The sequence below is a fragment of the Carettochelys insculpta genome, chromosome 24 (assembly GCF_033958435.1).
Source record: "Carettochelys insculpta isolate YL-2023 chromosome 24, ASM3395843v1, whole genome shotgun sequence".
NCBI classification, from domain to species: Eukaryota; Metazoa; Chordata; order Testudines; family Carettochelyidae; genus Carettochelys; species Carettochelys insculpta.
The window spans coordinates 870,208-992,103 of NC_134160.1; the positions used below are offsets into that span (position 1 = coordinate 870,208).

At 50.8% G+C, this 121,896-nt stretch overlaps 4 protein-coding genes across 10 annotated transcripts; 3 read left to right on the forward strand and 1 right to left on the reverse strand.

Moving 5' to 3' along the window:
- Positions 1–10,233: 10,233 nt before the first annotated feature.
- On the reverse strand, positions 10,234–20,878 carry UTP11 (UTP11 small subunit processome component). Its single transcript, XM_074976419.1, has 8 exons — positions 20,669–20,878; positions 20,327–20,388; positions 19,100–19,202; positions 18,140–18,253; positions 16,716–16,809; positions 16,222–16,352; positions 13,807–13,917; positions 10,234–13,123 (listed from the first exon to the last, which is right to left on the reverse strand). The coding sequence occupies exons 1-8, from the start codon at positions 20,729–20,731 to the stop codon at positions 13,040–13,042; spliced, it is 762 nt and encodes a 253-aa protein (XP_074832520.1). The 5' UTR covers positions 20,732–20,878; the 3' UTR covers positions 10,234–13,039.
- Positions 20,879–29,406: 8,528 nt separating this feature from the next.
- On the forward strand, positions 29,407–70,325 carry FHL3 (four and a half LIM domains 3). Of its 5 annotated transcripts, XM_074976277.1 has the most exons (7): positions 29,500–29,553; positions 47,650–47,739; positions 65,400–65,581; positions 66,955–67,129; positions 67,835–68,004; positions 68,560–68,746; positions 70,030–70,325. In XM_074976277.1, exons 3-7 carry the CDS (start codon positions 65,426–65,428, stop codon positions 70,182–70,184), a joined length of 843 nt encoding a protein of 280 aa, XP_074832378.1. In that variant the 5' UTR covers positions 29,500–29,553; positions 47,650–47,739; positions 65,400–65,425; the 3' UTR covers positions 70,185–70,325. The 5 variants fall into 5 exon arrangements, with proteins under 5 accessions (XP_074832377.1, XP_074832378.1, XP_074832380.1 ...); XM_074976276.1 differs by lacking the exon at positions 47,650–47,739 and having other exon boundaries at positions 29,407–29,553; XM_074976279.1 differs by lacking the exon at positions 47,650–47,739 and having other exon boundaries at positions 29,536–29,553; positions 65,397–65,581.
- A 12,250-nt stretch (positions 70,326–82,575) lies between these two features.
- Positions 82,576–100,798, forward strand: SF3A3 (splicing factor 3a subunit 3). 2 transcript variants are annotated; one of them, XM_074976395.1, is made up of 17 exons: positions 82,576–82,830; positions 83,109–83,156; positions 84,320–84,372; positions 85,713–85,818; positions 86,330–86,402; positions 87,189–87,280; positions 87,702–87,784; positions 91,535–91,673; positions 92,243–92,311; positions 92,673–92,740; positions 93,901–94,008; positions 94,775–94,844; positions 95,816–95,980; positions 96,080–96,190; positions 97,406–97,496; positions 99,692–99,747; positions 100,479–100,798. In XM_074976395.1, the coding sequence occupies exons 1-17, from the start codon at positions 82,735–82,737 to the stop codon at positions 100,554–100,556; spliced, it is 1,506 nt and encodes a 501-aa protein (XP_074832496.1). In that variant the 5' UTR covers positions 82,576–82,734; the 3' UTR covers positions 100,557–100,798. The 2 variants fall into 2 exon arrangements, with proteins under 2 accessions (XP_074832496.1, XP_074832497.1); XM_074976396.1 differs by lacking the exon at positions 82,576–82,830 and adding an exon at positions 82,940–82,994.
- A 3,869-nt stretch (positions 100,799–104,667) lies between these two features.
- On the forward strand, positions 104,668–119,033 carry LOC142001312 (uncharacterized). Of its 2 annotated transcripts, XM_074976397.1 has the most exons (9): positions 104,668–105,850; positions 111,545–111,612; positions 112,749–112,802; positions 113,462–113,577; positions 113,998–114,096; positions 114,900–115,065; positions 116,612–116,676; positions 117,777–117,872; positions 118,307–119,033. In XM_074976397.1, the coding sequence occupies exons 2-9, from the start codon at positions 111,576–111,578 to the stop codon at positions 118,565–118,567; spliced, it is 894 nt and encodes a 297-aa protein (XP_074832498.1). In that variant the 5' UTR covers positions 104,668–105,850; positions 111,545–111,575; the 3' UTR covers positions 118,568–119,033. The 2 variants fall into 2 exon arrangements, with proteins under 2 accessions (XP_074832498.1, XP_074832499.1); XM_074976398.1 differs by lacking the exon at positions 112,749–112,802.
- The last annotated feature ends 2,863 nt before the right edge of the window (positions 119,034–121,896 follow it).

Below are 121,896 nucleotides of genomic sequence, written 5' to 3' on the forward strand. Positions count from 1 at the left end.
GCAGCAAGCCACCTGCCAGGCCCCAGAGCAGAGTAAACACAAGATCAGTTGTTAATGTACTGAACTGTCCCCTCCCACAGCTGAGGCCCGACTCCAGCTGTGACACCTCCCAGCCACTGCCCAAGTGCAGGGTCCTGAGGCTTGGGAGGCGTTGGGAGCAGACTTCAAGGGCAGCCTGAAGAGCTGCTAAGCCTCCGTCCCATGGCACGGAGCAGGCAGAGCAGCTGGCAGTTCACTCCAAGTGGCTCACCCATTTGTCTGGCAGCTGCTGCCCCCCTGCAGCCGCCCCCCAGAGTAGCACAGAGGGGCAGCCACCTAGCAATGCCTGGGGGAGGGGGTGAGCCACCCCAAGGATGGGCAGTGGTGAGGGGCACTTCAGCAGCAGTTAAGGGGGCAGAAGGCAGCCATGCCCCCTACAGTGTAGGAAGCTAATAAGCCAGGTGGCAGGAGGGGCTGTACCTCAATCTGAGTTGTGGCTGCATGGGGCACCTGGTGGGGGCCAAAAGGCCTGTCCCCCCTGCCCTGGGCATTTGCTTTGCAAACAGAGCCTCCAGTTCCCCTTGCTCCTGCTCTGCTCCCCATCCCCCACCCTGCCCCATGCTCTCAGCAGCTCCTACCCACTCTGGAAAAGCCCTGCCGGCTCAGGCTGGTGTCACAGCCAGGCTGCTCTGCCTTGCAGAACCAGCCATCTGGGAGCACCATTCCAAGAGGCCCAGGAATATTTACCAGGGTGTGGGGATCACAGTAAGTGCTGGTAAGGCCTTCAGAGCTGAACCCTGCAACCTGAGATCCAGGAGTCAGGCTCCCTGTGAGCTGAGCGCTGGGGCGGCCGCCCAGGAGAGATTCAGCTGCCACCCAGCCGATTAGCAGAAGTGCCCACTGCCAGCAGCCCTGGTGGTGCACGTCTGCACACGCCTCAGTGCACACAACTTTTCTTACCTACACGGACGGAAAAGTTACAGGGAACTTTGTCCTGGACCCCTGAAACTGGGCGTTAGCCTGTCCGTGCTGTTACTGATGTGTTTTCTGACCCTGCTGTGTGCCACGTGGCTAATCAGTCACCCCCAATGCCCAACACTGATACTGCCTCAGGGTGGGGTGAGCCCAACATCTTCCCTTCCTCCACCTGCCTCTGAGGCCCCAGCCCCCCTGACACCTCTGTGCCTTTACCACCATCTGCTGAAGTAGTAAGCCCAGACTGCTGATTTCAAATAAAGCCGGGGTCTCACTGGCACGTCAGATGGAATCTCGGAGAACAGACTGATCTCCCTGGACCTTTCTGAGGTCCACAATGACACAGGCGGTCACTATACTTCCCTGGGTGACTGAAATCCCAGCACCCAAAGGAATCTCTGCACAGGGGGCTCACCTTCTGGCTCCAGGACCCCAGGTCTCCCCCTGCTAGGGCCTAGCTGGGGAAAAGTCAGCAGTTCCACTCCCAGCCCTGGGAAGGAAACAGGACATCCCTGTGTATTGGCCTGGGACAAGCTGTCACTGAGCTGCTGGAGGAGATGGCAAGGCATCACCACAACTGAACTCTGCCCTTGGTGGAGGAAACATGCACAGGTATTTACCCAGCTTTCTGATGCTTTTGTGCAGCACCTCAGACCTGGCTCAGCCTGTCTCTGAGGTAAGTGGCATTTGCACAGCCAAGCGGTGGGGTGGCAAGCTGGGCACAGCTGGGACCTGGGAATCTTCTGGAGCTAGAGAGGAAGTTGGAAGAGGAGCTGCCTTTGTGGGAGTTTCTTTTGCAAAACAAGAACTGGTCTGGCCAGCTCCTCACTCTGGCTCCCCTCACCCCACCCCACCCCACCCCACGATCCCTCCCTCTGGCTCAGTCAGCCTGGCTCCCTGCAGTTCTGTCCTGTTGCTTCCAAAAGGGACTCCTTGGGCCCACCAGGCAGCTGGATCCAAGTCTGCCTTGCCCTGACTGACCTAGCGAAGGCATTCTACCAGCTCCTTGGTGGGCTGCACTTGGCTCAGGGAAGAGAGTGGCTAGCAAAGGGCAGGGGGCTCACCAGCCCAGGCTCCCCTCACTTCTGCTGTGCCCTGCAGGGCAGAAGCAGCAGGTGAGGTTTGTGAGGCAGAGCCAGGTCTCTCTGAGGTTGGGCAGCTGGGGCTCAGCATGTGGGAAGAACAGGAGGGCCTGTCATTTCCCTTGGTTGGTCACCTGCAGCTGCCTGGTGTGCACCTAGTTGGACAGAGACATGGCTGTCCCCATCACAACTTGACACCATTACAGCTCAAGCTCAGAATTCAAAGCTGCTGAATGCTGCTCCTTCCATCTCCAGCCATGAGAACATGAAGCTGAAGCAGCGTTGTGCTGGGGGCTGGGAGGATGCAGTGAACATGTGACCAAGGGCTTATTTCCCATTTCCCGAAGGGCCAAAACTAATTCCCTCCCTCCAAAGGGCCCTGTGTAAATGAACAAAGGATGCACGAGAGCCCTCGGCCTCATTGCCAGTGTCTCATCTAGGGCACAAGGAAAGAGGTCCCTTATTATGTGGCCGTGAAGCCTTGGAGGTCCAGTCAGGGATCAGGACTGTCCTGGAAGCTGCCAGACCCCTGTGACACAGACGGTGGTCTCTGCCCTGAGAAAACACAGTCACATGGAACAGGGCGTGACAGGTGGATGGAACAGCTAGTGGGGTGGAACTGAGACACAATGAGAGAACCAGGACCTTTGGAGTTCAACACCCTGCTCCAGCCCCTCTGCGTGAGAATGGGCTGTGCACGATGCACGCGGACGTGTCTCTGAGGGCAGGAACAGTGTGTACGTGCAGGGCTGGGGGTAGTGCACGTGCTTGTACCTGGGCAGGGGAGACCCAGCGAGGGCTGTTCCATCTGATCAAGCTGGGATCGCTCCCCTGTAAAGATAAACTGCCCGTTGTTGCCAAAAATAAATGTTAGTGTTCCAAATCCACACTTCAATAGCACCCGCTCATTAGAGATGCATATCATTTGGCTCCAGTCCCACACCTTCCAGCTCGTTATAAATATGCAGTTGCTGCTGGCTCTACCCCAATCATCTCTGCAATCAGAGCTTTTAATTAGGTTAATTAAATTGTATCAAACCTCACAGGGACGCAGTTCATGGATGCTGATGAGGCAGCCAAAACAGACCTTAACTCCTGCTCTAATGAAAGCCCTGCTGCCTGCTGCAGCTAATGACAATGCATAATAAATTAGAGCTTCCCTAGAAAGGTGCAGCAGAGCTAGTGCTTAAGTAAATGATGATCTATATTCACTAACTTGCTATTTCTGGCTGCAGGTCTGCCAAACCGTGAACATCCTGGGACCATGTTCTCACTAAATAATGGATTCTGACCTGTTTGGGAGCCTACCATTCACCTCAAATATCTACAGATACTAAACAATTTTAGTAAATAGCATTAGGAAGCTAGCAAAATAAATATTTTGGTATTTTGCATGTTATGAGAGAGTTTGCTTTGCTGGGATGCATGGCTTCTCCTAACAGGAGCCACTTCGTCTATTTGTGTGTGAGAAACTCTCACCTCTTCAAAACAAAAAGCAGTCAAGTAGCACTTTAAAGACTAGCAAAATAGTTTATTAGGAGAGCTTTCATGGGACAGACCCACTTCTTCAGACCATAGCCAGACCAGAACAGACTCAAGATTTAAGACACAGACTCAATATTTAAGATCTACAAACCAGTTAGTCAACATTGTAATGGAATGGGGCATTCTGTCAATGACCTAAAGGTATGTGTGTTACTGAAGAGGAAGTATCGCACAGTTCTGGAAAGAGAAGCAGCCGAGCTGGCTTTTATATTCAAATTCAGCACATTAACACATGGTTTAAATCATGCTGGGAACGTTGAGTCACTATAGGGGCTCATCTGCATACTTGGCTCAAATTCTTGACGTTCCCCCCCACGCCTCCACTCTGATTTGCTCACCTTGATTATCTTTTTCTGATTTGTTCTCCTTGCTTACTGTTTTTGGTTCTCTGTGTCAAATATTGAGTCTGTTCTGGTCTGGCTATGGTCTGAAGAAGTGGGTCTGTCCCACGAAAGCTCACCTAATAAACTATTTTGCTAGTCTTTAAAGTGCTACTTGACTGCTTTTTGTTTTGATAGTGTATAGACTAGCACGGCTTCCTCTCTGTTACTATTCACCTCTTCAAGTTCATTTGAACAGGAGCTTTCGGCTGAGAGAAGAAACTGAATTTTGCACCCAGGTTCACAGAGACAAGATAAGAAAGCTTCCAGTATGGGATTTCCTATGAGTCTTACTCTGCTGTCCTGTGACTGACCAGCTGTCAGAGGCCCAGCTCACAGCTGGCTCAGGATACACGTGCCTGTGGGCCAGTTGGAGGAGCTTGGAGAATCCAAAGGGCCCTGGGAGCTCGCAAAACTCAATATTTTATCCTGCTGCATTTGATAGCAATTGATCATCGGCCTGTTATGCTGCTGCTGCGATCATTAATTGCCTCATAGTTTTCAAATAGAGGGCTGAAAACCAAGAACCCTGGGCCCATCACCTCACCTCACCTCACCTCACCTCAGAATATGACAAAGGGCCAGGAAGCTGCTGCAGGTGAGGGATGAGTAGCTGGTTTTGATGCAGTGTGTGTCCTATCGATCAATGGGTGGGCTGCCCTCTGAAGGCACTCAGCACTGCAACAGGTGGGCCTTGTTCCTGCCTAGGATTTCAACATCCACAGCCTTTGAACTGCTAATAACCAAGCCCCAACAGGGAGTTTCAGAACCAGCCCCGCAGGAGATGTTAAAGCCCTGGGGGCTGAGGCTGAGGCTGACAGTGTGATTATTTCAGCCATTGCAGCTCATTATTAATCAGGCCAATAGGGGTTGGGGGAGTGGGGGGAAAGATGAGATATCTTCCTGTCGTGTCAGGCTGTGGGGTTGGGCCTGGCCAGAGGCAGCAGCACAGCAATCGCAGGAGATAAGTAAGATCATGCAGACAGCCAGACACTCTTTTAGGAGTTAGATGTATTTGCTGTCATGGCGCCCACCAACAGCACATCTGAGCACCTTGCACTCATTAATGCTTGTGTGTATTGCCCTGTTTCACCAAGACAGAACTGAAGCACAGAGGGATTGTCAATCTCGCCAAGGTTATTCAGGGAGTCTGTGGCAGAGCCACAAATGAAACCACATGTCTTTTGCCCCAGTGCATGCCCCTGGCTTTTGGGCACTAGCACAGGGCCAAAGCAGGGCCCGGATCCTGTTTAGGGCTGGGTTGGTGGTTATGGCCCAGAGAAGGGGTCCTGGTGCCACTGCTGAACCATCAGGTGAAAGGGATATTTCTGAGTAGTGACTGTCAAATCCAGGCCCGATGCATGGGCCTGCTGTCCGTATGAAGCTCCCTCTGAAAATGATGACTACAGGAAACCCCTCTGATTATGTTTATGGACTTGTGACTCTTCTGCTAGTAATATACCACTGCAATTGCCTACAGATAATCCTACAAACATTGTAATGTACCCTGCTATTAACTTTTATAGAGTCATTATCAATTGAGTTCCTGAGTTTCAACAAGGAATTACATGACATTCTAACCTGGCAGAATATTACTCAGCATCACTTGAAACTCAAGCCATCACCTGTAGAGTGTTTTGAGATCTGCATTTGACAAGCTGCAGGGAATCACCTCCTCAAGGCACTAGGTGGTTTAGTCATTGTTCTGATCATTTTTGTAGTAAAGCAGCAAGCAAAAAACAGTCCTCTCTCCTGCCCACAAAAACCATGTAAAGTACCAGCTAGAGGATGTAAGAACTCAACAATTTCCCCCACTCTGCAGCCTACATCACTCCTGGCTACTAGGTCAACCCCACCCTCAATATGCAGCATCCTCAGTTGTTGGCCAAGCTGACACATACTGCTGCTCATTCTCCTGCCTCCTATGGACTGTCACTCTTCAAAATGTTCTACAGCCAATAGATGAGCACTGACTCCTCACCCTGTAGCTCCAACAGCTGTTGTCCTCTTATAACAGAGCAAACAGGCAGGAAATTTAGGCAAGATATTGCTCTGACTTTTGCTTTCCATAACCCCATGCAAATCATGCCAGGATTTGATGGTTGTGACTTATCCAGAAGCCAAGGAGAAGGTGTTAGGCCCAGAATTCCCAGCTCCCATCTTGCATGCAGAACAGAGGGCTGAACGCACTAGGATTCTCTGGCCCGAGCTTGAAATTAACAAGACCTTTCACATGGACATGCAGAACACATCTACAGCAGACAGCTGGCAGCCCAGACTCAGACAGACCAGACACAGCAAAGGGATAATATAAAGACAATGAGATGCAAAGGGTCAAGCAAAAACATCTTTTCTTTGTTTATTGCCCTAAATCTACTTCTGTCTGTATGCTGGAAGCGGGGAGGCTGGCTTCAGTGACTCCTCAAGGGACGCGCGTCATACATGGCAGGCTGCTTACATCCAATCTGAATCCACACTTAAAATGGAGCTGGAGCTCTCCCTAAGGGAGCACACCTTTGATTAAGCCAAGCCAAGCAGCCACTGGATGTCACTACTGTAAGCTCACCAGGCCACCACATTTGATCTGTGACAGCATTTCCAGTATTTAATTACCAGCATGTTTCTCTGGAAGCCAAGGAGAAGCCATGCTGGGAGATGTACAGATACAAGGATGGATGTGCCAGGGAGATACTGGACCACCACTTTCCAATTTTGTGCTGGTGAAAGATGCTATACTCACAACCCAGACGCTCTCCACTGAGCATCGCAATGGCAGGGCGAGGAGTGTGGCACAGGGACTCAGAATTAGAGCAGAGAGGGGGACCTGGAGCCTACCCTTCTTTGCATCTGCCCTTAGTTTGCAGAGGAAGTGTCTGTGTTCAAACCACAGGCAAGAGCCACTAGGCTGCTGGTGAGCAAGCTAGATGATGGAGAAGTAACCGTTTGGACAGAGGGGAAACAAGAGGCATTGCATTCACCCTACCGTCTGTACAGCTGTCAGAGCTCAAATACCTTTCTATAGATGAGCACTGGTTGCTCTGACCACCACCAACCTCCAGCTGAGCATGATCAGCTCATCCATCCCTTATTAACCTGCCTTTATAAAAACAACCAGGAGGCCGATAGCACCTTAAAGACCAAAAATTGTATTATGGCAGAAGCATAACTCACTTCATTAGATTCATTAAAATGAAAGAAAAAGAAATAGATACAGGTTACTCTCTAGTGCAGCACCCTTGGGACCTGACCATTGCCAAAGCACAAGAAGTCAATACTGTCTAGTAGCACTACTGGCACTTCCTTCCACTGCGTACTGGGTTCTCCAGAGACATTTAGCGGTACATTCATGCTGAACAACAGTGCAGAACAGAGACCCAGGACTAGTGGCTTCCCACAATTCCCTAAAGTTTGTTAAAACTTGGCCACATGTAGGCCCACCTATGACTGGAGCTGGCAAAGGGCTGACTGACATAGGTCCCTCCCCTTCCGGATGTGGAGCTGGGCCTCCCTCCCACCATGCCCTGCAGTGGCTGCCAACCCTGCTGGCCACACCCCTGATAAGTGGGCATCCAAATAACTGAACAACAGATGTTGCTGGACCAGAGAGAGCACCAGACGAGAGAGGGTCAACCCTTCGCAGGGATAAAGAGATGGAAATGTTACATCAAGCGAATACAGTCAGGGTGGATGTGGATAGGATGATATCCACATCCCCTGACTGTTACACCAGAGCTAATTTACTCCCATCTCTGCAGCCCTACCACAGCTTTCACTTCACGCATCTGATGAAGTGAGCTGCAACTCACAAAAGGTTATGCCACAATACAACTGTTAATCTTTAAGTTGCTACTGGACTCCTTGTTTCTGCTAAAACAAATACAGCTGCATCTGAAACCTGCCTTTTATGAGATAGTAGCAGATTTACCTATAATTCCTTAACTCAGGGTTGTCGTTTTCTTTTAAACAAAAAGGAAAATGCACATTCTTAAATTATTGTATTTTTCCCCAAAAAACCCACTCATTTGTTAATTTTTATTTCAGATTTCTTTAAAAATGGATTGTTAAAACTGTTAGTAATTTTTTTAAAAAGGAAATCCCAAGTAATATTGTTTTCTTCATCCCTACAAACACTTATTTGCCATATTTTAACAACAGCTATACTCAGTTTGGTATCTTTCAGCATTCACTCAGTAATGTCAATTTTGAGCACAGTACTTGATTTGGTGATTGTCTCCCCGTTTGGTTTTACGAGACGCAATCCCATTTGACATTCTGTTTTACTAGCAAACCAAACCTGTATGTTGCTTTAAATTATGATGAGGATCTGTATATCAAATTTGGTGGTCCTAGCTCCTAAAATTTAGGAGTTCTTGGTCAGACAGACAAACTTTCTAAAATATATAGTGGATCAGGAATAGCAGGATCATTCCAAGGAGTGCAGTCACCAGCCCATCTAGGTGAAGTGTTTGATCTCTCTCGGGCCACTGTAGCTCATGTTGTTTCTTTTTCAAGTCCGTCAATGCATAACTGCCCTGATTTCTTTCACTGAGAGCGAGTTTCTGGTTTTCTCTTCCATTCTCTCTAGTATTTGTTGCAACACAGCTGAATTCATACAAGGACAGTGTTTGTACTTGATTAAGCCAAGCAGCACCGGCTTCCACTTGGATTTCAGACACAAAAATACTTTACCCCAAAAGCCACTAGTACAATACACTTGCCTCCCTTAATATCCATGTTGAAGAACAATATTACACCTGATAATTTAGCCCCACTAACTATTAAAACCAATCTTTCACTCTACTATACACTACACCAAAAATCACTGGAAATTAAGTTTTGAAAAATATCAACTTTTCATGCCTCATGCTTTTTGCATTTTTCAAATATTGCTGACATTATCCCTAAGCATTCACAGTATTCAAGCAGATAAAAATAAGTGCACTTTGCACACTGGTTACTGAGCCTCTACATTACATTTTAGACTTTTCTCCATTTCCAGGAAGAAACTTACTTTTTGAAAAGTGAAAGCTCTCTCTTGTAACCACTTGACTCCAGGAGTTAGAGTTCTAAGGGAAACACCAATCATGAGATTTGTGATAAATCAGAGTTAGCAACACTGGAAAATAAAGAATTCAGTTTCTCTTTTGTAAGTGAAAAGTGAACGACCTAACTTCTCACATGCCAGCACACTTCTGCCACCACATTGTTTCAGCTGCAAACACTCCAGGAAAACATTATTAAAAAAATAAAGAGCTGTTGGAAAGTTGAACAATCCTGGTAACATTCCGGGTGGGAAGAAGTTTTTGAACAGCCAGTGGACATCAGCCCAGAAGTTTACCCTCAGCAGAATGATCTGGCCTCAGAGACCCTGGGTACCAAATACTAAGGTGCTTCATGTTAGAGGCAGCTAGCTCCCAGAGGATCTGGTCATTTCAAAGCTGTTCTCTTACCCAATGGTACAAGAATGTGGCACATCCTACTTCAATAAGACAGGTCAGAGCCACATTTTCTTGTTTGTAAATATAAAGAAAGCTGATCTGAGTTCCAGTAACTTCCCTTCACCAAGAACCATGCAATGTGTGCAAGGTACCTTACAAAAAGCTGTAAGCTGAAATTTCTAATGGAGAAGACAGACAGGCAGACATCAACTTGCTTTCCTGCTGTATGTTCTGACAAGTCCTGGCACCATGCTCCCTTGTGCAGCTGTACGTATCGCTCTCAGGGCTTCAAACACATACCTAGAACTGGGATTACATAATGCATAGTATAGAGAAGGGTGGGAAGCTTTAATTACGCCATTCATAGAGACAAAAATGGAAGGAAGTGCAGGAAAGCCAAACATATCAGGAATTGCAGGACCTTTCCCTGCTTCCCACAGATCTAAACACCAGCACAGAAGAAGAATGCAATCCCTCTTGGAAAATTCAGTCTGCGATATTTTTTTCAGATTCAAAAGTGAACGTTACGGTGATCATATTTGTCACTGCACCTGAGCAAAAGGTAAAACATTTGCCAGCCATTTTATTCCAAAAAAAAATATAACTGACCACACATTCTGAAATATTTTATCAATTATTCACCCCACTTTAGCAAATGGCAGGTGCATTCATAAGATCAGTTTGCTTTATTTGAACTACATACTAGTTTCTGAAAAATCACCAACATTTAAAAATGCTTATAGAAAGATACATGGAATGCCAGAGTTCTGATCCTGCCCAAGTTTTAAAAAGGTAACCTGAAGACCTTTATAAAAAGTACTCTGGAGACTGGTGTCTTGGAGATTAAAGTGATAGGTTTATTTACCTTGTGCACTGCATTTCTCAATCAAGTGCTGGACATCACACCCCACACAAGCAAGGAAGCGCATAGACATGGCTGAGTTTTAGATGGTAGGTACAAAAACCAACAGGAAGTCCTGTGGCACCTTATAGACTAACAGATATTTTAGAGCATGAGCTTTTGTGGGCAAAGACCCGCTTCGTCAGCTGTATGGTAGGTAGTACCCCACCACTTAGTCCTCTGCCCAGTGTCTCTGCTGTGTGGAACGCTACTGCCATCCGCTGGGCCCCTTAACTTTAGCTCAGTTGTAGGAGGAACTTTAGAAAGATACGCTTTGCGCTGCTGGCTCATCCATCATTGTAATAGTCTTGTTTTATTCATATTTAAGTGAGGAAACGTCTGTGGGCAAATGTTTCAGTTCAGTGCTAGAATGCTAGCAGTCACTAAAGGCACCCAGTTAGGAAGGACTTGGCATCTGCAGAATTTAATATCCAATCAAATTTTCCCTGTCACTAGAGAAGCCAAACCAAAGTCCACTCATGCTGGGTTTTGAGGGATGGCAAAAGGGTCACTAGACCCAGCTACTTATGGCTGTAGTCCGTATATTTTGGAACATGCCCTGGTATTGAAGGGGAGTTTGCTCTAATGGAGACTACGATGCAGGAGAAAGGCAGAAGTCAGATTCCAGACCCAGCCCTGCTCTTGAACATGGCACACTGGCAAAGTGTGTAGTTGCCTAAAGTGAGGCACTTTGGCTGAGGCTGTCAAAGGAGCCTAAGAAGCAGTACGCTCTATCCCACGGCACTTCAGTCCCTAGGTGTCTTCAAAAGCCCAGCCTTACATCGATAAGTAGGCATTTTCAAAGTAGCCTGGTTCTCAAAGATGCTGAACACCTAGAGCTCTGACTTCAGTGCTTGCTGCAGCTGCAGACATGGCCTGCTTTTCACTGTGGTGCCTAAATACAAGTCAGGTGTCTAACTTCAGGCACCCCACATCTAAAAATATTAGCCCGACTCTACTTGGCTCTCTGCAGAAGACAGAGGAGTGAATTATATGCATGACAGGAGGGTTGAGAAGATTCATATAGCTGCACCATGCTTTGATGATGTACAAGATTAAGCATGAGCATATATTTTTTACAGTCCACACAATGTGCAGAATTCATATTGCTATTCTCGTCCTGGATTCTACACACAAAAGTATGGCTACATAAAGGGCAGTATTCTCTCCACTACTCATTTGGACTGACAAGTATTGCTGAATTTTTCCTCCACCATTAGCGGCAGATGAACAAAACAAGCCTGCCAGAATTCTAGAACGTACTACCACCAAGGACATCATGTCAATCCACTCTGGGTGTTTTTCTCCTAAAAAGCAGGGTGAATGGGCACCTGGCATTGGCCACTGTCAGAACACTAGACTGGGCTAGATGGACCCATGGGATCACTGAATATGGCCATTCATCACTTGCTCCTATTTAGCTTTTTAAGTTATATCTATACATACCACCGTGCAGCACCTCAGCTGCACTGATATAACTATGCCACTGCAGCGCATCTGGTGAAATCTACACTGATGGGAGAGAGAGCTCTCATCCGGGCATAAAAATACCCACTTTCATGGGCAACATTAGCTGTCCCACAGACATTGCACTGAACACGTCTTTGCTCATGGCGGTGGTACATTCCCACCCCTGACTGACATTTGTCCAACATAAGTTACATCTACGCTACAGCTTAAGAAACAAAGTCAGTTCCAAGAGCAGCCATGGGGTTCCCCTTCTGGGCACTCAGTTGTTATGAGGCTCAGGCTCAAGGGATAAGACAGTGAATGTACTGACATGGTATAGCTCCAAAGGACACATCAGCTAACTGTCTCCTGTGAATTCACCCTCTAGGCACACAGGCACCACCACAATGAGCCAATTAGATACAGAACAGGATGTCCTGCTGCCCTGCCTCTGGAGTCAAGCATGGCATCCCCTTTTATGTATCAATCTGAGGAATGTCTATGCTCAGGCTCCCTAGATCAGTTTGGGAATTTCCCTCAGAGCAGACAGTGCCCCTTTGGATGTTAGAGGATACAAGAAACTGAAACAAAAAAGCCTGCAAGTTCACATGGCCAAAATGGGAGTTGTGCAGAATCGATGGCACCCTTGCGGACTATGTGGTTATTTATGGAGGATGCAAATTCTAATCACTCACCCTTAAGCCCATGGTGCCAGCCTTCAACTAAAGAAAAATACTGATTTAGCAAGTGCTCTTATGCAATGCCCCTCAGTATTCAAAGTGTTACAGTAAAATACATCTGAATAGACAAAACACAGCAGTCAAGCAAGAGGAAAAATGGAAGGAGGAAAGAGACTGATCCTAGATGTTTACCATCTAGATTCCAGAACAGTCCAAGCTTGCAGATCTGGAATCTTCATCAGACCTACACAGACTACCTCCCTTGGCCACAGCCCAGTCTCCCTTCTCTTTGCATATTATGTCCATTAAGCGTCAATCACAACACAGTTACAAGATCAGCATTTTTCTTAGGGTTTTCACCATGGTATCCTGACACCTCTTCCAGAGTTTCCAAAGTGCAAATACCAAAATTGAAGCAGTAATCTCCTTGGATTTATTAAATAGATTGTTTAGTTACAAATATCCACAGGGCTTACTTTGACAAAACTTTAAACTGCAATGAAAATAAGCCTGATACTGACAAAGTACCATCCCTTCTTCATGAGGAGCAACATATTTGTTATGACAACTAGATCTACACGAGGACATCACAAAGTATTTCACATAAAAATTAACGTTTCCTTTGGAATTTGAATTTGTAAACAGCTGGGCTATTTACAGTTTCTTTCTTCACCTTCACTTTGTGAGTTTTGTCCTAGAAATGAAACAAACAATTATTTTCTTTCCTATGAAATGATAAGCAAAACATACTCTAAAAGGAGAAAATGGAAGTATTGGTGGAGCTGAAAATGTAGATAAGGTTCAGTGGAAACTGGAAAATTCCTAATCTATAGTGGATGGTAGTGTTCCCTGTAAGATGAGTGCTTGGGTGGCCATCCAGAACAGATTCAGGCGCCTCCCAGCTGATCTGCAAAGTGCCTATAGCAGGCAGCATGTGTTTCCACTGCTGGTGGTACACTTCTGCACATGCTTTGGTACACATAAAATTTATACCCCCATGGATGGTAAAGACAGAGGAACACTGATGGGCAAAAGATATTTTCATCTGTTCTTTCATCTCTATGTCCAGTGCTCTCTGACACAGAAAATCTCTAAGTCACTGGAATTGAGATATTGACACAGCACTTTACAATAAATTAAATAAGGTCCACAGCATACCAACTCTCTGCCCTAAACTTATGAACCAAACACCCAGATGGATACAATACCATATAAGCAAATTCTATGCTATTAAGACAGCTGGAACACTTCTCAGTAGATTTTATAACTTACCTGAAATGCCCCACAACAAGGAAACGCACGCACACACAGTTCTCAGCTCTAAAATCTTCAACAAGCAGAATCCAAAGAATAAGAATTAAGTCTTTGCTCCCTCACCAAGAGATCTTTGCGTGTCTGGATCTTCTGAGCAATAACAAACATCTTCCTCTCACGCTCTATCCGCTGTTTCAGGAGGCTGTATTGCCGCTTCCTTTGTTGAGCTAATTTCTGACAGGGGAAAAAGGAATTTTTAGTAGAACCAAAAAAGAACAAGAAAAATACATTATTTTGCTCAACTCATCCCAGGTTGCCAGCGATCACATGGAAAGTGACTATTTGAGATTTTGACTAAACAAAAAAAAAAATCATGAGTTCCACAAATGAGTTCCAGTATAAATACCCCAGACCAAATTTTGTGGTTGACCACGTTTTCAAAAGGTTAATTGTTTAACTCTACTAAGAGCTGAGATTTCCTTGCATATACCACATTCCTTACAGGGACAAAAAGAGAGTTAATAAAGGCATGAAATTTTTGACAATGGGCCTCTAGGTCTTTTAAGTGAGAACAAACATTTCATCTGGCCCAGGCACCATGGCAAGAGCCATGGGATCGCCAACAATATGTGGCCGAAACCTTGTTTTCACAATTCATCCAGAAGTGAATATGCCACAGCAACAAAAAAACTTCAGCTTTTTGTTATCCTTTATGACTGAAGATGATGCTGATAACTTTATGGCTTGTGATTGCAAACGTGGCTAAGACCAACAGTGCATGAACAGCAGTCCTTTCTGAATGGCAGAGGCTTCTCAATCCAAGGAAGGGATTATAGTCTATACCTGCTGCATCTGCTGCTGTCGGCACTCAGCCACCATATAGGTCTTCAGACACAGAAGCTAATCTTGAACTGTATCACCTCCCAGCACCACACTGGGCATTAACATTGTTCCATTTTAGAGGGAAAAGGGCCACCAAGGCTGACTCCTGAAGTTCAGAAGACTTCCCAGCCAAACAGTGACACACCTGGTTCAGCTTAACATGTGAGCACTGATGGGCTCAGAGCACAAGGTGGTATGCCTGCGGGTATCAGTTTGTTAATATAATTGTACAGGACAGATCCCAACATGTTTATATTGTGATTAATTCTTTGGAAGAGGAGAAAACCCACCAGTTGACACTTATCCTATTACTTCAATTCCAAGCCACAGTGAAAGGGCTGGCAGGAGAGTGGGGGAATATTATCTGACATCTGATTTAAGAACAGGCTGCAGTCTTATCAGCAATTTTAGACACTTATTTTTACATTACTGCACATACTGACTCAAGCTTACAGAACTGCCCAACAGGACAAAGTTGTGCTGTGTAAGAGATACAAGCTGGAGAACAGAGGCCAGTGTTAAATTTAAAATAGTTTAATTAAAAAACAGCTAGAAAATGAGATTTCAGCTTAAATAGCTTCAAAGGAAAGAGAGAAAGGCAAAGTACTGGATCAAAAACCCCCACTGTGTTCAAACACACAAGGAAAGGGAATCCAAGCATAAATTTATTGACCAAAAGCCATAGAAATAAAAGAAATTTCTGTATATATCCAAGGTATTACAATTACCAGGTCCAAATTTAAAAAAGAAACCTGTATATTTGTATTTACTACAACCACCCATTTCACAAGAAGCTCCACCAGATTGCCACTTAGGGCAACAAGGTTATTTTTCTGAAGTGCTCAGATGCAGCATTATTATACTTTTACCCAAAAGAAACAAATGAATGAAGTCTCCCCAAATCAGAGGTACTTAAAATCCCAGACACACAATTAAGCACTATTTCTATGAGGAACAGAGACATCAGTGAAATATTAACTCTGCACATGTAGTCACCAATGGATCTGCCTATACTTCCCACTAGCACTTTTGGAGTTGGTACTAACAACTGCACCAGAGGAAGAGAAGTAATGGGGCTGTAATATTAAGGGAAAAAAGCAGTCCAACATCCACAGAGGACTTGTAAGACGTAGCACAAGTGCCGTTATCAAAACGGCCTTTTAGGGAGCAAAACCACCAAAAGATAAAGAAACTTATGCGAGAGAGACTCAGAGCAGCATAGCATACATGTTGCCTTTCTGCCAATGCATCCCACTCCAGGCTCTGCTAATGCATCTCAAGCTTGATGTCCTGCATCATTTCTTACTCCTGATCTGGTGAGCAAAGAGTATCTCATGCCCACTGTTTTTTGTAGTGCAGATAAGTGTCCTAATTGATCACGAGGGGACTAAATGCTTTTCCACTTCTGGTCTTAGGGAAAATTTGGGAAAGGCTGGCACCATAAGTAGGGATACAAATCAAACACTGACTCTTAGCACTGTGCCACTCAAGCCTTGGCACAACCACCAAAAAGCTTTGCACTATAAAAGCAAGCTTGTTCACCCAGAGAATGCTCCAGAGAAGTCTTCCTGGTGCCCATTACATTTAAAAAAGTAAAGTGTAAGGACTCCATTTATTACTTTACGGTAAATCACAAAAGGTGTCTACACAGCCTACCTGTAAATGGGCAGGGTGAGTGGCTCCTTTTACTTTTTCTTTCTGTAGGGTCTCAATGGTAGGTCGGTTATATACTCTGTTCACCAGCTCTGGGGATGTATTCAGGTGTGTTGCAACATCAAAGTCTCGAACTAAAAATATTTTTTAGAAAAGAGTTTAAGATTAGTAATGAGAGTTTAGCAAAGTTCGTGGGCTAGATTCATCATTTCATCCAAACATGTGACTTTTACTGGCTAGGTGAAGGAAACCACTATGTCATATTTTGCCCTCTGCAAGAGTGCAGCTTCCCGCTGTCTGAGGAAGTGGCACAATCTAACTCCTTTATAAGTCAATAATGAGCCCAAGAGACTCAGACAAAGTCATGATTTCTGAAAGAGGATCCCCAAACCTGCTTCAAGATGGCATACAGGAGCCACCACACACCTAACTATCTGGACACAGCCTGGACATGTGGAAGGGAAATTCTTTTTCATGATATAAAACCCTAATATTACCTTCTTTTTTGGTATTGAAAAAGAACACATGCTTGTTTGGTTGCTTCCCCGGCGCATCCAGTAGGTGGAGCTCTGATTTCATCCGTTCAATTTTCTGTGGGGAGGGAGGAAGGAAATAGTTAATGTTCAGCAGTAAGCAAAGCTCCTTGAATTCCTGATTGTGTCTCAGCAATAAATATTCTCAGTATCTAAACTCTTCATTCCTAGTAATTCTTTTGTAAACACATGACAACCAGACTATTTAGTCCATTGTTTACATTTATGTCAGTTTAAAACCTTGTCAGTTCAAGAAGAATTTAAAGTAATCCGAAGTACCAGCCCTGCCCAGGCCTTCTAGCTAGGTTTGAGAACAAGTAGTCTTGTGGCACCTTATAGGCTAAGGGATATTTTGGAGCATAAGCTTTTGTGGGCAAAGACCTGCTTCATCAGATGCATGAGTGGGGGGGGGGGGGGGGGTGTTTCAGAGAAGTATTTAAAGAGTAGGGTCCCAGTAAAAGAGAGGGCCAGAGCTGACAAGGTCTATTCAGCAAGGTGGAAATGCTAGGTATGTAATTTTACGATTCCCTATTTTTCCTCTTCCATTTGCCACATGAGAAAGCCACACAAACAAGAGGAAACCAACCATATGGAGGAAAAAGAATAGGAATCACTAGCCTCAAAGTACCAGCAAAGAGACAACGGAAACTAGAGCCAGGTCTACACTAGGAAGCAAAATCAATTTTAGATACATAAATCCAGCTACAAGAATTGCGTAGCTGGAGACAATTTATCTAAAATCAATATTGCCACTATTCATACAGCGGGAGTTCAACATCAGAAACTACCGACTTCCCTTACTTCTCATGACTGCCAGGGGTACAAGTGTTGACGCTGGTGCGATGACAGTTCAATTTAATGTATCCCTGCTAGGCACGCAAAAATCGAACTCTGGAAGATCAACCGCCAGCACATTGCTTTTCCCATAAGTGTAGACAAACCAAAACTAAAAGCAAATCATACTTTTGTTTCTGTAATCTCTCATTACAGAGATCTTAGGTGTACTGTAATACTAGATACATTCTTGAACACAGCTTGATCTAAGCTGTGTGTACCTTTAAAGCTAAAGTCTTTTCAACATCAGTTATCTTCAGGTCATGCTAAATATTAGAAACAAGGCCAAGCACATAATGTCTGAAATGTACATGATGTTTTGCATATTTTATTCAATATACTACCTCATTTAAGTGACAGAGCAGTCTAGGATACAGTTTCAATCAAAGCCCCCATGCACGAGTGAGCTGTATTAACATCTTCACTTGTATCTCTTGTAGGACTGAAATCTGACATTGCCAATTAAATGTCTACTACCCAATGGGAAAAATAAAATGAAAAATGTATTCATAATGAACAAGCAGGATGATGAGAGTGTCAGTAAAGACTATTACCTTGGCCTCTGCCACTCTTTTCATTTCCACATATTTGAGATCCTGTGTCCTCATCACCTTCAGCTGTTCTTCAGTCACCTCTTCCTTTGGCTGCTTAAGCACATGAACTCCATCCTAAAAGCAAACAAAGTACATTATGCTAGAGATGAACACACTCTTAAAATAAACCTACTAAGGCAGAAAAAGAATGTAAGAACAGCCATATTGGGTCAGACCAAATGTCCATCTAGCTCAGTATTCTATCTTCTGACAGTGGCCAATGCCAAGTGCCCCAGAGGGAATGAACAGAACAGGTAATCAAATGATCCGTCACCCTTTCCCAGCTTCTGACAAACAGTGGCTAGGGATGCTATTCTTATCCATCCTAATACCCAGCGATGGACCTATCATCCATGTATTTATCTAGCTCTTTTTTGATCCCTGTTAAAAGTCCTGGTCTTCATAACATCCTCTGGCAAGGAGTTCCACAGGTTGAGTGTGTACTGCATAAACAAATACTTCCTTTTGCTTGTTTTAAACCTGCTACCTACTTATTTCACTTGGTGATCCTTAGTCCTTGTGTTATGGGACCAAGAAAATGACTTTTCCTTGTTTACTTCCTCCACAGCAGTCATGACTTTATAGATCCCTTTCATATCCTTCCTTAGTCTCTTCTTTTCCAAACTGAAAAGTCCCAGGTTTTTTTAAATCTCTTCTCACATTGCAACCGTTCCAAACTGCTAATGATTTTTGTTACCTCTCACTGCCCTCCTCCTCTAAAAAACACTCCAGATGGTAAAACCAGCTTCTCTGCCTTGATCAGGAGCAGGCCACTGGAGCCACCCAGAGTGGGTACCAGGGTATTCAGTTGTTCATAATTTGAAGAAAAAAGGCTTGGAAGAGGGCAGAAGAAACCCAGGCACACATAACCCAAAGCAGAATAAGGCCATCCTGTCGTAATACAATAAACCAAATTCTCACCTGGAGTTGCACACGGGTCATTTTAAAATAAAACTCATCAGGATTTTTCTCCAGGGCTTTCTTGTGAAGTGCTTTGAGCACATTCTGTTTCTTGTGATAGTCACTGAAAAATAAGATAATGTATTCAACACCACTTGATTCACATGTGCGCATACAAACAAGATACTAGATCCTTAATAACAAAGCTAAATTCTTGAAAGTGTTGTTGCTTTGCAACTACATAAATGACACTACAAATAGTACTAGAAAACCACAGATCCGTTGGGTTTATTCCTTTCACCAAACTGCTAACAAGATCATTTTCAGGTGTTCAGTGCTTAAGTAGCAGCAGAGGCACACCCACACATCTTACTAAGACAATCAGAACCCACAGCCCTGCCAGAAACTCAGCTACTAACTCCCTCAAAGAAAGGAGCTTTTTGTTTTTAGTTTGGTGGGAGTCACAACAGTACCTGTAATCATGGGATCTTCTCCTTCCATATTTCTGTTCTCTTAGAACTCAACATCAGTCACTCAACTGCCCTGTACATACACCTAACCTGCAAGTTCTGTTGTCACCTATGAGACTACTTGGGTGAGTAAAGCTATGCATGTACTCAATTGTTAGCAAGATCAGGGGTTAGGAAAGTCACAGAAAACAATTTTATGTTTACTCATGTTAGTTTGGCAAGAGCTGTTCTAGCCAGAGAACAATCTGTTCTGGGAGAATTTCTCTCAGTTCCAACTGGCAGAAAGACAAGAAGAATCCAGCTGGAGCTTCCGATTCTCTCAGGAGTTAGAGGCTCCAAACATTACATATGCCATCTTTTTAACTATAAACTGCAAAATGTGAAGTATGGGGGGATGAGTTTAAGACCCAAAACATCATTGTGTTTTAAGAACAGCTATTCCTCCACCATCATCACCCAGGGCTCTAAGGCCATGTCTACCCTGACTCTTATGGTGACAAAACTTTCATGGCTCGGGGGTGAGGAAAACACTCCCCACACAAGATAAACGAGCTGACATAAGCTCCCCTGCGCACAGCCCCACGTTGGGGGGAAGCGCTCTGCGCTGCTGGCTGAGCGGCTTCACTCTGCGGAGCAGGCGCTCCCGGGCAAGGGGACACGGGGTACAGCCGCACTGCTGGCTGCCAGCTGGGACTGCAGAGGTGGCCTGGCAGGGCGCAGAGCCCACGGGCGGCACGGAGCCAGCGCCTGGGCATTCCGCCCCCAGCTCGGGACTCACTCGGCTCGGCGCTTGTAATCCTCCTTCTTCTCCAGGAGGCCCAGCTTCCTGCGGAACCGGGGCTGCAAAGCCGAACGAGAGAGCGGGGTGAGCGGCTGCAGCCAGGGGCCCGGCGGGGGAGCGGGCGAGCCAGCTGCCGGGGGGCGCCTCACGCGGCAGGCGGAAGGGAAGGGGGGCCCGGCCCGCGCCGCGGTGGAAGGGAGAGCGGGGCCCGGGCCCGGCGGGGGACTACGGGGATTTGCTCGCGCCCGCGGGCTCGGGGTGGCTCCTGGTCTCGGCTCGGGGCCCCCCGGTAGGAGGGGCGAGGGAGGGTCCCTGCGGGCGGGAGCCGCGCGGCCTGACCTGTCCCCGCTCGCGGTGCTCCCGCTGCGCGGCCTTGGCCGCTTTCCGGAAGGCGGCCGCCATGGCGCAGCCCGGGCACCGGGGGCGGGTTCGGCCGGGTCGCGCTCGCGGGGGCAAACCGCCGCCTTGCTGCAGCCGCCGGCGCTCCCGGAAGCGGCCGCAACATCCGGGGCGGGGCCGAGCTGCAGCGGCCACACAGAGCGGGCAACCGAGCCGGCCCCGCCCTCCTTATGCCGGCGTGCGGCGCTGCGTCCCGACGCCCCTCGTGAGAAACGTCAGCTGAGGCGTGGCGGTGACGGGAGGGGGGTCTCGGGGTGCAGGGACCCCGTGGTCAGGGGTCTTGGGGTGCAGGGATGCCTGGGGGAGTCAGGGGTCTCGGGGTGCAGGGACACCGTGGTCAGGGGTCTTGGGGTGCAGGGATGTCTGGGGGAGTCAGGGGCCTTGGGGTGCAGGGACACTGGGGTCAGGGGCCTTGGGGTGCAGGGATGCCTGGGGGAGTCAGGGGTGTCGGGGTGCAGGGACACCGTGGTCAGGGGTCTTGGGGTGCAGGGATGTCTGGGGGAGTCAGGGGTGTCGGGGTGCAGGGACACCGTGGTCAGGGGTCTTGGGGTGCAGGGATGCCTGGGGGAGTCAGGGGCCTTGGGGTGCAGGGACACTGGGGTCAGGGTTACTCTTGTTGAGCTATGTATGTATATTTCATCATTGTGGATGAAGGTCTGCGATTTTGCTACAGATTTGTAACTGAAACGGGAATCAGGGAGCCATGCACAAACCAGCTCCTTAGAAATACCGAAGGAGTTATGAACATAAGCCTTACCTCTCAAGCCTCAAGTACACAAAGGATGTGAGCAAGACTTTGCAGTTAACATGGGTGCAGGGCAGATAGGCAATGGTGCTGCTTTGCCCCATGATAGAGCAAAGATCCTTTCCAGCACCTGGAGGAGAGTGTAAAATAAGGGGCTGTGACATGACAGCAGCCCTGCTGAAGGGAACAATATATTTTGGAAGTCACAGAAACATTTGAACCATGAGGGAGTAGTCCAAACTGGAAAAACTTTCCAGTTAGCACAGATGGTTGTAGTTTTTTAGGCAAGAGAAACCGCATCAAATTTTACTTGCTTGGTAAAGTTTAGGAATTAGGCTGCCATTTTATCTTTAATTTCTTTTTGTACCAGTTCTGGTTTTTTGTGCCTATACCACTTGCAATCACCTAACTTCTATCTGTCTGTAATTAATAAACTCACTTTACTGTTTTAACTAAGACAGAGTGTTTTTGACTGCAGTTTCAGGAATCTACTCATTACAAAGGCTGATGCACATTCATGTCTTCGATGTTGTGACAAACTAATGAGCTAAGTCTGATCAAGGGAGTCTTGGCCAGGGTAAGACACAATTCTGGAGTGTAAGGCTGGTATTAGGGAAATGCAGATGTTACTCTGCATGTAATTCAATAGGGCTGGGCATAGCATCCTGGTATATGTGGGCAGGGGACAACTTACTTGCTGAAGACTGGGATAACTGTGTAGAATAGCAGCTCACACAGCAAAAGCAGGACATAATACACAGCAGACTTGGGAGTTAAAGGGAGACACCAATTCCACGGTCTATTGTCAGGAGGCTCCTGCTCCTGGCTGCTGAACAGCCTAATGCACATTCTACTACCATTCTGCATTTGCTCAGCCTGTAGTTGAACTGCTGATCATCCCATAAGTGCAGACCAATGCAGTTCCAGCAGTCTGAGCTCATTTCACAGCACTATAACTGGCACTCCACTGTGCACAAAGCATCAAGTGCAGCTGGCATTGCCCCATTCCTTCTCTCCAGTGTCTCCCTTTCGTATATGTCCATGTCCTCCATGGAATCTTCATTGCTTTCACGGCTGCTGTGGCTCTGTGCATACCACAGCGCAATGCATGAGGCACTCATAATATTTGCCACAACTGTTTTAAGCTGCAAAGGTTCCATGGTAGCCTCATAATGGCGTGTGCATGAGTATGAAGAAAGGGCATGTAAACGCTTTCTGCCGTGACTTTCCAAAGGGAGTGGGAGGAGACAAGTGCCCTATGGGATGCTGACGACACACACTCAGAATGACCCACAGCACATTTTTGTCCCATCACACACTGGGACAGAAACCCACAAAGCAATGGGGCAGCAGGAACTGTGGGACAGGTACCCACGATGCATTGCTGACAAATTGGAACTTGGCAATGCCAATGGGGCACACTCCATCGACTTTATGTACTAATGTGGACCTGCATCTTCGACTTTACAAAATTGGGCATTAGAAAGTTGACTGTAACAAATTTGACCTAATTTCCTAGTGTAAACATACCCCTTGATCACTTATCTGCAGGCAAAGGGACTGTAAGTAAAATACCTAATATTGTAAGAATGGGTAATTGATTCTGTGAGCTAATAGAGCTTTTCATTTCAATTTCTGTGATTCGTGGTGGAGTTACAGATAATTTTGGAAAGTTGGCTCTCTATTCTGTGGAAAGTATGTGTGCTTCCCCACTGCAACTTCTTTGGCTGGCATTGGGACATTTACAAACAGCGTAGTGTCTTGGTCCAAATTATAGCACCAACGGAAATCAGGCAAATTTTATCAGAAACTTCTTTGGATGAACTATTGAGATTTGATTATGCAAATAAAATCTAGAACAATTGAACTAAAACTTCTGCAAATATTTCTTTATTCCTTGCCAAGCTGTGGCAAAGCAAAAATACAAGAAATAAGTGTCAAACACAGTGTTAAATAACATTATTTTATTAATTCTGTTACTTGCAATACTGAGATGTGTCAAAGAGTCTGATATTGGTTCTCAACATAATTGCATGTTACTGAAAAACTCCATTTGGAAGATAACTGATTTGTCACATCTCTGGAGGTTTCTGTCTTCATACATGATCAGTAGGAGACTTGGAGATGGAGAGGCCAACTGGAAAACCACAAATAAACTCTTGAGTTTCTGCTTCTCTGTGAACAATGAAAGTGTTGCCCATAGCCATAAATACCTTGGGCTTAATCCTGCTTCTATTGAGGTCAATCATAAAACTCTCGCTGACTAGTATGTGTGGGATCTGGACCCTAATAAAGCATACAGATCTTCAGTTTTTGCTGTGGCTCAGTGTGACTCAGACTTGTGCTCTGTCATGCCTTTCCTCTCTTCCACTGCCTGAAGCATCATCTGGTCTCTTCATGTCATGAGTGTTAGTGATTTCCAGGACTGATCCAGTGGCAGTGGTGAACATCCTGTTTTCTTGCACAAGTTGCACCTCCCTGGTGTGCAACCTTAGGACTTGAGTAGCCCTGGACCAGAGATTTTTGCCGGACCAAGGGAAGTCAATCCTCTGCTGGCCTCCAGCCCTCCCAGGCTCCCCACCCCCGGCTGCCACCCACTTCTTGTTCCCTGCCCCTGCTCGCAGGCCACCAGCTCCCCAGTCCACCATGGACCGCAGCTCCCTGGGCCTGTCCTGGGCCACTACTCTCCAGTCCTGGCTGCAGCTCCCTGGCCCCAGTGCGGGCCACCACTCTCTGACCCCAGCTGTGCCTCCCCAGTCCTGCCACTGGCCACTGCTCTCTAGCTGCAGCCAAAGGCTGCCTTCCCCCCATGTCCGAGCCCCCAATGCACAATGTATTATGAAATGTGAGAAATTTGTGCAGCTGGTGGCCATGTGACTCACTGTATCCCCGAAAGTGTGGATAATACTCCATGCCTCAGAAGGCTATTGTGAAGCTGGTGTTACCGATACCTCAGGTGATGTAGGCCAAATAAGTACTGGAGTAGAATCCCCAAATTACCACTTTACCTTGGCTTGAGCTGTCATTCCCTTACAAATTACTTCTAGCACACTGAGGAAAGATATATTCAATGACTTAATTATGGAAAAGCAAATGTTTACTAAGATCCAAATGATCTCACTAATCTAAACAAAGAGTGAGTCAGAACAGAAACCAAGGTAGAAGTAACCCTTATAGGCTCTCCAGAGAGTGACTTAAAGCTGAGATTTGCTCAGTACAACTCCTAGTGACTCAATTGGCAGAGAAGACAGACTCTGATAGAAGAGAAAATAGAAGATTGTAATCCTAAATCATACACTTTGAACTGTGCAATGGACACCACTATTAAAATACAGTAGCTATTTGCCTCCACTATCCTGGACGTAGACAATTTGGCTGCATGATCTATGGCATGGCATGTTCCAGTGTATCTGGCTACCAAAACTAGACGTGTACTAGAAAAGTTTTAGAAAAAAAAATATGGCAAAAAATTTCCTTCCTTTTCACAATAATCCCCTTTCACAGTGTTACCATCCCTTGTTCTGTGAGGAGAAACTGAAAAGCAGTAACATAAACAAACTGCACAAACATTAGAGGTTTGTTTCCCATACATGAAAAGATGCCTTAATTTTGGACAAAGCATCCAATTAGAATAGTGTGAACCTGTTTATCCTCTGGTCTTCATGCAAAATTCTAAACTGAGTACTGAATCGTCTTTCTTGGATGTATACCTTTTATGGTGTTAAGTATCAGAGAGGTAGCCATGTTAGTCTGTATCTTCAAAAACAACAAGAAGTCCTGTGGCACCTTACTGACGAACAGATATTTTGGAGCATAAGCTTTCGTGGGCAAAGACCCGCTTCGTCAGGTGCATAAGTGGATGGACTTGTTGTTTTTATGGTGCTGAAATTCATCTGTGGGGTTCCCTCTTCTCCCCATGGGATGACAGTGCAGTTGTTTTCTGTTCTCTGTGTCTAGAATAGATCTTAATTTAGCACAAATAGGCACTGCTAAACAGATTCCTTGTTTCATTTACTAAACTCCACTCTTCACATTTGAAGGTTTCTGCAATTCTTAAGCACCTCACTGATTGTATTATCAGCTTAATATCTGATATGCCCTGTCCCAGAGCATTCTAACATGGCTTTGCAGAAGACACGCGCCAGGATTAATTTTCATTTCTAACTACTGAGAATATAAATCCATTTAGAGATTTTGCTTCTATTTTCTAAAACCTTTGGATCTTAGAAATTTTATGGTCCATTTTGTTCTTTTGATGTTAGATGTGAGATATCCTGCCGCCAGGAATTTTCTTCACTCTAGTTTAGATTTTAAGCAAGCTCTGTAGCCCCTAACTTTAAAACACTTTTGTGACTACCTCCTCAGTTGATGAAAACCACAATACCTCTTTTAAGTCAATTGAGTTACATCAGTTCAGAGCACCTGAGGATCTGCCCATTTGCGTGTTAAAAAGACAATAAAACCCCCAACTCAAGCAAAAGGTGTGCAACTGCAGCCTGTCTTGTATGTCATGCGTGAAATGAATAAAATGCACCAATTTTTTTTTTGTCTGCCTTGACAGGTCAGTCAGAAATGGGTGATAGACAAGACCCTTTGAACATAAACTAATGTGTGAGAGACCTAATTAATTTAGAAAAAGCTAGAAAATTGGTGTTTTTTAAAATGTTATCTAATTTAATTAGAATTTTACAGTGCAGTTTGCAGAAAGACTTGTATAGGGTTGCCAACTCCCCCAGACTAGACTCCGTTCAGCAATGCCATGAGGTCCATCCAGTTTGGCAACCCTCCTGTTGTGAGAGCTCTGAGTCTTTGTGAAAGAACTAGCTATGTGGTATACTAAGCGATAGAAATATTAGGCAGAGGAATGGCACTTCCGAAGCAAAATCAAACAAACTACCCAGGTCTCTCAGCCTATTCTGCCAGCAAACCCTTTACAAGAGACCCATTTGTTCTCAGCCACTTCTGTTCACTGTAAAGGCAGTTGATGGACCAATAAAAGGCACTCAACACGAGCAGCAATTCAGCAAAATAAAGAGAAACACAAAAATAACTGTGAAGCTGTTGCTGTACATAACAAAGGAAGGAAACAAGGAGAAAGAAAGTGAACCAATGCTTCTTGTGTTTAATTTGTTAAAATGGCTTATGAAAATTCACGTTTTCACCTGTGGCCACCCTTGTGATTTCTGGCTTGATGAGCACAAGTTTCTCCCAGCAGGTGGTGCTGTAGGACAAAATAAGGGAGACATTGGGTCAGACGTTTCCAAAGTCCCTGTAAGGGAAAGGATTTAATGTAGGGAAAGTTTCAAGAGGTTTATACCCTTTCCAGCAGCCGCTGGCTGCTGCTAGGATTTTCCCAAAGAACAGCAGCTTCTACATCTCTCCAGTGACCCTCAGATTAAAAAACACTGGGCAGAGCAGCTCCAACTGAAGACCACTGCTATTGTGAAGCCTATTGTATGTCACTTACAGACTTGTTGGAGCCCTGTTGTCCCAGGAGATTAGAAAGACAAGCTGGGTGGCGCAATATGTTTTATTGGATCAACTTCTGCTGGTGAAAGAGGCAAGTTTTCAAGTGACACAGGGCTCTTTAATACATATTTTCCTTGCAAATAAAGTTTAATTAAACTGAACTGAAACTGAATTAATTGTTTGGTTCATCTACCATTTGTACATCTGCCCTCCTCTGTTACACAATGCTAGGTTGAACTTCCTTCCTATTTAAACCAAAACCTTTGGGAATTAAACTGAATTGATTCCACAGCCTGTCTGATAGTTCAATTCTTTAATCATTGCCTGTATGTATAAACAGAACTTAAAGCATAAACAGAGACTTTGTCCATTCCCTGACCCTCAAGGGGACTGTCCTGCTGTGCAGCACATACACTTAGTATGTGTCCATTTTTCCTATATTCCCTAAATTACATTGACATGTTTTGTAAGGCATGTTGGAGAAAAAGTATCATGTCAAAACTGGATTTAAAATCTTGAGAATTAATAATTAGCTCATTAGCAAGGTAATTTGAAGTACTGCAATGTAACCTGAATTCCTCCTGTGACCTTAGTGAAAAAGATGATTTTCTGGCCTTTTGCAGAACGGAATCTCTCTGGAAGATAGTCGGAATATTTTCATCAGTTTTTGTCCATGCCTTGCAAATAATTCAAGCTGTGCATCCGCTCTCCTTCACCCAGGGCTATTTATGCAGTGTGGTAAGCCTATCTACTTGGCTAAGAGTACTTTAGGGAAACATTATCAAAGGGTGTGAAAGAATACACTATTATTGGCCTCACGCTCAAACCATAGCCTTAAGCCACAGGATACACTATGAAATCAAGATGTAGCAGATCTGAGTACTTCGCAGGCAACGGCAGGGCAAGCTTCCCACACGCATTGGTCGGCCAGTCCCTCTCTAGACATTTGCATAGCCACTCATTGCAATGGTAGCTGAGGAGCTGCATCTAAGCTCTGCTTAGAAAGCCTCCCCTCAAAAAATTAGAAGGAGCAGAGGCTACTTGGTCCATTTCATATCACTAGTGTGACTCCTCCCTGCAGGGGCATTATAACATGGACACTACACCCCTGCCTCTGAGACAGATGAGAATTCACAGTGGTGCCACTGAGCACACTCAGATGGTAACAACCTTCACTCACTCCTGCACTTTGGGAAGAGCCCCTGGCCTAGAGGGGACCCGATAAACTTATCATCACATTCCAATCCCCTGCATCAAGAAGGTCTTTCTACTGGCCTCATGCTGGGGGAGAGGTGAATTGAGAGACAGTCAATCCAAAGACTTGGGTGAGGGTTACACACACAAGTGACCAGAGCCATCGTGTCCACAGGACAAGTCAGAGTGGCTACCAGTGTTCCCTCTCTCTTTTCCATCCATGGGTGGAATACATTTTATGTGCACCAAGGAATCTGCAGCTGCATACCACCAACAGAAACACATGCTGGCAGCTGTGGGTGCACTGCTAATGAGCTGGGCTGCAGCTGAATCTCTCCTGAGCAGCTGCCCAAGTGCTCAGCTTAAATGGAACACTGGTGGCTGCCTGGTGTCCCAAGCTTTGGGGGCACCATGGCAGCAGCCTCAACCATCCCATGGACAGGAGGGACCCAGAGGATTATGGGGGCCTGGTGCAGGGCAGGAGCAGGAGTCAGTCCTGCACTCACAGTAATGGTGGGATCTGGAGCAGCCAGGCAGTCTGCTCTGCTCTGCTCAGCTCAGCCCTGCCACGGTGGTGAGCTGGTAGAGAGCAGTGGGGCAGAGCAGAGCAGGCTGTCTGGCTGCTCTGAAGCCCACCACCAGGGTGAGTGCTGGAGATGGGGGACCAACACCTGCTGCTGCCCCACACCACTCCCCTGTAATCTGCCTGTCTTGCATTGCTTGAGGGAAGGGCAGGCAGACAGGGTGTTGGCTGAGTTGTGGCAGAATGGGGTAGGGTGGTGGCAGGGGGATTTCTGGAGCACTGGGGGGTTGCCTGAGGCCCCCTTAGAGACAGTGCTATCAGCAACTGTTCTGTTGGCAGCTTGGCTGTGGCCTCCCCCCTGGAGAGCTGGGGCTGCGCACAGCACTAGCCTGCGGAGGCAGGTGACCACGAGGAGTCAAAGGGCACCTCACGGACTCACTGACTGAATCAGGGAAATGTTTGCGGGTTTTGCCCAATCAGTCCTGACAGTGCCACAGGAGGGAGTCTCTAGCTTAGGCACCTTATCATGCAAATGAGTGTCCTTCCCCCATGGTCTCAGCACATCCAGCACCTCGCTTTGCCCCAGCACCCTGCTCCCATCCTGCCCCACCCTTCCAAGTGCCCTCCCTTGCCCCCAGGATCCTGCCCCCATCCTGCCCCACTCTTCCAAGTCGCCTCCCTCAGCCCTTGGCCCCAGCGCCCTGCCCCACATCCTTCTCCCCTCGCCCCCTGCCTCCCTGCCTCGCCCCCTCCCCGGCCGTAGCTGCTCCGCCCCACGGGCGGGGCAGGGCGGATCCAGGGGCAGGGCTCGGTTCACCCCGGCGGGGCTTCCGCAGCCTGCGCTTATCGAGCGGCTGGGCGGGCGGGGAGCAGCAGGCAGCGCGCCCGGAGCAGGTGGGAGCAGGGGCGCCCCGCGGCTGGGGAGGGGTCCCCGCGGCTGGGGGGCTTTGGGGAATCACCCCCAGCTGCTCAGCCCGGCCGCGGCGCTGGCTGGAAGTCGGGGTGCGGGCGGCTCTGGCCCCCTGCCGCCTGGAGCCTCTCCGCTGGGGGCGCTGGCCCGGGCCCTACTGCCCTGGCGTACCGAGCCGCCCCAGACCTCGTGGGCAGGGCCCCGGGGTCAGAGCTGCCTGATACGGGCCCTGTGCTCGGAGCTGCTCATGCGGGGCTTGGGCGGCAGAAGCAGCGACCGGCTAACGCTGGGTACTGCCGGAAACCCTCCTGCGCCCCCCGCATCGCCAAGCGATGGTGCCTCATCCCAGGGATGGCACCCGCCTGGGGCCGGGGCTGGTCTCCTTTATGCAGGATACAGCGCCGAGCGCACTCGTCAAAGGCAGGGACAGCCCCTTCCTTGCCAAATATCTGGGCCTAGGGCAGGAGCCGGGGGCTGGCGAGCTGGTGCTCCCCTCCCAGCTCGGTGACTCGGCAGGGGCAGCAGCAGATGTGAACTGTCCTATGGAGGTATGCGCGCCTCCACTAGCTCTGTGACTTACAGAAATGCTGTGCCCTGGCGGGGCTCCCCTCTTCAGCACAGGGCGCTGGGGAGAGGGGTTGGTATTTTTCTTTGTTCAGATTCCGTCCTTTACTCTGCCCAGGGTAGTTCAAGCTGCCTGTGGATGAGGATAGGAATTTATATGTTCACCCGTTGACAATAGAAAACTTTCCCTGCGCAGTGTGTGAGAGGGGTGGGGGGAGTTAAGCCACCAACTTCTGCAGAATCTAAGATTGCATTTTGTGGAAACGTTTCTTGTCCTTCTAGCGGTGAAGAAAACTCTAAATGTGACCAGAGACAGTGTTGTCTTCCTGAGTGTCAGACAGCTGCAGTGCCACTGCTACTGCTTGTATTCCTGAGTGAAATTAACATAACAAGACTACTTCTCTGCATTTCTTCTGAGCTGTGACTAACAGTGACCTTGAGAAGAATTGTGGATGTTGAGGCAGTGGGGAGGAGGATGACAAAAATCAGGTGCTGAGGGATGGGTAGCGAGTCAGAGCTGCCCTCCTGCTATCCAGCAGCCAGAAGTGAGGAGTTAGTTTCAAATATAGCAAATCCATAATAGAAATTGCTGATATGACAGCACCTTGGCGGGAATCTCTGCATCCATTTCTTTCCCAGCAGTTGGTAAAGGGACTCTTGGTGGATTTACTCTCCCCAGCAAGTAGCCCATAGATTTTGATGGTGCTCACCTTTTCCCTCTGTTTTCATATTTGCATCTGGTTAGTGTGTATGTAAAAATTCCAGGCTCTGTGTTTGCAGCCTATTTCACAAGAGAGCTCTTGGAGTAATTTTAACAGTTGCTGATTTTCAAGCACATCAATACTGGAGCAGAGTGTAGGTTTATTTCCTGTTATACATATTTCAAATGCTACTGACTCTGGCTTTGCTTTTTCAAAAGCTTTCACATGATTTTAAAGTTTTGGTATTTATTCTTTCACATTTTTGCAAAACCAGTGATTACCTGTGACACTTTCCTTCTTGGAGTTGGAATGAACTCAGGGAAAAATAACTAGGGTTGAATCTGGCCCCAAATGCCTAATCCTTTGATTATAATCTATGTTTCTGTCCAGGGTAAGTTTTCAGTTAATTTAGTCACTTTTTATTAATTGTGACTGTGGCACGACCCAGCCCTAGGAAAATCTTTTTAAGATGAGTTTTCAGTGTAATTTTCTGAAAAAGAAAGTGGGAATTACGGGCCAGCAGGGGTCACAATGCTTTAATTTTGTACTAAAAGGAAAATGAACACAATGGACCTCTGGATTTGTTTTCTGAAACGTCTGAGAAGCTTTGTGGCATTTTATTAAAGGAATATGAGAAAGGGAAGTGTCAAAACATGGTTTCTCCCAAGAGCGCATGTACATGTTTTAGTAGAATTGTGATGGTTAAAGTCATGAGCCTTCAGCTTCATCTTTAATGAAACAGTCCTGAAACAAGGCCACAGGTTCAGAAGGTAACCCTAAACTAAATGCTAAAAGTGAGTTGCGCGGAGAAGGTGTTAGTGGAGGGTGGGGTTCAGAGTGAATTTGCATGCACCTGGGTGGCCCTGTGAAATCAAGAGGCTTTCCTATGACTGGTTATACTGAAGCCTCAGTTATTCAGTTTTCTAAAATTCACCTGGTCATTTCTTTTAAACCAAAACAACAGGGAGTTTGCTGCTTTAAGCCACAGATCAGTATCTATTCCAAACATTTAATTATTTATTTTATTAAAACCGCTTACCGTCACCTAGTGTTGTGTTCCTAGTTCTTCAGGGAGTGCTTTTGACATAGGTTCAACACCCATTTTTCCAGCTGGGAAGTGATTATATTGGCTTTGAGGTTACACGTTACTATCCCTCTTTTAAGGGGAGTGGCAGAAATCCCATTACCAGAGACATTTTCAAACCAGCCTAGACAGCATGCTGTGAGGAACAGGCTTGCCCTGACCTGAGGCTGGGCCAGCTGAGACATATGTTTTCCCATCTCTGACTTAAAGACTTCTTGAATGAGCTCTGTTTAGATTTTTATTACTCTGTTTATCATTTTAATGCTGTTAAACCTGTAAGCAAATGCTGAGCTGTTGAAGAAAAATGTAGATACCCCCAACTGTTCCTTTCTGGAAAAGTGTGTTATTGACTAATGCATGAGGAATCTTTACTGTTCAAAACTTGCCTGCTACATGAAAAGCTTCTTGTTTTTCCAGGGTGTAGTGATGGTTTGATTTCATAGCCCTTCCATGGCTGGATCTATCGAGGGACATTGTAGTTTCTTGGTGGACCAGTCCAGGAGGCACAGAGCTGAAAAGAGCAAATTTGCCACTTGAGCCATTCTGTTCTTCCTCTGTGTGATGTCCTCCCTTTTGGGGTGGAACCACATGGTTGCCTGCTTCCTTCTTGCTTGCCCTGGGTGGCTACTTCCACAGAGCTCCTGGAAGTGCCAGCTGCTAGCTCTGGTTTAACTTTCTCTTATTTGGGAATCATGTGGACCGAAAAGAGTCTCCTAAAATTGAAGAAGTGGTGGAAAGATGCTTATGTGAGCTCTGAGCATTAGTGACTCTTTGAAACTTGTGCCACCTGAGGGCACTGGGTGGGATTTGGGTTTTGGGCAGCTCCTGCAGAGAATATGATTCATAGGTCTATGTGTGCAGAAGAGGCTGGTGGAGCTTTGGGAGCACACAGCAAAAAGCCTGACCAAAGAAGGGAAGGACTCTGCTCCCTTGGATGGGTAATGCTGGGACCATGATAAAAATGCTGAGTGTAGATGGTGTGGGTCTTGTGCTCCTTGCAGTGAACGTTTTGTTCTCACAAATAACAAGCAGTCCTATAGCACCTTAAAGGCTAACAGGTCATGTCTTAGGTCATGAGCTTTGTGGGTGAGACCCACTTCCTCAGATTATGGGAGTAGGCAATTAGAATCCAGGGTTTATATAGCAGGGGGAGGATGGGATGGTCAGTCACTGGAGCATCACATTTTCTCCACCCTGAATGTTTCAAAGGCACCTGTGGCCAAGATGTCCTTTGGTGGCACTGGACTGGATCACCCTGTCCTTCAGAAGGACATGCCAGGGGCTGAGTGCTGACTGGTGGGCTAAAGGACAGTCTGGCTCCCTGGTCCTTAGAAGGATGCTAGGTCACTAGCCTTTTGTTCCTCTGGCTGGTGGGGATTGCAGCTGGTCTGTTGTCTGAGCTCTGCTTCCTGTTTACACTGCTGACCATTTCAGAAGTGCAACTGGGGTCGCCCCACTGGGAGAGAATACAGCAGGCAGCTGGGGTGGCTCAGCTTTCTGGGGGCAGCATAGGCAGCAGTCTGAATTATGAACTGGAGATACGCATCCCCTAGAGCTGGGAGGGACCTCGAGAAGTCATCTAGTCCAGTCCTCTGCCCTCTTGGCAGGGCTAAGCACCATCCCTGACATCTATTTGCCCCAATGTCTAAATGGCCTCCTCAGGGATTGAGCTCATAACCCCGGTTTAGCAGGCCAATGCTCAAACTACTGAGCTATCCCTCCCCTTCAAGTCCTCCTTCCCAGTCTGTCTGCACTGCTGCAGTTTCTCTTCTCTCGTGGCTAAGTTGACCCAGAATGTTAGCCATGTGTGGCTGCAGTGATGGTCACAGTTGATAGATTTCGTTGCAGAAAGTGTTTTGACGTTTAGGAGGTCAGTAAGATAAACATCCACAGTTACTCACTTAGATAGCTCATAAATCTGCCCGCTTCAATGCACGAACCAATTCCAAATTTCTGAGGTCTTGAAGAAATTTCCCTACAGAAAGCTACTGATGAAGTGACCCTGCAATGGTCACTTCACAAAAGCATGGTCACAAAAGCATTCAGTGGTGATCAGAATACAATAGGCTTCCCTGCCCGCTTGTGTCACCGACAAGGCATCTCCTACCGCATGTTCCACACCCATGTCTAGCTGTTCATCTCTTGCCTGCACAACTGGGGCAAAGAATAAAGTGATTCCTCTCTGAGCTCAGATTAACTCTTCCTTTCTAGGGAAGAGGCATTCATGGCCACCCCAGCAGTGGTGTGAAAAATGCTTGTGGGGCCAGGTGTTTCATTTCTGGTCAGAGTCATGGGATTGCTGTTCTACTTGGTTTACACAGAGCCGTGCTTGCAGGGCCTTGTCACACCAGCAGCTTTGGGCAGAGGGACTGCAAACCTGTGAGTTGTTTGGCCTCTGCCTCCCTTCCATGTCAACTTGTATTCTACAGACAAAGGGGTTATTTACAGAAAGCCTGGGAGTGACAGCTAGCTTTGAATAGGGGCCAGCCTTCTGCTGGAGAACCAGATTTGGCAACTGCCCTAGTGACTCCTGCTGATTGCTCCAGCAAGGAAGCTGTTCATCCTGCACTGGGAATGGGGCTGCTTTGGCACGTCTGCCATTCTGAACTTTGAAGAGTTCCCTGTAGAGAGTCGTCTCGGGTTGGAAGTGGCGTGCACTGGTGGCAGTCACCAACTGAAATGTCTCCCTCCTGTTTCTTGTGTTCAGCTAATTCTACTGTGTGAGATGCTGAAGTGAAACAAACAGCAGCAATGTTTTGTCCCTGCTGCATTCGTCAAAAAACTTTTAGGCTGGAAACTTCACCTTGGTTTCTTGAATACTGGGAACATCTAAAAGGGCATTAGGCTGGCGCAGCAAGAAGAGGGTGGCTGGGTCTACAGTCTTACTGGGGTGAAAGGAACGGAGACATATACAGCAGCAGTCCCAAACTGCAGCTGGGAAGAGGGCAGAGCCTGGTACGTGGCAATGCCAGTTGCTCCAGCAGGAACTAGAGAAACTAGTACCCAGATCTGTGGGAGTTTGGAATGACTTTTAATGTTCATTTAGTCCATATTGGAGTCCCCCTGACCCTCCACCCTTAACAACCAGAATCATTTTTAAACATTCATGGTGAGGCACTGAAAGCTGGCCAGGAAGTTTGGCCGCATAAAGCCAGTTAAATTTTAGTAGGAGTTGTGTGGCTGAATTGCTTAGCTGCTGTTAAACATATTTCCCTACTGAACGTTTTTCATGAAGTAATCATAATGAAGCATTGGAACTGCTGTCCCAACCTTAAATCAGTGGTGGGCAACCTACAGTCCCGCTTTCTCTGTGTAGCCTGTGAGAGGTTTGTTTACTGTTGCCAGATTCCGCTGGTTTCCCTCCATGTACATATTCTCCTACTGGTATTACTGAAGTGACCGGCACGTAAAGCAAGGGCAGGCGAAAGGAGGTGCGTACTGACTGCACACAACATTGACTGAGAGACGTGCGTTCCTTCTGCATCCAATCAAAGCACTGCTGTGGTTCAGTGGGCGCATCCCGCAACTTTACATACACCAGCGCAATTAGCAAAACTCCCCTATCCCAGGAGACTGTCATGGTTACAATTTTGCATCCCACTGAGATGGAGGCCACTCCTGTGGCCCACTCACTAGCCGAGGTTGCCCATTGCTGGCTTAGATGCTGCAGTGGCAGGAGCCCAGATAGCCACCCAAAGGCTCTTTGCCTCCCTGATATGTCTGGGGTTTACCTGCCTATGTGAGCTCGGCTGCAGGTCAATGGGGAAACGCTGCTTTGTTGGAGAGTGGTACGTGCTGGAAGCAGGTCTTGGTTCTTTGTTCCTTTTTCCTTTGTAAAATCCCATCCTCAGCAGTTTACAAGGAGGGAGAGAAGGTTTCCTGTTGAAAGATCAAAGGTCAGGATGTGAAAGGAGGGGGGAACTGAAGAATGTCACGACTCCTACCTTCCTATATCTCATCCTCCAGGAATTGCCTGGGCTTGTGGCTCCCCATTGGGCTGGGCTTTGCTAAACTGGTGCTTTCATGGATTATTTTTTTCCTCGGTTCGGACAGAAGCCCACTGAGCTGGCATCTCAGGGAGCACTGGCAGAAGGCAGCTGGCAGCAGGGCCTGAGTGCTGTTTCATGCCATGCACAATCAAACCAAATTCTTTTAAAATGGGTCTTGAGAGCTGTATCTAAACAGCCTGGGTGTAAATGCTCCAGCCAAGCATCTTCACCATGAAATTCACACTGCAAGGGCCCAAAGGGGCTGGCGTCCCTGCTTTGTTCTTGGCGCAATCTGTCTTGAAGACTGCGATTGGTCCTGTGCTGACGTGAGCGTTCTGCTCCCGGCTGTCTGCATCTGACTGTGCTGAGCTCCTCCACAGGCCGACAACCAGAGTTCCACTTACATGGGTGCCCTGAGTAAACACTCAGAATCCCTAGATCGGGGGGCTCAAAATCACAGTCTGCAGGCCTGTGCGGCACACGTCCAGCCCATGCATGGCTGCTGGTGTGAGCAGCCCTGTGGGGGGTGAGGTCCATACACTTCCCCCAAGCCCACCTCCTGTTCCGTCTCCCCCCATTGCATCCCCTCTCTCTACCCACTCCTGCAAGGGACACACCTTGCAGATTGGGGGACCTGACATGGGGCAGCAGCAGGGGTTAGGTCCCTCCACACTCACTGCAATGGGAGGAGCTGCAGGGAAGCAGAGTAACCCAGCAGCCTCTGCGCTGATCCACGGCTGTCTCCCAGGCTTTGCTTCACCACTGGAGGATGCTGCAGCGCTGCCATGTTGGTGGGGACTCCTGCAGGACTTTAAATGACCAGGCACCAGGGAACTCATGGGGAGGAATCAGGAAGACACCCCCACACTTCCCCAGAGCCCCGCCAGAGGGGGTGCCCACTGGCCCGCTGGGAGGATTTGAGGATGGGCGCAGGCTTGAAGGTACACTGGTCCCTGCCCTAGACCCTTTTGTTGTCATGGGAAAGTTGACCTGAGTCCTGTCTGGAGAAGCTTTATGGACGTGTTTGTGCCTCCACACTGGCCTAGGAATCCCAATCAGCTTCTGGGTCGGAGCCTGGGGGCCAGAGCCAAGAACCAAATCTTGTCTTCCTGACGTAGCTCTGGAGGCCCAAGCAGCCCAGCAGCCCTGACCCAGGTAGCAGCTCCCAGACCACGATGGCCTGTGAAGTTCTTGGCCTGCCAGCTCTATGAGATAGGAATAGGGAGGGAGGGAGGGAGCTGTACCCCATAAATCCAGCCAGCAGAGAGGCTTGTGCGGGTGACCAGACAGCTGGAGTTCTCACCATGTATTGGGTCCTGCGGAGAGGGAGCTCTGAACAGCACAAGGAGAAGCTGAGTGCTGCTGCAGCCTGGCTTCCCTGGTGCTTCCATTGCCACATGCTATGCTTGACCCTACCAGTGACAGCCCACCAGTCAGACTCCAGTAGTCATCTACAGGGACTGATTAAACTTCATTGCATTGTGACGGGTCCAATATTTTCCTCCCTTGACTCAGGTTGAACAACCGCTTGGATGGGCAGCCAAAGCAAACAGAGCTAATAAAGATGCAGCAATAACCCAGGATAAATGGCTCAGGAGGGCTGAATGCTCCCATCACAAAATGGAGGTGGGGATTTTTGGAGATGGGTAGAGTAAGGGAGGGAAGGATGGGGGTAGCCTCCCTCCGTTGCTATTAATGGCAGCTGTAGGTGTGCACTTAGGGGGCAGTGAACTCAGAGGTAAGCTCACAGCCTGTGGTGTTTGTTGCATGAGGCCATGCTGAGAGTTGTAGTCCAGTCCATGGCCTGTACTCCCCTGCCTGGGGTTGGCCAGGCGGTGGCAGCAGCAGCAGCAGGCTCACACAGGAGCATGTGGGGAGCCTCGCCGGTGGGTCTGTGGCTTGTTGAAAGGAAAGGCGGTGTCACACGCTGCACAGTCTACCCATGGAGCTCACTGACATGAGATACCATTGAAATGATGAGTTCAGCAGGGTTCAGAAAGAAATTTAGCACTTAGGTGGTTAAGATAAATACCCAGGATTATAATGAATGTGAGAAAATACAAGAATTTTGAAGGCCTATTAAACATCTCTGCTTCAGGGCAGGAGCCACATCCAACTACTGGGGATTAAAGAGGAAAAGTTTCCCTGGGGGAAAGTTATTCCATGTCTCTGCTTCAGGGTTTCTTGCACCTCCCTCTGAAGCTGCCAGGAATGGCCATTCTCAGTGATGGGATCCTGGATTAGGTGGACCCCTTGTGCGACCCCATGTGGAGATGTCAGGGTTTCTCGTGGCACTTGCAGCCAACGTGACAGGACTCTGTACTTCTTGGAGGTGATAAAGTGAGCACTGAGGTACACTGTACAGGGTTGGAGTACCTGCCCCCCTCTGGTGCTCTTTAGGCACCTGAAGACAGCTGAGCTGTACAGGTCCTTTAATGCTGGACTCCTTTGTATCCCAGCTCCTGGGGGGCTCCAGGCAGCTTTTTGTGATACTGATTTTGCATGTCTTGCCATGCTGCCATAGACGAGGCTGCAGGGTGAGGGTCAGATGAAATGCAGCTGAGAAGAGTGACATAAGTGCTGAGGAGTGAACAGCACTGGGTAGCAATTACTGGTACTTATGCAGGCATCTTCGGGACTAGGTACACTGTTCCCACTTTTATCTCCAGCCAGCCAAAGTCCTGCTGACAGTGCACCTGGAAATGAAGTCACGGACTCCTCTGCCAACACTCCTCAGACTTTGCTGGGTTGGGCACAGACGTAGCATGTGCACTGTGTTCCTGGGCAATGCTAGTTCTTCTGCAGCCAGAAAGTCTTACCCCTGAGAGGAGACCAGACAGAGCACTTCCCATCCCAGCTGGAGCTGCGTGGTGTGGCTTTCCTCAGAAGTTTCCTTCACGGAGGGGGAAGTTCTGCTGCAGTTTGAAATAGGGTTGAGCAAAGTTTCCAGAGCTCTCCAGACCTAATGTTTGTTTGGGTTGCTAGGGCTGAGGGCACTGTGGGTTGGAGGGAACGTGTGGGATTGTGGCATTGGAGCTGGAAAAAGCTCCTTAGGTAACACCCAACCCATCCTTCCCCCTTGCTGCAGTGCTTTGCCCTGAGCTGCTCTTGGACTGTTACTGTTCTGATGTGGTTTCCCTGCCTGTAAGCTAACAATGGCAGCATGGTACAGCTCAGATGCTGGAATTACATTTGGTGGGGGGTGAAGGCTGTTTGATTCAGTGCAGGATCCTGGATGTTGGCACTCATCCAAGCTGGGGAGTGCCTCGAGGCTCCCCCCTGTGCTCTAGCTCCCCTCTGGAGCAGCTGGGAACTGGCACTCATTCTCATCTTCGTTTGGTGTGCCCCAGTTAGGCGGGGACTGGAGAAGGCTCCCAAATACAAGCTCAGTGTCACGCCACCCTTCCCTCTTCCTGCATGCACCTAGGTTTGTCTCTGAAACATGGTGGCTGGGAGAATCCCCTTTGTAACCATACCCCAGGAAACATGCTAATTGAAGCCATTATCCTAACAACTTCGACTCTGGCTGAGACCAATCCCCAAGAGCCCTGTCTGTGCTAGCCTTTGTGGATATCATCCACTGGGGCAGTGGGGGGGGGAGGGCAAGCACAGGTGGTGTCCCCAGACTCTGTAGATGTGCGCTGAGCAGCTGTAGCTGCAGGATTGCCAGGAAGTGACTGTGCCCATGTTTTGCAGCGGGTAAAAGCAGCGCTACCATGTTAGGGCTGCGTGAAGGTCAGCAATGTTGGGAAATATTCTAAAAGTATCCTAGTGTAGGCAGGGACGAACCGTGCTGAACTCTCCAGCCCAGAGGGTGCAGCCGGTCCATACACACGGGTGAGTTGTAGGCCTCAAACAAATTATTCAGATGCAGTAGGAAGCATTTGGGCTCCACCTGACGAAGCCATTTATCAGCATTCAGCTACGAGGTTCCCAGCCCCAGAAGGTTTCCCAGCATAAGGACTTGAGCTGGCTTCCCAAAAGGCACCTCTTGGCTCCATGCTGCTGGGGCAGTTGCAGCATCTTGCCACTGTGTCGTTGCCCCGGAGCCAGCCCTTGTTAGCTTCATTCTCACACCATTACAAAGATGCTTTCGCTGGCCCTTCCAAGCCATCACGTGGGAACTGCTTACTAGCAGGGAGTTTTGGCTTTAGCAAAGCTGCACGCTGCTCCCTTTTGTACCACTGCCAGCAGCATTTCCAGTCTCTTCATAGCATGTTTTGCAACCATACATGAGCTCCTTGGCTCCTGGGAACTGCCATATGGAAATAATTCCTTTGCTAAAGAATACGAATAAGATACTAAGAGTGAAAGCAAAGGAAATATCTTGCAGCCTGGAGGACAGACCTGCCCTGCCCTGTCCCAAGAGGCTCAGTTCAGGCAGTGGTGTCTGGATAGCAGATGGCAGACATTTGAGTGCCTCTAGTCAGCTTATGAAATCCTCTGTCCAGTGGGATCTGCAGCAGCTGCCCAAAAGGGAGCTCTTGCTGAGGCTGCCCATGCTGGAAGTCCCCTTCTCTGCTGTTATGTATGGATTGGGTCACTTCTGGCAGCAGCCAGGTGGGTTATTGAGCTTTGACAGCAAAGTTCCTCATAGGATGGGCACCAGTTTCACAGATGGCTTCACTGCTTCTTTTTGTCTCTGGCTGGAAAAGGAGGAGACTCCTCTTGTATCAGGGTGCCACAATGCCTGGAAGGATGCCTCCTCTGTTTCCAGCTGGGCTGGGCAGAGCATCAACACTAGCACTCTTGGAACTCTTGGAGAAAGATGCTCCAGAAAGCACAGTTCTTCGCAGCAGCAAATCAAGAACTACTGTCCCAGCTTTCAGTGGTCTAGAGATTGGAAGGGTCTTGCCCAGCACCACTGGTGGCTGAGCTGAGAATATAATTCACCTCTTCTAGCCTTCAGTCTTTGAGGCCAGTGGACCTCAGCCTTTGCAGATTCTGTCACCTCCAACCTAGCAACCTGGCAAGACCAGAGTGGTGGTATGTGCTGCACCGAGAACCCCTGCAGCAGGCTCTTGCTGCCTATGCCCAGTGGAGACTTGAATTTTCTGTAGGGACAGAGCACGAACGATCAGCAGATTGATGCCACCGCTTCCACAGTGAAATGCCTCCCCCAGCTCCTGCTTACTGGAAGTGTTGCCCAAGAGGGGTGTAGATGAAGTAAGAGATGCTGATATACTTCCCCAGTGCTGTTCCTGCTTTGCTGTTATCCAGAAAGCCTGAGTGCCTCAAACCGAGTGCGTCCCTCAATTCTGGTTAACCGGCCAGGAGCGCTGCTGGCTGTGAGACCCTTTGGTAGGGAGCAGATGAGTGCTGGTTGGACATTAGAGTGGTTATTGGAAAATCATAGAATCAAAGGGCTCGAAGGGACCTCAGGAGGTCATCTAGTCCAGTCCCCTGCCTCCAGCAGGCTTAAACCCAACTAAGTCATCGCAGCCAGGACCTTGTCAAGCCAGGACTTAAAAACCTCCTGGGATGGAGATTCCACCACCTCTTTTGGTAATGCATTCCAGTGCTTCACCACCCTCCTGGGGAGATGGTTGGATATTAGGAAAAACTTACTCCTCTCCTTCTGTAACTTCAGACCATTGCTCCTTGTTCTGCCATCTGACACCGCTGAGAACAGTTTCTCTCTATCCTCTTTAGAGCCCCCCTTCAGGAAGTTGAAGGCTGCTATTAAATCGCCCTTCAGTTTTCTGTAAACCAGATAAGCCCAAATCCTTCAGCTTCTCCTTATAGGTCATGCGTTCCAGCCCCTTAATCATTTTTGTTGCCCTCCACTGAACCTGCTCCAGCACATCCGCTCCCTTTTTATACCAGGGGCCCAAAACTGGACACAGTATTTCAGATGCGGCCTCACCAGTGCCGAATAGAGGAGAACAACCACTTCTCTAGATCTGCTCACAATGCTCCTGTTAATGCACCCCAATATGGCATTAACCTTCTTGGCTACAAGGGTGCACTGTTTACTCATATCCAGCCTTTCATCCACCATAACCCCTAGGTCCCTTTCCGCTGTACTACTGCTGTTCAGTCTGCCGCCGATAACAATGCTTGGGAGTATTCTGTGCCAAGTGCAGGACGCTACAATTCTGCTTGTTGAACTGCATCAGATTTCTTTTGGCCCAATCCTCCAATATATCCAGGTCACTCTGGATACTATCTTTACCCTCCACTATATCTACCTCTTCCCCGCCCAGCTTGGTGTCATCCGCAAACTTGCTGAGGGTGCAATCCGGTCCCTCATCCAGGTCATTAATAAAGATGTTGAAGAACACCAGCCCCAGAACCGAGTCTTGTGGCACTCCCCTTGAAACTGACCGCCATCCAGATATTGAGCCATTGACCACTACCCGTTGGGCCCGACCGTCAAGCCAGCTTTCTATCCATCTTACAGTCCATGGATCCAATGCATACTTCCTCAACTTATGGGCAAGAATGTTGTGGGAGTCTCTATCAAAAGCTTCGCTGAAGTCATGGTATGTGACATCCACTGACTTCTCCGTGTCCACAGAGCTTGTTACCTCCTCATAGAAGCTAATCAGATTGGTCAGGCAAGTCTTGCCCTTGGTGAATCCCTGTTAACTACTCCTGATCACTTCCCCTCTTCCAAGTGCTCCAAAATGGATTCCTTGAGGATCTCCTCCATTATTTTTCCAGGGATTGAGGTTAGGCTGACCAATCTATAGTTCCCTGGGTTGTTCTTTCTTCCTTTTTTTAAGATGGGCACTATATTTGCCTTTTTCCAGTCATCCGGGATCTCTCCCAGTCTCCAAGAGTCTTCAAAGATAATGGCCAAAGGCTAGGCAATGATATCTGCAAATTCCCTCAGTACCCTTGAGTGCATTAAATCCAGACCCATGGACTTGTATACATCTGTTTTTTTTAGGTAGCTCTTAACTCATTCCTTCCCCACTGACAGCTGCCCTCCACCTTCCCATACCGTTTTCACCTGAGTTTCTTTCTCCACATTTGAGAGTGGTGGGTATTGTGGGGACCCCTGGTTGTGGGGCAAGGGTTGCATTTAATATCCTTCTGAATGGCTCTGGCTCAGTTTTTGGTTAAAATCTTTGCTGCTGTGACCACAGGTGCAGAAGCCACACGTCCTACGCTGAAAATATTGCCACCAAAATCAGAGAATCATGTGATTCTCGATAGCGCCAGGGCATAATTTAAAGGTTCTTTGGGGCGTGTGACCACCCCATGCTTTGCCTCTGGGCCTAAACCTCCCCTCCTGCATCTCCCTCACCTGCAGCAAACTGGCACTGCCTTGCCCCATTGTATCTGTCCCTCTTGGCACAGTCATTAGCCTACAGGGATGGGTGCAGCAGCCTCTTCCCTTTGGCCTTCTCTTTTCCAGGCTGTGCGCCATGAGCTGAATTACTCCAGTATCCCCTCTCCCTCACCTCCCAACAATGGGAAAACTGCTTTCTGGAAAAGTGTGTTTCCGAGACAACGGGGACATTGTGAACCTGTCGATACCGATTGAGGCATTGGTGGGTGTGGGATGCCGGACCCAGGTTTCTCAACGCACTGCCTCGTTCAAGATCATTAGCTGCCTTAGAAGAAAACTAGAGCACTACTCCTATCCGTTGCCCATCTCATCTATGCACTCCAAGCAGCCTGAGCAGAATTCCCCACTCTCTGGTGTTATCACTCGGGGTCACCCGGCTGGCTCGCTTGCTGGTGCTTGTGTGGCAATACTGCCTCTGAAGTCAAGCAAGCTAATGTAGCTTGTGTCTTCGCAGGTAGAGTCTCTGACCTCATGCTTGGAGCAGATGTGGGCTCACCCCGGCATGTGATTAAACGAGCTTTGAACAGAATGTCTTAGGCCAGAGAATTTCAGACTCCTCTGTTTTGCTTATGCCCTACAGCCTGAGACTAGGGAGAACCCACTTCATCGTGCTTCACGGAGAGATGAGCCGTATCTGCTTTCCCATTGCCAAATCCCCTGGGAGCCTCTTCCTGGTGTCTGGCTCAAGATTAGGCAAAATGTGTGGTGATGGGTTTGGAATGGTTGGGCCTGGGGACCCCGTGTAAGATCCTGAGCTGTGGCTGCCAAGGACATTGCTGGGGACTTGCAGCGTCAGAGACCATCCTCATGAAAATGGGAACCAAGGCGGTGCTGAAGCAAACAGCCTAGCTCTTTGCTGGTCAGCACGTGGCCCAGGGTGTGGTGGGCTGAGCTCTGCAGCTCTCTCCAGTCCCCGGTACTGCTGAACAGCTGGAGAAGGCCAACGTGCTCTGAGTTTTGACACTCTCCCCCTAGTCCCCGAGGGAAAAGGGCAGTTCCAAAGAGCAGAAAGCTTCACGAGTTGCTCCCTCCTCCCACGGGAGCTTTGTGCATTACAGCCCTAAGGAATGAGATCTGGAATGTAGATACAAATCGTCTCATTACATCTGTCTGCATAGAACTTCCTGCACTTCCACAAAGAGCTGGACTGTGGACTAGGCCTCAGCTTGTTTGTCTAAATGCTCCTGTTGGTCTGTCTGAAATCTCAAAGGCGGCTGCCTGGGAGCAGGGGGAACTCTACCTAGGGAGGACAGTCCTGGAGGTAACTAGTCTCTCTGGTGCCACAGGACTGGCAAATGTATAACCCCAGAGGCACTGAGGCCACTGATAAGGGAGAGGGAAGGCTCTGCTCTACAGCCTTGGCTGAGAGCCAGCTGCCTTTAGCTCATGTGATAAAGCACATGGCTTTAGCCCTTAAGCTTGCAGGTTCATTCCCTCCTGCTGACCACCCAGGTGCATCGGCCTCACAAATGTCATGAGCTTTGGTGGGTAAAACCCACTTCTTCTGATGGGTACCAGGCCTTTTGGCCACAGGTGGTTCTCTGTGTGGGCCCACCTGGCCTTATGGACGGGGTTTCGTAAGTTTTTTAAAGGCACGGCTTTGAGGGCTTCTGAGGTGGCTGGATGGGTTGGCTCCACTGTACAAATGCTGCCATGTGGCTTCCTTACTCCAGCGCAATGGCCTAAGCAGCAGTGTTCTCTTCACTGTGACGTACATATGGCTCTGTGCTCTAGCGCGCAGGATGCTGACCTGGGGGTCTGGTGTCTGTCCCCTGCTCTGGCATGAACCAGCTGTGTGACCCTGGGGAATCACATCCCCTCTCCCTGCTGCTCTTTCAGGTACAATGACCTGTCCACGGGGGGCCTTGATCTTAACTGGGGCCCTTTGGTGATGTCCTACTATAAATAACTTCATGAAATAAGGTGGCATTGAAAGCACAGTAAGACTGCAAAGTCAAGCTCTTTGATGTTAGGAAATGCCTAAAAGAAGGTTGCTAATGAGTCTTAATTTGCTTCTCTTTGTGAAAGGGCTGGTAGGTGGATTTGAACTTGGACCTCTGGAGCTCAGTGTATGAGCCTCTACAGTTTGAGCATAAAGCTATTTGGCTCTCAGCTAAGGCTGTAGAGGAGATTTGTTTGCTCTCTGTGTAAGTGATTTAAATGCCACTGCATGGGACAGTGACTTACACCTCATAGATGTGTGGGCTACATGTGCAGTAGGACGCAATTCCACAGCTGCAGTCTCCTTTGTCCACATCATCCAGCTTCTGCAACAAAGGAGGCTAGGGTCATACAGACAACAGCTTAATTCACTGCCCAACCTTAAGATCTACCCTGGGGACAGTCTGTCTGACTGTAATGAATGAGGTAAGGGTCCCAGGGTAACAGTAGCCTGCGTTCATGTAATAAAAGATTGCCTAATAATGTAAATTCACAAAGGGGTCAGATAAAGTGCACAGGCTTGGCTGTGTATATGCGTGCACGCATACGCGCGCACACACACACAGATGTTGCTCTGTTTTGAAGAGAAGTCAAGGCTAAAGAAATTCACCTTGCACTTGGGCTGGAAGGTGGTGAGGCTTGAGATGGTCCGTCGCCCCCTAGGGGAGTTCATGCCGCAGTCTCAGGCTGGCCCCTGCAGAGACTGGCTTTACCATTGTTGCAGAGTTTCTTAGTGCTGGAGGAGCAACATTGCTGACTCTGGGCTGCTTTTAGGAGGCTCAATTCTAGGAGCTGTAGGCAGCCTTATCTAGGGGTCACGCACTTTCCTAAGCTCTCTACCTCCCCAGCATCCCGTCCCTCTCTTGTCCTGCTCTACAGGTTAGATAAACGTCTGTCGGGGATGTTCTAGACAGTACTTGGTCCTCGCTTGAGCAGCAAATCCCATCAATGGTGCCATCCAGCGGGGAGTGGAATAGCTCTGTTCCAACCTCTGTTTGGGCCGTTTAATCTCTGCCACTTTGAGAGCTGCATTTTTCATTTGTAGCAGCTGAGTTCTGTATCTCTGCCACTCCTGTGCTGGATCCTGAATTACCAGCGATGTGTCAGTGTATTCTTTGTACCTCCCCACACCCCGAGTCTCACATGTTCTCTCTCTCCTACCCTGGCGCCCCAGCTGGAGAACTTGCCTCCTACGCGTGGCTAGGAGCCCTTTGGAAAAGAAGCTTAAAACAAGCTCCCTAGAGAGTCTTTGTGACCCTCCGAAAAAGGCTTCTCTCCAAGTCTGTCCTGCAACAGCTTTGTCCCTTCATTTCTCTGCTGGAGAGGCTGGCTGCTTTGTGTCTTGTCTCTGGCTTAGCCATCCAGCACTCTGTCGGCCACGCTCTTAAGAAATCCTAGTGGAGAATTAGACCTGGCAGCTGCAGGCTGGTTACCTCACCCCACAAAAATGCTTTGTTATTGAGAAAATGGAAACTGTCTGAGGTTTCTGGGCTGAATAGAATCATTGGGATCAGTTTTAACCACAGCTTGGTGGGGGCTGCAGAACATTCCCCTAGCTGAGCATTCCGTCTTCTACCCCATAATCTTGGAGACATTGGAGAGCTGCAAGGGTTCACTGGTTCACTGAGCAAACCTTGTCCACTCTACTGAAACTTCACAAAAATCTCAGGCTTCCCCAGCAACAACAGCCAAGGTGTTGTACCCTGTTGTGCAGAACATGTGTCCTGTGGAAAGGAGGTTCCTATAACTCAGACTGCCCCACTGACTGGTGTTTGTCTCTGGGAAAGCTGGTCTTTCTGCCTTTGTTTAAAAAGGCAGGTAAAGGATGTGTGGCAGCCTGTAAGTCTGGAGGGTAGAGAAGCTTTGGAGCCTTTCCAGTTGCAATCCTTCAGCACACAGATCAGTGCTCTGTCCTGAAGGAGAAACTTTGGTGGAAGGTAGGTCTCAGGAGTGTTTTTCTGGACAAAGACTTGACAGGAAATGAGGGAGAAGAAAGATTGCTTTCCTTATCTGCAAGCTGATTCTTCACCCCCCCCCCTGCCCCCCCGCCAGTTGTTGCTGAAAAGGACATGAAAATGTCTGCTCAATCCTGGTTTGCAGAAGCAGCATTCATCTCAACACAGAATGCTACCTGCTGAAGATCACAGTTCTGTTTACATACTGTTCTGTCAGTACCTTATAGTTCCTGCTGAGAAAACTGCATAAGCATTATTCACTAGATGCCTTGTGCTAGCAGCATTAGTTCCGTGGATGTGATTTGGATGCACAGTCTCTTCTATCCTGGCCCCCCCCCACCCCCCATGAATCCTACAGACCCCAACAAATTCCCTCTGGCTGCTACAGATGTTTAAAGTGACCAAATATTTGAGTGCATAGAAAAACAAATATGATCCCTAAAATATTGCAAACCGTGATTAGACATTTCATCCTTTGACAGTGAAATGTAAATATGGCTTTGGTATTTTGAGCGTTTGTTTACCCAAGCTGCTTGTGTTCCCTAGGAAATCCCATAACTCAAGTGGCTGATAACTTGTCATCTGGGGAAAAGAGTGATGAGTCAGCAGCTCCTCGGAGCCCCTCTGACGATCAGGGTGAGTTTTAGGAATAGTAATTTACTGAACTGGTGAACTAGACCCAGCTGTTCAGGGCAGAGCCCAGGACCAGTGTCTTAGCTGTAATGAACTGTTTCCATTCTAGACCCCTACTTTCTGTGGATTTAAAAATCCCTTCCAGGCTCAGCACTGGCTCCTGAGGTCTCTGGGAAATGTATCCGCTGGCAGTTTGTCTGCACAGAAGCATCTTACTGGGTGGGTGGGTGAGTGAGAGTGAGTAAGCTTCTGGTAACTTCAAAGCAGCCACAGTTCTGTAGGACCCAAGCTCACACCATGCCTGCATCTACACTACAGCAATCTTTTGAAAGAAATCCTTCCGGAAGATCTCTTCTGAAAGAACTGCTTTCGGAAGGGTGCGTCCACACGCGAGAAACCAGATCCACACAGCCCCGCTCTTCCAGAAGAACAGGCGAGGGATTGAAAAGTCATGTGCCCTTCGACAAAAGGGCCTGTGGAGCATCTATGCACTTTTTTTTCAAAAGAAACTTTCGAAAGGGGGTCCTCTTCCTGGTCTGCGAGTGGAAGAGGGCTTCGGCAAGAAGAGCTGCATTCTTACAATTCCGGATTGCAAACGTGCAATTTGTGTGTAGATGCTGTGCGTGTTCTTTCAAAAAAGGGCCTGATTTTTCCGAAAGAACTTGCTAGTGCACACCCCTGAACATTCAGGCCTCAGGTTGTGCCCCCATTTGACTACTACGGGACTGACTTCTGCCCCACTGATGGTAGTGAGAATTTTGCCCTTCACCTCAATGGGCAAGGCTCAGGCGAGTTCTGGTAGCAGATTCATTTAGATTAAGGAGTCCTTCTAGTTTGCTTTCTCCCTGTTGTCTCAGTGTGCTAGCGAGAGATGAAAGGGGCTCAGAAATTGAATGTCACCCACAAAACCAGAGTTCAGGACTCTGTCTAATGTGGAGACTTTAGAGGAACTTTAAGCAGAGTCCAGTCTCCAACCCCATGTAGTGAAACTTGAGCCTGGGGAGGAAACGCTATCCCTGCGTTGAGGTCACCCTTCAGTTGGTGACATGCCTGCTAGTGTTTCTGGGCCAGCACTTAAATGTTTTGCTAGTGAAGTGGTGATTTATTGGTGAGTGCTTTCCCTCACGGCACCTGCTGTAACCGCTCCCAGCCCCTGGGAGCATCTGTCTTTCCTTCGCTCCTGCTTAGGTCACTGTGGTGGTTGGGATTGTGTTAATCTGGTCCATTACATCTAACAAACCTTAACATCCTGCTGCTGTTAGCATCTCAATCTGGCTGATTTACTCTTCAGTGGATCTTAGCTGACTTGCCCCAAATGCTCTATTCAGGTAGCATGTTCTCTGTTTGATGGGAAAAACAGATAACTGGTTATTAGCATGCTGGGATCTCCACTCCAGGCCCTGAGCCTACAAACACATGAGCAAGCAGATGAAGCTGTGAGGTTTTTATCTGTAACCAAACTGCCTCGCTGTGCTGCCATTCTCTGCTGGCTGTTGCACCGTGTGCCTTGCTGTGAACCAAGGGTTCTCATTTTCAGTGAGCAAGCACAGCACACCTTCTCTATGACTAAGAGGAGGAGCATTTTTTTTCACCTCCAGGGGTGTGAATCCTTTCTGACCTTTACTGTGAGGACAGAGGGGCTCTCCTAGTTAAAATGCTGCTATACATATATATCCCATTGTCCTAAGAAGCAAATCCATTTCATACAGATTTCCCTGGCTGCTTTTTATTACTATCCTATACCTCTCAGTAACCACCAGGTCTGCACTGTTGTTACTGGTATGTGAGAGCATGGTGCTAGGAATGAGCAGCAGATTGCATAGCCCTGCAGGTCGCTTTGCGGAGAGATGAGAACTTGGCCCTGCACCAGAAAGCTCAGAGAGAGCCAGGAAGACTCCATTCTAGGTACCGCCTGTTGTCCAAACACAAATGCTTTTCCTGGGTGTGGGCAGGTCCCTGTAGCTGCGTGAGCTCATGTAGCGTTTGCACAGCACAGGAACAGGTACTGGAGGTTTGAAGATGTCCAGCTCCTCAGTGAAGTGCAGGCACCTGCATTCTGAGCATATTTGGGTCCATCGTGGCTGTTTGTGTAGTTTTGCATCTTGAGTTGGCCAGATGTTTTCTGTGGCTCCCCTCAGCCTTTTCCCCGTGACTCCCCCCTGCCGATAGATGCGAAAGTCCCCATTTCGTGAGGTGTTGCAACAGCATCACAGCAGTTGTGCAAGAAGTTGCACACTTCCCCCTTCTCAGAAACAACTAGCGCTGAGCAGTGATGACACCAGATAAATCTTGATGGCCAAAAGCCCTTTGCTGTGAGTAATGGATGACTTCTCATTTAAAAGGCTCAGCATTTGAGACTAAATTAAAAAAAAAAAATTCCGAGAAGCGTTGCAACCCAGGCAACTGATTTTCAAGCAGCCCAAGTCTGTACAGTCCAAGTAATTGATGCCAGATGACTCGCTGTAGCCAGCTCTCAGGGTCTGGAGAATGTCAGCTGTAAACTCATTTCAGTTCTGCCTTGGCATAGTGGTGAGGAAGTAAAAAAAGTTCTCCCAGCTTCCTGTGCTCCCCTGCCTGTCTCCGCTCAGTCGTTTCCAAGGCTGAGCAGTCCGGCCCTTGGCGCGCGCTATCTTCTGCAAAAGGGCAGCGGCCAGGAACGCTGCAGCTGGCACGTGCAGTGACTCCCGGGTAACAGATGGTTTACATTTTGGTTGCAACCACAAGAAGCCAGTTATTGGGATGGTAACCTGACCCTGCTTCCCTGCCCAGGACTTGAAACTTCACTGGAATTAGAAGCTGCAGGCTTACTGGGGTCACCGAGCTGTAAGTCCCTTTGCTTGTGAGGGATACTAGCAGCTGTAATGTGGCTGTAGATTGGGGGGGGGCACCTTTATGGGTCGGGGCCGCTGACCCACAGAAAAATCAGTTGGGGCCATATACCAGTGAGAAGCCAAAAACCCCAAAACTTCACTGCCCTGGCCCCAAAGTGAGAGAAAAAAACCCACAGCTTTGGCCCCTCACTGAAAAGCAGGAAAAAGACACTCCCCTTGCTCCCTTCCAATTCCAGCCGTACAGGGTGAGGGGAGGCACCGAAGCTCAGGACTTACTCCCAGGGCTGGACTGACTCTTCAGAGGGCTAATAGGTTTTGTGGGGCCCTCTAGGATCTGAGGTGGGGGAAAAATGAGGGGTTCAGTGTGCAGGAGATGGCTACTGGGGAGCAGGCTGAGGGTGAAGGTACGGGGCCTGGGCTGGGGGTACAGGGCCTGGATGGAAGAGGTTTGGGTCACCTACCTAGTGCCCCTTCTGGGGAGGGGGTGCACAGGTGTCTCCATGTGGCTCTTCATGCTGCAGGGAAGTGCTCCATGCAGGCACCCCTTCCGTTCCCCTGCAATCCCCAGCCAATGGGAGTGGCAGGGCCAGTGCCTGCATGGAGCACTTCCCTGCAGTGCACAAACACTTCTTCCCTCTGCCAGGCAGAGTCTGTGGGTCAGGTCCAGCCTCTACTTGCCTTGATCATCCTGCAAGGCTGAGGGCTCTAAGCACCAGCCCTGGCTCGCCCCAGTGGAGTGGGGGCCCCCGAGCCTTCTCCGAAAATAAAAGTTAACTCAGGAGTAAATACTTTGACCAAATTTTGGGAAGAAATTGCTCTTTGGCCTTTAATGATAGCGCTTAGAAAATAGAACACGGCTTGTCACGTGCCCATCACTCAACACTTGTTTTGTTTATCAAACAGAAGCTGACCAGACCTGCAGTTAGTAAATGAGCTCCCAGCCCCTCTGGAGAAGACTTAAAACAAGAGTTTGGGCTCTGATGCAGCAGGTTTGCCACGAGGCAGAGATGGAATCGCTCTCGAGCCCAGGAACGCAGGGTGCTTGCAGCACCGTCACAGCCACAAGTGTGACACGCAAACAGAATGAGTTAGGCTGGACCTCAGGGAGAGCTTCCTGACTGTTGGGGTGGGGAAGCACTGGGATCAGTTGCCTAGGGACGGTGTGGAGTCTCCATCACTGGGGAGCTTTACAAGCAGGTTAAATGAACACCTGCCAGGGATGGCCTATTGTGCTTGGTCCTGCTGCTAGTGCAGGGGACTGGACGTGATGATCTCTCAAGACTCGTTCCAGTTCTATGATAACACCATCCATCCACAGATCCCAGAGTCACACAACACCTCGGAGAGGCTGATAGATGAGGGTCACTTCACCCGCTGCCGAAATGCTCCCACCTCTGAGGCTGCGTCTACACGTGCACGCTACTTCGAAGTAGCGGCAGTAACTTCGAAATAGCGCCCGTCACGTCTACACGTGTTGAGCGCTATTTCGAAGTTGAAATCGACGTTAGGCGGCGAGACGTCGAAGTCGCTAACCCCATGAGCGGATGGGAATAGCGCCCTACTTCGACGTTCAACATCGAAGTAGGGACGTGTAGACGATCCGCATCCCGCAACATCGAAATAGCGGGGTCCTCCATGGCGGCCATCAGCTGGGGGGTTGAGAGATACTCTCTCTCCAGCCCTTGCGGGGCTCTGTGGTCACCGTGGGCAGCAGCCCTTAGCCCAGGGCTTCTGGCTGCTGCTGCTGCAGCTGGGGGTCCGTGCTGCATATACAGGGTCTGCAACTAGTTGTTGGCTCTGTGTATCTTGCACTGTTTAATGAAAGTGTGTCTGGGAGGGGCCCTTTAAGGGAGCGACTTGCTGTTGAGTCCGCCCCGTGACCCTGTCTGCAGCTGTGCCTGGCTCCCTTATTTCGATGTGTGCTACTTTGGCGTGTAGACGTTCCCTCGCTGTGCCTATTTCGATGTTGGGCTGAGCAACGTCGAAGTTGAACATCGACGTTGCCAGCCCTGGAGGACGTGTAGACGTTATTCATCGAAATAGTCTATTTCGATGTTGCAACATCGAAATAAGCTATTTCGAAGTTGGGTGCACGTGTAGACGTAGCCTGAGTGAAGCGGAGAGTGTTCTGCAGGCTGCTGTATGTAGCAAGGCAGCAGAATAGCATTAGGCCAGAAGGAGAGAGATACATGTGATTATAACTGCAGGACGATGCTTAGGGAAGCAAAATAGAATATTTTTTTTGCACTGTTTTCAGTCCCTAGAGAGACCGGAGCCACTGGGGGAAAAAAGCTCTGGTTCCCCACCGGACTCCAATTGCTTTGGAGCCGTTTGATGCTCCATGCTTGATTGTCCTTAGGCCTGTATGAGCTGCCGGATCCTGACATGCTAGGGTGACCTGAGGTTGTGCTTTTAGTCTCTTTCTGTCACTCCAGCGCCGGTGTTCTGAGGAGCAGATTCCCGGACGTGGCTATGCAAACCCTACCTTTCTGCATTCAGGCACTATGTTGACATGCTTGTGGGCCAAATTTTGCTTGGTTATGTGGGCGCAAATCTGGCATCAATCTGGGTTTATACAGGTGTAAAAGAAAATTTGAATTGCCTAAGATTATAAAATCTGTGTAATGCAAATTCTTAGGGATGGGGGCTGTGGCTTCATATGTGTTTGGGCAACATTGTGCTGGCACCACCAAACAATTTTTACAGCTCAGTTGACGGATTTAGTCATTTTGTGCAGAGTCCTGTGGGGAACCAGAGCTTTGCCTTTGGTTGGCATTTGCTGGGTCTCCTGGATACTGTTGAGTTTCCCTGACTGCAGCCCTGGGTCACTCCAGACCAGCTCTGTCAGCTGGTGCATTCAGAGCCAAGAGAGAATCTGGAATGTTTCCTCGGGGACACTGGTGGGCTCTGTTCTCTCTTTGAAAGGAAGGTGGCAGAGGCTTAGAGAAGCAGTTGTGAGCTGGAATTGGGAGCACCGGGTCTGCAGCATGCTTCCTTCCACACAAAAGCTGGGTGAGATTTGTATGGTGGGGTGTCTCGCCTGCGTGAAATGGACATGCTTCCTGTGCAAGGCTGTGATCACCAGCAAGTTGCACACTGCGGGGTCTGTGATACTTGAGTGCAGACAGCAAGGAAGAGAGCATCTCAGATTGGCAATATCACAGGTCAGCACCAAGCAGGTGTGCAAACTGCAGTTCATCTGCGTGTGTGCATGCCCTTTTCACGAGACTCTTACTGAGGCCTCAGCTAGTGCAAGCTCCTCTTCCTTCAGTGTCACGTCCCCCTCGCTCCAAATCAACAGGCGATGGGATAGTTTACCTCTCAACACCTCCCCATCCAAATTAAGGCCCTTCCTTTTCCTGTGAGGCCTCTCTCTAGGCCAGAACATGGCCTGGAACTAAGCTACCAGAGGAGATGAAATGGCTTGTGCTTGGCAAAGGCAAACTGTGATTTGATGGTGATCCTGACTCCAAGCCCAGGAAGGCAATCCTCTGTCCTCACCTGCAGAGTGAGAAACCCACAGCAATGCCAAATATGTTCCTAGGTTGTGTTAGGCACTATCAACCTCTGGCACCTGGATCCTCTCCTCAGAGACTGTCTCTTGGGCTCCGCCTACATGGCACCGTAAACTCGAAACAAGATACACAATTTGCACTATGCATCCCTTACTCCTCCTGCAACAAGGAGTACAGGGATGCCAAAATAGGGTACCTGTTATTTTGAAAAAATATTTCAAACTAATGGACATTTTAAAGCATGAGTAGCTATTTTGGGATACCGAGATACCAAAATAGCTCTGCCATGTAGACATGGCCTTGCAGAGCTAGCTATGGGGTGTATTGCTGCCAATCTTGTGCTGTTGCCAGCAACATGCATGAGACAGCACCTCTGAGTCCTGGATATCTGCAGGTGCTAGGAACCCCAAAAGGTTCCTCTCTCTGGGGGAGTGGGTGTTAAAAATGACCCTCTGGAGCCTTGCTGTTCTCCAGCTGAGGGAAGCCCCAGGCTGCATACTCCCACTTCTAAAATACAGTCCAATATGGCCAGGCACAGCCTACAGAACATCAGAGCAGACAACCTGTTGGGTACCCTTAACACATCTGTCTCCTAACTTCTCGTGACAGAAGAGACCTTGATCTCTCTGGACTCTTCTTGCAGAGTCAGGGAATGTGATGTTTTGAATGTCATGGTGCAAATCAGCCACTTCTCACAACATGAGAGCGATTTGTGTGTGTTTCTGACTGGCCAGAGTCGCCCTGCTGCGTGAGTGAGCGTGTGTGTTAAAAAATGTCTTTAGGTTCCTTTTAGGGAGCCTCCAGTAGGTGGGATCTTTACATGAAGCTCTGGTAATATTCCTTTTGTATCTGTCCTGTCTGGTGAAAGGCATCAGCCCTCATTTTGGGAGGAGTTTTAATAGCTCCCAAACCCATGCTGCAGTGAGTTACTGCCTTAGCTACTGGAGCCACCAGGGTTGTGTCCTCTGCTGTAATTTGGCTCCTGGCATTGGTAGCACAGTGGCATCAGCAGCAGACATGCTTCGAGAGCCAGGGCTGGTCCAGGGAAGATTTCTAAGGAGGAGAGACTGTTTAGAGTCTGCTGATGGAGGAGTTGTGTGAAAGCTGGTGACACTTTGACTGCTCCTTGTAGATGCTAAAAGCAAGCTTCTAACTAGTAGGTTTAGTCCCCCTCTGATCCTTTCTTGTCCTTGTCTCTGCTGGTTCTCTTCCAATGGCTTGGACTCGGGTGTGAAATGAGAAGTCCTCCCACAACTGGCTTAATGAATGAATGGTAATGGCATTTATTTGAGGTGGCCGGGGAGGGGGGAGTCTTTCAGGCAGGGAGCTGTGCTGTAGCTGTGATGCAGGCAATTGCTCTGGGCTGGAGCCCCTGGTTGGCCAAAGGGCCTAGGTGGTCTTTGAAGTTTATCCAGTAATTTCAGCATGCCAGGCAGTTTTGCTGTGGTTTTTGTGGGACAGAGAGCAAGGCAGCTCTTGCCTTTTCTAGAGTCACAGCCATCCAGCCAGGGGGTAAGTACCCTGACGGCTGGACTTTTGACGTCATGGTTCCCATAATTAAACCAAAGCTCAGTGCCTGCTATTTGAGGGGTGACTAATGTGCGTGGGAAAGGAGCAAGAGCTCGGAGAGCAGCCGTGCTTGGGTGCCTGCCTTCCTGCTGCAGAGCATTGATCCGAACAGGATTTTCCCTGACCTGTGACCCCAACTACTTCATCTAACGAAACAGTCGGAGCAGGCCCCAGTGCTCTGACTCTGTCCCTAACGGAGCTGTACCACCTCTCCTTCGTAGCCTGCCCTCTGGCTGCAGGGCCTCCGGCTACACTTACACATGGGCTTTCCCAGTAACTCACCAGTTCTCTTGCAGTAAGCGTGCTCGGTGCAGCCTGTCACTGGCCAGCAGACCTCTTCCGCAGATGAGTGCTACACACCAAGGAGCAGTAGCTTGGTTCGCATCAGGTTCTCTCATCTCCTCCCAGCCCTTCCCTGTCCTAGATGAAAATCGAAGGAGGCTTTGGAGTCAGAATCTTGTCTGGTGAATTCTGGGGCCGTGGAGCTCTGAGCAGTCTGGTGAGGTGGGCGTCGCTCTGTGAGGAGGAGGGTTCTGTATCTGTCTCACTCCTGGGTCTCCTCCTTCAGCAAAATGGCCCTTCTGACTCATGACATATCCAAGTGACTCAGATGCTCCCAATCGTCCGCTTCCTGCTGAGCACCCTATTGCCAGCTTTTTAGCTGTTGTCAAACAAGACTAATGGCTCTGGTTTCATGTCCGCACATGACAGCGGTTGTAGTTCTGAATGGAGGTTAATAACAGGGCACTTATTAACTATGCCCTGAGGCCAGCTTTCTCCTCAGGAAGAGATGGCTTTGTTCAGATCCTGATGGTGTTTGTTCACAGGTATGGACATCTGGAATTTATTAACGTGTCTGAATCCCTCTGCCCTCTTCTTCCCCTTCCTGAAAAGTTCTGACTGTTGTCTGGGGCACAGTGGGGCAGCTGCGCCTTTCAGTCCTGCTTCTCTTACTAGGAAGTGTTAAGTGCAGAGAGGAGATGGAAAAGGTTCAGAAAAGGGCAACAAAAATGATGATGGGTTTCAAGCGGGTGCCATATGAACAGAGATTAAAGAGACCGGGACTTCCAGTTTGCAAAGGAGTAGACTAAGAGGGGGTATGATAGAGGTCCATCAAATCATGACAGGTATGGGAAAAGTTATTTACCTGTTCCCATAACGCAGGAACTAGGGGTCACCAACTGAAATTGATGGGTAGCAGATTTAAAACAAACAAAAGGAAGTATTTCTTCACACAACACACAGCCAACCTGTGGAACTCCTGGCCAGAGGATGTTGTGAAGACCAGGACTTCAATAGAATTCAAAAAAGAGCTAGATAAATTCATGGCAGATAGGTCCATCAATGGCTGTGAACCAGGATGGGTAGGAATGGTGTCCCTAGCCTCTGTTAGACAGAAGCTGGAGATGGACCACTTGATGATTACCTCTTCTATTCACTCCCTCTGGGGCATCTGACCACTGTCAGAAGGGAGGAACCTCAGCTAGATGGACCTTTGGTCTGACCCGGTCTGGCTGTTCTTGTGACAGTTATTCTAAAGAGAATGCTGTGTGCAGGGCCACCCCTTGTCAGCCAGCCTCTAGGGATGGAGATTCTACCCCTGCTCAGCCAGTCTTGTGCACAAGGGGCTTTCTTTGCTCATTTTCTTATCCTTGGAAAGGAAGTGTGGAGTTTAAAATGAGAGGAGGAAGGTCAGTGAACTCATGCCGGGTTTTTACCCCCAAACAGAGCATGAGAACTTTGCAAAACCTTGAATTCCACTGTCTTCATGCATCCTTAGTCCTCACCAGGAATCTCTCTCCTCTCAGGAGGCCTTTTTCTCCCGGACACAGTCTCCTCACCTGGGAAATATTATCAGCGCACCAGGACCAAGCTGAACCCTCCCATTTGCAGTGTAAGATCTTCTGCCTGTGGCCCCTTGGAGGTATTTTGTTGGCATTTTCTAGAGAACAGTCCCATGTCTGTGGTGGGGTTGTCAGAAACTTGATTCAACCACTCGGGCTGTGCTCCAGCAACGGCACTCTTTGCCATGTGGCAGGGGTGTTCGGTGGCAGTGCAGGGTTGGCTGCTGAGGTGGTGTTATCCTTGCCCAGGCATCGTTTCTCCTGGAGCCGCACTCTCAAGCTAACAAGTTAACTGCTGTCTTAAAGGAGCTTTAAGGAAAATGACCAATAAGCAAAACCAGGCAAAAATAAGTGGTGTGGGCACAAAATCAGTGAGGAGGGAGCTAGTGAATTGACGTGAGCCTCTGGACAGGACTTTGGAGACATGAGCTGTTTTCTGGGACACACACTTTGTAGTTGGTGTGTGAAAAAAGAACAAACGCTCGGCTCGCAGTGAGGTACATGACTGAAGAGGGGCAGGCTGGCTGGCCTTAGGGCGAGAGCGATGGGATGGGATGGGGAAGAGCTGGCTTTTGTTCATGGCTTTGGCACAGACTTCTTGTGTGGCCCTGTGCAAGTCTCTTTACCTCTCCATGCATCAGTTCTCCCTTCTTTAAATAGGGACGACCCCTCCCCTTGTCTGTCATAGAATCCCAGGGCTGGAAGGGACCACAGGAGGTAATGGAGTCCAGCCCCCCTGTCCAAAGCAGGATCAACCCCCCACTAAATCATCCCAGCCAGGGCTTTGTCAAGCTGAGACTTAAAATCCTCTCGAGATGGAGATTCCTCCACCTCTCTAGTCTAGTCAGACTGTGCATGCTTGAAGACCTAGTGAGATGTTCTGTCTGTGCGGAGCATGATGGAGCTGTTGGCACTGTTGTAATGCAAATAATAAAGAGCCCTGCACTTGGGATGGAAAATCGCAAACCCTGTTACAGGCTGGGGTGCATTAGGAGAAGCATTTCCAGCAGATCTAGAGAAGTTGTTATTCCCCTCTACTCAGCACTGGTGAGGCCACATCTGGAGTATTGCGTCCAGTTGTGGGGCCCTCAGTACAGAAAGGACATGGATGCTTTGGAGTGGGTTCAGAAGAAGGCAACTAAAATGATGAAGGGTCTGGGACACATACCTGTAAGGAGAGGCTGAGAGCTTTGGGCTTATTTAGTTTGCAGAAAAGACTGAGGAGCAGTTTGATAGCAGCCTTCAACTTCCTTAAGTGGGGCTCTGAAGAGGATGGAGAGAGGCTGTTCTCAGTGGTGACAGATGGCAGAACAAGGAGCAGTGGTCTGAAGTTAGTGTGGGAGATGTAGGTTGGATATTAGGAAAAACTATTTCACTAGGAGGTGGTGATGCACTGGGATGTGCTACCAAGAGAGGTGGTAGAAGCTCCGTCCCCAGAGGTGTTTAAGTCCTGGCTGGACGTAGTCCTGGCTGGGATGATTTGGATGGGGTTGATCCTGCTTTGGGCAGGGGGCTGGACTTGATGACCTCATGTGGTCCCTTCCAGCCCTGGGATTCTGTGATAAACTCCCCCCATGACCCCAGTCTGTCTGTGAAGTTGCACCAAGGCCCTGTGGAGTTCAACACACCTGACTTTCCCTGTTGTCAGTCCTGTCCCCTTCTGCTGTAACCAGCCGGTGAGGGATGTGGAAAGACATGCTGGATAAATGCAGTGTGGCCCATCACATGCCTGGTGTTGTACCTGGGCTACCTCACTCCGTGAGGCCAGTGTGTGTGTGCTGCACGGTCAGACAGGACGATCTTGCAGAGGCTGACTTGAGAGCTGCTTGCCTTTCCCTAGGCTGGGCTCAGCCCCAGCAGGGAGGTGTAAGGGGGCACTGTGGGGCCTTTCCCTAGGCCCGGCTCAGCCCCAGCAGGGAGGTGTAAGGGGGCACCGTGGGGCCTTTCCCTAGGCCCGGCTCAGCCCCAGCAGGGAGGTGTAAGGGGGCACCGTGGGGCCTTTCCCTAGGCCGGGCTCAGCCCCAGCAGGGAGGTGTAAGGGGGCACCGTGGGGCCTTTCCCTAGGCTGGGCTCAGCCCCAGCAGGGAGGTGTAAGGGGGCACCGTGGGGCCTTTCCCTAGGCCCGGCTCAGCCCCAGCAGGGAGGTGTAAGGGGGCACCGTGGGGCCTTTCCCTAGGCCCGGCTCAGCCCCAGCAGGGAGGTGTAACGGGGCACCGTGGGGCCTTTCCCTAGGCCCGGCTCAGCCCCAGCAGGGAGGTGTAACGGGGCACCGTGGGGCCTTTCCCTAGGCTGGGCTCAGCCCCAGCAGGGGGGTGTAACGGGGCACCGTGGGGCCTTTCCCTAGGCTGGGCTCAGCCCCAGCAGGGGGGTGTAAGGGGGCACCGTGGGGCCTTTCCCTAGGCCCGGCTCAGCCCCAGCAGGGGGGTGTAACGGGGCACCGTGGGGCCTTTCTGTTGAAGTTCTTAAGGGATTCCCAACTGAGAGCCATTTTAGGACTTTGCTGGCTTGTCCGTTGTTGCAGGACCCCAGGCACTTAGGGTTAGAAATCACTCGCTCTCCCCGGTCTCTTGTATAGCAGGGCACATCTGACACCTGCTGAGACGTACTCCGAACGGGCGGAAATCCCCATTTCCTCACCGCGTGTGCCTTACCCTGGTGACAGTCGGGTGCTCCCTATGACACAGTGAACAGTTCAGACCAGCTCTGCTACTTCCTTTGCTCATGACCTTGATGAACTGAGTGTCATTCCTGCCCCCCCCCTCCCCCCCGCTTAAGTTGCCCTTCATGCCTGAATTGCAGCTCCTTGGCCTGCCAGACACAGCCTGGGAAGGAGGTTGGAAGGTGAGCTTGAAAGGCAGGAAGTGACTCAGCCGCTCTTCCAGCAGACAGGTAAAGTCTTGATGTAATGCAGCTCCCTGACGGCGCTTCTTGGCTCAGCCATCCCGATGAATTCCCTCACCTGGGCCTTCCTGGCTTACCGCCCCGGGCAGTTCTTACAGCAGGGCCCAGGGAGCTCAGGATGGGAAGCATGTGCCCACCATGGTGCCGGCACCAAGCCCTCAGCTGTTCTGTGTGGGGCACGAACCCACTGGTTTCCCAGCCTGCCCACGCCTGCTGCTCCAAGCCTGCTCAGCCTGAGGCGGCGCTGGCTCCGGGCTCTGCTCAGGAGCTAAGGGGCGTTGGGGCTGGTGAAGCTGGAAGCACAGAGAAGACTGTGAAGAGTAGAGACAGAGGCATGAATGGGTCTGGTGGGGAACCGCACACAACGTTCCTGGGAACTGCGACCACACACACACTCCTCAGCCTGAGCACTGGTGTGGCCTTTGTCCGGGCTCTCGTGGGATGCAGCATTTGCACAGGGGAGCTGCTGCAACAGGCTCAGTCAGATGACACTGCTTGAAGATCTTCCCAGCCCCAATCGGAAGGGTCAAAGCAGCTCCTTACGCCAAGCAGCAGCTGCACTTGTCTGGGAGGCAGCAATCTGCGGGCAGGGTCAGTTGCACGCAGACCCCAGCAGTTGTTGTGCTCCTGCAAAGCTAACTAGGGGAAACTGTTCTTCTCTTTCCCTTGCCAGTCCGGCATCCCTGGGGCCTTCGCCTGGGCCTGGTCTCACCTAACCAGGCTCATCCCTATTTGGGAAATTGCTTACCCTCCCTGCCTGGCTGCAGTCCCTCTCCTGCTCATTCCTTCAGAGGTGAATTACACAAACCCTGTTCAGGCAACTCTGGGCAGATCAAAATAGATGGAACCTGAAACCCCAGCAAAGGCAGGTCTGTTCCTGTGTGCTGGAAAGATGAACGTGTTCGTAGGAAGAGCTGTATGGGCTGCTACAGGTAGGCTTCAAGGTGACAGCTGGCTGTATGAGCTGAGAACAGGCTCTGGTGTGGAGCTTTACAAGGTTATTAGCTTTCTTGTGTAAGTGAAACCTCTGGCTGGAGGAAGGATGTCGTTGTTTTCTCAACAGTTGATTACAATCTTGGCTGGTTACACATTGCAGAAAGCCAGACCTTGGGTGCACATTCCCCTCTGAGCTCAGCCATCTGCCCCTGTAGAGACCCTGTCACAAATGTAACAATCTTTTAGGACTGTTGCTAAGCCACTTGCCTGGCCACAGCAAACAGTGGCATTGGGGTGGTGTTACAGGGGTGTTTCTCTAATTAGAAAGTGTTCTCTGCTGTTCATCCTCTGTAGCTTGCTGACCTTTCGGGTGCAGTATCCTGTTTCCAGCTCCATTTCAAACCAGCCACATTTTTCGGAAGGTTATTTGCAAGGCCAAGGCTGGGGCCACTCAGGAGTTTGTGTTCGCAGAGATGTTTGCCTGCTGCTCCATGGGGCTCATGTGCAAGGACAGAGGAAAGCTGGCTGTCCCCAGGAGGAGAGGGACAATGTATACCAGCTGGAAAGGCACAGCTCCTCATGAAGATAAACATTTCTTGTCACAGATGACTGAACATAAAGCCCTGGGGATTTTGCTGGCTCTGTGTGCTGAGTGATTAGGTTTTGTCTCCAGCATTTCAGGTGTGACCTGTAGAGAAGTGGGTTCTCCTACTTCAGTGGCAGGTAGTGTTTCTCTTCAGGTCATGGTGTTTGCAGATTCTGCTAGCCCTGGCCACCAGAGCAGGGAGCATTCGCCAGCCTGCAGGCTCCTTTTTTATGTACTATTACTATGATAAACAACTCAGTGTGTCTCCAGTAAAATCGGTCAGGGGAGGAGCAGAACAGCTATGCGAGGGGTTCCCAACACAAAGAGGCAGCAGCTGCATTTCTCTAGCAGTAGTGGGCCAGAGTGGGGTGATGCTACACCCCCCTAGGAAATGTGTAAAGCCACCCCAGGATGCCAGTGTCCAAGGTAGCGAGGCATGTCCCAGTCTGCAGCTAGCAGAGGATTGAGCATCCTGCGGGCGCCTCTCAGCAACGCAGCAAGAGGTGATTTGCACAGCTGCCCTGGCATGAGCCAGGAGTAGTCTGAGGTGAAGGTGCAGGATGGGGAGGGTGACTCTCACTGACCACTTCCTCTTGCCGCGTTGCCACTGGGTTGGAGCAGCATTGGGAGCTGTATTGATGAGCGGAGATGGAGCCTCTCCTTGTGGAACATTCCAACTATGTGGACTATAATAGGGCTGAAAACACTTGAAATGATTCCATGTGGCCACTCTGTAACATGCAAGCAGATGGGCTCCCTGCCATAGGGTTAACTCAGCCCCAGGCTCCCCAGAACCAGCTCCTGTTCTGTTACTTTCAATGACTGTCTTGAGTAGGATCTCCCCTTGACCAGCTGAGCCCATGTTTAAAGTCTGCTCCGGCCTGGCTTCCAGGCTGCGTTCGTCAGCACCTGCCTGCAGCAATTTCCTAAACCTGCTCAAGGCCACCCATGTCGAGAGGCTGAAAGTCATTTTTACAAATCCAGCATTTCTCCTGCCCCGGATAAGCACTAAGTTCCTCCCTCCGTCGCTGTAAGTGCTTCTTGCCTAAGCTTGCTTGTTTGGAGAGTACAAGGCCAGAGACGGACAGTCATGGTCACCTAGTCTGAACTCCAGCATGGCACAGGCCAGAGAATGTCCCAAAAATTGTCCTAGGCCAGAACAGTTAGAAAAACATCCAGTCTTGGTTTTAAAATGGCCAATGAGAGAACCCACCATGACCCTTGGCCAGTTGTTCCAGTGGTTAATTACCGCCCTTACCAATGTGCCTTCTGTCCAGTCCAAAGTTGTCCAGCTTCAGCTCCCAGCCACTGGCTGGTAAAAGACCTTTCTCGGTGAGCCCGAAGTGCCAATTATCAAATACCCGCTCCCTAGGTAGATGGTTACACACTTGGAACAAGTCACCCTTTGCTTTGTCTAAAGCTGAACAGCTTGAGCTCCTGGAGCCTGTCATGTCCAGGCCGGTTTCTAATCCAGAACCTCTTCACTTTACCAGCACCCTTGCAGAACTAGGGACCCAGTAAAGATAGCGGTGCACCCGGCAGACCGTACAGTGTTGTGTGGGGAGAGGGGGAGCCTGTGAGATCCTCCCCTGGAGCTGTCAGGGAGCCATTGACTCTCTCTGTCGAAGAGAAAGCAAAGTCCGGCAAGGCAGCAGGATAGAGCCAGGTGCTGGAGAGAGGTGCTCGCCCTGCTGTAACCTTCTGGGCCGGATGTGGTGCCCAGCAAGCAGGCATGACTCACCTTTTGTGCTGGGAAACAAGGGGTGGCGGGACCACCTCCAGAGCACTGGGGCAAAGGCTGCTGCTTCAGCTGCTGCAGACCCTGGGCTTCAGCCCTTATCAGAGCTCCACTTCCCAGCTCAGCTCCCTCTCTGGGGAGCAAACCCTGGGGGGCAGACTCCAGCAGCTGGGGCAGCCCCAGTGGAGCTGCTCAGGAATGTTCCGTCTCACCCTCAGGGCTGGTGCTCCCCGAGGGCCTGGCCTGGCTGCTGAGGTTGGAGGCTACAGGGGAGTTGCCCAGCTAGGAGCTTGGGGTTAGTCATTGCTGCTGCCCTGAGTTCCCTGCCTCAGGCTGGAGCTCCCTGGCAGCTGGGGCCAGGGCTGGCAGAGCAGTTTCCTGAGTCACTCTGTCCCTGGCTGCTACTCAGCCCAGGCTGGCAAGGCTGGCATGCAGGGAGGGTGCTGTGTGCAATCTCCCCACACCCTGCAGCCCTGTGCATGGACCCCATGGCTGCCATGGTGGGAAGAGCAGCCAGGAGCTGGGAGGAAACAGCTGGTTAAGTCGCAAGTCTGAAAAGAGACTTTGTCCTTCTCTGTCACGGAACAGGGCAGGAGCAGGAGCAGGCGCCTCGTTTACCAGCAGCGCTATCTCGGCTGGCTGCACGACTCAGCGCCCCACGCCCATGAATAGCCCTGGTGACTCAGTGCTCTGCCAGCCGCAGCCACCCTTACCCAGCAAAGTTCTGCCTTGGCTGCAGCCCCAGGTCCCAAAGGCAACTGCCCACAGCCTGGGGATATGAGTCACAGGAACTTGTGACTGCTCCCCCCTCCTGGTCTGGGATTTATCCCTCAGCGCACGGCAATAACTCTTCTGTGCCACTGGGCTGGTAAAGAGAATCGTAAGCCTGGCTCTTGGTAGCAGAATGGGTCTGGTATGAACAACATACGCTTGTCTACACCTGAAAACTAATTCAGATTAAGGCTGGGAGCCTGTGTATAGCTAGTCTGGAGTAATTTCAGGTATGGACGAACCATTACACTTGGAGAGAGAGGGATAATAATGCCTCTCATAAACTGGCTTCTCCCTACATCTCTGGGGACATGGCCTTGATTAGAAATGTCCCTGGACTGGCGAAGTGACTCTGTCAGCTGAGATGTGCTGCTTTCCTGCTGTTTGGAAGCTTCAAAACTGGGGTTGTTAGAAACTGGCTCAGGCAAAACCCTAGAAGATGTGGTGCAGGCACTGATTCGGCCCTAGGCTCCAAGAGCTGAGTGGGGTCTGAGAGTGCTGGCTGTTTGGAGGATCTCTCCCACCGCCAGCCCATCACACCCATTAGCACTTATGTCCCACAATATTTTTGACAAAAAGCAGGACCGATGCTGTGTGCAGTCTCCTGGGACATTGCCGGCTGTGCAGGGCTGCAGCCAGGTGCCCGTTGCCCCACATCTTTGAGCAACGGGCTCAGTCACGGGCTCCCCAGCTGGGCTTCTCGGGTCAGGGTCAGCGACAGGTGTCTCTGCTGCCTGCAAGTGGACAGTGTGCTCCTCACCATGTTGGCCACTCCTGGAAATGCAGCTCATGTGTTGCATAAGCAAGCGCAGCAGCTCCTGCGGCCATGCTGGACCTGTGTGGCCAGGCTCAATTCAGCCAATGCTGTCTGAGCCCAGGGAACTGTCGGGGCACAGGGGAGCGAGGCCGATGCTCAGAGCTTTGCATCAGTGAGGCGCCGAGCAGATACTAACCGGTGGTTCTCCCCAGCAGGTGGGGGCAGCTAGCGAGTCGGCACCATGACGGAGTGTTTCGACTGCGACAACTGCAAGGAGTCGCTTTATGGGCGGAAGTACATCCAGATGGACGTGGGCCCCTACTGCATCCCCTGCTATGACACCCATTTCGCCAACACCTGCGAGGAGTGCAAGGAGCTGATTGGCCACGACTGCAGGGTGAGCCAGAGCCTGAGGGGAAGAGCTGTGCCCGAGCACAGGCTGGTCCGCACCCCTTGGGCGTGGGTAGGGGGAGAGCTGTGCCCGACTGGGGGCTGGTCCCCACCCCTTGCGGGGGTGTGAGGGGCTGGGGGCTGTGCCCGAGCAGGGGCTGGACCCCCGCCCTTGGGTGAGGGGAGGGAGAGAGCTGAGCCTGAGCGGGGCTGGACCCCACCCCTTGGGTGCGGGGAGGGAGAGAGCTGAGCCTGAGCGGGGGCTGGACCCCACCCCTTGGGTGCAGGTAGCGGGAGAGCTGTACCCGAGCAGGGGCTGGACCCCACCCCTTGGGTGCGGGGAGGGAGAGAGCTGTACCCGAGCAGGGGCTGGACCCCACCCCTTGGGTGCGGGGAGGGAGAGAGCTGTACCCGAGCGGGGGCTGGACCCCACCCCTTGGGTGCGGGGAGGGAGAGAGCTGAGCCTGAGCGGGGGCTGGACCCCACCCCTTGGGTGCAGGTAGGGGGAGAGCTGTACCCGAGCAGGGGCTGGACCCCACCCCTTGGGCGCAGGTAAGGGGAGAGCTGAGCCTGAGCGGGGGCTGGACCCCGCCCCTTGGGTGCGGGGAGGGAGAGCTGTGCCTGAACAGGGGCTGGACCCCACCCCTTGGGTGCAGGTAGGGGGAGAGCTGTGCCTGAACAGGGGCTGGACCCCACCCCTTGGGTGCAGGTAGGGGGAGAGCTGTGCCCGAGCAGGGGCTGGACCCCACCCCTTGGGTGCGGGGAGGGGGAGAGCTGAGCCTGAGCGGGAGCTGGACCCCACCCCTTGGGCGCAGGTAAGGGGAGAGCTGTGCCTGAACAGGGGCTGGACCCCACCCCTTGTGGGGGTGTGAGGGGCTGGGGGCTGTCCACTCTCCTGGGTAGAGCCATCACATCCATAGCATGCGGTAGGACCGTCACCCGAGGACCAGCACCTCTGGGGACCTTTCGGTGCCTGCCCTACCATTGTCTATGGATGGGAGGGGCTGGATTCCCTCGGGCTGCGGTTGCACGTGGCAGCGGTAGCAGCTCTGCTCTGCTTTGCTCTGCTGCGCCACCCAGCTGGCGCATTGCGCCTCCCTGCGCTCCGGTTCTCCGCAGCGGCAGAGTGGAAGAGGCTGTCCCTCCTGCCGTCTGCGTGGTGAATGCGGGAGGGGCAGGGCAGGCGACTCCCTGCTGCCCGCAATCCCTGCAGTTTCCACCCACGAGCCTGGCCTCAGACCATCCCTCGGCCCCGTTGCAGGGAAGGGCAAGGCCAGGGGCACGGTGAGAGTTGCCCTAGGCCCTGCTCCTGCGGGTGTGAGAGGGGCTGGGGGCCACGCCAGCCCCCTCCCAGCGGGTGTCACCCCCGCTCTCCCCCAGGAGCTGTACTACGAGGATCGCCATTACCATGAGCACTGCTTCCGGTGCTTCCGCTGCGACCGCTCACTGGCCGACGAGCCCTTCACCTGCCAGGACGAGGAGCTGCTGTGCAACGACTGCTACTGCAGCGAGTTCTCCTCCAAGTGCGTTGCCTGTGACAAGACCGTCATGCCAGGTGCGGTGCCAGGTCAGGCTGGGTGGGCGGGACATCGCCTCCTCCAGCCCTGGAGAGGCTCTGCTGGGCGGGCAGTGCCCTGTGCGTGCCGGCGAGGTCCCAGAGAGGCCATTCCTGCACAGGACGGCTGGCACCACGTCCCCTCTGCTGAGCTGGTGTGAGGCGGCCCGAGCTGAGATCTCCTGCAGTCCTTGTCTGTTGGCTGCCTGTTGTGAGGGCCATGGGGCGGAGGAGGATGTGGGGAGGCAGCTGCAGAGACTCAGGCTCTGGCCCTGTCGCTGGGGCCCTGGATGCCTCAGGCAGGAGGTGACTGGCTGAAGCCTGATGGAAACCTGGCCCTTGGAGGCTGAGGCTGTGCCGGACCCCTCGGGCACTGCAGGCCTATCTCACCCCAGGCCTCAGGGGTCTCCAGTGCTCCTGTGCTGAGAGGCTCCACTGCCGATGCTCTGTGTGCAGAGAACTGTCCCTGGGGAGGGATTGAACCGGGACACGAGGAAGAACAGGTGTCCTGGGGCACTGGGTCCATCCATGCGTACGAAGTGCCAGCACCAGGCCCCTTTCCCTGGCCTCGAGCCTAGTCCAGAATACCAGGCTCCATCGCCCTAGAGCATTGCTGCTCTGAGGATGTGTCCCTTCCAGATCCTGTCTGAGCAGCAGCTGCTGTCTCCCAGCCAGGCCCTGAGCCCAGACCTGCTTCCCTTCCAGGGTCCCGGAAACTGGAATACAACGGACAAACCTGGCACGAGCATTGCTTCATCTGCAGCAGCTGTCAGCAGCCCATCGGGTCGCGCTCCTTCATCCCAGACAAGAAGGACTATTACTGTGTCCCCTGCTACGAGAGCAAGTTCGCCCCCCGCTGCACTCGTTGTAAGAAGGTAATGCTGGTCGGCCGGTCCGCAGCACCACCTCTGTTCGTACAGTCAGTTGCCTCCATGGGAAGCATCTCGAGCATAGGAGCTGGGGAGCTGTTACACGAGCCCCTAGGCTGGGGCCTGGGTGAACTCCAGCTTGAGGGCGCCCAGCATGCTGCCAACGCCCACCCAGTAATGACCAAGGGATGACATGGCTGGGCTCCCTTCCCTCACTCTCTAGAAGGTGTGGCTGAGCGCCATCAGGGTCTCCCAGCTGAGGCCTGTCTGTATGCCGGGTCCCAAGACTGGCGGCTGCCTGCTGTGTAGGCCTTGTGCCCTGCTCTTGAGACCACAGGGCTCACCATGGGTCTGGGCAGCTCAGTGGCATCTCCGTGGCTGGGCTGGGCAGGGGTCTGGTACCATCGTTGCAGTGCACTTGTGGTGAGTGTGCTAGCATTGTGTCCAGCCCATCAGCGTCCCTATGCAGACACTCGGGAGGCTGAGTGGTGTAACTGCCAGGTGCTGCCAGCAGCGGCTCCCTGGAAGGGTCCAGGTGTAACTGTGCTCTCCCCTCCCCAGTCGCTGACCAAGGGAGGCGTGACTTACCGCGATGAGCCCTGGCACAAGGAGTGCTTTGTCTGCACTGGCTGCAAGGTGCCCCTGGCAGGCCAGCAGTTCACCTCCCAGGAGGACAAGCCCTACTGCGTCAAGTGTTTTGGGAACCTCTATGCCAAGAAGTGCAGCGCCTGTGCAAAGCCCATCACAGGTGAGCATGGAGGCTGCAGCGCAGCACATGGTCCCTGGCAAGCAACTCCCGTGCCCTGTGTCTCTGCCTGCAAGTAGAACACAGACTCTCCCAGCTGCATCCCAGGGACTGAAATCCCAGGGTGAAGTCCCATCTGCAGCAGGCCAGCAGCCTACACTATGCTCAGGCCCCCCCACAGCCCTCCAGGGCTCACTGACGGGCCCTCCCGGGATGGGAGAACGTTATTGGCTGTAGCAATCTGGGTGAGAGGTGCTGCCCCAGCAGCCCCAGTCAGTGGCTCAGGGAGAGGCGGTGTGATGGGGAAGGAATTAAATTGCAGTGCGGAGTTTGTGTGACTTGTATTTTTGCTCTGGCTTCGCTCTTGCAAAGCTCGAGTGTTGGCTGTGTCCTGCCCATCAGCTCAGTGAGTGTACAGTGCATGCCCAGGGAGGACTGGCTGTCTGGGTACCTGCATCCCTCATGCAGAACTCACCAGAGCGTCAAGACATGCCCTGAGGGGTGTGACCTGGTAGCTCTGACTGGCTTCTGGCTGGTGCTGCTGGTGTCCTGGACGGGTTCTTCACTCCTAGGAATGTGAGCTGGTTTTGCAGCCCGGGGCTGGGCTGGGAAGCTCCCAAAACTGGACCTTTGCATTTGCCAAACGGGGAGGCGAGTCGTCTCTCCCACGCTGCTCCTGCAGCAGCAGATCACCTTTTCTCCCTTGCTGATCCTCCCTCTGGAGCTTGGTTCTTTGCTCCCATAACAGCTGGTGCCCCCATCGAGTCTCTGGGTGATTCAGAGCACTAGGTCCATGGTTAGAGGTGAGGGGTTGCCTGCCCCGCCCCATGTCAACGGTGTTCATCTCTCTTGCTCTCTGCAATAGTGTTTAGGCAATGAGCATGTCCTGCCTGCTGGACGTGGGGCAGGGCACTGCTGCCCTTGGCTGGCTGCCCCAAGTCAGGGCCTTCCCAAGAAAAAGATACAAGGTCCAGTTCCTTAGGGATGTGCCCAGACCCTAACTGGCTGCTTCTAGTCAGTGGTGCCTGCTGCACAGGCTGGCTGGTAAGGGGGCCCTGGCGTGGGGCTTTGGAGACAGCCTCTGGCTCCCTGCATAAGATGGGGCAGGTCCCTGGGCCTCTTTTGCCCAGCTGTGACCTGGGGCTGGCCCTGTCTGCGTGTGAGACTGTGGGGCTTGGGTGGACACAGATGCATCTTAGCTGGACGGAAGTAGCCCTTGGCTCAGCCACATCCTAGGTGTTTGCGTGAGTGCTCCTGCTAAGCCCACCCTATGTCCCCTGCTCTAGGCTTCGGAGGGGGCAAGTACGTCTCCTTTGAGGATCGTCACTGGCACCACAACTGTTTCAACTGTGCATCCTGTGCCAGCTCGCTGGTGGGGAAAGGCTTCATCCCGCGCGGCGACAAGATCCTGTGCCGCGACTGCAGCAGCAGCAGCCTGTGAACCTGGCCAGAGGACGTGGATCAGGGCGTCTGGCTGGGCACCCTACAGTGCTGCTCAAGTGCCTGGGCCCTGTCCCAAAGGCCCGGCTACGCTGCCCAAGGCTTTCTGCAGAGTGAAGCTAAATAAAAGCCAAAAAAGGAGCTTCCAAGTCCCTTGTAATTTGCTCTTTCCTTTGCTTCCTGTGTGCTTGCAGGCTGCTGGGCCAGGAGCCCCTATGCGAGCAAAGGGCCTGGGCAGCGGCCCTGGGCTCCATGTGCTGCTGGCACAGCTTTCTCCTCTTGCTTTCTCCTGCTTCCCCCTGCCGCCCCCAGGTTCTCTCTGAGCAGTAGGCCACAGCTCCTGTGAATGAGGTGGGCTCTGCTGAGGCCTCTGCCTTGGGACGCGCACCCAGGTTGCAGAACAGCCTGGTTCCCCATGCAACGGTAACGTGGTATCTCAGGGAGCAAAGCTGTGCCACGCTCTGTGCCACTTGCTGCAGCACTGGGGTTTCCAGGTGAGCAGATCCTGTGGGGCAAGTGCATGGCCCATGGCAGGGAACGGCTTGTCTGTCTCTCTCACCCCCCGCTCCTCATGTCTTCAGGCAGATGCTGCCATCAATGGGGCAAGGGAACCGGAGTGGCCAACTGATGATGAGAACTCCGGTGCCCCCACTTCCCTGCAGTATTCCCCCTCCCCCACTCAGCCCCCAGCAGATGGGTCCCCAGCAGAATGTGGCTATTGAATGCCGACTTCACTGCTGCCGAGCGGCTCCAGTTGGGCCTTTGGAGCCAGTGCCCAGCGTACGAGCCCTGTTCACCTGGGAGAAGCCCAGCAGAGCAGGGCATCTCTGAGGGAGGCAGGCAGAGCTATTGGAGCCAGCAGCATTGTCTGCCCTTTCCCCTTGCGAGGTGCTGCAGAGGAGGGAACCGCTTGTTGTCTCACACTGAGATTCACCACTTGCTGTATAGTTTGACCCAAACACGTTTGCTGTTCTGGAGCCTTGTGCACAGGTGTCCCTTGGCTGCAGGCTGTGCTCGGAATTCAGCCCCGTGCTGCAGGGGGAAGACGGGAGTGGGGAAGAAACAGGAGCTCTCTGTGTTTATGTTAACAACTGGCAAGGCTGCAGAGAAACCCGGCCAGCCTCTAGAACAGCAGCCAAGGGCTCTGCCCCCCATTCTGTCCTCCCACAAGATGGGGCGTTCCCTTCATGCTCATTGGCTGCAGGGGGAGTTCGCCTTGCAGGTCAGGTGCTGGTTGGGCTATAGTTCAGCCTGCTGACTCTTACCCAGTCTGGGCTTCCTCATTGTCCTCCCAAATTCACAGTCCCTTCTGGTCAATTTCCCAGTCATAGGGTTTTAAAAATCGTAAATTTCATGATATCTGCTATTACCATCTGAAATGTCTTGGTGATGTAATTCTGGAGGTCCTGACTGAAAAAGGAGTCGTGGGGGAAGGGTACGTGTCACAAGGTTACTGTAGGGGGTTGTGGCACTGCTGCCTTTACTGATAGCACCACTACCTTCGGCGCTGGGCAGCTGGTGAGCAGTGGCTGCTGGAGGGGAGCCCAGCTCTGATGGCAGAGCTGCTGTCAGCAGTGGCACACAAGGAAGGCTGACGTGGCACCTTTACTTCAGAGCTGGGTGTCTGGCCAACATCCACTGCTCTCTGGTTGCCCAATGATAAAGACAGTGCAGAAATAAGGGTGACAATACTGTGCCCCTGTTAAAATAAGCTTGTGACCAACCACCGCAATTCCCTTTTGGATCAGGCCCTCCAATTTGAGAAACTGTGGTCTTTCCTGTGAAATCTGCATACTATTGGGTGAAAGTGCACAAAAGACCAGTTTTCACCAGCAGGGAAACACCAGATTTCATGGCCTGTGATGTGTTTCCCAGGGCTGTGAATTTAGTAGAGCCCTACAGATAGGAACTAAAAATGATAGTAACACTGGGGGAGGCTGGTGTCCCAGCTCATGGACTTTTGCTTCCCTGAAGATCCTGCTATGCAGATTTTCTGAGCTGCCCAGGGTTCCCTACAGCCCCTTTTCCCATGGGATGTGCACACCAGCCCTGACTCCTTCCACTGCCCCGCGAGGTCACAAGGCACTCTTCTACTTATGACTTCCTTATGTTTTCCTTTCTGTGCCTGATCTGTCAGTTAGTAACCAAACCTGCTGGAGTAACAAGCTTGTCCCAGCCCCACACAGGATTCCTTGTTCTGCATGTTGACTCCTTAGTTGTGTATTCAAACCCATATTGGAATCTGTCTTTGAAAGCTGTGATGCAGGGATGTCAGAGTTGGGGCTGGGGGGTGCACGCGCTATTCAGAAGAGCTTGAAGTGTTCTTTAGAAAGGAACCTTCCCATGTAAGTATCCCACCCTCCAGTCTCTCCTCTGGTTCTGTAAGGCTTTATCTAATAAACCATTGTAAGGACGCTGCTCTTTGGCTGTATTTTCTCCAGGCAGGCTGGGAGCGGGCTGGGGTTGAATCATTGCTCCGTGGCCAGGCTTGTCTTCAGAAGGTTTACTACCTCTTTGTTCTCCCTAGGCTTGCTCCCAAAGCCCTGAACAGGGGGCAGCCCCAGTGCTTTTCCTGTGGGTCCCCCTCCTGCAGCGACCTGCCCAGCCTTTAATGCTACCTAAGGTAATAACACAATCCCTTCTCAGGCCAGGTCATGTTTCCCCCACTCCTGGTTTTTCGGGATGGAGCCAAGACCCTCTCCCTAGATCTGACATCGTGGCATATCGAGGTTGTTCAGCTGCACAGACAAAGCACTTGGGCTTCCCAGGGCTCCCCGGTACCTGAGGCAAAATGCAGGCTGCAAGCACAGGGGGACATGAGTTAAGGGGTCACCACACTCTGCTGGGGAAAAATGATGTGGGCTGCTTGCACCTGTGGGCCCTGGACTGGTTCACCTCCTCTGGACCCAGCAGTGCAGTGGATCCTGGGCCGGCAGGAACTGGCGTTGTTAGAGGCTCTGGCACGTGACTCTCCTGCTGTCGAATTAAGTGTTTCCATATTGCAGAAAAGCCCCTTGTGCTTCCCTGCATTCACTCCCTTTGGCCCCCCTCCAGCTCTTGTTGGAAAGGGCCTCTGTGGGGAGCGGACACGGCTGCAGTCCCCAGCTGGGGTAACTTGGGTCTGCCTCCTGGCAGACTTCCCGTCTGCCTTGCAGGCTCATTACTCACTTTTATCTGCTGTGGAATCGTTTATTCCCTTAACATCTGAAACTCTTTTCCACAGATTCCTTTACATTTACTAACAACCATCGTGACTTCCTCGGGGTTTGGCCTGGTCCCTGGCCTCCCCAGCAGCCCCCCCTTCCGGTCCCCCCATGCTGCACCACTAGCTCTGTAGGTCGCTGTGCCAGGAAAGCCAGGCTGAAAAACACAGCCGTGGAGCCTGTGACCTCTGCACTGGCTCTGCACACTTGTAGGCCTCTTGTGCGGAGGCTCCTACGAATGTGATCTCTGGCAGGCAGCAAAGCCATTCTTCCCAGTCTGGTTATGCGACAGCCTTTGTGCAGCGACCTGAGCTGCAGCTTTGTGGTTAGGCCTCAAACAAGGAGCAGGCCCCTCTGGCCATAGAGCCAGTCCCCTGCAGGAGCTCTTCAAGCCCATGTCTGCTGAAGGGTCAGTTCCAGGGATTAACCGCAAAAGATTTCTTTGCAAATGGGCCCCCAGGCTCCTCTTTCAGGCGGGTTTATGAGCCTCCTGTTCTTCGCCAAAAAAGGAAATTACCCAGCTGCATGTGGGCCTACACCATCTGGATTTTATCCCTGCCATGAATGGGTCATGGAGAGAGACAGCCCAGCGCCTGATTTACAGGGAGGAAAGAGGGGTGATGTAATGCACCTTTGTCCCCCTGACACTGACTCTGAGAGGGTCTAAAACTCCTGAAAATATCATTAAAGCGGAAGGTACCAATGGGGCAGGGTGCTGCTGAGGGGGGCAGAGCCTAGAGTTCCCTAGGGGGTGAGGGAGGAAATGCACTCAGTGGTTGCAGGGCCATGGCAGGAGCCAGGTGGGCTGGGTTCTGAGCCCTAAGGCTGGGGGGACAGACCTCAGCTGCCAGGCTTTCCAGAACGGCCCATAAATGGTGTGCCCAAAGGAGTCTCAGTGTGGGGTGAAGAAGTAGCCCAGCAAAGTCCCATCCCATCCCATGCTCCTCTCAGCAGCCACTGTCTGCGGAAGACACCCCCCACCAGCGTCCCCTCTTGTCCATTCGTGTGTGGCCCGTGTGGATGTACACCACCAGTACAAACATATGCTGCCGCTGGGGGCCCAGACATGCTGTGTGAGCCCCAACCAACATCTGACATGGGTACCTGGGTACTCAGCTGGACCCTGAGGCCTAGACAGTGAGGGGTCAGTGCTCTCAGTGGATTAAATGAGGGCACCAGGCTGCACACCAGAACTGGCTGCCTCTGCTGGCCTGTGCACGCTGGGAGGGGCCAATGTTTTCTCATTGACCTTATGCCAGGGACTTGCGGCCAGGCCACTTAGTGCCCCAGGCAGCTCTGGGACCGATTCACTCGCAGTTACCTGGCCATTTGAGTGCTGCCTGAGCAGAACAGGGGCAGTTTGTACCCCACAGCACTTGGCTCAGGCTCAGACCAGACTCAGGCATCACCCCCTTGGCTCAGTTCTCGGAAGCTGAGGTTTGGGGTCACCAGGAGACAGGCCACAGCATTGTGTACCAGCTCCTGGCCTCAGGACTCCCTGACAAACACTGGCACCCCAGCTTGCGGCTGCCTGTATGGCTGTGTCAGGCAGGAACTGAGGAACTGCCTCACAACACAGCCACAAGGGCCACGGGTTCAGTTAGTGCACCTAGACCTGCGCCCCAGCTGTCCAGGCTCACAGGCTGTTGCTGGCCAGGAGGGTGGAGTGAACAGGGCTTGGCTGGGGAGTTTTGGGGGACAAGCACCTCCTCAACCCCTTGGATGTACATCCAGGCCTGGGCCCTGACACCTGAGGCTGGTGGGCCCTTACTGTAATGCAGCGCCACCAATGTTATTGGCCGTAACAGTCAGCTGCTGAATGGGAGCACTCTAGGTGTTCAGGGAATCCCATAGCTGCTCATCTGCTGGTCCCAAGCCTGTTTCCATGTTCCTGCCAATGTGCGAGACTCACTGCCACCTCATGGGTCAGGGCAACACACAGGCGCTCACTCGTGGTTCAGTGACAAGCTCTGTCATGCTCTGTGCTGAAACCAGGCCCCCCTGCATGCCCAAAGCCTGGAACAAAAGGGGCAAACAGGTGGGAGTGATGGCCTCTTTCCCGGGCTGCAACAGCATGCTGGGGGGAAATGGAGGAACAGTGAGACCAGGATTTTATCTCCGTGTTTGTTTTTAGGTAGGTGCTGATGCAGAACTGCTGTAAGCAGAGGGCATTTGAAAATGCTGGGAGAGTAGTTAGGTGGACATCTTCCTTTCCCTATCACTTGCTCCAAGCTGAACTGGTTCATCTCCTGGCAGGAGCCCATTTTGACTGCTGCACTTGCACTCGATTTTTGGTGGTGGTTACTTTTCTAACTCTCCTTTAGCTTGGCGTCACGTACCGTACATGGAAGCACAAATGGCTCATTTGTTAGCAAGTTAAAGATTAATTATGGCTTTGCTTTCTCTGAGGGCAGTCCCAGCCAGCTCCCTGCTTGGCACTCGGGCAAAGAAGTAGTGCTAGAGTGGATGAAGCTAATTGAAATCTAACTGAAAGTGGAACACACCAGCTAAAGGACCTCCAAAGAGAGAATGGTGCCAAAACATAGTCAGCCTTTATTGCTGAATGGCAACAGAGAGGTAGCTGTGTTAGTCTGTACTCCAACATTTCATACAGTTGATGGATCTCCATTCCAAACGGCTAAATGTAGTCTCTGGCACGTTGACTAGTAACAGAGAGTCAGCCTTTAAGTCAATCAGTGGGACAATGTGTGTGTGGGGGGCTGCTGGGTTGATTTTGTACATAAGAGTCATTAGTTAATCAAAGAACTGCAACTCCCCAGAGGTGAGACTCTCCAGCTGAGATCAGAGGCCTAGATCTGTGACCCCCTTTACCCTCAGTGTGTCTGCACTGCAGAGGAAACCCTGTGATGAGGGCTCAGCAACAGAAGCTCTTGAACTGCCCTGTAGATGTTGAGGCTCAAGTTGCAGCCCAAGCACTGGGATCCTCCTGCCTTACAGAGGCACCAGTCGAAGCAGAATGTCTATGCGTCAGTGACTCAGTCCCTGCTCCGCACCTCATGGGCCCTAGTCCCAGGGTACACGTGCCCAGTGTGCTCATGGAATGTGATCAACGTGCATGTGCAGAGCAAAAGAACACTGTGCACCTTGAGCCCCTGTGACAGTGACCACACCAGGACCCAGGGAGGGCCAAGATGCCTGCACGCAGCTGCATTTTACATGGTCCCTGGGTAAGCCCAGGGCTGAAGGAGAGCCTGGCACCATTCAAAGGGCAGAAATGCTCCCCTGTGTCTTAGTCCGTAGCAGGACATACCCTTTTCTGGGGCCAGGGCAGCACAGGGACAGCTGTACAAGCTTGCAGGCGGTAGGCTTCCTGGGCATAGTGCCTGCCTTCTGAGCATGAGGCCAGCGAGGTGCTGAAGCTCCCAGCCTTCTCCCTGCCCCCATCCACACCCCACCATGGCTCTTGACAGCTTTGCTCTAAAGCTCTCTGTCCCAGTGCCTGGTCTGTAAAAAGCAAGATTTGCACACCTCATCTCATGGGGTGCAGTAAGAAGAAATTCACGTTGAAGAAGTAGTCAGCAATGGTTGGAAAGAAAGAAAGAAAGGAAAATCATTTGTATTTGGCACAGTGTTTGAGTGGCATGCATTACACACCGTAAGAGGGGGCACCAAAACCCTAACGAGGAAAGAAGTATCAAATGACCACCCACTTTCTGAACAAAGCATGTGGCCTCTGGAAAAAGCCGTCTCTGATTCCATAGTTACAAATTTATATCATGGTGTGCATGGACAAGGAGGCCAAATTAAGCATACAGCCAAGATTAATGCCAGCATTTCTGAATGTGTGAGTGCTTGACTTTAAAAGCCCAGGATGGTTGCAGTGTCATACGATACATTTATATAAATACATGTAACAGAGTCTGTGCAATGCTGGGCCTGTGGATCTGTAGATTTGCCCTGTAAGGGACATACCTGACCATGCATTGTAATCTCTCAACACAACTGTAAATGACAACACAAAGCGAAAGGCCTGGAGCTTTCATCCCCTCTCTGGCCCCAGTACTTGCCTTTCAAGTACAGCCAAGAGCAAAGGCTGATTTTTTTTTACAAGCTATACAGCCCTGAGCATATGACTGAACACAGACCTGCGTTCACAGCCTCCACATTATTGTAATGATCTTTGCACAAAATCTACCTTGTGCAGTCTCATTGGAAAAATGACAACTCTCTGGTCACTCATGTGATGATGTGTGTATATATAGCAGCATTATGTAGAAAGTTATGAAATCCACTTCCCCTCACAGTATGCTGTTAAAGACATGTAGTCAAATCATGTCACTCCTAGTTGGGTAGAACTGGTCAAGTGAGCCTGTCTTAAACAAAGGGATGTTTACCTCTATTTGAATATAAGCTGTATAGAGAGTCCTCATGCAGCAAGAGGGGGAAGAAAGATCATAAAGACAGCCTGCCTTTCTGCATACACAGGTGAAAATGTCCCTTACTCTTCACTGAAAGAACTTTAAGTAAGGGCCAGGTGCAGGAAAAGGCTTGTCAAAGGGTGCCTGAACTATAAAAGTGAGGGACAAAACCACGCAAGTTCTCTCTCCCTGTCCGTCTCTGTCTTTCTTCCAAGGGGACAAAAAGGACAGTTGCTGAACCTCAGGAGTGGATCCTGACCTGAAACCAGGTCAAGAATGCTACTGAAAACCAGTGATAAGAAATTCACCTTGACCCAGTGTGAAGTTAAGTTTAGTACTAGGGAGCATTGTATCATTATTTTTGTAACTGCTGTGACTCCTTACTGCTTGTACTCACTCACAACCTCTCTTTGTAATTAAATAAGCTTGTTTTATTCTTTCATCAAAACTAATCCAGTGCTGTGACCTGTACATGTTAACTCTGGTTAATGTGGCAGACAATTGTGTTTAATTCCCTTAGAGGGTCAACTGAGTACATCTGGACTGTCTGGGAGCAGGCTGTGCAGCACAGAACACACCTTTTGAGAGCAAAATTCAGGGCAGAAAGTATGCAGGGGTTGCCCTGCATGTGGTAACTTGCCACTGCTGGAAGCCAGAGTGTAGCTGGCTGCTGGGGTCAGAGGGACTAGACTAGGGTTGTGGCTATCCACAGACACTCAGGGTGCAGCCTGCCTGCCGTTGAAGAAGAACCTAGTGTGGGAGCACAGCAGCAAAGTAGTGCAAGGCAGCCCAGGGTACAGGGCAGGTGGTGACACAACCCTTTACTGGTCTGTCTTGCACCCTGGAGTGTAACAGATACCAATTGCAGCTGGACACTGAGCCTGTCCTTGGGAAACAGTGCTTGGGGCACTTATTTCAGCTCAGCTCTCTAATACTCCAAATTCATATAAGCACCACATGAGAAGAGCAACCTGTTACTGCTAATCTCCAACTGCCACATGATCCTGCCCTGGCTGCCTGCATCCACTGCTGCTGATCCACCTGGGGGCTCACAGAGCCAGTCTAGCCACAGGGCAAGGCCTCAAGGAATGCTGAGGGGTCTGAACTGCACCATCCATGGCACTTGTGTAAGGTACCCAGCTCCAGCTCTCAACCTGAAGCACATGGACCCACTACATTACTTCCAAGTAATTACACTAAAATTAAGAAATACACAAGAGGTTTTAATTATGCTAATTACCTCTCTATGCATTCCCTCTTCACACTGCTAGCCCTATGCACTAGCCTCTTACAGACAGCCCGTGTTTGGAGGGAGCAGGCAGGTGTTGGTGTGCACTGGCAGTCCTGGCCTGGGTTGGAGGGTGTGGGGCTGAGAGCTGTGCATGTGGAGGAGGCCTGGGGTACATTTTTGTGGAGCAGAGTGTGGGGGGGCGAATTGCTCCTGGGAGAGAACCCAGGGTTATTTCAGACTGCACGTTACTTATGTTCCTCCATGGGCCAGGCACATTCAACTAGCAAGAGCAGCAGCCTCACTGGTTGTCTGGACTAGGAATAGGATTTTTTTTTTTTGGTCTTGACTATTTTCCCCTTCTTCATTCTCTCCTTCCCCACACCTTCCTTCCTCCCCAACACCAAACTAGCTCTCCCCTCCCCCAAATTCACTTGGCCCCCCCGAGGCCATGCTCTAGCTCAGCCACGTGCAGGATTTTATGAGTCTCTCTTCCCTTTAACATTGCTCTTTTCCTCTTTGCTTTTGTTTCTTGAGAAAGGTCATTGTGTCTCCAACGCTGGGGTCAGCGCTGAGCCTAAATCCAGCTGGCAGCATCTCACTGCAGCCTGCACCACCATATATGGTCAATACTGGGGAGAGAACTAGTAAAACAGGGCTGGAGGTGACTTGGACAGCAGCCATCAGGAGGGCTTTGCCTCGGCTGCATGGCTGAACCCCTCCGTGCTGTGAGTCAGAGCTGCATTTTGGATTTCAGCAGCCTTTGTACAGAACCATACGAAGTACAACAGAGGAAGCAAGCACCCTCTATGTCTGGGGAGAAGGCTGGGACCAAACAGCCAAAGGGACACCAGGGCCCCAAACAAATATAACTCTGAAAAACCTCAAACCTCCATGTCCTTCAACACCCCCTCCTCCGGCAGCAGAGAGAGGCTGGCAAAACCCAAGCATACAGAGCTGTCCTCATGCCTTCTCTCCCCCACCCCACCTCAGCCCCCCCCTTGCCCATCTATGGGCATGTATCAAACTGACCCTGGTTGTTTCTTCTTAAATAGCACTTTCAGGTGACTTGAAAGATTTCAGCATAAGTTAAGGTACAGCAAAAAGTCAAGTGGCTCCCTAAAAATTATCAGGTGCTGGCGGGGAGAGATCTTTCTCTGCATTTCAGGAGGCTCCAATGTATTTTTAATGTTTGTCACTCTTCAATGTTTTCCATGTTGGAGATCGAGGCAGAGGGCTCTCCACTTAGCACCAAGGTGGCTGACTGACACTGCTCAGTCGACAGGCCAGCGTCCACCCAGCTGTGCAGACCCTTGGGGGCTCAGTAACTAACAGATGGGTCACTACGCCACAGCCATTAGTTTCCAGCTGCATCATGGGAAATATTTAAAAGGGAAAACCAGGTAAGTCCCCTAGAAATTAATGAAGAGGAACAACAAATTGAAGGTTTCATGACAGTTGCTCTGAGCACCCAAAGCAGAGACGTTGCTCTGACTCAGCTTTTCCTGGCAGAAATTCAGCTTTCTAGTATCAGAGGGGTAGCCGTGCTAGCCCTGATGCATCTGATGAAGTGAGTCTGTGCTCACGAAAGCTCATGCTCAAAACTTTTCTGTTAGTCTATAAGGTGCCACAGGACCCTTCGTTGCTGTTACATATCCAGACTAACACGGCTACCCCTCCGATACGTGTTAGCCTGTGTCCGCAAAAACAATGAGAAGTCCTGTGGCACCTTATAGACTAACTGATATTGTGGAGCATCAGCTTTCATGGGCAAATACCCACTTTGCCAGATGCACGTCTGATAAAGCAGGTCTCTGCCCACAAAAGCTTATGGTCCAAAATAGGTTAGCCTATAAAGTGCCAAGGGACTTCTTGTTGTTTTTAGATTTCTAGCCAATGGGAAACTTGGCAGATCAGGCTGCCCTATTGCTGGGTCTCTACCCCATGTGGAAAGATCACTCAGCTGAGCCTGTAGGGAGGTGGGTTGCAGCAGCATGCACCAAGGCAATGACCAGGTGGGACTGACGGTTTCATACTGGTTTGCTGGGACACTGACAGTAGTGCTCCCTGTAACGTGCACCTGCTCAGGGGAGATTCAGGTGCTGCCCAGCTGATTGGTAGAGTGTCCACAGCCAAATTTTGTTTCTCCCAGTGGTGCATACTCATACATGCCTTGGTGCACATAAAATTTTTATTCCATGCAGAGACAAAGAAAATATCTGCACATGGATGGAAAAGATTGGGGGGCAGTGCCATTAAAAGGTGCAAACGCCTCCTCTGGGGTATCACCATACAGAAGAGGATTCTGAGAGAGATCTGGGCTTTCCATTGCCCAGTTCCCCAGAGCAGCACCTACCAAGTGGCACTTGCTATGGGAAAGAATCACACCTGTGCCCTGCGGGAGGCAAGGCCCAGCGTCACTGGCCTGGAACAGGGGCTCGGCTCCCAGCTCCACCACAAACTCCATGTGTAGCCATCAGGAGAGTCACCACCCTGCGCGGAGCCGCGCTTTGCCAGGTGTGTAAGTGGCTAATGATCCTGTGCTCCCGCACAGGAGAGCGGAGAGTAAATCCAGGCGCGGCTCTGAGCTGCTCGGTGTAAATCTAGGGGCAATGCCGCCGCCACGGGAGAGAGTCACAACGCGCCGCCGCGAGGGAAGCCGGAGTGCAGGAGCTGTTCTCCAGGAAAGCTCGACCCTGCCATCTGCCGGAGGCGAGCCAGCCCCGGGAGCCTGCGGCGGTCACCGTCCCGCGCGGGGCCTGAGCCTGTAGCCGTCTCCACGGCAGGGCAGCGCAGCGCAAGCGGCATCGCCAGTGCCACGGGAAGGCCTCCCGGCCACGAGCCGGCTCCAGACCGCTGCGATCGGGGCCAGCGGGGAGAGGGCGCGGGGCGGCGCGACGCCCCGGCCAGCGATTAGAGCCTTGGCGGGGGGGGCGTGCAGCTTCCCAGCGCTGTCACGACCCCCGCGTGGCACAGATCGCGGCCCTGGCCCGTTGCCTCTTCGCGCCGCACCGTGAACGGCCTTTCCCGCAGGCCCCGCCCGAACCGCCGCCTCAGGCGGCGGCCGAGCGAACACGTGGGGCCGTGTCACCGCGCAGGGACGCTCCGGACCTGCGCACCCCTGGCTACCTGGGCGGGGGGGGCGCTGCAAAGCCGCTGGCGCGAGACGCGGGCGCCACGAACGCGCTCCCCGCGGAGGGGCCGGGGCGGGGCGCTGCGGCGCTCAGCTGCGCGCCCACCGGGGCCGCCCTGCCCCCACCGGCCCGCCCTGGCGGAGTCTTGTCCACCCCCCAGGTAGCGGTGCTGGGCCGAAGCACCCGCCCAAGCCTCTAGGGAACCCTACGGCCAGCCGCGGTGTGCGCCGGGCCGGGCCTGTGAGCGGGGAGCGCCGGGGAGGCGGGTTTCCGGTCGGAGCCGGAGGACGGAACGTCGGGGAGGCGGGTTTCCGGTCGGAGCCGTAAGCGGGGAGCGCCGGGGAGGCTGGTTTCCGGTCGGAGCCGGAGGACGGAACGTCGGGGAGGCGGGTTTCCGGTCGGAGCCGTAAGCGGGTAGCGCCGGGGAGGCCGGTTTCCGGTCGGAGCCGTAAGCGGGGAGCGCCGGGGAGGCCGGTTTCCGGTCGGAGCCGGAGGACGGAACGTCGGGGAGGCGGGTTTCCGGTCGGAGCCGTAAGCGGGGAGCGCCGGGGAGGCCGGTTTCCGGTCGGAGCGGCGGGAGGGCGGTTGCAGCCGGCGCGCGGGGAAGATGGAGACGATCCTGGAGCAGCAGCGGCGCTACCACGAGGAGCGGGAGCGGCTCATGGACGTCATGGCCAAGGAGATGCTGATTAAGAAATCCACGGTGCGCGCGGCGGGCAAGGGGCGGGGCAGTAACGGGCTGCAGACACCCCCGCAGCGCGCCTCCCCCGCGGCCCGTGTCCCGGTGGCGCTCCGGTAAGGCCGTTCCTGGCCCGAGCGCGGCGCAGGTGAAGCGATGCCCGTGTCCCAGCAGCGGCCTTGGCCCGGGTGAGCGAGGCTCCCGCCCGCCGCTCTGCGGCGCCTACCGAGCGGGGACTCTGCTGGGCTTTCACGGACGGGGCGTTAGTTAAAGTCCGGCTAATCCTTTCCCGTCTCTTGCAGTTACGTGACCAGATTAACTCTGATCACCGCACCCGAGCAATGCAGGACGTAAGTACCACCTCCTCCCTCTCTTCACAGCGCCTTCCCCAAAGCCGACGGGCCAGAGCACAGGCGGCTGGGCTGGCGTGTTGTGTTATTTTAAACAGCACACCACAAACGGTAATTCTGGATGTGTGCAGCAGAGGGTGTCTCCAGTTTCATTACATCACAACTGCTTTCAGAAACAGACCTTACTGCAAGACCCTAGGAGGGGTTGCCAAAGCCTGAGCTTGCTAAACCTCGCAGCCCTAGGTGGTAGGGAGGCCAAAATCCCACTGCCCTGGGCAGGGTCCCAAGGCAAAGTCTGAACCTAGGGGTGTCAGCCCCAGGCAGGGAACCTATAACGTAAGCTCTGTCACACAGATCTGAAGTCCTTGGACTTTGGTTTCAGCCCTGGGCTGTGGGGCTGGGGCTTGGGCTTTGGCCCTAGGCCCCAGAAAGGCTAAGCCAGCTCTGGTGGCAACCCTGTTAAATTGATGTGGTAACCCACTTTTGAGTCCCAAACTACAGTTTGAGACCCACTGGTGTAACAGGTTTAATACAAGATCAAAGGAAAATGGTATTTTGTACAGTATAGTAACTGCCAGACATATGTGAGCTTGTGACAGTATTTACTAGAGTACTGTTTACTATTCAGCTCATGATCAGAGTTTGCATAACTGTGTTTCTGTGAGCAAATTTTAGAAAATGTATTTACTCTGCAGACTTACCTGGCAGTGATGTTACAGGGTCTGCTTTCCACCACATATTACCTTTTGCCAGGACCTGGGCACATGGAGCTTGTGTTAGAGTGCAGGATGGATTTGCTTACCGCTTTTAGTATTAAAAGCTTTTTGGTATATTTAAAAGCACTGTGCTAATTACTTTTATTGTATCTAATTTATTGAACGCTGAAACTTCATAGAAGATCACGACATGACATGGGTAGCAAGATCTTGCATTTCCCTGAAAACACTTTCAGCAGCTTAATTTCCCTATAATGCTTCATTACCCTTCACTGAGCATTCTTTTATTTCTTTGTTTGTTTGGCTCAAGATTGTGAGATTATCCTGTCAAGCTTCTAAGAAAGCAGTTTATTTTTCCTAACATTTCTGCATATTGTCCTGTGTTGCAGCAGAGGTACATGCATAATGGCAATATGTTTTCAATTTTTTGTTTGTTTTGTTTTCTAGAGGTACATGGAAGTGAGTGGCAATCTGAGAGACTTATATGATGATAAGGATGGGTAAGTGTCTGCAAACAAAGATCTGATCTGACTTTTTAAAAAACTAAAAAGTCTGGTAGCTTAACTCCTAGATATAGGATATGTCTATACATCACTTAAACAGCCTCTTAACCCAAGCCCTGCAAACCCAAGTCAGCTGGCATGGGCCAGGCACTGATTTTTAATTGCATTGTAGATGACTTCTTAGTGCTTTCAAAACTACAGAAGGGTCTTAATGGCATTTCTTAAGGCCATATATAAAGAGAGTGAACCATTTAGAGCTATGGCACTTGTAATAGTAGAGGAGATTTCCCCCTCACCACCTTTCTTCAAAGGAAACTTAATTTTCTTCCATGAGTTTTATTGCACTTGCCAGATTTTAACTTGGGAGAGAAAGTCTAGTGCTGGAGACAAATTCCTGACAAGACTTGACATAACTTTTAGCCTGCAAAATACGGTTTGAGCCAAAGTGTGTGGGAGAGAGGGAAGGGGAGGGAAAGAATACATCTGCCATTAATGTAGCCTCTCTAAAGCATCATGTTGGAAAAGAAACTGCCACTGAAATGGTCTATCAAATGAGGTGCAGTTATGGCTGAGTTATCTTCACTCTTGTTAGTGGGTTTAATTAACTTTAGGGGGGGGGAGAATGAACAAAAATAACCAAATATACTAATTACAGAGTTCCACTCCTTGGTCATAGGAAAACTTGTAAGTGGTTAAGGATTCCTGCAAATCACATTTAACTTGCTGTGTGCTGCTTTGTCAGTAGAATAAGGGATAAAAGAAGGATTTTACTGGTTTTCTCCACTTGAACACTAAATTCTTCCATTGCTATTTCTACACTAGCACTTTTGTTGGCCAAACTTTTGTCCATCAAAGGTACGGAAAAACCTACACTCCTGACCAAGATATATTTTACTGACAGAAGTGCCAGTGTGGGCAGCAGCACCATTTGTTGGTTTAATTATGCTGACAGGAGAGCTCTGACCCTTTGGCATAGAGCGGCTACACGGGAGACCTTGCAGCTGCGCTACTGTAAAGTCTGTAGTATAAATGTAATCTATGTGACATTGCAAAGGTAATTGGGGACCATTCACCTGAATGCAGGAAGGAGAGCAAAGCCCCAAAATTGAGATATTTCTGTAATTTTGGGTTAGAGTTCGATATTGCAAGATGAGTGTTCCTTTTTCCATGTCTTAGGGAAGCCTTCTGAAATCAGAAAGTCAGGACTAGACACAAAGAGACTCATTAATAAAATTTTCAGATTACATTGACTTTGATATGCTTGCTGTAAATAATCCTAATCCTACCCTCTTGTTACCCTCAAAATCAGATGTCTGTTCTTTCTCCTGGCCCCTCAGGTTACGGAAGGAGGAGCTCAGTGCCATCTCAGGGCCAAATGAATTTGCAGAATTCTATAATCGACTAAAACAGATCAAGGAGTTTCACCGGAAGCACCCAAATGAGGTAAGCACCCTGTATGTCATCTCTCCCAACAGAGAGGAGGAGTATATACAGCACCGAGTGCCCTTGGGTGCTTTGCATTATCAGTTCAGCTCTTCTCAACCTATTTCATTTACAGCAAATTTGAGAATGTTAAAACGTGGCCAGTGATTTTAAAATGGGGGCCACATCCAAGTTACTGTGATAGAAAAGGCATTCTATGAAAGAGGGAGCAGCAGAAGAATGAAGGAACATGCACAAGGCTAAAATCATGTGCATGAATGTTGTGCCTTCAGTTTAGGAGCTGTATTTTCTGCTGCTGGTGAGGCATTCAGCGTTGCCTTCCATGTGCTGTCCAGGGTGCTTTTTAGGGGCACTGGGTAGCCTCTTCCTGTCTGTGAAGAGGGGAATTCTGCAATAAGTTCATTATGGACAGTGTAGATGTGTCAATGTGACATCACATTAATAGGTCTGGACTTACTCTAATGAGTGTGTGTCTATACATTTTTGTTCTAACTTTTGATTTTTCCTGAAGATCTGTGTGCCAATGTCAGTGGAATTTGAGGAACTATTGAAAGCCAGAGAGAATCCCAGTGAAGAGGCACAAAGTAAGTCTGTGGTTTCGTATTTAAACTGAGATCTAGCAAAAATGCCTTGCTTGCTTGTTATTAATTACTGAGTTGTCTGCCATTGTATAATCTCTGAATCTCACCTCTTAATAACCTTTGAAAGTTACTTTCAGGTTTAAGTACCTGTGTGTTTATTACAGGTAATCTGGATTGTCCTGCATTAAAAATGCCTCTGACTTGAGCGTGGTTCACAAACTGTGGGTTGGGACCCCGAAGTGGCTTGTTATCCGCATTTTTTAGACTTTGGTTTTGGGCCCCAGGAAGGCCGTACCCCTCCACCTATGATTGAATTGAAAGCCTGAGGGTTTCAGCCCTGGGCTGTGGGGTCACATTGCAGGCTCTGTGCCTGGGGCTAAAGCTCTTGGGCTTCTTCTTTGCTCCTCTTCTCCCCCCACCAAAGCTCAGGATGGTGGGGTCAGGCTTTGTCCTTGACAGCAGGGTGGGGTCAGACTCGGGCTTTGGTCTCCCCCCCGGCCATTGTGTAGTTACTTTTGTTGTCAGAAGGGGGTCATGGTGCAGTGAAGTTTGAGAACCCCTAATTTAGTATGTTACTGTGAAGGAGCTCTTAGCTATTATTCTACAAACCTGCGGAAAGATTAAGAAACGTGTCACATACAACCATACCTTTTATTCAGCTGCAGTTCCAAGCTGCGCTTACGCGAGATGGTTCTAACATAACAGGTATACGTGAAATGAGAACAACTGATCGTAACTTTGATCTTTGGTATTTCTAATGAAGCTTTTTGCATAATGTGTCTTCTATAGATCTAGTGGAGTTCACAGATGAAGAAGGTTATGGTCGGTACTTGGATCTTCATGATTGTTACCTCAAGTACATTAACTTAAAATCATCAGAGGTAATTGCGTAGGAAACATCCTCAAATACCTTTTCTTGAGTTAGAGCTGAGCATTTCTGATGTTATTTAAAATAGTTCATTTCCACACGTGTTACTTGGGTTCCTGTTTTTTGGAGGCTGTGAGGTAAGGATTTTTTTAATTTTAAGTGACGCTTTCCTGGCTTCTCCCATTTGTGAAGTTGCATCCACAGCTGCTCTTGTGGGCCTCTCCATTTATATTGTTTTGATAAAGGGTTAAAGAAGGACACAGCCTGTGTTACCAAATAGCTCATGGTCTCTAAGATGGCATAAGACAGAAAAAGTGTCATGCTGCAAGCCAGAATGGAGGCCAGGGAAGATCCCGTTTCTTGTGGTGCTGCTGGCTGCTGTTAATCAGGCTGTTTTGTGTATCCGATCTAACTCCCTGCCTCTTTATTTTCAGAAACTGGATTACATCACATACTTATCCACATTTGACCAACTCTTTGATATTCCCAAGGAGAGAAAAAATGCTGAATATAAGAGGTGGGCCCTACATCCACAACAGACTGTGTAGGAAGAATTAATTGCTGTGGTGTATGTTCAGGGCCTGAGTGAAATTCTCTTCATAACCAGTTTTGAGTTGTGGCTTTTCAAGCAAAGCTTATGCAAACTTGTGATTTTACATTTTTTAGGCCAATTACTGAGTCTGTGCTCTGAGTGCAGGATTCATTAACATCTGTAGAAGGAGTAAGTTGATTTCAGGGCTTTGTTTCTGCAGTTGGCAGATCTTGCAGCAAGTCTGGTGTTGCAGTAGAACAAGTAAGAGTATTTCTTGTCTCTTAAGTGGTTGCTGTAAGCAGTTACATGATGATGCTTTAGTGAAGGGTACCAAGATACTTCAGTTTGACATAAATCCAATATCCATATTCAGTCCTTGATTTTTAGTGTCTAGCAGAGTAATGGATTGAAGCGCACAGGCTTATCTTTTGAAAGAGTTGTGCAGATTTCCTGTGGAGGTGAGGGTGGAGGGTATGTGTGCATGGACTGAAAAAAAAAAAAACCAGTGGCTGGCTCGGGTCAGCTGTCTTGGGTCAGTGAGTTTTACCCCTTTGTGCACCTGTCCTGAGAGGTCAGATTATGAGTGATCTCTTTATGAAAGTATTCACTCACAGAGGACCTGGCGTTTTTATGTCTTTAATCACTTTGCTGTGTGTGTTCATTTAAGCACATGGCCGTGGTCTGGCTACGTCCACATAGAAGTTGCTGGGGCATATAGTGCCCTGGCTGAGGTATGCCACATGTAGTGGGCATGTGTAGATCCATGGATCTTGGAGGTTTTCTTGTGGGGAGTGTTGCTTCTTGTAGCAGTGGAGCTAGGACTGCACATTTTGCATCTGTTCTGGCAGGATCTGGCACCACTTTGAGCTGGTGGGTCCTGATCTGTGATCTTGCTTCTGGCGACGATGAGGTGTGGGGGAATGGGGGAAGGAAAGAAAGTGTTGTTCAACTGCCAGAATAGGGGGTGCTCAGGAAAGATTTCTTTCAGCATGTGGTCCCCATGGAGTATAGGTTGTAAATGACATCATCCCATATGGGTTCCAGTATGGAGTAGGGGGCATGTAGAGAGAGGTATCTGTTCAGATGGTGTTTTATGTTTCTTTAGCAGCAAACGCTTCAGGTATTTGAGTGACTAGTCCCATAATGTGATCCACTTTTTTCTTTGTGTGTGTGAAATTTTCATTTTGGACAGCACAATCCAGTATTTCCCATTGTTGTATTCCGTGTTTACGTCGCTGTATTGATCCCAATATAGTAGATAGACAGTGCAAGTGCGGAAATATCTCTAATTGGGTCAGCTTCTTTTGGTGAGAGGCAAGCTTTTGAACCCTAGGAGGCTCTTCTTCAGGCCTGGGAAAGGTACTGGAACATCACAGCTGAATACAAGTATATAGCAGTTAACACATCTCGGGGCCCTTCACGGTTAAGGGGTATGTTAATACCTCTGTGTGGTGAGGGAGATGGATGAGTGGAGCACGTTTAGTGGGTTATTACAGTCTATAAGCTAAAACTGTAGTGTTTCTATTCTTGGGAGGGTAGCGGTGTTAGTCTGTATCTGTGGCACCTTCAAAAGTATTAGTATGTGGGCACCAGATTTCGTGGGCAAAAAATATGTTTGTCAGATTCATCTAATGAAGTGGCTTTTTGCCCATGAAAGCTTATGCCCAAATAAATCTGTTAGTTCTGAAGGTGCTGTAGGACTCCTCATAGTGTCTCTACTGAGTTCCTGAGACATCATGTCTAGCAAAGGTATGAATTTAAGTTCCCAGGCTCACTTTTTGAAGGTGTTGCACAGATTTTTTTTGAGTAGAGGAAGTTCAGAGGTCAGATACACACTGATTGCTTTGTGAGAAGCATTCATGCACAATCAGGATGAAAATTCACTGGGGGAAATGTGAAGGGGTACTCTATAGTTGTAATTCTGATGTTTCACAAAGTAATGACTTTCCTCAGAATCCACATGCTCTGGGAAACATGCAGCAGGACCTAAGTGAGTCAATATTTTGTAATTTTCCAAAAGGCTTAAGTTTTGGCCTTGTTTCTCCTTTGAAGTCAATAGGAATTTTATTTTAGACTTCAGCTGGAGGAGATTTAGGCTAATGCTGAGCACTTTGAAAGCCTCATCAGCTGTCTTTTAGCCTTTATGGTTGTGAAGGCTAGGGATATTAAACTTTAACAGATAAGCCTCACCCTAACAAGGAGAGGCTTACCAGTTACAGTTAACTCATATAGGCTGGAGCAGCCCCCACCCTGTGGCACACCAGGACTGCTTTGGCTCAGCTGGTGCATCCTGGGGCCTTCCACGGATGGGGGATGCTTTGTCTGGGCCAGAGCACCCCATCCTGTGGCATTCCCAGGCTGGGCTGAGACAGACAGGGGCTGCTCCAGAAGGGCTGGAGCAGCCTCCCCAACTGCCCCCTCCCCCACGCGAGTTTAATTGGATAACCAATTAAATGAGATTTTATATCCCTAGTTCAGTCATAAGTAATGAAAGGTGTGAGCTGAACCAGCCACTTGTCAAGTTAATGGTGAAAACATAGTATCTTAACCATGCTCAAAGAATCCTGGGTTAAATGCGCCTGTGTAACTAAGGTTCAGTGACATGGTGGTAAAAATATTGGAAGCCACCAAAATCCTGTCCCACATAGAGTTCCTGCTGATGCTGTTGAAATTGTAGTAGTACTAGTGGGAGGGTTAACAAAATGTTCTGTACTTACAGACAGGGCCGTGGTTGAGACCCAAGTCATGATAGAATGTGGTGCTCTGTGGATTGTGTGTCTGAAATAACCCAGGTTAGAGAACCTTGGTAGAGCTCTCTGGCATGATTTAATCAGGGGATCTGCCATGGGAGGAATAAAACAGTTTGGGTCACAAGTATGTTTGAATATGCAGGAAATATGATGATGTTTGTAATGTCAAGAAAGCCAAATATCATCAATCCACACTCACTGCTAATTATTTTACAGTAACTATCCAGAGATAGTATTGGAGGGGTAGCCATGTTAGTCTGGATCTATAACAGCAACGAAGCGTCCTGTGGCACCTTATAGACTAACAGAAAAGTTTTGAGCATGAGCTTTCGTGAGCACAGACTCACTTCATCAGATGCTGGTCCAGCATCTGATGAACTGAGTCTGTGCTCACGAAAGCTCATGCTCAGAACTTTTCTGTTAGTCTATAAGGTGCCACAGGACCCTTCGTTGCTATCCAGAGAGAGTTCGTCTCTTTAGATGATTTTTCACCATCTGTTTCGTGCTGTTTATTTTTTTTCTCTTTCCAAGTCCATACGCTTTGTAGGCAAGCTTCTCTGTGTAAATGTTGAGCCTTTTCAATTGCAGACAAATCATCTCATCCTGAATTGCTGTTTATAGGAGTAGCAGATGATGTGAAATTAAATTAAACCTACATGTCTGTTTGGGAGGTATTTGTCAACTGTGAATGTTGCCGCAAATCTAAAAAGCCAAACAGATGAAGTTTCATTGTGACTGGGGCTTCTGGTGAAATAACTTGTTATGTAGAGGTTGTTTTTAAGAGCCAGGAGTTTGTTCAGTAGAACAGAGATTGATTGATTGGGAAGGAAAGAGACAGTGGGCAAGGGGTATGCTTCCCTATATAATTGTTGGGTAAGGGTTATCACCATGATGAGGTTCAGTATGTATGATGCAGAAATGTCTAATACATTCATCTTACCCAAACTCTGATAGCAAGTTACCTGAACTGCTCTTCCTCTACCAGGTATCTTGAAATGCTTCTTGAGTACCTTCAGGATTACACAGACCGAGTGAAGCCATTGCTGGATCAGAATGAACTCTTTGGGAAGATTCAGAATGAGTTTGAGAAGAAGTGGGACAATGGAACATTTCCTGGTTGGCCGGTGAGCAAGCAGTATGCTCGCATGAAATGCGGATTCATTGCTGTCCGTGTGGGTATGGTGTGGTGGCCATCAGGGTTAGCAATCTCTGTGTGTAGTGTAAATCAGTTGTATCCCAAAGCAGCAGAGACATAGCGTACTGCTAATGTGTTTTCTGTCTTTCTTTCCAGTTATCTGGAGGTTTCCCATATATTCGGTTGTTTAGTGCTGAGCTCCCCCGCATTGTAAATTATGTTGTTCTCGAAGCAGGAACAGTATTTTGGTATTGCTGTTTATACACGATGGCTACATGTACACTAGAGTTTTGTAGGCAAAACTGGGGTTTTGTCGACAAAACTCGTGGAGCATCTACATACAAAATGCATTTTGTTGACAGTTTCAGGGGGGCCCTTTCGTCAACAGAGTGGATCAAAAGATCAATCTGCTTTTATGTGTAGGCAATCTGTCTGCAGAAGTTTTGTCGGAACATCTCTTCCAACTGTAACTTCTGTAGGCAGATGCTTCCAGTATAGACGTAGCCTATGTGACATTGTGAATATGCATCTAGCAACATATGTTGCTTTTCTTGGCAGAAAGAGACCAGCAGTGCGCTCACCCATGCTGGCGCCCATCTGGATCTCTCAGCCTTTTCTTCTTGGGAGGTACGTTCTCAGTGTGAACCATTTTATACTGAAGATGTTGGTGGGATCCATCCACCTCGTTCCTTTTGAAAATTCTCTTTATGGAAATGTGAAGCTGTGGCCACAACCGCTGTGACTGGAGAGTTCACTATGCAGGTGTCCTCTGCTTGTTGTCACTAGTAATTGAGAGGCATTTTTAATCCACTGTAACTGTGGCCTAATGCTTGCTGTAAATGCCATTGATCTGGGTAGAGGAGAGCTGCCTTAGTGCTTTCATGAGCAATGTGGGATTTTTTTAATGAATTAAAATGGACACACTTGGATCATCTCGTTCACAACTGAAAACAATGCTTATGCACATTGGTTTGTTTTAATTGTACAGGAATTGGCCTCCCTAGGACTGGACAGATTAAAATCTGCCTTACTGGCTTTGGGTCTGAAGTGCGGCGGGTAAGTAGTTGTGGCCTTTTTCAATTTTTTTCAGTTATTGAGCTGCTTGTCTCATATTTCTGCCTGGGATATCTGTTTGCTATTCCAAATGTCTGTGGAATAATTCTTATCTAAGACAATACAGAAAGCAACACAAGGTATTCTTGTCATATACTTTGCTTTGGAGTCTCAGGTTCATAATGGACTAATGTATAAGTGCAAAGCACTCCATTTATGAAGAAACAATTCATTATTCACCTACAAAATGGGAAGTGACTGCCTAAGAAGGAGTACTGTGGAAAGAGATCTAGGCATCATAGTGGACCGCAGGATAAATATGAGTCAAGAGCATGACACTAGCAAAAAAAAAATCAAACATCGTTCTGGGATGCATTAGCTGAAGAGTGTTTACAAGCAAGACAAAAGAACTAATTCTTCCACTCTGCTCTGCACTGATTAGGCATGAACTGCAGTATTGTATCATGTTCTTGGTGCCACATTTCAGGAAAGATGTGGACAAACTGGAGAGAGTCTGGAGAAGAGCAACAAAGATGATTCAAGGTCTAGAAAACATGAGGGAAGATTGGAAGAATGGGGTTTGTTTAGTCTAGAAAAGAGAAGAGTGAGTAGGGACATAAGTTTTCAAGTATCTAAAAGATTGTTAGAAGAAAGAGGGTGAAAAATTATTCTTCTTAACCTCTAAGGATAGGACAAGAAGCAGTGGGCTTAAATTGCAGCAAGGGAGGCTTAGGTTGGGCATTTGGAAAAATTTCCTTACTTTCAGAGTTGTTAAGCACTGGAATAAATTGCCTATGGAGGTTGTGGAATCACCATCATTGGAGACTTTTAATGGCAGATTAGATAAACACCTGTCAAGGGTGGTCTAGATAGTATTTTTCTCTGTCATGGTTACAGGGGGCTGAACTTGATGACCTCTCGAGGTTCTTTCCAGTTCTCTGATTCTGTAATGCAGAAAAGTAGGACCTCAAGAGCTTTTGGAAACAAAAGGGGTGCCTAAGCCATGCTCTTCAAGGATCTCTGAAACACGATGCTTAGTTTTATAATCTCATGACCTCTGTATGATTTAATTTGTGATATAATTAAAAATTATGTGAGCATAAACCAATCCACTTAAAAATAAACCTGCACCCTAGATTCACCTTCTGCCCTGCCTTTTCCAGCACTCTGGAAGAGCGTGCGCAGAGGCTGTTCAGCACAAAAGGCAAATCCTTGGAAGCCCTTGATTCTTCCTTGTTTGCCAAGAATCCGAAGACAAAAGGCAGCAAAAGGTGAGCCCGTAAACGTTTCATACCCTGGGTGTCCCTTCACTTGGACTAAAAGTCTCCTGCTTGACTGGGTTGTCACTCTCGTTAATTATTGCCCCAGGCTATGTCTACACTAGCCCCAAACTTCGAAATGGCCATTTACATGGCCATTTCGAAGTTTACTAATGAAGCGCTGAAATACATATTCAGCACCTCATTAGCATGCAGGCGGCTGCGGCACTTCGAAATTGGCGCAGCTCGTCCCGATGGGGCTCCTTTTTGAAAGGACCCCGCCTACTTCGAAGTCCCCTTATTCCCATCTGCTCATAGGAATAAGGGGACTTCGAAGTAGAAGAGGAGCCCCGTGAGGATGAGCCGCGCGGCAGCGAGCTGTGTCAATTTCGAAGTGCCACAGCCGCCCGCATGCTAATGAGGTGCTGAATATGTATTTCAGCGCTTCATTAGTAAACTTCGAAATGGCCATTTAGAAGTTTTGGGGCTAGTGTAGACATGGCCCCAGTGACAGATGTTCTCCCTTGCAGTAGTGATAAATGGCAGAATTGAGATATTCCTGGAGCATTCAAATGCTCTGCTTTTTGGGGTCAGATGACTGAGTTAGTTGGTTGGAGCATCTGGCCTGACTGCTCGGTACATATGCAGCAGAGACTACATGGAATGGTTAATATGTGTTTCCCCACATTCTTTGTAGCTATAAATCAAGTGTACCTTTCGGAATCAGGTGCATTGACAGTGTTCGCAGTGTTTGACAAAGTTCCCCTTTGTATTTTAGGGACACAGAGAGGAACAAAGACCTTGCATTCCTGGAAGCACAGGTCTATGAGTACGTAGAAATTCTTGGGGTAAGATTTTTACTTTTTGCCTTTTTTGAGCTTTGCAATGGCAGGGCCTTCAAATTTGTTGTGAGCTCATTTGTGTTTTCCATTTCACCTTTTAAGCAGCACATATAGAAGGGTTATTTTATGTACAGTGTTGCACAGACCCAGAGATCTTTCAGGCAGTGGGTTCGAATTGCTTATTCCTATTTGTTAACTTGTCAGCTTCTAGTGAATAGTGCATCTCCTACAAGAGTGGTGCTTAAGGTGGATCTGCCTCTGTGAATGGCATACCCTGAATCTTTGTGTAACCCAGGTGGGGGAATCACGAGTGCCCTTGGGTGGCCTGTTCTCCTCCATGTAGAGCTTAGATTTCACATCTAGCCAGCAGAGGGATCAAGCCCTGTGAGTGCTGCCTTCAGTCTGCTTCATGATCCTGCTGCAGTTCTCATTGGTGACTCCTGGACGGCTGGTTGCCACCACTGCTAACCAGCTCTGAAGTGATTGTAATTCAAGATTTCCACTATTTTCTTGCAGTGAGGCTTGTGCTATGCCCAGCAACCTGGCATATGGTGCTGAGCAAAACGGGGTGGACTTCTGGACTGGAGCAGGGAGAGGAGAGAATATCCCAGTGGTTAGAGCATTGGCCTTGTAAACCCAGGGTTGTGAGCTCAAGCCTTGAGGGGACCTTTCAGGGTTATGGGGCAGGTTAGATTAAAAATATCTGTCAGGGATGGTGATAGGCCCTGCTGTGTGTGCAGGGGACTTGAGATCCCTTCCAGTTCTCTGATGTATGCATATCTCCATGTTTTTCTTGTGTGACTGCAGCCAAATTGGTGCAGTGTTGTGATACAAACACTATGGAAGCCAGTGGAGGGGATTTTACCCAAGAAGAGTGAATGCTCATATGATTCCCTCACCCTTTTTTTCCCCCCTCTGACATATTCTGCCATCTTTGGCTGTTGCACTTCATGCCTGTGTGCTTTCCTGCATGGTAGGAGCAGAGACATCTCACCCACGAGAATGTGCAGCGTAAGCAAGCACGCACTGGTGAGGAAAGAGAGGAGGAAGAGGAAGAGCAGATCAGTGAGAGCGAAAGTGAAGATGAAGAGAATGAAATAATTTATAACCCTAAAAACCTGCCTCTTGGATGGGATGGGAAGGTGAGGCTGGTTCCCAATTGCTCCAGAGCAGAGCTCTTTAACTGCGGCCAAACACCTATCTTGCAATCTGACCTAAGCTTTGTCTGGCTTGTTTTTCAGCCTATCCCTTATTGGCTATACAAACTACATGGTTTGAACATCAACTACAACTGTGAGATTTGTGGTAACTACACCTACCGAGGGCCAAAAGCTTTCCAGCGACACTTCGCAGTAAGTAACGCCTTGGCATGGACCCATCAGTTGATTTTGAGGTGACCCTGGGTGTATGTAACTAATGGAACAATGGGGTCTTGTTCATTGGCACTTTCTTAATGCTGAGCTGCAGGGCTGTATTGTTTGAGCTCTAACTCATTTGAATAACTCCTCAGGAACCATTTGACCTTGGTGGTTGTAGGGCCTCCCTCCTCCGGTACCCAGATTCTAATGTCTAGTACTGCCTGAGCTGTGCTGTGTACCTGGTAGCTGCTGCTTGAGACAGGCAAGCACCTTACTGTAAAGCTCTCTGGCAAAGCTGATAGAGGAAACAAGTTCCATAAAACCCCAGATCCAAGTTATAGATTTGAATAGCTTTTAAAATATACCTAGGAGCAAACTGGTTTTCTGAGGGATATAAATGTAAGTGAACTCTGGTTTGTTACTACTGAGGTTCTGGGCATTAGAAGAAACCTACACTGGAAACCAGTCAGATGGCTGTTCTGGATGTTCCTTTTCTCCTTGGGCTAATAATGGTTTAATTATAATGGACCTAAAAAGGCATGTTTTTAACCCTGTGCTTCTGCAGTATATGAATGAGAGCTCTTATTTGTGAACATGCTGTTTAAATGAAAGTGAACTTCGTGCAGTGGTAACTAGGAGTTTATAGCACTGCGTAAGTCCCCACGCCTGCTTGCCAGCGAATTCCTGACAAAACCCTACAGGATTTCAACTAAAATCAGTCTTGCCAAAGCATGTGAACACTGTATGGTTATTGCACTCTTGTGGAGTCCTTGGCCTTGTGGAAGCACAAACTGGTTTTAGACTGTTGTTGTTATAGTGTATAGCTTAGTTCTAAGATTTGACAGTATAGAATTCTCAGAGGCTGGCTAGACACCATTACCTTGAAATGTGTAATCAGTTTAAAAGTAGCTTCAGGTTCTGCCCCTACTAATTGTTATGGAGTTACAATCACATTTTCCTGTTTTAATTCTTTCTTGTATTGGTGCATGAAAGACCCAGGTAGAAAGGGGAGGTTGACATCTGTCAAAGGAAACAGCTTGGAAAATATGGAGAAAAATAGTTTTTCTTCTCATTTTCCATTTTAGTCTTATGGATGTTTGGTTTATTCATGTTTTCAGGCAGGTCTGACTTACTTTTGATGGTGTAGCTGTACTTTGCGAGCTGGATATAACTCTCTTGTGTACACTGGTCTTTCTGCTCTGTTTCCAGGAGTGGCGCCATGCTCATGGGATGAGATGCCTGGGCATTCCCAATACAGCCCATTTTGCTAATGTCACACAGATTGAAGACGCAGTCTCTTGTAAGTGATGGTGGCACATTTCTGTTCAGAACTGGGAGCAGGTGGGGGGTCTGTGTTCACTGTGCTTTTCTTTTGGACACATGTGGGTTCCTGCTGTGCTCACCAAATGCCTTGCCATTGGCAATGTGGCCAGTGGGGGGGGGGGGTAACTTTTTATGTGGTGGAACCTCAGTCATCCAACTGGGGGACACAAAGCTCCTTCAGATAATCAAGAGGCTCGTTATATGTTGTTGAAATGCATGAAGTTCTCGCTGCATGTCTCTGTGGTGGGCAGGGAGAAGAGAGAAGTGACCTGATGAAATTAGGCAAGGCAATCCAGTAGGTAAATCCTATGGCAAGCATGCAGCATTAGCTCTTTAACAGGCCCATAATTGCTGGTGTTGGCTTTGGGTACTTCAGGCCCTGCCAGAATGTACAGCTTCTGTTCTGAGCAAGGACCTGCTGAGGGCAGTTACAGGCAAGAAGTTGCCTGGCCACACGAGAGAGGTGCAGGACTTTACTCTCTCTAGTTCTGGAAGCAAGGGTGCGCTAGCTGTCCCATCTTACGCTGGCAACTCTGGAACAGGAGGGAGTCTGACAGCCTCTCTGCCTGGGCACAGCAATAACACCCAAGCAGAGGAGTGTAATATTGCTGTTAAAGCTCTGTCCTTCCAGCAGCTGGGTGGTGCAGTGTTCAACTCATGAAGATGTCAGCATGCCAGTAGTTGCAGGCACTCACTGTTCTAGCGCATTTGCTTGAGGATTACAACTTCCTAACTACTGTGTAGACCATCTAAGGCAAAGTTTCTTTGATGTAGCCAGTGGGGGCTTTTCTTATGGCCACAGCCTCCAGGGCAATCACTGGTGGGCAGGGGGGTGGGTCAGTGGCACCTCCCCCATGGCCACCAGCAAGGATGGGTCCTGTGCCACTCTGGAGCCACAAATGCCAGATGAGCATGCAGCTCGTGAGTTCCCCACTTTCCCAGGGCATTGAGGTTAGGGGTTCTGACTTCAGCCCTGGCTTTGTGGTTAGCAGGGGCTCCAGTCAGGGAGCTTCACACTGCAGCCCTGGACCCTGGCCATATGGCAGTGGGTGCTGGACCTCAGCTCCTCACACTCCCCATGTTGCCCCGGCCGTCACTGTTTCCCATCCCACTTCCCTATCCAGGGCTTAATTTGTCCCCTGGCTTGCTAGAGCAGAGTATGTCTGCTGTGGAAAAAAAATGTGTTTTGTTAATATCACTTCTCGCAGCTTCCCAGCTAGCTAGTAAGTCTGCTGTGAAAAGTGACATTAACAAACTTAGAGAGAGCTCCTTTCATGGCAGCAGATTTACTAGCTGAGCAAGCCTTAATAAATAAAGGGGAGGGCAGCCAAAAAGCATCAGAAACAACAACGAAGACAAAGCACCTTAATTGTGTTTCTGGTCTGTTTAGGTCCAGCGAGAATAGAGATAAGGGTGCATTATTTTGAGTCTGCCAAACAAACCAACCCTGACTGAACCTGTATGTGTGCACAGTTTTTGTTTTCCATAGACAAAAGTATTTTAGGAAGAATTCTTAGAGCAGCCACCAGCAGGAGTTGGTGCTGCCAAAATTTGTCCCGAGAGCCACTGCACTAAGTGGTGCCCATGAAACATTCTGGCTCTGGTGCAGTGCAGCTGATCTAGAGTTCCCTTTGCTTTCCTTCCTCTGTAACGGGCTTGTGAGCTTATCCAATCAGAACTCTTCCCCTTCCCTGTGCTGTTCCAGCTTGCTGGTCTCCTTTCCCTTAAAGCTTCCCTACCAACGGGCTTGAGGCAGACGTGCCTCCTGTCTCGAAGGGGAGTGTTGGCAATGTCTCAGAGAGCTGCAGGGTTGGAGTGTCCTGAGCCGACATTCAAGTGCTGTTCCTTTTAGATCTGATGAGAGATGCTGAACACAGTGTGAACTCCTTAGGAAGCAATTTGGAGCACATGCAAGTGCTTCAAGACAGCCGAATGCGTCAGCCAAGCAGGCGTCTTACATTAATTGTCAGCCCAGTCTGAGGCTCTGCTGCTCAGCCATCTGCCTGAGCTGTTATGACGAGATTCTCTTGTTGAGTAATCAATGCTGTCTGTGGCAGCCAGCGACGCTGAAGGGTGTGTTTTAAGAGGTGGCAATGTACATACTGCGCTTGGCTACATGCTGATGGCTGACTGAAAATGGCCTTCTGATCCTGTGTGACTTTGTATTCCCAGTGTGGGCAAAGCTGAAGCAGCAGAAGGCTTCGGAGAGATGGCAGCCTGACACAGAGGTGAGCTGAGAACCAGTGCTCGGATCTTGCCATTACTGTCTGGCTAAGTCTCTTGTTACCCTGCGTAGGCTCTGTAGCCCCAGCAAAAGAGGGACCAGTTTTCCAGGGACTCTGTTAGATGCTGGGGAGTGTGCTTGAAAGCCACCCTGCTTGTCACAGACCTCCTGTTGGTGGAGCTGTTGAGAGCTGCACACTTGGCTGGGAAATGTACTGCCTGAATCTTGTCCCTCTCTTCAGTATCTAAACCCTTCCTCTTTGCAGAGGGGCAGGGGTGTTAATCATAAAGGCAAGAGATTCCATGAAGTCATTCTGTGAACATTGTAACTAAGAACTGTCCATTGTAGCCCAGGGGGCTAGCAGGATGGAGCAGACTGTCTGTAGGAGGAGTGGACAATGCAGTGTGAAAGACCATGTATTGTAGAACATACCATTGTTCTACTCGGTTTAGCTAAGTTGTGATGGAGTGGACTGTATATTGCAGCAGGCAGGCAGTGTAACAGCTTAGAATGCTCCACTTCCATCCTCACTGCGAACCAATGTTCCTCCTCCTCTGGGAGTCTGCTGAGAGAACCTACATGGAGATGTGCTGCAGGGGTGGGATCTTAGTCTGGTTTACTTTGAGGGGCTGACAGGCGGCTGTGGGTAGAGCTAAACCTCGGTAACTGTTCTGTCTCCCATTCCTGGCTCATCCTGTGCCCAAAGAGCTACATGTGTTCTCGCTTCCCTTCTAGGAGGAATATGAGGATTCCAGTGGGAATGTGGTAAATAAAAAGACCTATGAAGACTTGAAACGTCAAGGGCTACTGTAACTTGTTCTGTTGGAGGATTTGGGGTCTCCAAGGCCCTTGGTGAAGCACACTGAGCCTTTTCTTCTCTGTACTTCATATTTTTTGTTCCACATGAGACTACATTTCAAGGGCACTTTGTAGAATTATTTCTAGTGAGTCCTTTCTTGTGCACCAGAGAGCTGCGCTGTCCCAAATGTATTTCATACTAAATGGATACTGCAAAAATAAACCGATTTTAATGGCAGAAGTGCTGAATAACTTCTCTCCTTTCATAGCCAGAGACAGAAAATCTCAGCTTGATTAAAATATCAAGAATATCCCATATACTTGGCTATTAGAGATCACTAGAGCCCTGGAAAACTATGGGTATCCATGCATACATGGGTATCTGCATCCACCGATGTCACTGTAGCTCATTTTTACAGATAGAAATGTGGTACCTGCCCAGGGCTCTAATCATTGTTTCTCTTATGCTCTGGTTCTTGAGTGCTTTGGTGGGATGGACATTTTAAAAATCCATCCCGAGTTAAAGTCAACCTTCGGTCCACAGGACTCTGAACTGAGTCGTGGGAATAAGATTTTTGTTTTCCCTTTGCCATGGTTTCTGGCAATGCAGTTACTGTAGGCGGAATTGGGCATGAGGAAGCTGGTGGGCTGCCCAGTGTGAGTGAATGCAGGAGAATGTAGAGCAGCAGCAGGCAGCATGAAAGCTGATTTCTGGGTATGTCAGTGCTCTACAGTTATTGGGGGCATTGCTTCCCCCCTTCTCTCGATCAGAAGCACAACAGCATCTGCTGCCATAAAGTGCCTGGAGGCTTCTGTGCTGGTGATGCTTGGATGTTCCTTTTGACCTTGTACTGCAAGAAAACCACCACCAGACCTTGACCACAGGAGTGGGAGTGTATGAGTCAAGCATGCAAGTTCCTTTTAATCAGGCTGTTCCTGAACATCCACCCTGAACTGCTGAGAAATGGGCCACTGCCACTATCCAGTGGAAGCGTGTCTGGTTCCCAGCGGGGTTAGCATCAGCCCGGCCTGAGCTCTGTGCTGTCAGTAGTGCTGCTGGAGCTGAGGTGGCTGGGAGAGGCACCGGGTTGGGCAGGGGCTTGCTATGAATGAATGGGGTGGCCTTTGCCAGGGGCATAAGCAATTGGGTTTAGGGTCAGTTACAGCTGGCTTAACTCCTTCAGTGCCAGCTTCAGCCTCTCCCGCAATGGGGACTGCAGGAGTCCAGCTCAGTAACTTTGGTAGTTGGTTGTTTCAAACGATGCGTGTTGGTGAGAGTGAGAAGGAGATCTCTCATCTAGCCCTGAGGGAGGGAGGGAATGCCCTGGGAGACATTGTCCCTCTCTGGTAAAGCTGCTTTGCAGCCCATCCCTGATTGATGAAAGTCCATTTTTGCTGTGGATAAGCTGTGCCTGAACCTTTAGGAGGGTTCCCTCGGGTTTGGCTCTGAGACTGGTGTGTAGAGTGGTTGCTTGCTGAAGGTATGGTAGGGTCTACTGATCCAAATGTGGAAGGCACAGTAGAGGGTCCCAAACTCACCTCTGTTCCCAGAGAGCAAAGGGGTCGGGGGTGTCAGTGAGACAGACAGAGGAAAGCTTACTGGATTAGTACCTTCTGGGGACAGTCTATTGGAAATGCAAATGTTTGTGAGCTTGTTGGGTCTCCTTCAGCTGGGAGAGGGGACTAGTGCCTGCACTGGAAGAGTTTGGGAGGTTCAGAGGCCTTTGGAAAACAGTAAGTATGAAGTGGATTTCCGAGGAAGTCCCTTGGGGTGAGGGAATGCACATCGTCTCCTGCAAGGCACAGCTTTTGAATGTGAGCCAGGGAAGGAGATGCAGTGAGTGCGTTATTCTAGAGTTTCCAGACCTGTGTAAAGGGCCATCTGCAGGTGTTTTGTGAGTGACATGTCTCTATGGGAAAAGGCCAGATGGTGGGCTGCTGCTGTTTCCAGAGGTGGCACCTCTGCCACTTCTCCAGCCCCTGTGATCAACCCTGGAGCTGTGTGACACATGGTGACTTAGGAGAAGTGCAAAGCAAGGCTGTCCCAGTGCTCCCCCACAGCCCAGTGCTCACCGGTGGGGCAGGGCTGTGGAGAATTGCTCCAGGCACCAAGAAATATTGCTGTGCTGTGTAGGCAGCCAGGCCTTGTGTTCTATCCCTGCATCAAGACCAAGTCTCCCTTGGGCTTCTCTGCCTGCCAGGCACACCCACTTGTTTGGCTCATTTTCTCCAGTAAAGCCCCACTGGTCAGAGCTCCCTAGGGTGAGCAGGTCAGGAAGAAAGAGAGTGAGTCATTAAAGCTAATTGGATGGGGCAGGGCAGGCTGATTACTGCACTTACTCCAGCCCTGCTCCTGGTCCCAACGGGGCAGCGGAACTGAGTGAAGGTGCTCTCACTGTTCGGGCAGGGCTGCAGATGAGTGGGGAGGAGGAAGCAGTCCCCTCTGCTCAGGTGGCAGTGGTAGCTGTGCTGGGCAGGGGCTGGCTGAAGGAGGCACTGTGTGTACCTTGCTGAAGTCCCTTCATGTCAAAGCAGTAGAGCCCTGGCTAACAACTCTCCCCGCTGCATACAAGCCCCAGGTCAAGTGCAGGGGAAAACACTAGTTTAGTGCAAGAGTCCCCGGGAAACACACCCAAGGGCATCTCAGTCCCAGTGGGAGGATGGGGGCTGAGCCCAGAGTTGGGTCAGGAATTCTAGTCCCAGCTCTGCCCCGGCTTTGCAGAGCCCTGTGATGGGGGCAGGGAGTGCTCCAGCGAGTTTATCAAATGCTCGATAGCACTGAAAATCAGATGGCAGGAGCCGAGGCACAAGAAATTGTCGCTGGCTCATGCACTGCTCCATATTGCATTCCCAGCTGTCAGCGCTATGACCAAGGCTTGCTCACGCTTTGCCTGACAGCCCAAAGGATCTGGGTCCAAGGTCTGACAGGCCCGGAGCTTGAGGAGCAGCGGCTCTCTGGGATGGCTCAAGCTGTTGTCACAAAGACCTTCCGAGTCCTCAAAGCACCCGGGCTCACCTGTGCCCATCCCCCTCCAGCTCCAGGATAGGGAACAGGTAATCTAATAGCTGCACCTAGGACAACGATTAATGGTTGTCAGGACAACCTCTCTGGCCTCTTCTGCCCTGGCAGATGTACAAAGATTGACGCTGGCAGGGGACGAGTGGAAAAGGGCCGGACGTGCAGACCAGTTTGGATCTGACAGTTGCTACGGGCCAAGAGCCACACTATCGTTCCCAGGACCTTCCTGTGCGGTCACTGGTGTCAGTAGGATATGCGGGTGGGCGGGGCCTGCCCCATAACAGCACTTTTAGGTTGGTGGTTCCCTAATGTTTGTGTGGGTGGCCCCATTCACACTGCAAGCCTCCGAGCACAGCCCCGCCTCTATGAATAAAACACTGCTGAACTATTTCTCACCACCACAAACACTGGAGGCGATGGGAGGGGAGATTGGAGTGAAGGCTGAGAGTTCACAGCCCCCTGAGGTCTCTCCATCCCCAGTGAGAGATCTCCTGTTCTAGGCTGAATGATTAATACAGCCATGCTTCATTGTGTGTGAGCCTGAGCCTGCCAGGAGTGGAGGACGGGATAGAGCGCTCAGCAAGTGCCCTGATCTGCTCCTTGCTTTTGAAGCACTTGGTACTGGCCCCTGCTGACAGACAGGCCTCTGGACAAGATGGCCCCTGGATCAGAGCCAGCGTGACCCCTGTCTTGTTGTGCGAGAGCTGGACAGCTCCATTCACTGGGGCAGGTGGAAGTGGGGACAGCCAGCTGGGGCTTCCAATTAGTGTTAGCCTCCACTGAGAAGCAGCCAGCCCTATCCAGAGCCGGCTCTGGGAGAACTGCACATGGGGGCCTGTTGGCTCCTCCGCCTGCATTTTCTGGAACTGGAGGCCGGAGTGTCTGGGCCTGGCTCCTTCCTGGCTGGGGGTCAGAGATGAGCTATTCAGGGCAGGGACTGATGTCTGGCTGTGTGCTGACCACACTAAACCCCACACTTGTGGTGGCATGGGTACCTCTTGGCTCAGCCTCAGGGGCCTCTGGTCTCCAGCACAAGATGGCCCCATGCACTGGCCCAACTCCCCACCTCTGCTCTGGGAGGGGTACAGAGGCTCTCAGCCCACCCGGTGTGCACGGTCCCTTTAGCCCAGGGGCCATCATGGAGGAGTCCCCAGTTCCGGGCATGCCCTGGCGATGGGTTTCTGGGTGAAAGAAACACAAGGAGTTGTTGGGGTGGCTGAGTGAGAAGGCAATCGCTTGGTACCAGCCTAGAGAGGCTGCCCTAGCCCTGGTGTGGCTGATGCAAGAGGCTGGTGAGCACCAGGGCAGGTCACTCTGCTTTGCCACTGCTTGTGGGTGTTGGAAGCTGGCTGGCCTGCCAGCCTCCTCTCTGTCCCAGGGGAAAGTCCTGCGTTTGGAACCCTCATCCTATTCCCGACAACTACTGGGGGTGGGCTCGGAGGCAGAAGTGGAGTTGTACTGAGCTGTGTATTGAGCAGAGGGCACACTAATAGCTCTTCCTGCACCCTGCTCTGTGCAGCTGGCGGGCGGACCCTGTAATGGCTGTTACTGTGCTCTCAATGCACATGCTGCTCTTGGCAGGGACTGGAGAAGTGCCTGCCATACCTGCCCTGTCTCCCTGCCTCTGCCAGTGACTGCTTGGACATTAGGTCAGGGGAGGAAGAGCTCGCTTACTGGCTCTGCTCCCTGCTGAGAGATGTAGGGAATCAGCCTTGGCCCTTCCCCTGTAGCTCCAGGTGGGGTTTTGCTGTCACGCAGGTTGGCTCATGAGCCATGTCCAGGTTCTGAAGGCAGCTTTCCCTCCAGTGAATGCAGTCCAGCGTTGTGCTTGTCTCCCTCCCCTGGACCCAGCAGTCCTGGGAGCAGCAGGTAGCAAACGTCTCTCACTGGCTGATGGGCTGAGCTACTCTTCCTGGGCGGGGAGGTGGGGCTGCTTGGCAGGCATCAGAGTGAAACACCTGTGTTGCAAGCAACCCTTGCAGAGCACAGACACGACACGCTGCGGATCCCCGCAGAGCGACCACTGCTGCAGAGAACAGACGGGCAGGTGAGTTGGTGCAAGGGGCTGTCCCTCCCCAGCCCTGCCTTGTGGGGAAGCCCCCTTTGTGGGTTGGGGACCTGGCACTCATACACTGTAATCTCTCCTGCAGCTGGGTGCAACTGTGCCCAAGGAGCCATCCAGCACCTCCAGGTATTATTGCAGGGCAACTGGTCATTCAGTACGAGCTTGTGGGACCACAGCTCCCGAAACCCAGCCAGACGTGACCACAGGAGCTCATCCCAGGTGTCGGTGAGTTGGGTGCACAGAGATCCTCTGGGTGCTTTGTTTGTGTATCAGGAAGATGCCTTCCCCGCCCCTGGCTTCCACTGACTGCACCTAGCAGCACTCAGCTGAATAGGAGCCTAAACTGAGTTCCAGCCTGCTTCATTCCTGCAGGGAGGTTAATCTGAGCGCTCCCTGCTCCCTTCCTCTGGGAGCGCTGCAGTGGCCCAGGCGGGCTGCCCTGGCCCACATGCAAGAGTTGCTTGTGTTCTGCCTTGTTCCCCAGGCTGGGGACAGGGCAGGTGAAAGGACCCCCATGTATCTCATTCATACTGGACAAGTGGCTGGAGTCAGGGCTAGCTGGAGCGGCTGGCGCTAATTCTCCAGGCAGCTCTGCCAGCCTGACCTGCCAGGCCCCTAATAGCAGGACCTCTTATAAGAATGGGGATCTTTTTGCCTGATCTTTGAGCCGGTCGGATTCACAGCATCCACTTCACAGGCAGGAGGGCTAGAACTGTACCACAAGCACTCTGAGAACCTCACATAGTCATGGGGCTCCAGGAGCTGGGGTGGGGTTTGAAAAATGCCCCATGCAGCCAGACTCCCAGGGAAAGTGGAACTGGTGGCAACAGGCTTCCCTTGTTCCCATGTTCCCTGGCAGGTGAGGCTGAGCCCTTGTTCCTTTGAGCAGGACTGGGGTGGCATCTGGCACAGCTTGAAAAATAAGCATGTTCAATAGAGAATCTGGGGTCAGGCTCTGCAGCGGAGCAGCCTGGAGACTGGTGCCAGGCAGGGTGGGGAGACTGGCCCCTTCCCTGAGAGGCAGCCAGAGCTGCGGAGTGCACTCCCAGTGGTAAGCTGGCCCAGGAGGTGCTGGCTTTGTTCATGCTCAGCCCTGGTGGGAAGGAGGGAGGCCCCTGGCCCTGTTCAAAGGGGAAGGGCTGCTCCCCAGGATGCCCCAAGTGACAGGTAGAAAAACAGCTCAGGCCCCAGGTATTGCCACATCCTGCCACAGGCCTGCTTAGCCTCCTTGAGCCAGTGCACTGGGGCTGGGGCTCGGGCCCCTGCCTCACCGCATCTGACCCTCGGTCACTCTGGTGCCTAGTTGTGTCATGGTAGATCCACCCAGCTGGGCTGGCTTTGTCTTGCTGACACGGTGCAAGACCCCTGTCTGAGAAGCAGAGGGGTAAAACTGTCTCTGCCCCATTTCCTTGGGTGGTGCAGAGGCCCCACCCCATTACACCTTTATCTTGGCGGCACTGCGTGAAGGGGAGGTTTGTGTGTAACCTGAGCTGCTGTTTGCAGTGTTGATTTCTGCACTGGGTCCCCTCTCTGAACATCTGTGCAGGGCTGTCACAATGAACATCTTGTGGAAGTGCAGGGGAGGGGAGCCAGCTATTTATGTCCATTGCTGAGGACAGGACTACAGAGGGGGCTATGCATTTCTGTACAATCCAAAGTGCATCCCAATCCCAGCAGCAGGGGTGGGTTTAGCTGCCGATGGTCACCATTGGTTATGAACCAGGACTAACAGGCCCATGCGTTGCTCTTTGCTAAGCCCCCCAGGGCTGGGACTGGAGGGTTAGGAAATGGGGTTTTCCTGCTTGTGTTTTCCCTGGTCCAGGTGAAAATCGCTGTGTGCAGGGGCCCGGCAAAAGGCCTCCGTGCCCTTCACATCCCCCTGAGTTGTCTGCCAAGGGTGAGGGGAATGGTTGGCAGCCAGCATGTGGGAGCCAATCCCTGGCCTGTTGCACCTGGGATCCCTTAGCCGCTGGGGCCAGTGTGTCCCTGTTCTCTCCAGGGTGGTGGCTGCTCCCAGGGGGCAACCAAAGGGGAGGGGCCAATGGGCTGCGCTGCTGGCTCCATCCATATAACACCACATCTTCCTTCAGCTGTGACTCAGCACCAGGTGTAAGTGAACTCTCCCCTGTCAGCTGGGTGAGGGCCACCTGTCCCCTGTCGCCATGGCCCCTCCTGGCCAGGCAGCACAGAGCTGCTGGACCATTTGCTGATGTGCTATGGAGGCCCTAAAGTGGGGTCCCAGGTCAGTTACAGGAGCATCACTTCACTGAAGCCGCTCAGTTAGAGACAAGCTCTTGCCTGCGTGCTCCGAGGCGGTTCCCTCGCGCCTGGCTGCTTGTGCAGCACTGGCCTGTCCATCCGTGTCCCCCAGGAAAGGTGCTGGGGCCGGTGGAGAGAGGTGAAAAGTGAGCAGTCTGTCTAGGATATGGGAGGGGCATGCTGCTGATTCTATGGGCCCAGTGCGTTCTGTAGCTTGACTGATGCCATAACAAAGGTCAGGATCTGCCCTATCCTGTCTTCCAGCTCCTTGGCACCTCTCTTAGCAGCTGGGACACATTAGCCCCAGTGTCTTGGCAAGCAGGGTCTTTCCACTGTGTTCACTGAACCCCCCACCCCCCGCAGGTTCAGAGGGATGAAGGAGGGATGTGTTCTGGCCTCCCTCTAATTTTCATGGCCATGTGCGGAATGACTTTTGTTATATGCACCACTATTGAGCCTGAGTGCAGGGTGCAGAATCAGAGCTGATCAGTGTCTCCCTCTCTTCCCTTCCTGCCCAGGAGCCCATAGCTGTGTGGTTGCAGGCTCATTCCATCCTGGCCAAGTTTCTGCTTTCCCAGCCCCACTCAGCTGTATTTTGCAGAGAAGCTCTGTGCTGCCCAGCACCAACCAGCGCAATAGTCCCTAGGCATTGCCATGCACAGGCTCTGTTTGCAGTTCTGTGAATTACCCGTGAGACTCAGGGCAAACAACGTCGTTATATCAGCCAAATGCATGGAGGTTCCCAGGTGTGTTTGCTGGGCTCTGAGCCCCTGGACAATGCTGCTGGCTGGTTGCTATGGCAGCCATGGGGAGCCTCTGGGGAAACTAACTGATGGTTGTTCCAGGCTTGAGGTTAGACTCCAGCTCTGAGCTGCATCCTGCCCTGGGCTGTGTTGCTAGGCCCTCACATTGCGCAGCTGAACCATCTCTGCCATCAGCACCTTCCTGCAGCCATCCCCACTCTCTAGCAACCTGAACCGGCACAGCACACCCAGCAGCAGCAGCAGCAGCAGCAAAGGGGGCAGGAGTTAGCCCGGGGATTCCCCAGGTCCATCTAGGCCCAACCCCGGGTCTTCCTCCCACATGGCCTCTGCCATGAACAGCAGAGTCCTGCCCTGGACCTGCAGGATGGGGGCCAGGCTGCGCTGTTGCTGGCACTGGCATGGGACAAGGGGCTGGGTTGTTTCCAAGGAGTCCAGCTGGCCACCAGAGAACTCGGCAGGGGCTGCCTGTACCATGTGGCCGGCATGCGCCAGCCCTGGAGCAGCATCCAGGGGGTCAAAGGCTGCAGGCAGTGGTGGTGGTGGCCCTGGCCTGGCCCCAGCATGAGCTCCTGGCCCAGACTGGAGTGGGCTTGCTTTCCCTACTGGGCTGGCAGCGTGCCCCTGGCATGGAGCCCCCACCTCTGCCCAGGAAAGAAGGGGGGCTGCAGGTGAGGCAGAGCCTGGCCTGGCTGACATGGCAGCCTGCTGGCCTGTGGGCCGGGCTAGAACTCAGGTGGCTCTCACTGGGCTGAGCCGGCAGATGCTCCCCTCACCTGTGCAGCACTCTGCAGATGTTGCCATGGTGCCAGGCAAGGCCTTGAGGGGAAACGGGCAGATTCACTCTCTGGCCAGCCACCCCTAGTGGAGCTCTGCTCCCTAAGGCTGCTGCTCTCTGCTCCCCTTGCTTTGCTCTGCCTGCCTGGATGACCGGAAGGCCCCAGGCGCTGTGCTGAGGCAGCGCTGTGGCAGGAGCGTCTCTGGCAGTTCTGCTTCCTGGCGAGGGCAAGGAGCCAGGGGAGCAGGGAGTGGCAGTGAGAGCTGCACCCGCAGGTGAGGTGAGAGGCCCAGCACGGGGCTCCATTGGGCACTAATGTCGCTCACGCCCCGGGAGTGGCACTCAGCGCAGTTACACGAGCAGTTCGAGCCCCCTGGGGTGGCCGTGCTAAGAAGTTCCCTGCTGCGCCAGTGCCAGCACCAGCGTCAGGGGAGAGACGCTGGGTGCAGGACTGGCGTTGGGGATGCTCAGAGCTGAGCTGCCCTCCAGGGTGCTCCTCGAGCCCCTCTGTCAGACTGGAGCGGGCCAGAGCCTGCAGCAGAGGGAGAGCACTGGGGCTGAGTGGGGGGCAGGACTAGATGCTCAAATGGTGTCTGATGAATTGAAGGAAGGGCAGAACTCTGGCCCAAGCTGGGCCTGAACCAGGGGGAGCTCTGGGGCCTGAGGTGCTGGTTGAAAGTGTACGGTGGAGACCGGCTGGAGTGGAGGGATAAAGGTGGCAAGCTGGCTGGGGCTGCTCGCTGCACTCTTGGGCTGATTGCTGGGTCCTGGCCTCTGCCTGCCCCGGGCTGAGCCTCACTAGTGCGCACGCTGTCGACCAGCAAGCATGGTGCACCGCCATTCGAGGGGCAGGAATGCCGCAGTCTGAGCTACGCTTCAGAGTTAAGCCCACACAGTGACAGCACCTGGGGTGTGCAGCTCACCCCCGAGAGCTTTCAACATGCAGCCAGCCCCCCAAGAGCCCGGCAGACCCACTGTCCCAGGCAGGCACAGCTGGAGCTGTGGAAGGCTCATAGAATCACAGGACTGGAAGGGACCTCGAGGGGTCATCAAGTCCAGTCCCCTGCCCTCACAGCAGGACCAGGCACCAGCTAGGCCAGCGACAGGCAGCCGAGGCTAGCGAGTGGCTGCAGGAGCAGCGCCTTCATCCCAGCTGGCCGCGAGGTTGTCAGAACCCAGCCAGTCTCCTGGGACAGGGCAGTTTTGCTGCCAGTGCCAGTGTGCATGGAATTTGGGGGTGTGCCCATTGAATCGCAGCAGCGCTGTGATCAGATGCTGCCCATAGAGTTTGGGAACCTTGCGGCATTAGCCTGAGTTAATTTTGTCCCTGCAGACGTGACAGGCTCAGTGCAGAGCTGATGGAGAGGCCGGGAGGGCTTTGGCTGCTGGGCCAGGCTGGGTGCCGTGGCAGGACTGGGAGGCAGTCCAGGATGGCGCGTTAGCCAGCAGGTCAGCGAAGGGACACACAGTGAAAGGGGCCCTGTGCTGACACTGGCAGGCTGTTCAATTCAGAGGGGAAGTCCAGTGCAAAAGGGAGATGGGTACCCTGAGGCGAGGCCTGAGAGGTGTCACTGGGCTGTGTGCTGCACCAGCGAGTGCGGCAGGCTTGGTGAGGACCAGGAGTGTAACCTCAAAGGAGAGCATGAGTCCCGCAACCCCCACCAGCGCTCTGGTGAGTGGTGACCACAACACTCGCTGGGGCAGGCGGTGCTGGAGCCTGGAGATAGGGGATCCATAAGTAGAGCTGGTCACAGGCAACTGAGAAACCAAACGTGCGTGTCAGGGGCCCAAATCCCTGTGTGGGCTGAGCACATGCCAGCCTGGAAGAGTTTCTGAAATGTAACAAGGCCCTGGGAGTTGCTCTGAATTCCCACTGAGGGGTGTATAGACCTGCCTCCCACTGTCCCCCGAGCCTTACGGCCTTTAGGGAGCTGCAGCTGGGCGTGGGGCGGGGTGTAGCGAGAGGTGGGCATCGACATCCACAGCGGGGCCCCACTGTGGTGCTGTGCCACGAGCTGCAGCTGGGCGTGGGGCGTGGGGGAAGCGGCGGGGGCTGGTGTCGACAGTCAGAGCGGAATCCCACAGCACTGAGCCTGCCTCTTACCTTGTCTTTCCCCCCAGGCTTCTGTTGGCGTAGCACCGGGGGCGGAAGATGGCAGGTGGGGAACGCCGGCTTGCCCCAGGGCGAGGTGAGGGACTTCAGGAGCGAAGCATCCGTGGTGATCTCTGTGAAAAGCAAACATGCCAAATGTCAAGGTGCCCCTGCCCCTTCCTTCTCCCCACGACATCCGCCTTGGCCTGGTCTGGCCACTCGGTAGCTGGTTCAAGACGAACAAACTGAAAACCCATCTCACCACAGGCCACACAGCCCCAGGGAGGAGGCAGAGTCACCCGACTGACTTGTGGGAGGTGCAGGGCTGGCACTAGCCCCAGAGCAACAGCCTCTGAGTGGGGCTGGTGGCCCAGGCGTTGCACGAAGGCTTCCAGCCTCGTGATTTAGGCAACCGCCTTGGCCCCAATTCATGCAGCTGGCGACAGAAGGTGCCCCCAGAGCCAGCCTCCGCATACACCCTCCAGTGGGACAAGGTGGACATGCTGGCGTGAGCCCCACTGACAGGCCAAGGAGTCATGGCAGGGTATTCGCTCCCCTGGCCTGTGCTGGCTGGTCCTGGGCAGCAGTGCAACCCATGCACTGTGCACCCCTGCTGGGAATTTGCAGCCCAGGGTTGCATCAGTTACCAGAAGTAGGTGCTGCTGCCTTGGCAACACTTCCTATAAACTGTGTGAGCCTACAGCTCACCCCATCCCTTGAGCAGGTGAATACAGCATGGCTGTTCTGTATCCGGCACACACTCCCTCTACCCTCCACAGGGCATGTGGCAGGGAAGCAGGATGTCCTAGAGGTGCTGGTCTCTGATTCAAGGGACCTTACAAAAAAGAGATCAGTCCTACTGGAGCAAAACCAGGGCATTGTCCATGACCAGTCAGCTCAGATAGGTTTGTGCCAGAGGAGGAAACGGTGGTGCAGACTGAGCTTGCTGCTAATGCTGCAGTCTCCAGAGCACAGTCAGGTTCCTGCTGCACCTCCTGCTCACACGCTGTGACCCCTCCCCATGAGCAGGGCTGTGCAAAATTCCCCTTGGTAGGAGGGAGGTGACTGCTGCACCTCCACACTCCCGCTTCCACCAGGGCTTTTACAGCTGGTGATTCAAAGTGTCTTGGAGCCCAAGAGTGAGAACACTGACATGCCCCTAATGCAGCAGAGTAACATCCCGGGCAGCATGTTCCCAGCTCAGCACCATGCACTCTCCTCCCTCTGTTCCAGGCTTCCTCCTGCTCTGCATCTGGATGCTGCAGTTGAGCTCTCATGCACCAACAGGTGAGGTGCTGATTGGCCACCAGAAGAACTCTCAGCTCCTGTTGGGAAAACTACTTTAGAGGTGGCCACAGCATGTTGCTTTGGAGGCCTGGCTCTGCTTGTCCCAGTGGTGTGCGGTGGGGAACCAGGGAAAATCACACAGGCAAAACCTACAATCCTCAGGTTTCTGACTTGTGCACCTAGCTTGTCTCCTTGCAGCTGCTCCAGCTCCAGGAACCCTGGTTTACCTGCCAGCCTCATCCTATCAGATGCAGATTTAATTCTAGGCAAGGCTCCTCTTTCAGCAAAGTGTCGGGGGAGCAGCTTATGGGGCCTGGCTGAGCCTTCAGTGGAGGTCCCAGCCGTGAGGGAGGAGCTGTCAAATCAGCCAGGGGTGCATCGCTGCTGCTCAGTGGCGCACTGGCCACTCCTCACCTCCAGCTTCTCGGACACTATCAACAAGCCGATTCTTGTAAAGAGCTGTGGTGCCTTTCCCAGCCTTCCCCTCTGCCCTCCCCCACAGGAGTTCCCAGCCAGCTTCTATACAGCCCAATGGGCAGCACGCTGTGCCGGGGGGGCACTGCGGCTTCTCCCGATACCCAGCCTCGCTCTCAGCTCCTTACCAGCACGAGAGACTTTTCCCACCTGGTGACATCACTCGGGAACCTTGTATCTTCCAGAGGCTGAATCGACAACTTCTGCTGTGACTGTTGCCACCACCAGCAGCTCTGTCACTACCAGCACAGCCATAGCCTCAACGACCAACATGTCTGCAAATGGGACGGAACAGAAAAATGTAAGGAACCAGCTCTCGCTCAAACACTGTCTGGGCTTCTGCCGCCGAAGAAGCGTCTCTGCCAGGGCCCAGCGGGGCGGGTGCGAGTGGGAGCAGAAAGGAGAGCAGAGTTCCTTTGCAGCATTGCTGCTGGAAGGGCCGGGGCTGCCCTTGGGGAGGGTTGGCAAGGGGGCTGATAAGCAGCTACCCTAGGTGACAACTAAGGCTTCTCCCCGCTGCTGGCTTTCCTGGTGCTGCAGGAGCCAGGGCCGCTGAGCAGATGGTCCAAGAGGCAGAGTGAGCGATCTGTGAGACAGCAGCGAATGACAGCTGAGGGATGCTCTACTGGGGGACCTTGCCAGGGTGCGGCTGGCATGGGCAGGGCCAGGCAGGTGGCAGGTGCCCTTTGAGTGTGGGCTCCAGCCTGTGCTCTTTTCACAGCTCACCTGCTACAGTTTTCATTGCTCTGGAGAGAGGTGCTACGAAGAGAAACAGCATGCCAATAGCACCGTGATGTGCCCCCCTCAGTCTCAATGTGAGGTAGGGGGGTTCTCCCAGAGGGAGGGGGCACTGTGCCACTAACCTCTGCTGCTTCCTGCAGGACTGACTGGCTCACCCTAACGCCTGGGGTGTAGCACTCCTCCACCATCTGCCATGCGAGGAGCCTAGGCACTGGGAGTGAACCCTGCCTGTCCTGCGCAATGGGGTGGAGAGCTTGGGTCTGCCTAAAGCCCAAGCACACCCACCGCTTCCCAGGCCCTGGGTTCTGTGGTGTTTTGGGGGGAGGTGGATGCCATGTGAGTGCAAGTTTTCCTCCTCCTTTGGCCCATTGCCTGATAACTCCAGGAGCTTATCAAACCTGTGACCTGCTCCTGGTGTGTCCCTCCTCTTGTACAGTTGGCCACTTGTTCGTGCTCTGGCTGGTTTTGTCACTGTCTCTCCTGACCTTGGTTTGTGGCTCCCCCCACTCAGCCTTGCCTCTTTCACCCTGTCATCTCCCAGTGTCTCAAACCCGCCCTTTGCTCAGTGCTGGCAGGAACAGCCTGGCATTTCCCCTGGCCTGGCCCTGGCTCCCTGGGGTGGAGATGGCTTGCCCCTGTGCTTGCCACAATCTCCTTCTGTCTGAGCCATCTGTCAGGGTATCCCTTTCCCGAGGTTCCCCTTGGCACCAGTGTACCCGCAGCAATCCCCAGTGCCGACTTCCCATCGGTTATGAAAGGCAGGAGCGCCCCGCCCACAGCTGTGCTCGTCACTGCCCCTTTAAGCTGGTCCCCGGCAGGTGGGCTGGGCGTGGCTGAGAGCTCTGTGGGCAGATGCCTGTGGCTCTTCCCTTGTTTCTGCAGCTCTATCGCCACAATTACACAAGCTACAATGCCCAGTGTAGCAGCACGTGTGCGAGTGCAAACAGCAGTGAGAGGTGTGTGACCAACAGCACGACGAGTGCGGGCAAATGCATCCTGGAGTGCTGCAACTCATCCCAGTGCCTGCAGCTCAATGCCACTGCCTACGGTAACCAGCCTGCCCCGGAGGAGCACCTGGGCCCTGGCTGAGGCTTTTCTGTCCCTGTGGCGGAGGGAGCAGGTGGGAGTGGGCCTGGGACACCAGCCACATGAGCGGAGAAGAGGGGTCTGTTTTGTACTCTTGCCATCATCCCTGCCTGTGGCTGCTGTAAGATGTCACAGCAGACCTCTGCCAGACCTGCTCTCAGGAAAGTCCAAGGCTCTGTGCTGCCAATAACAAGGGAGCTTCACCTGGAGTGCTCGGTCTGGGCTCATGGCGCAGGGTCAGAGCCCGTCCCTGCCGGGGTGGATGGGGGTAGAGTAGCTGGAGCTCCTATGTGACAGCAGACTCCACCCAACTCATTCTTCTGCAGGCAGGTCACAAAGGCAGAGCCGCTTAACGACCCTTCCAAAGGCAGCCCTGAGTAGCAGTGACAGGTGCCTGCCCCCCTCTGCTGTAGAACCCACCCTGGCTACAGAGCCTGGCTCAGGAGGCTTCCGGGGGGAGAGCGGGGGCGGAAGGGACGTAGGGTTAGGGAGCTGGATTTTGATTTCCTGAGGGCTCGGGTTCAGCCAGAGGGATTCCATAGGAAGATCTCTTGCAGGATAAGTAACTGAATTCCGAGAGCCAGCGAACGCTAGGCACCTGATTCCTAGGGATACGATAGCTTTAACCAGGGGCTTTCTCTGGAAATGCCACCCTGCACTCTCTTGCCAGGCAAGTCTGATACCCACGGGCCATGGGGTCTCACAGTCCTGATGGAATGGAATTCAACTTCTCGCTTCTCCTTTCTAGTCAGTCCAGCAAGTTGGGTGAATTCCAGGTCTCCTCTCTGGAAGTCACTCTGCTCCGCTGGGTCCTGGGAGCATGCAGGCCCCTTGCTGGACTTAGATACCAGTTCAGATTCCCATTAGGAGTGTGACTGACTCCATTGTGGATTACCACTCTCTGCCCTTGTGCCAAGGTGAAACCAGTGACCAAAGGGTCCTTTACTAACCTGTGGAACTTGCTGCCAGTTTAGCTTGCTGTGCTTGCTGACAAAGTCCAAGAATTTGGCAAGATTTTTTTTCTCAAAGGTTTCGATACTTCTCTGGATGTTGTAAACATCCACAGTTCCATTAGCTGGGGCAGAGAGTAATTATTACAGGATGAAGAAACATCCCTTGTAGGCAGGTTTGTCACAGATATCCACTCTGGTGTTTCCTTGAACTCGTCTCCAAGGTTCTGTCAGACCAGATACAGGGCTAGAGGGATGCCTGAGCTGGCAACGTCTAGGCACCAAACACACCTGAGCTTTGGCCGGGAGAGCAGGGTTTGGTGGGAAGTAATAGATGTGGTCCAGGTTCTGGAATGAGGCTCCAAATACCCAGCTCCTGTACAGATGTGCTTTAATATAGATTGCCATGTTAAAAATGGTCCCAGCAGCTTCCACTGGGATGTGTCAGTTTCTGTCCACATTCTGGATTCTGGCACTGAGCCTGAAGGCTACGTGGAAGGGCAGAGCAGCAGGAGGACATAGCTCTGTCTCACCAGCCTCCTTTCATGGTTCTTTCAGGTGATGTTCGGCCCCGCACCACTCCAGCTCCCACAACTACCACCTCAAAGCCCCCTGCCAAAAATGTAAGTATTGCCATTGCCTTCCAGCAGTGTCAGACAGTGCAGCTGTGTAGCCATGCTGCCAGTTGGAATCCTAAGTTGAGTAGGGTTATCATGAACTGTTAAACTGGGGTATTCCACCCCAGAAGTGGCTGCATTTCAATGGTAGAGGAAATGTGCCTCCTTCTGCATGCTATGTGCTCTTTGGGTTCAGAGGCCAATTTGTAGCCTTTGTGAGAAGGAACAAATTCGTGTAGCACCAAGCTAGGAAAGGGTCCATAAAAAGCCCGGACAAAAGTGCCTCTGAAGGCAAATAACCAAGTGCCAAGGCCAGTGAGAAAGCCAGGTTCCACATGCTGCCAAACCAAGTCCGCAGTTGGGGACATTCATTGCACAATGAGCCTTATTCACAGTGCTGCAGGAACAGCAGGGAGGTCCCAAGGCACTGGGAGGAGATGCTGAGATTGCTGTCCTGGGATCCTTCTCCGGGGCCAAAGCTCTTACACCCCATGTGTGAGGATATGGTGAAATAACACACGCAACACATCAGTGGAGTTGTGTTCTGTAGGTTACTACCATGCATTGGCCCCTCAGGAGATGGACTGGATGGGTCCACAAGGACCCTTTCATCTCAGCCCTCCGATTCCTGGTAGAGATTCCCAGATGATGGAGGCTGTGAGATTGCTTATCTCCAAGGGACCCTGCAAAGTTCCTCTGTGAGGGTGGAGGGAGAGGGGTTGGTGCTCGCCAGCTAGGCTGAATGTTAATGAAGCTTTCTGCAAAGTTGGGAAGTTGATTTTTCTTTGATTGTTTTGTATATGGAATGTCAGTGAGTTTTGCAAGAGGTGGCTGCCAGCCCCTGCAAGGTGGCCTTCTCACCGGAAATCTGGGCTTGCTGGAACTGCCTTTACATTGCCAGTCAGGGCCCAACAGCCCTTGGAGGGCAAATGGCTGACCCTGGGGTTCCTGGCATGACTTGCTTTCCTTGGGGCACTTGTAGCTCCTCTCACAAGTGTCTCATCACCAGCAGGCGAGTGGCAAGTGACAAAGGTCAGGTCTGGCTCTGGTAGCTCTTCTCTCTGGAGTGATGGGTGTTCACGCTGCCCTTTGGGGCTGTCTTGTAGGGGAAGGTGTGCACAGCTTTCTCCTGTGAAGGAGATGGATGCTTCAAAGGCCAGAAGCCTGCTGCTCAGTGCACCGTTGGATACGATTTCTGTGAGGTAATGCACTTGTTTGCCAGTTCTCTAACTACCCTGACTGGTGCCTTTTGACTCGAGCTGTGCCTGGAGCAGGACTGCAGGGCTCCAGGCTAGGTCCCAGCTCCATCTGACTTTGCTCTGTCAGTGCTGCCCTTTCACAGTGGAGGCTGGGCTTTTCATAGCACCTGCAGCATGAGATGGTTGTGGCTCTTGTGCCATCCTGTCAGCTCTGAGTGCTCTGTCCACAGAGCAGCTAATGCAGAGTCCATATTGAACTGCCCCAGGACAAACCCCTGGGGCAGGGAGTAGTTGAGTCTCTGTGGTTCTCACCTTCTTTGGCCTCTGGGATCTTCTGTAACTGCAGTAGGTTGTGCCCATTCATTGGAACACCAGAGTCCAGAGGGAGAGAAGGGTGCTAAAGCCTGATCCTACTAATGTCTGTCTCCTTCCTCCAGATGAAGAAGACTGGCACAAGTTACACGGCTGGATGTAGCAAAGCCTGCCAGACTGCCAGCCCTGTCTGCACCAGAGCAACCACTACCACCTGTTACCAGGAATGCTGTCAAGCGGCAGCTCAGACTAGCTGCCTGAAACTGGATGGCAACGTGCACTTCAATGGGGCTGGGCAGGTGGCTCTGGCCCCACTCCTGAAACTCCTGGTCTGTGGTGTAGGGCTTGCCGTGCATTACAGCCTCTGTGCTTTCCTTCAGAGTTAGGCAACGATCCACAGAGCTCCGTAGCCTGACTAGGGGCAGGAAGGATTTAGGGCCACATGTGAAATTGGCTAAAGCTGGCACAAGATCTAGGCTTTCTGCACCTCTTACATTCAGCTGTAGCTGGCTATAAAACTCCATCTATTGAATCAACGTCACAGGAAGGGGAAGAGCTGGAACCCACACGCCCTCTCCTCTCTGTGTAGGCCTGGCGAGCACCCAGGGAAGGTGTTTGTGAAATACAGACCCCAGGGAAAGCAGCTGCCTGAACTGCGTGGGTATGTCTATGCTGCAGCCAAACACCACTGCTGCTCCATGTCAGCTGACTCAGACCCTGTGGGGTGGGTGGGCCAGAGTTCAGGCTCCGGTACACTGCAATGTTATTGCCCTGCTCTCTGAGCCCTGTGAGTCTGAGTCAGCTGCCATGGCCAGCCACAGATGCGCCTCTCTGCAGTGCAGGAGCCTTACGCCTTCCCGTGTGAATTCTTCAGTTTGGCACCAGGGAGGGGTGGGGTGACTGGATGGATCAGGGGAGGGGAGGCCTTGTGCCACATGCTTCCTTCTAGCCACAGGAGCAATGTCTGCTGCTACTCAGACTGACTCCTGGCTATCCTGTCTCCGCAGAGCACATTAGCCTAGGAGTTGCTGTGGAGAAGCACGCTGTGAAAACCCTCCCTTCTGCTTGCCAGTCAGCGCCAGCACCTCTTTCTGACTCGCACGAGTGAAGGGGGCAAACTATAGCCACGGTGGGACTCTGCAAATTACTCTGTCACTATTCACGCCTCCTAGTTTCTTGTTGTTTGCAGGTAAAGCATCTGTCAGTGTAGCAGGGAAGGTGATTGTGTGAAGTCACTGTCCTCTGTTGCACTCTCCCCAGCCCTTCCCCACATGAACATTGGTAGGAAAACCCTTTAAAAGGGAGTCGCCAAGCTGGGAGAGCTTTCCCTTGTGCTTCTGAAGAGCAGCTGTCTGGGCTAACCAAGGGAACACACTGATAGAGGGGACAAGGCAGGCCTTCGGGTTGCAACACACTGGGACCTTATACTGGCATAACTACATCTGTCAGGGTGAGAAACACACCGCTAAGAAATGTAGCTCTGCTGCGCTAGCCCCTAGACCACACTAGCCCCTTAGCCTTGCTGCTGCCTCCTGGGGAGGTGAGCACATATGCTGATGGGAGAGCCCTGCTGGTGGCACAGGCAATGTCTTCATTCAAACGGGACAGGAGCACTGCTGCAGTGTGAGGGTAGATGGATTCCAAACCCAAGAGCTGCCCTGGCTGGTAAACCACCTGGCCTGAGCCATGGGCTGAAATCGTTGGCATCTTTCTAGAGGCCATGTCTGTAAAACCTCCTGTCTTACCGTTGCCTATCCCTGAGGCCAGGCCTCCCTCTTTGCATCCTGGTAAATGCTGTCCACATCAGAGAGTAACCAATCTCCGCCCCCACACCTTCACACCTTAAGACAGTAGTTCCCCAGTCCTCCTAGCCCTGCAGATTTGCCACCCATCCGTGGACCAGAGTGCAAATCTGAACTTGGCTTGCTCTCAGGTGGCAGCCCGCGGTGCTGCTGCCAGTCACTGGCCCAGCTGACTTGAATGGTGGCTAGTATTAGTGTATCAGATTCTTTGCTTGACTGAGGTTAGCTCATTTTGGTAGTTCTGAGCAGGAACAGTTTGCTGTTTCCAAGTTCATACACAACTTCTACGCCCTATTTTAACATCCCCAGTTAGTTCCTTTCTGGAATCTTATGTTTTTAATGAACCTCAACGTCTCACAATTGTGTCTCTCCCAGGAAATCCAAAGTGGAACAAAGCAGACACACAGCCTAGGCATTAAGCAGGCTGTAAAGCTGTGCTTCTCCCCACCAGAGCCCCCAAGCACTATGCGACTGGCCAACAAAGTAAAGCTGCCTGGGGCTTTTCTAGTCTGAGATTTGTGGCTTACTGGAGTGCATGACATTCAGGTACAAAGAATGATGGGGTGGAGGAAGCTTCTGAAAAACTGAGAATTTTTGCCATAAATCCAGGCACAAGCAAAGTCCACCTGGGGTAGTGACCAGCTTGCAATGTAGGTTTTCAGATTACTCACCTCAGTAACTAGCTTATAACCACACTGATGATGGAATGTGTCTTGCCTGGGTGTGTTGAATTAGAAACACCGTACTTCTTCTCTAGAATCTTACCCAAGGAAGCAGGGTTCCTCTAAAAGAGGCACATATGTCGCAGGTACCTCTTTCCCAACTTCAAAGTCTTTCCTCGCTAAAGTGTGGCTAATAAATGTAGAGCAGGGGTCATAAGGGACCATTCTTCCTAGGCATGCTTTTAACTGGGGATTAGTCTATGTCTAAAAGAATCTGCTGCAACCTCTCGTTGCACCAAATGTAGCTGTTACTGATTAAGCATTGAATTATATGCGCTGGAAACCACAAGGCAGAGATTGCTGGTAACTGCTGCTACTCCTAGTTGTGCAGATATAAGCTCTGTTGTTACTGTTGTACTCTGTTATTGTTCTGTTTTCAGAATCTGTCCTTTGAAGAGACATAATAAATATATTTGTCAACCTCAGTGTTGAATTGTTGGGGGTGGTCTTCTGCTGTGGGTGAAGCCTGCTTCAAGGCTTGTCTGCATAGGGTCACACAGGGAGACAGAGACCCAAACCAGTTATGGAGCAGGGGAGAGTGGTTGGTAGGCCCTCAGGGGATGGGCTCATGGGAATAAGGGGACTTCAAAGTAGGCGGGGTCCTTTCGAAAAGGAGCCCCGTCTGGATGAGACGCACGGCAGCGAGCCGTGTCAATTTCGAAGCGCCGCTGCAGCCCGCATGCTACTGAAGCGCTGAATATGCATTTCAGCGCTTCATTAGTAAACTTCGAAATGGCCATTTGCGTGGCCATTTCGAAGTTTGGGGCACATGTAGACGTAAGCCAGGTGATGAAAGTGGCTTCACTGTCTGAAACTACTTGCAGATTATTCTACTGCCTATTTGCTCGGACATGTTTGCAAACTAGCCCCAACATGGGTTTTTATTTGCTCCAGCCCTCAAGTGCTAGCTTAATGATAAATTAGGAGCAGGTGCTAGTGGAAAAATTCACACAGCACAAACAACTGCCTTTGAGGGAACTAGATCCTGTCATTGTTTGGTAGCAAACCTCAGCTGCTGGCAGACCTTGATGCTCGTGTATACCTGAGTTGGCATAAGTTACATGCACAAATGTCCCATCTGACATTTAACAGACACTTCTTATAATGCACAATCCCCAGGATGAGCTGGTGTTGCATGCTACCTCCGCCCATTCCACTTTTGTGAGAACTTTTACTAAGCAGCCTGCGCTC

Bases quoted from the DNA above. Each gene is read 5' to 3' on its own strand.
- UTP11 (XM_074976419.1), bottom strand. From the start codon at position 20,731: ATGGCGGCCGCCTTCCGGAAAGCGGCCAAGGCCGCGCAGCGGGAGCAC. The intron at 19,203-20,326 runs GTGAGTCCCGAG...CTTATTTTTCAG, and splicing joins GATTACAAGCGCCGAGCCGA to TGACTATCACAAGAAACAGA. The intron at 16,810-18,139 runs GTAATAGTCTTT...CCCTCCCCACAG, and splicing joins AAAGAGTGGCAGAGGCCAAG to AAAATTGAACGGATGAAATC.
- FHL3 (XM_074976276.1), top strand. From the start codon at position 65,426: ATGACGGAGTGTTTCGACTGCGACAACTGCAAGGAGTCGCTTTATGGG. The intron at 67,130-67,834 runs GTGCGGTGCCAG...CTTCCCTTCCAG, and splicing joins TGACAAGACCGTCATGCCAG to GGTCCCGGAAACTGGAATAC. The intron at 68,005-68,559 runs GTAATGCTGGTC...TCCCCTCCCCAG, and splicing joins GCTGCACTCGTTGTAAGAAG to TCGCTGACCAAGGGAGGCGT.
- SF3A3 (XM_074976395.1), top strand. From the start codon at position 82,735: ATGGAGACGATCCTGGAGCAGCAGCGGCGCTACCACGAGGAGCGGGAG. The intron at 91,674-92,242 runs GTGAGCAAGCAG...TTTTCTTGGCAG, and splicing joins GAACATTTCCTGGTTGGCCG to AAAGAGACCAGCAGTGCGCT. The intron at 94,845-95,815 runs GTAAGATTTTTA...CCTGCATGGTAG, and splicing joins AGTACGTAGAAATTCTTGGG to GAGCAGAGACATCTCACCCA.
- LOC142001312 (XM_074976397.1), top strand. From the start codon at position 111,576: ATGGCAGGTGGGGAACGCCGGCTTGCCCCAGGGCGAG. The intron at 112,803-113,461 runs GTGAGGTGCTGA...TGTATCTTCCAG, and splicing joins GAGCTCTCATGCACCAACAG to AGGCTGAATCGACAACTTCT. The intron at 114,097-114,899 runs GTAGGGGGGTTC...TTGTTTCTGCAG, and splicing joins CCCCTCAGTCTCAATGTGAG to CTCTATCGCCACAATTACAC.